The following is a 144179-nucleotide window of genomic DNA, read 5'->3' as shown; positions in this document are numbered from 1 at the left end:
TTGCGAGGATTGTCCATGACCAGGTGGTGTTTCCGTCTCTAGGTGGAGAGGGGGGTCACTATAAGTGAGAACTGATTTGATGGGCACTATCAATGTTTTCCCTAAATTTTGAACAGATATATGCAAAATCCAAGGATTCCTTGTGGTAAGCAGGAACTTATGAGTGTTGAAAATAAAATCTTGCCATGGCCAAGCTGATTCTGGCTAGCAGCAGCCCCATGTGTCTTCTTGATTGTGAATTTCATGGAAGCAGTTCATCAGACTCCTCAGTGGCTAAATGAGTTCAAGCCATCGATATTTAGGCTAGCGTCAGTCAAAAGCTACAATAATTTCAAGACATTTTTAAAAGGCCCTTGGAGTGTCTTGAATTTCAAGACATTTTTTAAAGGCCTAGAATTTTAGTGTATTGGGGTATGAAACAACATAATTCTAAATCACTTTTCTAGGTGTTTGTGGGGTGAAATACTAGTTGCAAAGAAATTCACTCTCCAGAGAGTAGTCACTCAGATTCTCCGTTGGTGATAAACTCCTGATACAGTATCCCTCTGCTTCTCCCTTGACTATTATTTTGCATCATTTGATCTTATTTATATGGTTGTTTGATCTAATTGCACTAAATTTGGAATATCACTTTTGGTATGGCCCCCAAATGAAGCGAAGCCATTAGCAAATATATCATAATTTTTCATATAGTGACTATTAAGAATGAACTAATTCAGTCACAAATGGGAACACAGAATACTTGCAGAAGAAATCCAGCCAAATGAGGAAAAATATTTGTTTTGAGCTTAAAACAATATGATCTAAATTTTAATTATATCAATAAAATAAATCCATTGAGTCAGAAAATGAAGTAAAATGAATTTTCTGCCAAATAAATATTACAATAGTAGTTTTATGTCACCACTCTATTAGACAAATAATTATTAGTTAATAGCTAAATTTAAATTTCAGAAACTCAAAGTCAACATATTATGTTTTTGTTTTAATAACAGTGCCTCAAGTGCTAGGTATAGTCTTCTCCTTGCTTATACAATTTTTATATCATATAAAATCTATAGATCATTTGGTTTATTTGAAAAATCAATTCATCGTGAAGGAGGGGGGCAAAGATTTGGGACCCACAGCCCATCTGTAGGCAACTGGACATCCCCTCACAGAAGAGTCATGAGGAGGAGATGAGCCAACCAGCATGCAATGATGAAATATACAACTTTCCTCTAGTGCCTAAATGCTTCCTCCCCCCCACTATCATGATCCCAAATCTACCTTAAAAATCTGGCTAAACCTGAGTATATACACTGGCACAGATAGGAACTGGAAAAAGGGAATTCAGGATGGATGATCCCTTCAGGACCAGTGGTTAGAATGGCGATACCAGGAGGGTGGAGAGGAAAGGGAGAACCAATTACAAGGATCTACATTTAACCTCCTTCCTGGAAGATGGACAACAGAAAAGTGGTTGAAGGGAGACATCAGACAATGTAAGACATGACATAATAATAATAATTTATAAATTATCAAGGGTCTATGAGGGAGAGAGGAGCTGGGAGGGAGGGGGGAAATTGAGGAGCTGATGCCAGGGGTTTAAGTGGAGAGCACATGTTTTGAGAATGGCGAGGGCGGCAAATGTACAAATGTGCTTGACATACAGTGGATGTATGTATGGATTGTGATAAGATTTGTATGAGCCCCCAATAAAATGATTTAAAAATAGAAGAAGAAGCCTATGTATACAAAAGGCTTTAAAAAGTTTATGGAATAATTCCACTATCTTTTCATCCCAGTTTTCCACTAACTTTTTGATACCCCTTTTATATCACGAAGCATGTAAGATATGAGAGCATTTGTCTTCATATGCCTGAACATTTTATCCATGTAGTTTAATTGTCCACCCATTGATAAAGTTACAAACTATTTTGAATAGTGAAATTATTCTATAAAATAAATATAAAGTCACATTTTCATTAACTAAAGCTTTAGATCATTTCAAAGGAGCATTCAATAACACTAAATGACAGGCATTTTTATAAGTAGAAGATAGAACTAATTTCTTCATTTAATGTCTCTGTATGTTGGAAACCCATGTAGCTACTACTCAGTGGGTAGAAATTTATTATCACTAGGAAAATGGTTTCTATAATCTGAATATAAATTTTCATGGATTAGCCATTTATGACAGCCTGACAACACTATTCATACTTGATTTGTATCCAGATACTGGTATATTATATAAGAATAGGATAGAAATACATTATAACAAAAAGTCAACATTTATTATTATCTACTCCATTTGTTTCATTCTTTTTATGCCAGTTACACAACATGACATTTGACTCCTGGAGGGACAACAATTGGTATAAATTCATTGTGCTGTCTGAACAGTCACAGGCAATTTAACTTTCCCAGAACACATCACTTTTATTGCTACTATAAAGGATCAAAATTAAATTCTCCACAGGGATTTTTAACTGTCTTATTAGGGTATATAAAAGCTTTCACTCTCTGTCTCTATTTTATTTTTAAAAAGGAAGAGTGCATTAATGATGGTTGAAATTTATATTGATTATTCTCGATGTTGCAGAGACAAAATAGGCATTGTAGAAGATTATTTTGCTATATCCCTGATAACTTTGCCTACTGCAATATTTGAAATAGGCATTGGGCTGTGCCCACATGGTCAGCAGCTGAGACCAACAGGCCCTCTGCAGGAGAAAGGTTGGGTTTTCCACGCTCTTAGACAGTCACAGGTTCAGAGACCCACCGTGGGTCGCTCTCCGACAGCACGCGCTCCATGGCAGGGAGTTTGGTTTGGTTTCAGGGTGCATGCATGTAAAGAGGACCCTCATACTCACTATAGATGGTCTGCATAGCTTATTATTTATTGTTAATGTCTATTCTTACAACTCCCTTTGCTCCCTGATGGGTTGACTGAACTTTAAGTTGGTAACAATAAAACTGTGAAACGTGTAAGCATATATTTACATTTCAGAACCAACTGTTTATTATTCATCAAATTTTATTCATAAGCTTCTCTGGTTTTCAATCTGCATGCCTTATGATTTGGTACAAATCCAGAAAGAGCAACCATTTGGCTTTTATATTGCTCTGAATTTTCACATCGAAAACTTCACACTCTTCCAACAAAATAAGCTTCAAATTTGGTTTATAATAAAAAATTCATCTTTCTTTCATCAAGAATGCTTAGATATAGTAATGTTAAACATTTTGAAGCGACAGTCGAAGCAGGCTAGTCGAGCTTTCACCGGGGTCATGAGTACTCCAATTGCCTTTGAAATCAAGGTCAAAGCTGTTTTCACCACAAGAAAAGTTCTGAGACAAAACTCTACAACATGAGATTTTGATTCTATTGTCTTCCTATTGTTACACTTTTTTTGTTTTTATGGAAGGAACTGTCCATTTGACCCATTAATCTTATAGTCAGTCACAAGCAAGGCAAGTAGGGAAAGAGAAAAACAATTTAAGCTGAAAATCTATTTTTTATTCTTCAAATCCATTAGTAAAGATGACTTGATTTACAAAGGAGCTATCTTTCTAGATGATCTAGTTTTCCATAGAGGAACCAGTTAATGCTCTCTGCCATTCAGTTGAGGTCCAGTCACAGAGATGCAATAGGATGGAGCAGAGCTGCTCCAAAGGGGTTCTGCCCATACACATCATTAGGGAGCAACCTTTTCTCCTTTGGAACCACTAGTGACTTCAAATAACTGACCTCTTGGTTGGCAGCCAAGCACCTAACCACTGTGTCCCCAGGACTCCTTCTAGATATATGACACCTACTACTATGTAGAGGTAATTAAGACACAGCAGACAGAATCTCCAGATTTAAACTGCTCCCAGGCATCATCTCACGGCCATGTCATCCATGCTGACTCATAGTGACCCTATCGGACAGGGTAGAACTGCCCCTGTGGGTTTCTGAGACTACAACTCTTTATAGGAGTAGAAAGCACCATCTCTCTCTTACAAAGTGTCTGGTAGTTTCAAACAAGAACCTTGAGTATTGCAAGTCAACACATAAGCACTTCATCACCAGGGATTTTCCCAGGTATGATAGAATATTTGTTGTTTCAGGAAAAATAATAATTCATCCAAATATTGTTGTTAAAAATTTCAAATAGCCCTCAGGACAAAATCTCTCTCTTTAAAAAGAGTGAAATTTTGAGTGAAGATCTTAAATGTATTGATGATATTCATAGCCAAAGACAATTAAAAACACATAAGATACAAAGAAATAGCCAACATGGAATATTAGGAGATTATATATATACACGTATAGATATATATGTATCTATATATATGAGGACATATACACATATATATGAAGTATAATATTTTTAAGTATAAAGAAGCTCAACAGTCTCCTCTGTTAATACATTTTGATGATAATGATTAGTTAAAATCTTGACAAGAGATTTAATATAGATGATTAGTGGAATAAGATGTAATATTCATTGGTATCATAATTGATCCTAAGGCCATATGCATCCACCTTCTTCATGATCTATTTTTGCATAAAGACCTTCAATCTGGTTTGTTTGGCAAATGAGGTGACTGGGAAGTTTATCTTTGATAGATATTTTTAACTCAAAGGCCCATAGTTGCTGCCCTTTTCATTTATCATTATGTTGTGCATGGGAAATACAAGAGACACAAGAGTAAATCCCAGACGTTTTAAATATAAACTTTCTTTTATTGTTTGTATAGGAGCAAGCCAAAAATCTTATGGAAATAAAGATAACTTATACATTGCCCACTGTCGTCAGAAACCCAGTGTGAGGAAAATACCTTTAGCATTAAATTCAATAGACTCTTCAGTCTCTCTAAGCAAGAGCATTCACCTCGTAGGGACTCATAATAATAAGAATGTAACCCTTCAGGGATAGCAAGCATAAGTTCCAGACCTCAGTGACTGAGAGAAGAAAAGGAGGAGTCCAATCTTAGTTCTCTCCTTTCATTCCTAATCCTGTGTTCTAATTGTAGGGGTCACAGTACCAAATACATATACATCAAATCCAGGCTTAATACACATACCATATTTTAGCAACCAACTGAAATCAGGCCTTAGCCAAGGGTCTATTGTTTTCTTATTGGTTTAACAGCATCTGTATAATGCAATATATGGATAGAACAATGGGTCAAAGGAGCCAATAGTAGGCATGGCATTGAAGAATATCATGCTACTGGATGATATCCAAAAATATCATGGTTCATTGTTGTTGTTGTAGTTGGGTGTTACTAGTTAGATCCGCCCCATAGTGACACTAAGCACAACACAACACTGCATAGACCTGGGACCTCCTCGAAATTGTTCCTCTGTCTGAATCCATTGCTGTAGCCAGTGCATCAGTCCTCATTGAGGGATTCCCTCTCCTGTTAGTATGTCCCAAGTATGTCAGAAAAGTCTTGCTATTTTTGCCTCTAAGAAGCACTCTGGTCAAACTTCTGAGAGAGATCAGTTTGTTCTTTTAGCATTTCAAGCTACTTCCAATATTCTTCCCCAGCACCATAATTCAAATACACCAATTCTTCATCTGTCTTCCTCATTCATTGTTCAACAGCCAATCGATTGGATCTGGTACTCCTTAGTCCTCAAAGTAACAACCTTAGTTTTCAAAACTCTAAAGAGATCTCGGGCAGCATATTTACCTAACACAATACACTGTTGGATCACTTCACTGCTCCTTCTGAGGGCATTGATTGTGGATCCAAGTAAGACAAAATTCTTTACAACTTCAACCTTTTCTCCATTTATCATGATGCTACCAATTGGTTCAGCCGTCATGATGTTAGCCTTCTTTACACTGAGTTATAATGCATACTGAAGGCAGCAATCCTCCATCTTCATCAGCAAGTGCTTCAAGTTCTCCTTAGTTTCAGCAACCAAGCTTGTCTCATTTGCATATCACAAGAAAATAAGCTTTCCTCCAGTCTGAGGCCATGATCTTCATCATCTAAATAAGTTTCTCTAGATATTTTCTCAGTATATAGATTGAACAAATATGGTGAGAGGACACAAGCCCGATGAATACTTTTTAAATCATGTCATATTCCCTTGTTGTGGACACACAACTGCCTCTTGACCAATGAACAAGCTTCACATGAACACAATGAAGTATTCTGAAATTCCCATTCTTCTTGTTCTCTTTGGGTTATGAACCACACAGTCAAGTGCCTTTGCATAGTCTAAAATACAAGGAAGTATCTTTCTGATATTCTCTGTTTAAGCTAAGATCCATCTGACATCAGCAGTGATATTCTTTGTTTCAAAGCCTATTCTGATGTTGACGATGCTGTTCTATAGTTAGAACATTCTGTTGGGTCACCTTTCTCTGAAATGGGCACAATATTGATCTCTTATAGTCAGTTGGCCAAAGAGCTATCTTCCAAATGTCTTGGCATAGATGAGTAAGTGCTTCCCATGTTTTATCAGCCTGTTGAAACATTTCAAATGTATTCCATCAATCGTTGGAGACTTGGTTTTGGTGAATGTGTTAGGTTGGTAGAGTGGGTAACACCTCAGTTCTTGGCTTTGTACACTGAAAGAATTCACACCGAAGCCTGTTTTATAATCCAAGTGGGGTTTTATGAAGGGTAGGACAAGTATCAGATTTTACAGTCTCAAAGGGGTTCACAACTGGGAATGATCAGCCTTATGGGAAAGAACACCCACATGTGTGGAACTGGGGGTCGGGGGGAGTGATGAGGGGTGGAGGAGCAAGGGGCAGGAGGGCCTGGAAGCTGGAGACCAAGGGGGACAGAGTGTGGGAGCAAGAGAGACTGTGGGCCCTAAGTAGGCCCAGAGAGGGTGCATGTGGGCCCCAAGCAGGTCTGGAGTGGGCCCTGAGGGGGCATGCCCAAGTGGTATGTGTGTGCCCCAACCCTTCTACCTTCCACTGACCAGGAACAGGGTAAGAGAGATAGCGGCCTTCCCACAGCCAGGATATTTCAAGTCTCTGGCTGGGGAGGCATAGTTGATGATATTCGTTGACCTCATTGGCTGGGTTGACCCCACTTGGGTGATGTCATGACTCTCAGCCTAGTTTAGACCACCCAGGTGTACCTCCCACCTGGTATGAGCATGCTCAGTTTGGGGTCATCATAGGTGTCTAATGGTTGCCTGATTTCTTTCCAACCTCCTTTATGGGGACCTTTCAGGCATAGGAGGGACAACCCCCTGTCCCTAAACTAGCTAACTCAGTGCCACTTGAGAGTCTTCCTTCAGCACCATTGGTTCTTGCTCATATGCTACCTCTTGAAATAGTGCAATGTCGACTAGTACTTTTAGGTCCAGTGACTCTGTGTATTCTTTCATCTTCTTTGGATGTTTCCTACATCATTCAATATTTAGCCCAGAGAATCATTCAAAATGGCAACTAGAGGCTTGATTTCTTTTTTTTCTTGTATTCTTTCAATTTGAGATAGGCTGAGCTTGTTTTCCCTGTAGGTTTTCTAATTCTAAGTCTTTGCACATTTCATTATATATCTTATAATATCTTCTTGAGCTGCCCTTTGAAATTTCTATTCAACTTTTTTGACTTCATACTCTCTTCATATTTTGCTTTCGCTACTCTACAATTAAAAGACTATTTCAGATAATATGGTCGGCCCCACGATGAGACACAATATCCCTCAGTGACCCATAGCCGTACAGGAGACAACACAGGAGACACAGTGTGGAAATTCAACCTGATATGATCCTACCACACCGAGGCAAAACGCTAAGGGCATGGAACAGAACAGCAAGGGGAACAGAGTAACGAAGTCCCCAGGGAATCCCCAAAATAGACTTGGGCCAGGGCTTGGTGTCCCATCAGATTCAACCAGAAAACACTCCTAAAGGCCAACAAACAGTTCTTAAACTGCAAGGTTTTCTTTCTTGTTGCTTTGGGTTTTTTTGTCATTGGCTTATTGTTGTTTATTTTTATCTTTTTTTGCTTGCTTTTACTCTCTTGTTTTTGTGCATATTATTATCTCCACAGGTCTATCTAATAAGATAGGCTGGATGAACAATCGGGACTGATAGTTCTAGGGTGACGTGGGAGAGGGGGATGTGGGGGCAAAGGAAGTGGTGTTAACAAACCCAGGGACAAGGGAACAACAAATGATCCAAATTGGTGGTGAGGAGGGTGTAGGAGGTCTGGTAGGGCGTAACCAAGAGTAAAGTAACCTAGAGGAATTACTGAAACCCAAATGAAGGCTGGGCATGAGAGTGGGACACGAGGAAAGTAAAAGGAAATAGAGGAAAGAGCTAGGAGGCAATGGGGATTTCTAGAGGTCTAAATAAAGGCTTGTACATAGGTAAATATATTATATAGAAGGATGGGAAAATAGAGCTTTGTGCATATATGTATAGATTTAGTATTAAGGTAGCAGATGAACATTGGGTCTCCACTCAAGTACTCCCTCAATGCAAGAATACTTTCTTCTATTAAACTGGCATTCCATGATGCTCACCTTCCCGACACAATCGCTGAAGACAAAATAGGTACATAAGTAAATGTGGTGCAGAAAGCTGATGAAACCCAGTTATCAAAAGATATAGCATCTGGGGTCTTAAAGGCTTGAAGGTAAACAAGTGGACTTCTAGCTCAGAAGCAACAAAGCCCACATGGAAGAAGCACATCATGCTGCTTGATCATGAGGTGTCGAAGGGATCAGTTATCAGGCATCAAAGAACAAAAAGTCATATTATTGTGTGCTCACCTCCCTGATACAATTGCTGAAGACAATGGGTACATAAACAAATGTGGGGAAGATAGCTGATGGTGCCCAGCTATTAAAAGATATAGCTTGAGGTCTTAAAGGCTTGAAGGTAAACAAGTGGCCCTCTAGCTCAGAAGCAACAAAGCCCATATGGAAGATGCACACCAGCCTGTGCAATCATGAGGTGTAGAAGATATCAGGTACCAGGCATCATCAGAACAAAATATCATATCATTGTGAATGAGGGAGTGCGGGTCTTCTGTCATTAGTGTTTACTGTGTCAAATCTGTCCTTGAGATGTGACCCGTCCCATGGGTCATTAACAGCGTGGGTACCTGAAAAAGGGACTGGGAATGAAGATGGGCAAGGGATGCGGAGAATGGAGACAAGACAGGAGTATGATCAAGTCTTGTTTATTGAGCTGAGAGCAGAGGCTTAAATAGCCAGCCAAGGGTGGGCACCATTACGTCATATGGAAATAAGGTATAGCTGGGGTAGCCAATAGTCACGCACCTACCAAATAAGGAATACATGGCAGGCAATTGTGCTCAAACAGGTCCGCATGCTAATGAGGCATACTGGGCGCCTGGCGGAAGTGCCGCCAGGTGTGTGCTGTCCAATGAGCATAGTGGCTGCTAGCAATTGAGCATCAATCCAAGCAAAGGTCAAGTAATTTATGGCCGCAGGGGGAACAAGGGCAGGAAGACCACTAGTCACAATTTATGACAGAAAACTGAGAGTAAATACATGAAGGTTGTATACGGCTTTGATCCAGGGCTGAAGGACATGCAGTTCCCTACAGAGATGCTTTCAGATGGGATAGACTCATGGTCATATTTTGACTCTTGTGGATTTGTTTTGTCTTAAGCTTTATCTTGAATTTATACATGAGCAAGAAATGTTCCCTTCCCCAGTCAGCTCCTGGGATGGTAGGAGCTGCTGATACTGAGCTGCTCTGTGGGATATTTCCACTCTCTCTCACTGCCATCAGTCAATGCTGAAGCAACTCCCTGTGGGCTTCTGACACTATAACAGTTTAGGGGAGTAGAAAGCCTGATTTTTCTCCTGAGGAGCTGCTTGTGTTTTGAACTGCTGACCAGGAGGATAAGAGCCCAACTCAGAGCCATTACACCACCAGGGCTCCTGTGTGCTCCCATAGATATAGTCAATTTGATTTCTGCATATTCAAGTTAGGGAGTCTATGAGTATAGTCATTTTTTTGTGTTGTTCAAAAAGAGGTATTTGCTATGAAGGTGAGGTAGTTAGTTTATTGTGCCAACCTGGCTCATAAACACATATGGACCTAATTGAAAGGTAATGGATATATGGCTCGGTGAGCCTCACCTTTCTAGTTCTGGGGTCTCTTGCTTTCTGATGGTGGGACCAGGGTTCAGCTGCCTTAGCTGTTCCTGCTTCAGCTGGCAAGGCTCACTTCCTGCAGGACATCCCTGAGAAACTGGATGGACCTACTCCGATGCAGCCCTGGGTGCTGGAGTAGCCATGTGGATACCACTGCCAGTGCTGAGATGCTCATACGCTCACTGGTTTGGCTTTCCTCCTGCAGTCAGCATCAGAGTGTGTGTTTTGCGAGATGGAGGAGGACTTTGTAGACTGGTGTCAGAAGTATGGGTTAATGTTGGACTTGTGGGCTTGGACAGCACTTGGTTGGGATGTTTTCTTGATGTGCACTTACCCTTTATATAAAACTATCTCTTATAAATGGGTTTCTGTGGATTTGTTTCTCTAAAGTACCCAGACTCACACAGAAGGTTTTGCCAAATTCTTTCATGAGATCTTTAGCTTCATTTCTATCATTAAGAACATCGTTTTCACCAACTGTTCCTTTTTCTTTGTTTCCTACTTTGGCATTGCAATCACTAATAATTATCAATGCATCTTGATTTCATGTTTTATCAATATTTGACTGAAGTCATTAGAATTCTTCAATTTCTTTATCACTAGCTTTTAGGTGGGTGTATAAATCTGAGTAATTGTATTGATTGGATTTCCTTAAAAGTGAATAGAAATAATCCTATCACAGATAGCATTGTACTTCATGATGGATTTTGGAAAGTCCTTTTAGGCAATGAAAACCACCCTATTCCTCTTGACTGTCTTATTCCCAACATAGTAAATCAGATATTTTTCTGATTCAAAACGGTCATTATCAGTCTATTTCAACAATGCCTAGGATGTCAATCGTTATGTGTTTGAGCTCATATTTGATTATGTCCAATTTTCCCAGATTCATACTTAGTACATTCTAAATTCCAACCATTAGCCACAGAGCCAACCAGTCACTCTAAACACCCAAAAGGGCAAAACCACTCACTCCCAGCACTGCCTCCAACTGCTCAAAATATTCCCTGATCCCACAGTCTTGGTCTCTCCCAGGATAACTTATAGATCCCAGGTGCCCCCACCTTCTCTTTTTCTTATTTTTTTTCTCCTTTGCTTAAAAAAAAAAAATCTTGTACTATTTTCATACTTCCGTCTTAATCAGTTCTCTCCTATTTTTGGTCTTCTTAAATATATATATATTATCTCTCTTCATGTCTATAACTCTATAACCCTCACATTAGTCATACCGCACCCCCTTCGCTAACACCTCATGCAGATCATCCTAGACCACCTCAGGGGGCTCAGAGTTATCATCTGCCATGACCCAACCTCCACCTTCCCAGCCCCCTAAGGCATCCAAATAACAGCTTCACAGCTCTGCTACCCCTTCCCTGTTCCTTTTCAAAGACCTCGGCCTCTTAGAAGGTGTGATTCCCCAGACCCCATTATGACCCATTCGGGACCAACCAGAGAACCGGCTCCATAGCCTGCCATTGTAATCAATCTCTTGCCTCCAGGCCCATTGCAGAACACAACACAAATTCCAACTACTCTCAGTCAGTCCCCAAGAGGGGGAACCACACACCCTCAAACATGAATTACACTTGCTCAAATGTTCTTCTAGAACAGTTCTTGAATCCACCCAAGTCCTCGCCTTCTCCAAGAAACATTTCTATCTCCCAAATCAGAATAAAGCCTCTGGGAAAAGCCTAGAACACAAATGAGCAATGCTCTTCGCTTTCTTGTTTCATTTATTTTTACTTTTCTCCTTCATTTTTACTTTTTTAAACCCCTGTCTTAATCAGTACTCTCCTTGTACTATTATTATGCTAAAATCATTTTAAAATTTGTTTTACTTCCCTTTTCTCTTTTCTGCAATCCTTCTTTTCACATCTCTTTTTAAAAATATAAGTCCATACTACTTTTACAATTCTTTTCTTAATCATTATTATTTTATAGTTTATCATTGCCAAATAAGATAAATATTTTATATCTTTTCTCTTTTTTTAGTCAATCAATTAGCACAACCTGGTCCCCTTCCCTTTTCAAAAGCTCTTCCTTACTCTAGTACTTTCCCTTCCATTCTCTGATTCCCTCGCCTTACTCTACTGCTCTCCCTTGATACTTGATCTGAAGGATCCACCCTTAGCAGCTACAGCAAGATGTCAAGGAAACAAAATACAGTAATAGTATACACACACACACACAACCACTCGAAGAGAAAAAAGCATACAATAAGGGAAAACATCCAGACCTAGCATTGTCTGATAGAGAAGACTTCCAAATTACTAGAAAAACAATCAGAAGAATAATGATGGCAGATGTGTAATGGATGAAGAAAGGGAAAGGGAAAGGAAATAATAGGAAGCTAGAAACCCCAATGCAAGCCTGAGGAGAAAAAGGCCAGCCAGAAACCTGGAAGTGAAACACAGTAACAGAATTACACAGGCTACAAAGCAATGGAGAAACAGAATTAAAGAGATGGAAACCCAGATTAGTGAGCTCGAAGACAAATCTTTGTACTTTAGTATAAGAGAACAAGAGAGGAAAAAAGCAACGCAGACTAGAAACTTAACAAAGTGGGACACTCACAAGAGCAACAACACACGCCTTATAGAAAATCCAGAAAAGTGAAAAACAAAAAAAATTCTCAGAGAGGCTAGTCCAAGAACTCCTGGAAGAAAATGTTCTTTTCTTCACTGCATAAAGGATGAAAAAAAAAAGCTATCCAGGAAGCTGGAAGAACCTTAGCCAGGAGGGAGTCCCAAAGTAAAACTTCCTGATACATTGTAGTCAAATTATCTAACATCAAGGACAAGGAAACATTTCTGAGAGCAGCCAGGAAAACAGAAAACAGTCACATACAAAGGGTCAGGAATGAGTTTAGATTTTTCAGCAGACACCATGTAGGCAAGAAGACAATGGAGTGACATGTATAAAGCCTTGAAGGGAAAAGATTGTAAACCCAGAATCTTGTATGCAGCAAAATTATCACTCAAATATGACGGACTAATAAAAGTATTCCCAGACTAGGATAAATTAAAGGAATTTACAAATATATGACCACCAATACAAAACATGCCGAATGGCTATTATGGTCAAAAAAGTCAACAAGAGCACACAAATCTAAGACCAACTTGCAAGACAATTCTCCACAAAAAGCAACAGAGTCAGACCAATGTCCAAAATAACACAGAAATGCAGGAGCAACAAGGGAACTAATTTCACCACACACACCTCCCCACCCCCACCCCATTGACACACACATAAATTAAAAAAATGACAGCAACAATCCTATACATATCAATAATCTCATGGAATATTCATGGAGAGTTAACAGGGTCTGCCAAAAGGACAAACAAATTTGTCTTGGAAGAAGTACATCCAGGTTGCTTCTTAGAGGCAATTATATCAGATACAATTGAATTCAGTGTGCTTTCATTTATATTTATGATAGATGATTGATGTTAAGTATAAGTGTGATTTCATCAATGTCTGGAAATTATATAAGTATATATGGCTAAAGAATTTGACCAGTGTGTGGCTGCTTTGCTTGTTCTGTGCCTCAATTTGCAAGCTACACTACCTGTGGGACACCTAACCCATGGACTGTATCACTGTAATTTGAGACCCCTTTAAGACCTGCCTCGCCAGATAATTGGAATGTACATCTCTGGAGCTGGGGACTGACTGTTGGTGACGTGCCTTGCTGGGATAGCCTAGATCTCTCTCTACAGAGGACTACCTGGAAGCCCTCAAGACTTGAAGGACTGCCAATGTCTCACAACTCACTCATGGGAGTGAGTTGCACTGAGCCATTTGTACTGCTTTATAATTTATCTGTTCATTTCTTGTATTATCTATCTATCTGTACATAATTTAATGGTTAATTTCTTGTGTCATATATCTACCTATCTTTATATATATGCATTTATTTATCAGCAATCTGGTTTTATCTCGCTAGAGAACCCTGTCTAACACAGCAAGGATGGTGAGACTTCCTTGTTTATACTTTGGACGTGGTAGGAGAGACCAGTCCCTGGAGAAGGACATCATGGTTGCTAAAGTAGAGGAACAGCAGAAGAAAGGAAGCCCCTCAGCAAGATAGATCGACACAGTGCTTACAACAAAGAGATCAAGCATGATAACAATTGTTGGAATGGTGCAGTGTGGGACCTGGCTATGTTTTGTTCTGTTGTGCATAGGTTCGCTATGGGTAGGGCTCAATGGAACCTAAAAATAATAACAACACAGTTTTTTTAGGCCAATAATTTGGGGGATTTGGAGTTAGACTATTGCGTCTTGATCATTCTCATGCTACTGTAGTCAGATGGTGACCGACATTAGAACCATGGCTCTCAGGGACAAGGGAACAACACGTGATCTAAAATCAATGGGGTGGAGGGTGTAGGATGTCTGGTGGGACTTGATCAAGTGAAATGTACCAAGAGGAATTAATGAAAGCCAAACGAAAGAAGAACATGATAGTGGGATAAGAGGAAAGTAAAAGGAAATAGAGGAAAGGACTAGGAGGCAAAGGACATTTACAGAGGTTTAAATATAGGCATGTACATATGTAAACATATTTTTATATATGATAGGTAAATGTATTCCCTCAATACAAGAACACTTCATTTTAATAATCCGGCATTCTGTGATACCCACCTTCTCAATATGATTGCTGAAGACAAAATGGATGCATAAGCAAATGTGGTAAAAAAAGTTAATGGTACCAGGATATTAAAAGATATAGCATCTGGAGTCTTAAAGGCTTGAAGATAAGCAAGTGGCTATCTAGCTGAAAAGCAACAAAGCCCACAGGGAAGAAGCATACCAGCCTGTGTGATCATGAGGTGTCAAGGGGATCAGGTATAAGGCATTGAAGACTCAGAACAAAAACTTATATTGATGTGAATGATGGGGAGGATGAAGTGGAGACCCAAAGCTCATCTGTAGACAATTAGACATCTCCCAGAAGGCTTACAAGGAAGAGACGGGCTAGACAGGGTGCAGTACAGCACTGACGAAACATACAACTTTCCTCTAGTTCTTTAATGCTTGCCCCCCGCTCCCCTCACTATCATGACCGCAATTCTACCTTACAAATCCGACTAGACCAGAGCATGTACACTGGTACAGGTCAGAGCTCACAATACAGGGGATCCAGCACAGATAAACCCTCAGGACCAATAATGAGATTAGCAGTACTAGGAGGGCAAGGGGAAGGTATGGGGAGAAAAAGGGAACCAATCACAATGTTTGACATATGCCCCCCACCCCCACCAGAGGGCTGAAGAACAGAAAAGAAGGTGATAGCAGTCAGTGTAAGACATGCAAAAAATTATAAATAATCAAGGGTTCATGAGAGAGGGAGGGAAGGAGGGAGGGGGGAGGGGAAAAAATGAGGAGCTCACACCAAGGACTCAAGTAGAAAGAACATGTTTTGAAAATGATGATGGCAACACATACAAATGTGCTTGACACAATGGATATAGGTATGGATAATGATAATAGCTGTAAGAGCCCCCAATATAATGATTTTAAAAAAAGACAAAAACAGAACCATGGGCTCCTAGAGCAGCTTGCAGCTAGTCAGGCATCTCTCAATAGACAACCATAATGCTTCTCCATTTGGAGCGAGACTAGTCTCTTAACAACAAGTGCCTTAGAACGGTCTAACTGATTCTTGTGTGTGACAGAAGACTTCAGGAGGACGTAGTTCAGCAAAACTACACTGCCTGTATGACCCAGCCGTGGAGTCACATACTGACACTTCTGACACACAATGCCTATTCGAAGCAATTACTGCTTCCACTTAGTGCCAGGAACAGTGAAAATAGACCCTATCTTTCAATGAGAACATAATCCCCCCAAATACAAATACATGTAAAAAGTTAATGCTATAGTTGTAAACTTTTAGATGGTATATATATACAGATATATACATATAAATACATGTACATATAATCATGGATACAGATCTATAAATTATTACATATAAGTATGTATATAATATATACATATATAATATACATGAAGAATCGTCAAAATTTTATGAATATATTTAAAGATAATAGAATTTCCCCTGTGAACTTTTTGAAGCCCTAGTGTATGTAAAGTCTAAATATTTGAATATATTAATAAATAGTTAAAAATTATCACTCACATTTACTCCCCAGAAAAAGACAGAGAGAAAAATATATGTCCTTATTTTAATGTCCTTTAATATCTATTCAACTCTTTTATATTCCTTGTTAGAGTTCTTTTTAGCTTTGCTAACAAGCTTTAGTTATATCTGGTTTATTTATCTTGAAATGTGAATGTAATTTATTCTGAGTTTTTTATTATTATTTTATAATGAAATAAATTTTAAATTTACCTGGTTAAGAGAAATCTTTCCAAATAAATTATATTTACTTTTATTGATTTTAAAATTATTAAAGTTAGAAGTGATTTTCTTTAGTTGGCTCTTAATATATTGCAGGATTGTTATTTACATATTCAATTTTAAATTCTGATATAAAATTCAAATATGTATGCATCTGTGATGTTTATGTAATTGTATTTTCCATCTGGAATATTAAAATCTACTCTAAACCTGGCATCTATTCTAACTATCTTTTCTCTTGCATGATGTTTTAAAAATTAATAAAATTAAATGCAAAAATATAAAGATAATGAGACTGTTAGAAACAGAAGGGATAGGAGCATGGAGTGATTTTTAAATCAGAGGATAATTTTGAACAAGATGCTCAAGTGTATAAGAGCCAACAAACTGTTCAGTGTTTGAACAGAGGGGCAAAATAATAAAAATAAAAGAGGGCGGAATTCTATTTTAAGAAGCTGTTATCAGCTTCCTGAAATGCATAAAAGAGACTTTAGATTAAAAATCCAAAACTCAGAAAGGCAAAGGATAAAATATAAACTTCCTATATCACTCTTAATTATGTAAAGACTACAGTGGTATTACTGCCAAATTAGTAATAGCGACATTGCAGAAGTAATCATCTGGTCTCTGAATTTGTAATACCATATAGTGACATGTATGAAATTTGTAATACCAGTTCACTCTCATCCAAAATTTCAATCCCCTTACAGGCAATTAAGTAGCCTATATTCCCCCTAATGTCTGTTAGACATACAAATTCAGTATGTTCAACCCAAACCTCTTAATTCTATTTTTGCCAAGTCCACAGCATTTCCATCTTTCTAATAACTTTGATGAGAAATGTTGATGCCACCCTTATCTCCTTATTCTTCATACAGTTTGTATCCAATTAGTCAGGAAGTCCTCTGACGTTAAACATATATATAAAATCTTATCACTTTTTCCGAAGTTCACACTATCTTGCTCAGTCACCATCACCTTTCACTTGGAGTAATAAAATCAGACCAAAATTGTTCTTCCCGGTGCTGTGCTTCCTCCAATGTATTTAATTTTAATATTATTTATTTTGGTTAGTGATTGAATTCTCCTATTTTAATCCAATTTTTATGTTAAATGATAATCCTCCCTCTTCCCTGCACCCTCACAACTACCAGTCTCCACCAAACATCTCAAAGGAACAACGTCAATAGTCAGTACAAAGGGGAGCTCAAGTAAAAACAAAAAAACCAAAAAAGCCTGGGTGTTGATTAGCTGGTTGGGACTTTCTGAAACCCTCTGATGGGTTTCATATGTGCCAATGACATTTTGGAAGTGTATTTTATTAGAGCATCATAAACTGACCCGAGAATGAATTCAAAGCTATTAAAAGATTTATGTTTTTATACAAACTTTAATTTAGGTGAGAATTTACATTTTAGTTCACCAACTTTGCATTCAACTGTGTATGATATTACACTTGACAGTTGTTACCTTGGTGAACGGTTGAGAGCAAGGGAGGAGAGAAAGCAAGGAGGGGAGGAAAGATAAGTAGTTTACATTCTGCCATTATATGTTTAACAAAGAAACCTTAAAATGGGTTTCAGCACTCATTGTACACACAGTACAATCTCCAATCATCGTGCTGTCGACTTCAACCTCTGAGTACCCAGTGTACTGCTGTGTAAATGCCTTGTCTTGAACTGTTTTCCCCATCTGCAACACCCACACCCTCAATGTGTGTATAGAAGTTCCTTGTTTCAAATAGTCTGAACTCTCATCTAATTATGATCGGTTCTTAGTACCATATGTAATACGATTACATCTGTATTCTACAGTAACTCAGCCCATAAACTCAGAAACTTCATTTCCTGCCCGATTGTTTACTCTAGCATTTCTCACATAACCTGCTAGATTATTATTTTTTTATTATTTCTTTGAATTCTAAAAAGGCTAAAATTTTTATTTGATTCATCACTGATAATCTGAAGTGATTTTTAAAGCTCTAGATTACAAAAAAAGAGAGTATAATTATTGTAAAATACTGTACAGTATTAATACCCGTATTTGGGCTTCTATATATATTTTACATTATTTTTATAGCTGCAAGGAAGCAGTCCTCAGACAGCCAGACAGCCATGGTTTCCTCTACTCCTCCCCTAGCCAGCATTTTTAGAACTAAAGAAAGAAAGCCAGAAAACCCACCCTCACTAAGGCACAATGTTTCTTATCAAGATAAAAACTACATGGAGGAATCCAGAGGTAGAATTTAATATGGTACTTTTAGCAGGGATAAAAAGGAGCAATAGGCACACATGCCAAGGGCATAATTTTTCTATGCCCCCTCAGCTGTAGTGCTCGTGCTAGAGGCAGCATTGGGCCACCCAAGGGAGCCGCCTACCAGACTACTGTTGAGTGGCTTTCAGCTGACAGCAAGCCCATGTTCAACAGGAGCAAACACCGCCTGGGCTGGTTCACCCTGCACTCATCCGCATGCTTGAGCATCTCGTCCATCTTTCCCTTCCAGGGACTCCTCTTTCGCCGACTCTCAGTTGTGCCAAACATACTGTCTTTCTCCAGACACCAGTCCCTTCTGATGACACGTTCAAAGTAAGTCACACTAAGTTTTGCCAGGCCTGCTTCTGAAGAGCATTCTGACAGTACTTCTTACATGACTGTCTTGTTCACTCTTCCAGCTGTTCATTGGACATTTATGTTTCCCAAATGTTTCCATGCAAAGCCCTCAGTTCCTCTTTGGTCTGGCTTATTCTTTCTCCAGCTCCAGTTCCATAGTCGTGCCCTTGCCTTATTCTGACTGGCCATATTGAGATACTCCACAGCCTTTTCCCACAGATGTACGCAATTTCATACCAGTATATTGCATTCAACGAGGCCCACATGGATAGTCTCCATTTATGTTGTTGAAAGAAAGCTATTTGTAATAAATTGTTCTTGTGAAATTCTACTATATCATCTCTAACTGCATTTCTATCACCATGCCCATATTTTTCAACTACTGATCTACCTTGCAGGTTCTAATATTTGCATTTGAAGCACCTGTCATTTTTAAAAATCATTTTATTAGGGGCTCATGCAACTCTTTTCACAATCTGTACATAGATCATTTGTGTCCAGCACATTCGTACATATGCTGCCATCATCATTCTCAAAACACCAGCTTTCTACGTGAGCCCTTGGTATCAGCTCCTTATTTTTCTCCTCCCTCTCCTATCTCCCCTCCCCCTGAACCCTTCATAATTTATAATGATTATTTTATCATATCTTACACCATCCAATATCTCCCTCACCCAGTTCTCCGCTGTCTGTGCCCCAGGGAGGAGGTTATATGTAGACTTTGTCATCTGTTCCCCCTTTCTCCCTCACCCTCCCTCTACCCTTCCAATACTGCCACTCTCACCACTGATCCTGAGTAGTTCGTCTGTCCTGGATTCCCTGTATTTCTAGTTCCCATCTGTGCCAGGGTACATTCTCCGGTCTAGCTGGATATGTAAGGTAGAATTGGGATCATGATAGTGGTGGGGGGAGGAAGCATTTAAGAACTAGAGGAAAATTGTATGTTTCATCATTGCTACACTGCACTCTGACTGGCTCATCACCTCCCCATAGCCCTTCTGCGAGGGGATGTCCAATTTCCCCCAGATGGGCCCTGGGTCCCCACTCTGCACTCCCCCTCATTCACAATGCTATGATATATAAATAGAAATATATATATTTGGTCTTTGATGCCTGATACCTGATCCCTTCGATGCTTTGTCATCTCACAGGCTGGTGTTAATTTTCCATGTGGGCTTTTTTGTTTCTCAGTTAGATGGCCCCTTGTTTCTCTTCCAGCCTATGGGACCCCAGATTCTGTATATTTTGACAACTGGGCACCATCAGCTTTCTTCACCACATTTGCCTATGTACCCGCTTTGTCTTCAGCATTCATGTTGGGGTAGGCTGGTGGAAGCACCAGTAATTTTGAGTTCATATCATGACTGTATGTTTGATCAAATTTAGACAACAGAAGTTGGTAAAAAAATCTTTGATTTCTTAAACTTTGTCATTAGTGAGTGGAACATACATCTAAATAATAAGCATATTAACTTGGCATGCTATGGCTGTATGGATATTATCATTGATGTCATTGAACTTCAGAATAGATCTGGAAATGTTCTTTTTGGCAATAAATGTGACACCATTCCTTTTCAGCTTGTCATTCTATATATAGTAGGCCGTATACCTGCCAAACTCAAAATGGCCAACTCTGAATCATGATCGTAAAGATAAAATCTCTAAGACAAAAGGAATAATGAAGTTAAATAATGGGACATAAAATTTCAAATAGCAAGTCTAGAAGACAAAATAAAGTGCTATAACTAAATGTGCAAAGGATTGGAGTTATAAAACAGAAGAGTCACACAGTCAATGTTTCTAAAGCTGGAGAACCAAAATGTAATAATCATAAAACCTCAAGTTTCAATATTGAATATTCTGAATTAAACAGGAAACATTAAAAGAAGGTGAAAGGAAAACATAGAATCACTATATCAAAAATAGCTGGTTGATGTGCAACCCTTTCAAGAGGTAGCATATGATTTTTAAAAATATCCATGCTACTTAAGGAAGACGTCCAAGCTGCACTGAAGGTACTGAAGGCAAAATGCAAACCTCCAAGAAATGACAGAGTGTTCACTGAAATCTTTCAACGAGTGGACGCAGTGCTGGAGACACTTACTTGTCTATGCAGAGAAATTTGGAAGACAGCTATATGGTCAGCGAACTAGAATCAATCCATAGTGATACCCAATCCAAAGAAAGGTGACCAAACAAAATGCAGAGTTTATCAAACAATATCATTATATTAAATGAAAGAAAAATGCTGCTGAATATAATCCAAACATTGTTGCACGAGTATATCAACAGTCAATTTAGAAGTATATAAAAGCATAGAGGTGGTGTTCAACCTGCCAATCGGGTCACAGCCTGGTGGTGCCTCCTTGTGGGAGTGGCCTTCTCATCAGGAGGGGCCAGGGAACCTCCCCTTCTCCCATTGGATCCACAGGACTTCACATTCACCAGCCTATGACATTCCTGCTTTCTACATCATTGCAGGTGGCTTCATGAGTCTGAAAAGGAACTTATGGATCAGAATTGGATTATGGACTTGCACTGGGCTGGGTTGCTTTCCTGATATACCATTACTTCTTGATATAAACCTCTATCTTAACACATATGAGTGTCATTGTATTTGTTTCTCTAGCAAATCTGGCCTAACCCAGAGAATTTCCAGAATACCAAGCTAGATTCAGAAGAGGACATAAAATGAGGGATATTAATGCTGATATTGGATGTATGTTACCTACAACCACAGGACACCAGAGAGATTTATAAACGAACCAGATCTGAAACACTGTTGAGTTGATTCTGACTCATACCAATCACGTAGGACTGAGTAGAACTTCTCCAGATGGTCTCTGGAGCTGTAAATCTTTACAGAAGCAGACTACCTAATTTTATCTACTTAAAGCAGCTGGTGGGATTGAAACTTTGACCTTTGATTAGCTGGCCAGTGGCTTAAGCCACGGTGCTACAACAGTTCCTTGAAAAATGTTGATATGTGTTTGGAGATTATGTAAAGACATTTGACTGTGTGAATCTTAAAAACATATGGATAGTTTTGAGGAAAATGGGAATTGCAGAACACTTAACTGTACTAATGGAGACCCTATGCATAGACTAAGGGGCATTTGTACAAACAGAATATGAGGGTATGCGTGACTCAGCACTGGAGTCATATACCTTCGCCACATTGTTCACTCTGCAGGTAAAGCATACCACCTGGCAGGTTGGACTCTGAAGAACAGCAAGACATCAAGAGGGGGTGAAGATGCATCAACATCCAGTAACACCCAGATGCCACAATGTTGCTTGCTGAAAGGCCTTTAGCTTACTTAAAAGGTTTGCTTATAATTGGTGTTCCTTTATCCTTTAGTTAGATTTACAACAACAGAATTTTAATTTTAATGAATGGAAGAAGGGAAGAGACTGGGGTGTCCATTTTACCTAGTTCTTTTTAGATAGTTTTCTGAAACCTTTTATCTAGGATATTTTTATTTTCTTGAAAATATGGACACAAAGCCTGTTGCATCTATCTTTCTTATTCCCATTTTCAATGGATTTTGCCTTGGTATATTGTAATTTATTTGAGATTCACTCTTGAAATCTATTTTGAAACAATATAGAATCTATTTCTATAGTCTCCTGAACTATACTGAACAAGTTATAATTTATGTCAAAATTTACTGAGAAATAATCCTTCATATATCTACCCATGTCAGGTTTGTTTATCAAATACAATTACTCCATAGTCATTCTGCTAAAGGTATTGTCTAAATAAAAGTGTCTTAATATCAAAAATAATTTGTTTGTCTTCCATGTACCTGACTATAGTTGTTCCTGTGTGGACATAGGGCTGCTTTCTCTCTTTCCTGGGAGCACGCTCGGTACCCATCAAGTATAAGACAAGGTTTTCAACATAGCTGACTTGGCCCTTCCTTTCTGGTTTTGTTTTTAAATTTGCTTTTGACATCAAAATAGCATGCCTTCTTTAGATTGTGCCAATGAAAACTCCATGTCATCAAGTTGATTCGGACTCACAGCAGTCCCGTAGGACAGAGGAGAACAACTGAAGGAAGTCTCTGAAACAGTAAATCTTCACAAGAGCAGAAAGTCTATTTTTCTCCAGGAAGCAGCTGATGCTTTCGAACTGCGAACCTTGTGGTAGCAGCCCAGTGCACAGCTATGAACTACGATAAATTTCTGTCTTTTAAGACACACAGTTACTATTTTATTGATTCAGATATTTGCTTGTGCACTAGATTTTACAATATTCTATCAAAGAAAACAATTTCCCCCAGAATTTACATGGAATAATTAAAAAACATTTTCCTAATTGTTGACATTGTAAAAACTTATATTTTGATGTTTACTGATTCCATTGATATTATTTCCCCATAAAGTATTGCATATATTAGCTCATACTTGATTTACCCTCTAATTTTCTCTAGAGTCTCTCATATCCTCATCTACTTTCATTTTTGTTTGTTTTATTTTGCTCACTCTTTTAGTTTTCTAAGAACTCATAACAGTTGCATGCTAATAGATAGCAAAAAAGGGACCTAAATTATATGGAAATAAAGTAATGTCCTAATAATAGGTGAACTTGAAAGGGACTCTGATCTTTAAATGAGATTTTCATCTTGGTACAAAGCAATAGAAAACTAACGTAAATGTTGGTATCAATAAGTGAGGCTACGCCATACAAATACCTAAAAAAATTGGCAGAAGTTTTGAAACAAGCAATTAAAGGAGCTGGATAGTTTTTGAGAAGTACACAGAGAAAGCTTAAATTAAACCTGAGCCTTCTGTTAAGGATGTTGCCAGGAAGAGCTCAGAACCAAGTAAAAAGCAGACTGTTAGGAAACGCATACTATTACATAGAAATACGCAGAGATAGAAGGCTCAGTGACACCGTGCTTTGAAGCTACATAGAAAGAACTTGTAAGTGATACATTTGGGTATGTAGTTTACATTTTCAGACAAGTAGCTAGGGTGCTATCTGAATTTTCCTAGAAGCTTACAGTAAAATGTGAAGGGAGAAATATATATTTAATGCTTCACAACAAGAAAACAGCTTTGGATGGTTTTCAGAATTGATAGCCTTCCCAGTTGCTGAAAGTCACAAAAAGTTAAAAATGGCTGCTGAGAGCAAACGATAAAGAAATGACCAAGTGTGTGGATGAGAAAATAGTTTCCTAAAACCTCAGAAAAATTCAAAAGCTCAGATAACCAGTATCAAAGTGACTCTGAAGAAATTGAAGGATGCACTTCACAGAAATTCACCACCAAAGCACAGGTCTTCTAAAAGGCTAAGACGCAGAAAACCAAGGTGAAGAAATGGCAAGTGGAGCGAATTTCCATGAAATGCACACAATGCGATAGAAATGCTTCAGGAAAAGAAAAATTGTTTCAGCAACAAAACTGCCAAGCTGAACAAAAAGAGGCAGAGGACAAACAAAATGAATGAAGATAACCAAGTCTTCAAACTTCACCGGACAGAAGCAGACAGATAATACAACCAAGGTGCCAACATCTGCTGCCTTTCAAGAAAAAAGATGACTCAGAAGAAATATTATTCCCAAACCTTGCCATACAAAGAAGAGCCTCACTCTATGAGTTGTGGCCTCATAGAGTTTCACAACTGTTTTGGATGAACGACTCTTATTACTTCTATTTCCTTATTTTGAATGAAATATACATAGCTGTCATTCTATGCCAGTCTAACCCTTACATACTGGTAATACTGGGCACAAATACAAACACATATGGGTAGATATGCAGTTAGTATCATGACAATAATAATATTAATAGTAAAATAGTCATACACTTACCACACACTTTAATCAAAAAACCAAGCTCCCTAATTCTGACTCATAGTGACCTTATAAGATAGAATAGAACTGTCCTTTTGACTTTCTACAAAAAAACAGGCTGTGTGTGTGTGTGTGTGTGTGTGTGATTTTTTTTAACCTTTTATTGGGGACTCATAAAACTCATCACAATCCCTACATCCATCCACTGTGTCAAGCACACTTGTACATTTGTTGCCATCATCATTTTCAAAACATTTACTTTCTACTTGAGCCCTTGGTATCAGCTCATTTTTTCATCTCCCTCAAGAACCCTTGGTAATTTATAAATTTTTTTATGTCTTACAATGTCCAATGTTTCCTTTCACCCACTTTTCTGTTGTCCATCCTCAAGGGAGGAGGTTATATGTAGATCATTGGAATCCGTTCCACCTTTCTCCCCCACCTTCCCCTTACTCTCCTGATAACGCTACTCTCATTAGGTCCTGAAGGGTTTATCTGTCCTGGATTCTCTGTGTTTCCAGCTCTTGTTTGTACCAGTGTCCATGCTCTGGTCCAGCCAGATTTGTAAGGTAGAATTGGGATCATGATAGTGGGGGCAGGGGGGAAGCATTAAAGAAGTGTGTGACATTTCTAACCTCCTCTGGCTTCCCTGTTGCCATGGGGGAAGGAAGGGATAGACATAGCTTCACCTTCCAGCCATGCTGATACCAGCCATTTCTTTCACAGCGCTCTACTTCTATGCTGTGTTCAAAAAATTAATTGCAATGGCCACACAAAATTCATAGCCAGCATTCACAATTAAAGGGGTTTATTGGGGAAGTGAATAGGTTACCACAAATAAGAGTCATTAAACAGCAAGGATATAGCCATTGATCCACATCAGCATCTCTACTGAGCCAGTAGCCAAGCTTCTCTGGTTTTCAGTCCCATCCTCCCTTGACCTCTGCCTCCATGGACCAGGGTGCCCAACTATTACTCTGCCTCAAAGTCTCATAGTCTCTGTACTGTTCTTCTCTTCTGTTTCCTTGCTTTGCCTCTAGGCCTGGTCTGGTTCCTTGGCTGTCCCATAACCTTCACGCCACGCTCTCCAGTGCATCTGATCTCAGCCTCTGCTGCTTCAGTCAGAGGTCACCAATGTGCTGTTTTTGGATCTAGTGGCCCCATGTTTTCCCCGAATGGTTATTATACACAGAGAATGGCAGTGATGAAGGTATTTTGTCTTTTAACACTACCATTCACCCAAGGAAACAAATGATGTAACTTTGTTCACACCTTCTCCTTAATTTAGGTCTTAGCAGAGAACTCTCTTTGAAGTAGGATTACAGCAATGGGAATAGAATCTAGAATTATAATACATCACATAAGGAATTATGACTAAAAGGGCCATATTAATAGACTACATCCCAGCTTCTGAGGATGTAAATCTTTATAGGAGCAGAAAGACTCATTTTTCTCCCATAGTGGTTTTGAACTGCTGACCCAGCAGTTAGCAGCCCGACATAAAATCCACTAAACTAGAGAAGTCCTTCACACATACTGTCGGACGACATGCCATAGGATTTTAAAAATGGATCTCCACTTTAAAATCTCCTGTGACTCCCTCCCTAAACACTTCATTGATAGAGTCATCGATGTTGAGTATTTGAGAGGACACCCATTTGTATAAATGTTTCATCTTGTCAGGAACTGACAGTCTAATACTTAATTTCTTAGATTATTTAAAATAGTGTACTCTGATATTCAAAGTTATAATTTCTACTCAGCTCACATTTACTTCAGATAATCATTTCCAGGGTTTTCCTGTAGGGTTAGTGTGCTTGGTGGGTTGAAATTATAAAGCAATCAGGAAAGCTCCCTTCTTTCTTCCTTTTCTATGGGATTTTTTCTAAAATCCTTTTTTGGTGGGGTGGTGATTTAAGGTTATCTAAAGCTCTTCCAGGATCCCTGGTGGCCTGGTGGTGATGAGTGGGGCTGTGACTGACAAGGTCAGCCACTGAGAACCACCAGCTCACAGATGCTTAGGATGTCAAATTTATGTATTCCACTTCATTGTTGACTACTTCCAACTATCCCACATTCATACTTTAAACATTCCAAGGTCTGATTAGGATCAGATTGTTTCAGCTGCTTCTCTTTTCCTTGGATTATTTCCCGTCATCAAATGAAAATCTGAAGACTTCCCCCTTAAAGGCCTTTTTGGACTCACTTCACCCTGGCGGGCTCCACTCTGAGAAATAAGCTACCCATGCCACGATATTGTTCTGAAATGGAGCACATAAAGATCGATATCTTAGGCCTTAGCGAGCTAAAATTGACTCATATTGGCCATTTTGACTCAGAGAATCAGCTGATTTACTATGCTGAGAATAACAAAATCGAGAGGGATTGTGTGGCATTCATTGTCAAAATAGGACATTGCAAAATCACTTATGAAATCATGCTGTAGGTTATAGGATTATATCTATTCTCCTTCAAGGAAATCCAATAAATACAATTATTAATGCAGATTTATATACCAACCACAAAAGCTAGTGATGAAGAAATCAAAGAATTCTACCAATGGGTTCAGTTGGAAAATGGTAAACATGAAATCAAGACTCAATGATAATGATTGGTGATTGGAATGCAAAAGTTGGAAATAAAGAGAAAGGAACAGTAGTTGGAAAATAAGGTCTTGGTGATAGAAATGAAGCTGGAGATCTCATGATAGAATTTTTCAAGATCAACAACTTGCTCATAGCAAATACCTTTTTCAACAACACAGAAGGTGATGACACACATGGACTTCCTCGGATGGAATACCTAGAAATCAATTTGAGTACATCTGTGGGAACACATCACAGAACAGTATGATCTCAGGAGCTAAAACCAGACCCAGAATCACTGTGGAACATACCATAACTTACTCATCTGTAAGTTCAGGACAAAGCTAAGGGAAATTAAAGCACCTCCATGAGAGCCAAGGTACAATCTTGAGTATATACCTGAATTTCAAGAAGCTATCAAGAACAATATTGCTGTTTTCTCACTAAAGACTAATGACAGAAAACCCGATGAGCTACAGGAGGACATTACGACCACCATTCATGAAGAAAGCAAAACATCATAAAAGAGAGAAAAAAGAAATGATCAAAGTGGTTGGCAGAAGAGACGCTGAAATTGACTCTTAATCGTAGAGCAGTTAAAGCAAATGGAAGAACTGATGAATTCAGAGAACTGAATAGAAAAGTTCAAAGGGCCATTTGAAAAGCCAAAGCCAAATATTATAATGAAATGTGTAAAAACTACAATCAGAAAATCAAAAAGGAAGAACATGCTTAGTGCAAGCCTTGAGTTACAATCTTGAAAGATTCTCTGGGAAAAAAATCGAATGATCAAGAAAAGATGGAAAGAATACATAGAGTCATCGTACCATAAAGAACTAGTTGGCACTGCCCCATTTCACAACGTAGCCCAAAGGCAAGAACAACTGGTGCTGTAGGAAGAAGTCCAGGCTGCAGTGAAGTCACTGAACAAGAACAAGACTCTAAACATGATGGAAAAACATTGAAAAGTTTCAGCAAGCTGAGGAAGCACTGAAAGTACTCACTCATCTCTGCTAGGAAATTGGGAAGACAGCTACTTGACCAGCTAATTGGAAGATATCTATATTTGTATTCATTCCAAAGAAAGGTGACCCAACAGAAAGCCCAAACTATAGACCAGTGTCACTGATACCACATGCCAGGAATATTCTGAAGATCATCCAACAATGACTGCAGCACTACACTGGCAGGGAATTATCAGAGGTTCAGGTTGGATGCAGAAGTGAAGGTAGAACAAGAGATATTATCATTAGTGATTTCAGATGGATCTTGGGTGAAAGCCAAGGATACTTGAAGGATAGTTACTTGTGTTCCATTGACTGTGCACAGGTATTTGACTGTGTGGATGAAAACAAATGATGGATAATCTTGAGAAGAATGGGAATTCCAGAATACTTCATTGTATACGGTTCAAGAGGCAGGTGTGAGAACAGAATAAAGGAATACTGCATAGTCTAAAATCAGAAAATGTGTGTGTCCGAGTTGTATCCTCTTACCATATTTATTCAATCTATGTACTGAGCAAACAGAGAGAGAAACTGCGTGATCCAAAGAAGAGTGTGGCATCGGGACTGGGGTAAGTCCTATTAACAACCTGCCAAGTGCAGATGGCACAACCTTGTTTGCCGAAAGTGAGGAGGACTTGAAGCACTTGCTGATGAAAATCAGGATTGCAGGATTGCAGAATGGATTACAACTAAATGTAAAGAAGACCAAAATATTCAAACCTGGACCAATAGGTAGCATCATGATAAATGGAGAAAAGGTTGAAGTTGTCAAGGATTTTTGTCTTTCTTTGATACACAATCAATGCTCATAGATGCAGCAGTCAAGAGATCTTAAGAAATCATTGGGCAAATCTGCTGCACAAAACCTCTTTAAAGTATTGGCAAGTGTGGATCTAAATGGAGGACTAAGGTGCATCTGCCCCAGTCCAGGGTATTTACCATTGTGTCGTATACATGTAAAAGTTGGACATTGAATAAAGAAGACTGAAGAAGAATTGATGCATTTGAATTATACTTGAATTGTGATGAATATTGGAAGTATCATGGACTGCTAAAAAGACAAAAAGATCTGTCTTGAAAGAAATTTGGCCAAAATGCTCTTTAGAGGCAAGTATGTTAGGGCAGGATGACTAGAAAAACAAATCCAGTGACACTTATATATGTGTAAGAAAGAGCTCTACATAAATGAATAATTATATATCAAGAAAACATCCCAGCCAAGTCCAACTCAAGTTAACAAGTCTAATACTAGTCCATCAGTCCCTCTACATAGCCACATGCAATGATGCAGAATGCAGGAAGATCACTGGCTGGTGGGTGCAAAGTCGTGTGGATCCAATGATGGTGGTACTATCTCCAGGGCTCTGGTGGCAACCACTATCTGCCAGAGGAACATGAAGGCAGAAAGAGAGAGGAGGTACCCAGGTCGCTCCTTATGAGAAGGCCATGCTCACAAGGAGGTACCATCTAGCTGTGACCTGATTGACAGATTGACACCCCTATACTTTTATATATCTTCGAGTTGACATGAAATTATGTAACTACCACAGCAAAGATAGCAAGATTTCATTTTACATACTTTAGACATTGTGGAAGTCACCTAATCTGGGGTTAAGGATTAAGAGTGTAGGGGTGGAGTCTAGGCTGTCAATCTGAAGATAGCCAATGAGACTTCTGTGTGGGCATGACCTTCTCCTGAGAATGCTGGAAAATCTGGTACTTCCTCCTCAGAGGTGGAAGACACCTCTCTCTTTCTCTCTCTCTCTGCTACTCCCTGGGAGACACTGCAGAAGATAAGCCAAATGGACCCAACCAGACCTCGAAATCTGGAGAAGCCACAAGAGACCCATGCCAGCGCTGAGATGTTTCCAATGACACTGGATCCAAAGACTTTCTACCCACTGGCCTGTGATCTTCTACATTCAGCATCACTGCATGTGTTTTGTGAGTCTCAAGAGGACTTTATAGATTGATATCGGAAATATGGGGTAATATTGGACGTAGGGACTTCATCTGGACTGGACTGGGATGTTTTCTCAATGTTCAATTGCTCTTGTATATAAATCTCTTTCTTATACACATATGTGTGTCCATGGATTTGTTCTCTAGTCTACCCGGACTAACACAGACATCATTGTCAAAAGACACCAATCCGTGGAAAAGGACATCTCACTTAGAAAAGTAGAAGGGCAATGAAAAAAAGGAAGGCATTCACAAGCTGGCACTCACAATAGGTTCAAGTGAAGGGACAGCTTTGAAGATTGTGCAGGACTGGACATTGTTTCAATCTGTTGTGTATAGAGTTGCAATGGGTTGGAACTGACCAATGGTACCTAACAACAGCAACAAATCAAATTACTCTAAAAGTAAAAAGCATAATTGAAAGAGAATTAAAGTCTGATCATTATATTCATAATAAAAATATAGCACTAGGGGATATATTTTCTAAATAAATTATTTTCTAAACTTCACTAACACTTTTGTTTTCTTTTCTAGATTTTTTAATTTTCTTGAATTTTGTTAACTTAAAATTCATTTAATATACATATCATAAATAATGTGACTCAACATTTGTTTTATTCTTTTTGTTTACTTGCCTACCTACTACCTCCAATCTATCAGTCTATTGACTTATCGGCGTATCTTTCTTTTTTCATACATAAATAAATACAAATCAAGATGATACTTTTTTCACTAAAATTAAGATATTTTCTGATAGTTTGGCTTGTATACGAATGATTTAATTAATTTTTAATTAAAAAAGAGAAGACAGTATTTATATTTTTAAAACATTATATATCTACTTCATAGCTTTAACAAATAGCATTTCCCTATGAGTTCTACGTGGTGAATATATATTGTGATTATGGACATATAGAGACCTCTTCTAACTCCCCAAACTTCCCTTATTAAGTGGATCACAGTCATGCATTATGAACCATTTCACCAAGGGCCCATGGAGACTATTAGCATGGACTTTCTGCCTCTGTGTTTCTGCCAAACACAAAACTGATGTGGCCACCAGATAACAGGGACAGGAAGAGCTCCTCAGAACATCTAGAGAGATTCTACAAGGAAGGATGTCTTGTAATATATCAATTTAAAAGCTAACTTGTCCCAAGTTTCGTAAGGTGTGAGAGCAGCTATGCCTACTGACAGACTCCCCTTTGCCATTAATCAGCAGCATGAACTGATTCTGTGTCCTGCTCCTCCTAGGCACAGCTGAGTTTTCCCAACTCCTGAGACAACCCAGTCAGCCAAACCTCTTACCTAACTGGCCTTGGGGGCTTTGGTAGGCAGCAGCTGGCATGGGAAGCTTGGTACAGACATCGTCAGTACCCAAACTTCCCTTTTCTCCAGTTTTTATCCCTTCCCATTGTTCAATTACTCTGTTATGTAAACTGCTTTCTTATAAACAAATGAGTGTTTCCCTGGATCTGTTCCTCTAGTCTACCCAGACTAGCACATCTCTTCATTTTTGCAACCATGTGGGCCTATCCAGACAGCTATCATCATTTTAATTTTATTATCTCTATTCATTTTTTCTACTTTGCTTCTGTACCCAGCTCATCATTCTTCTCACCACTTCCCACTGTTTGTTTTCCAGCTCCTGTTAGACTTCTCCCACATCACTAGACGGAGCAATCACCTCTATGTGAGCCGGAAGCTCCCAAACCCTTAATAATTGTACCGCAATACAGTTAGCCACAGTGCTGCCGTCCCCCTCCCTCTGCCTCAAAATCAAGAAAACAAACACAAGTTACAGAAAACCCCCCAAGCCCCCATGAAGTACTCTGAAGAAGAGGTGCCGAACTACCAGAAACAGAATTCAGATGTCTGAGGTGTAGATCCTTTAAAGAGATGTGAGAAACACTCATGAAAACAATGGAAGAAATTGAAAAACTCAAATCCCTAAACCAAAAGGAATCTCAGAATATAAAAAAAAAATTAAGTAACAAAATTTGGCAACATAGTAAAAGATCTGAGGAAGAATATTGAAGAAAAGGAAAGTCAAATCAGTGAGCTCAAAACCATCACTTTAATTCCAGTCAATAGAGAAACAATATTTTTTTAAATACAAGCAATCACAAGAAAGCCTGAGATTAATGCGGGAAAATATCAAGGGAAACAACCTATGCCTCATTGAGATCTCAGAACATGAAGAAACAAAAAATATCTACAAAGACAATAGTCTGAGGAATCATGGAATAAAATTTCCCCCCAAAGGAGGAGAAAATAACTGCTTAAGAAATTGAGAGAACCCTAAATCAGATAGTCACCCCCCTCTGAATAAATGCATCACAGCATGTTGCCCTCAGATGCTCCAATTTCTAGGAAGAGGAGAGAACCTGGAGGGAAGCTAGAAACACAGTCATCTGCAAAGGAAAACTGACAAGCTCAGACTTCTCAGGATAAATTATGCAAGCAAAAAGGCAATGGGATGATATATACAAGATTCTGAAATAAAAAATCACCAACCAAGAATCTACATCTAGCAAAATTATCCCTCAAATATGAGAGCAAGAGTTCCAGTGAAAGATATACCAAAGAATTGGGGAAAAAATCAAAAGAGAACAACAAGATGGCATTACAAAAAATATTAACCGGATCACTATGGACAGTGACCCAACAGCAGCCGACCACTCAGAGCGCATAAGACAGGACATCAACCAGAAACCAATCCAACGAAAGCAGCATTCAGAACAACACACAAATAGGAAGAACAAAGACACCAATAAAATCACACATACAAAAGGGTGAAAATATTTCACTTCCACATGGTCACTCTGGCTGTCTTACACTAGTTTTCCTTGGGCTCTGTTCTCTCTTGACCTGAAGAACAATTCTTTTATTAATTTCATTGACATTCACTTCTTTATTTTTAAATATTTTCTTCTTGATACATTTCTTGGGCTTTTTCCTTCAATGACCCAAATGAGCCATTAAATGGTAGTATAATACAGCTTCTATTTACCACTTCAAACATTCTAACTATTTGATCTTTTGAGTTTATTATTTGAAGCCTTCCAGACATCAAAACATTTTTCTTCAAATGTTATTTCATTATTATTTTTAACATGCATATTAACTTTTTTAACAATGTGTTTGTTGTTGTATTTGATATTTTCTTTCTCTCCATAATATAATTTTTCATGATATTCTCTTATTTCACCACTTGGGTTTGAGTTCTTAATTTAATTCAAATCCAATCCAAATTTTCCTTAGAAGAATAACAAGGGAGTCATAGGAAAAGTTAATTTATGTCTTAATGACAAACTTTCTTCAATATGGAAGAAAACTTGAGTACAATTTCATTGTTCTAAATATGAGTGATGAATTTAAATGGCTAGAAAAATTTTCTAGGGAGTTAAAACTGACATGAGATTGCATAGACTATCCTCTGTCTACATAGGCAGAAAAACATTTTTCTTTTGTGAAAATACTTAGGACAGAAATTATTCCAGTGTGGATAAGTCAGTGTCACATATAAAATATGTGGCAGTTATGAATTTAGTAATAAAATAACTTATACTTGTTCATCGAAGAGAGCTCTAGTAGTATAGTGGTTATGCTTTGGATTGCAATCAGCAAGGTTGGAAGTTCAAAACCACTAGCTGTGGGATAAAGATGGAGCTTTCTACTCCTCTAAAGTGGTATTGTCTGAGAAATTCAGAGGGACATTTCTATCCTCTTCTCCAGAGTCCCTATGAGTCAGTATTGACTCAATGGCAGTCACATTAACCAAAGACAGATATTAATTTTTATTTCTATAAACAATGATTTGAGAGTGGTTTAAATAGTCTTGTTTATTCTTTTCACTTTTGTAGGGAGTAATCAATAAAATAGAGGCAGGCCCTTGATGAGGTGAATTGACAGAGCTTGCAATAATCGACTTAAAAAATAAGACCAATCGTGAGGATGACCCAGGACTGGGTGGTGTGAGTCAGAACGTACGCAATGGCATCTAGCCCCAACAACCAAAGAACTGAAACATCCCTGTGTGGGAGAAGGGTTTGGTTAATTAAATGACAAAACAACCAACAAATAGTTGTATACATTTTGAGTCTGATCATCTTTTATGGTTTATTAGTTTTCATTAAGTACCTTTCAGATACACAAGTAAATGAATGATAGGAATAGTCCTGTGCCTCATTGAATTTGTCTCCTAACATGGACTTAAATGAATTGTCTGAAATCAGGATTGGGGCAGGGCTGAGAAAGGGGAAACCAATTGCAATGATCAACATAGACCCACTGCCACTGCCGCCCGCCCAACCCCACGGGGATGAACAACAGAAACGTGTGTGAGGGGAGACCGCAGAGGGTGTAAGATATGAAAATAAAAATAATTTCTAAATTATCAAAGGTTCATGAGAGGAGAGAAAAAAAGAGGAGCTGATAGCAAGGGTTCAAGTAGAAAGAAAATGTTTAGAAAACGGTGATGGCACCGTATGTGCAAGTATGCTTGATGCAATCTGTCTGAATTGTTATAAGAGCTGTAAGAGTCTACAATAAATTGATTTCTTAAAAAAAGAAAAATAAATCAGTATTGGGGACTGAGCATCGCTGTTTTGTACTTAAGTGTACTAGGCAGGAAGTGAACATTGAACACTGCATTATCTTGGCGTATACACAGTTGTTTATTTATCTTCTCAAAGGAATTAGCATTTGGGTCGCAAATGCTTAGTGCACATCTGGCATTATGGGATAAGTAAAATGAGAAGTCACTAAACAGCAGCAGAGAAAACACGGAGCGTGAGCCCTGTGTGAACATGCGGCCTGCATCCGGAGGGAGTGCTGAGGCATGCTGGCCTGCCACTGTAATGTCTGTGCATGATTTGTTCAGCAAACAAATGACTATCTGAAACTCGCTTGTCTGCATGTGCCAAGACAACAACCAGGCACTTCACCCAATATTGCCAGCCTGTCAGCTACTAAGAGTTGCAGATGCAGAAGAGCTGGTTGCTGTGTGGAGGTAAATATGGCACAGCAGAATTCTGAGTTACGGAAAATATTCACTGCAGATGCTGCACTGGAAGAACATGCCGATATGCAAAAAGCAAAACAAAAGAGGCACGGAATAGTCATAGAAGGCAACAAATAAAGTATACTCTATTTAATACCTAGCTGAGTTAATTTATTTAAGAGATACTACAAGTTAGTGATACAAATGTTCTTGAACTTATGCAGTGTGAAATAATATAGAAGCTCTAACACAAGAGACTGAATTTATAAAGGGAGAAAACTGTCACTGTAATACAGTAAATGTTAGGCAGCCCGTCAATGCCATTCTACGCCCTCATCTCATCATCTTCCATTTACACAAGCTGACCAGGTCCCACCATCATGACATGTTCCATTTATCACCAGTCTCACTTGCTTTGGTGTCGGGTATATTGCTCAACATGTTATTTTCAACTACTATTACTTAGTAACTTCAAAATATTTCATGATTTTTAACAGTACATATGAAATTATTTTTATGCATTCTCATTTTATTAATAGTATTAGGACTTACATTTTCTATTATTTAATCCTTTTGCTATTTTTTTACTATTCCCTTAAAGTGAGAACACTATACTTTTAATTCTGAAGACCATTAATGACATTTTTAATTGTCTTCCACTTCGCATTTTTTGTACTACCACAGAATATTTTAGGATCTGTGCCTTAGCTTCTTGCACTAATATTTTTCAAAGATTTGTTAATCCTTGGTAATATTTTATGTTAATAAATGAATGATTATATTGGTAAATATCAGTATTATTATTTTTCTGCCAACAGTAGAATATTGTCAACCATTTCATTTTCTCCCTATGTGAGAGATGAACCTAGACTATAAAAAGAAAGTGTTTATCCTGATACGTAGATGTGATAATTGTGTATTGTGTTCATTGGCTCAGCTAGGATTCTCACTGGCTTGCCAGCTGAGGCTTAGGAATCTCCCACGACGTGAACTAACATAATATAATCAAACACTTGATGGGATCTGCTATGAGTGGCCAGAGTTATAGGAAAGGGGCATAGTGTAACTCCTTTATGCAGCTCACAGCATTAAGGTATTTGAAAAGATGTTTCCTCGGGGATGTGGTTCTACTTGCTATATTTATGTAGATATTGTGGGAAAAGGTTTTGATTTTCGTTGGGTCTGGATTCTGAATCTAGTTCATTGGCCTACAGTTTTCTGGGAAAGAGTTATCAGCCTGCCTATCCCAGGAGTCATTATTGGCCTGCCACCTGACCAGCTGAGTTTGAATTCATTCATCCTTCCAGTCACAAATAACCTTGTATTCATGAGCAGCCATCATCTGATGGGGGCAAAGGTAGAACTTGCCCACTTTTCTAACAGTGTGAACAATTTTCTTGATATACCGGTAACTTCTGTCTTCTATCTTTCTATCATCTATTCATCCATCTGACTACCTACCTATCTAATCACTTATTTTGTGTCTTGAGAGATTTCAGGCTAATATAGGAGTCTTCTATTAAGGGTTTGTGAGACGGGAGGTGATCAAGACCATCAACATTGCTATAATTATTTGGCTGTTTCTCTGGAGTTGGAATATTTAATACTTATTTTTAAAAGTCAGAAGCATTGAATGATTTTCTCTTTTCCTTATCGTATTTGGGAACTGAAAGCTAACCTCTCTTCTACTAGGGTCTTTCCCTTCAATAGTTATTCAGAATGCACTTTGGGGAGTTTAGCTGAGGGTAAATTCTACAACCTTTTGCTCCTTGTATGAAAAGAATATATATGTTCAAAGATAGTTAATTAATTAATTATGTTTTCTTCTCCAACAACTCACCGGTGTATATGGTTTCTCTATTGCAGCCTCGTCTGTGAAAAATTAGACTTATAGATTTTTATTCTCATGTGTCGTAGTCAGTAAATCATTTGTGTTCTCTTCTCCAAGTTTGTCCAAGTTTCTCTTCTACTAAAAGCACTGATTTCTTAGTTGGATGAATTTATTCTTTTGGATATACAATATTTTAATATATTAACTCTGATGTCACATGAGTTTTATGAACAAGTTACATTTATTGGCAAGTGTATCTTTATTTTCTGTTTTGACCATGTATTAAAAAATTAGTATAAATGTACATGATTTATTTATAATTTCTGGTTTAGTAATTTATTGAGGGGAAGATTTTATCCTCTTCCAGATCATGGATTGTTTTATTATTAATTTTAATTATTTCAAGGTTCTATTTATTTATTTTCTCCTTTACATATTTTCCCCTTTACTATGAGAAATGCAATAGACAAAATAAATAAATAATAATTAGGTATGTCCTATTGGAGTAGCCAGTATTTGATCTACCTGGCTCTACTTTGAACAAGAATTGGAATGGCATGCTGGAGGATATTATGTGATGCACACACTATACAATCAAGATGGTATAGACCTGGGTTTTGTTTCACAGTGGTTTTAGCATTGGGCTACTCACTGCAAGGTATGAGGTTCACACTTAGCATCTGCTCAGCATAAGAAAGATGAAGTTGTGAAGTTGTCTGATGCTGTAAAGATTCACACTATATCCCATATGGCTATTATGAGTTGGAATCTATTTGATGACTAGTCAGTGGGTTCTTGTGCCATATAAGTCATAATCAACTTAGCATTGAGTCTAATTTGATGTGGGTGCTCTAATGGGAGGAACCTTGGTGGAAGAATGGTTAAGAGCTGTTAAGGGCTGGGTTATTGACTAAATGGTCAGCACTACAAACCCACCAGTTGTTACCTGAAAAAGACAACAACCTGGTAATCTGCTGATCCCAGAAACATGGGAAATTATACAATGCTTCTGCTTTGTCCTGTAAGGTTCCTGGAAGTTGGGATTGACTTGACGGCACACAGCAGCAGACTGTCATGGAAACACAATTTCAGTACTTTCAGAACAGCACAGGAGGTTTGTGGTTGTGACAGGTACGCGTTGGACAGACAACCACAATGCTATTATGAATTGCACTTGACTCAATGGAAGTGAGCCCAAGGATCGGGAGCATCACACCTCTATGGTTCCTATAACTGGCAATTTTATGATCCATGTAAATACATGAAATAGTCAACTTCCTACTTTCTGGCTCTACCCTGGAAGGAAACTTCAGAGCTCTGAAATAATGGCCCACCTTCCGTGGCTTCATTGTGAGTTGGTTTGTGCTATTGGCATACGGACATTTTGTTGTCTTGTTTTTAGCTAATATTCACTTTTTAAAAATGAAAATTGATTAAAAAAATACAAATAGAGAGCCAATTTATTGGCCAAATAGAAGTTTGACCTTACATTCTGATTTAGAATGTGAGATTCTCCTTAACTTTTAGTGAAAACATTATGAATATTTTGTCAAATCTGTTATATTTATGACTTGAAATTTTTTGCCCAGTATTGTGACATCTATATTTTTACTTCTTGTCTTTTTTTAAATGTGAAACATTTAAAGTTTAATTCAATTTATGTGTAACATGCAAAAAATGCATGCAGTTGTAATTAGCTTTTCACCTAAATTTTTTACAACAAAATTTACTCTTTATTTTTATAAGTAATTTTAACTTAATTTTTTAAATAATTGTTATATTTGAATTTATTATTTTCATCCACTCTATTTTTGTTCTTTTATTTTTATCTTCATATGTTTTTTATGAAGCATGTTTCATTTAATGAGAAATACAAGTTTTTAAAATTTACTAAATTTTTTAAAAGTCATTCTTTTATTTGAATTTCCTTGAAACTAATTCCTGATAATTACAGTATTATGAAGAGATGGAATCTCTTTAATACTCACACAAATATCTGGAGAAATTAAATCCTGAGTAATACTAACATCGTTATTCATTTTCTTTCTTACAAATACGGTAGTTGATTGTCATTTTTTCCCTAGTCATTTACAATCAACAATTCTATAGAAATCTTCAATTTTATGTTCTCTTTAACTCTTATCAAAACACACCACCACTCATATACTCATTTTCCTTTATCTCATCAACTCCTAACATAACATTATCCAAAACGTTCTTCCTCTCCACTTATCTTTAATGGTTCTACACTTATCTTTAATGGTTGCACAAGGGAAAAGAAGAAAATTATCCTTGATTTTTCCCTCTTCTTAATCTTTACATCTAATAAGTTAATGAGTCCTCCATCTCATCCAATTTTGTTCCGTTGCTTAACTATTGCTTAATTTCATGTTGCTGTCGTTTCCTTTTCCCTAGACTTGCAGAAGTTTATTACATCATACCTCCTGAGTGAACTTCAAACTGCACCCAGATTTCTTTTTCTTTCTTTCTTTCTTTCTTTCTTTCTTTCTTTCTTTCTTTCTTTCTTTCTTTCTTTCTTTCTTTCTAAAGCACTGAATTGTTCTCAAACATGATCAAAATGCAAGGGTAATAAAAAGGTATAGCTCTGAGGGTTGTCGTTCGTTTTGTGTGTGTGTTTTGCTTTTTGAGGGTTGTAGTTCATATATGCATTGGGTTTATTTTAACAGAATATGTGTCTCTGTGTGTGTTTTAAATCTACTTCTGAAGGGAGTGGGCAAATCAGGTAAATTCCAAGCAAAGAGATCAGCTTAGATGTTGGGGCAACTCTCTTTGAGATGTTCCATTTGGGCAATATTGATTTTTTTCAAAGAACACAGCATGGTCATGGAAACCTAATAGAAATATATTTTAAGAAAATTTAACATTGCAATGGTGATTTAAAAAAAGGTCAGGAATATTGCACCCAGGATTCCCCTCCCCCCCCCACCATGCACCCCACTGATGAAGACAATGCACCTGCTCTGTCTTTGGTGCTTACAAATGTGCCCCAGGAGAATTTCACGGGGCGGTTTATCCTATTCACCCTAGGGCCAAGATCGTGCCCATCAATTATTTTTATTTTTTTCTCCATTTGACCTGATGTTACCCATTGGTTCAGTTGGGAGGATTTGGTCTTACATTACGGTGTAATCCACACTGAAGGTGGCAAGATTCGAGCTTTATTAGCAGTGTTTCATGTCCCCTTCACTTTCAGCAAGCAAGGTTAAGTCATCTGAATATCGCAGGTTGTTAATAAGACTTTCTCCAATCCTGATGCCATTCTTCTTCATATAACCCAACTTCCCCTATTTTTTGCTTAGCGTAAAGTTTGAACGAATATGGTGAAAGGATTCAAGACTGATGTAACTTTCTTGATGTTAAACCAGCAGTAGTCCCTTGTTCTGTTTATACAACTGCCTCTTGATTCCAGTCCAAGTTCCACAGGAGCACAAAGAAATGTTTTATCATCCACACAGTTGAGTGTCTTTGTACAGTCAATGAAACAGAAATAAGGATCTTGCTAGTATTATCTGCTTTGAGCCAAGAGCAATCTGAGATGAGCAATGAGATCCCTGTTCTATGTCGTTTTCTGAATCCAGTTGGAACTTCCGGAGCTCCCTGTCAATGTCCTGTTACAATCTTTAGATGATCTTCAGCAAAATTTTACTTGCATGGGCGTCAATGACATTGCTCTATAATTTTCACATTCTTTGGGTCACTTTTCTTTGGAATGAGTATTTTCCAGTCAGTTGGCCAGCTAGCTGTCTTCCAAATTCCTTAGTATAGAGTGGTGAGAACTTCCAGTGCTCTATCAGCTTGTTGGCACATTTTAACAAATATTCCATCAATCCTGGAGCCTTGTTTTTGACTAATGGTTTCACTGCAGCTTGAACTTCTCCCTTCAGTATCACTGAATCGTGCTCTGTGTTACTTCCTGAAATGTTAGAATATTGACCCATTCTCTTTGGTACATGGTGACTCTGTATTTCTTTCATTTTTCTTTTTATTCTTTTTATATCATTCAATATCTTGCCTATAGACTCTTTCAATATTGCGACTCCAGGTTTGAATTTTTTCTTTTGTTCTTTCAGTTTAAAATGTGCTGAATGTTTTCCTCCTTTTGGGTTTTCTAACTCTAGGTCGTAGCACATTTTATTATTATATTTGACTTTGTCTTCTTGAGTAGCTCTTTGATATTTTCTGTTCAACTCTGACTTCATCATTTCTTCTATTTGTCTTAGCTACTATATGATGTGGAGCAAGCTTCACAGTCTCTTCTGACATCCACTTTTATCTTCTCTCTTTCCTATCTTTTTAATGACCTACTTTCTTCATAAACGATGTTCTTCATATCATCCCATGTTCATCATGTCTTCTGTCATTAATGTTCAATATAGCAAATATGTTCTCATATATTCTCGAAATTCAAGAATATACTCAAGGTTGTGTGTTGGCTTTCATTGATCTGTTTCATTTTCTTCAGCTTCAACCTGAACTTCAATATGAGTAGATGGTGTTCTGTTCCATCATCACCCCTAGCCTCCTTTATTTGCTAATATTGAGCATCATTTCTTCCCATAAATGCAGTCAGTTTGATTTCTGTGTATTCCATCTGGAGAAATCCATGGGAATTGTCACTTTTTGTGTTGTCAAAAAAAGATATTTTGCTATGAACAAGTTGTTGGTCTTCCCAAATTCTATCATGTGATCTCAAGTTTCATATCTACCAGTAAGACCATATTTTCCAATTACTGTTTCTTCCTTTTTTCCCCAACGTTGTGTTCCAATCACTAATAACTATTAAGGCATCTTGATAGCATGTTTGAGCAATTTCTGAGTGAAGATGTTCTTATGGGTAGAATTCTTCAATTTCTACATCACTAGCTTTAGTGGTTGGTGCTTATATTTGAATCATAATTGTTTTGATTGGATTTCCTTGAATCAAGATGATATAATCCTATCACAAATAAGATTGTAGTTTAAGATACATTTGAAATTCAAAGCCATATGTCTTGATTGTCTCATTCTCAGCCTAGTAAGCCAGACAATTTTCTGAGTCAAAACAGCCAACAGCAGTCTATTTCAGCTAACACCCAGAATATTGGTCTTTATGAGTTCTATTTCATTTTTCATTCATCCATACTTCATGCATTCCAATTTCTGAGTATTAATTAATACTTATACCTGTTTATATCATTCTGAATTGTGCCTAAGAAGCAAATGAGATTGGAAGGCTTTACTCTTGCAGCCTGTACTCCATCCGTGTCATGACTGTCCACTTGACTCTTCCTCCGTCAGACTTGAATGCTTCCCAGCCCGAGGGGCTTATCTTCTGGGACTGTTTCTGACAATGTTCTGTTTCTATTCACTAGGCCTTCAGAAATGGACAATGTTCTAGTCCTCCTATTCCTTCAGCAACGGGCCATCTATTCCTGCTTCATAAATCTGGAAGTGCTTCTGAAGTCGGCTCACTCGGGATGAAATCCCAATGACACAGGCTCCAGCATCACAGCAACATACGAGCCACTGTAGTACCACAACTTGACGGCCTATTGATGGCTTCATTCATTAGCTTAAGCTATAATACCCTCTCAATAACTCATAAGGAAACTCCCGCAGTTTTCCTCACCTCACAACTGGAAAAACTGTGAGAAAACCCTAAAAGAAAGCTGGACAAATAGAAATGATACGGTGTCATAGTGAAAGTAACCTTGGTGGTGCAGTGGTTAAGCACTGAGATATTAACTCAAAATTCAGCAGTTGAACCCACCAGATACTCCAGGGAAGAATGGCGTGGCAGCCTATTTTCATAACAATTACAGTGGTAGAAACCCTATAAGGCAGTTCTATTCTGTCCTAGAAGGTCACCGCGACTCAAAATTAACTCAACAGCAATGGTCTGGGATGCAGTAGTGAAACAACTGGCAAGGCTGTCACCTTTAGAAACTAGAGGAAGAACACACATGTGTATATATGTGTAGGTACAAATGTTGTATATACACACATATGCACATATAGTCTTAGCTTATCCTGCTGTAGACAACACAACAGGCTGTTTTTTGTTGTTGTTGCTTTTCCTATTTACCTTTCTTAGTGTGATTTGACGGGAGGTTCACAGAGCAAACTGGTGCTCCATTCAATAATTCTTACATATTTGGGCTCATGATGTTACCCGTGGCCTCCACACTGTAACAGCCCTCTTCTCACTCCTGCCCCATGATGCTGATTTCCATTGGCCTTCCAACCTATCTCTGCCTTTGAGGTTTATCCCTGGACCACTGCTGCTCTTTTGATGTTGCATGATTGATTGCCCCGAGTTTATTCTTCCTAGCGTTACCAGTTCACCATACAAGGCTGCTTGTGGTTTGAAAGTTGAGCCCAGAAGTGAGTTCAGTCCAGGCCTGAAGAGGGTTTCATGGGATCAACCAATCTCTACAATCAGTAAATCTGGTTATTTATTTATTATTAATTTGAGAGTGTTCCACATTTTTTTTCTTAATCTGTCTAGGACTCCCTAGTATGATCCCTTTCAAAGTTGTCAGCAGTGATAAGCAGGCACTGTCTAGTTCTTTTGGTCTCAAGGTCATGAAGGTTGAGATTCATATGACTAGGCTGTCCTTTGGACCAATTTTTTCTATGTGTCTTTGGTTTTCTTCACTCTTCTTCGCTCTAGATGAGGTGAGACTAATAGTTGAATTGTGGCCGACCTCCTTCGAGCTTTAAAGACTGCAGCTACACACCAATGTAAAATGCTGTCTTTGTAGATTTTGTTATGCTAGCTGAGCTTGACACCTAATATCCCCCTCAGACTATAGTTTGTACTCTTTTGTGCCTCATTTTTGCTCTATATATGTGGACATATTTCTAGCACATACAGATAGATATTTAGAAATACTTTATAACAAATATACTTGTTAGTGGATATAGTCGCTTTTGCCTACACATATGAATCCATTTGCCAGTCTGCTCATGTACCCACTTGCAGATTTATGCTTCTTATTGGTAATTCAGGAATTACCTTTGTTGTCTACAACTCGAGCACCTAGCCATGTCTTCCTTTAGAGCCACTGTGCTGGTCTCACCTAATTGTATATTGCCTTTCTCTTTTGCCAAAATATTTGCTCTTATCTAGTAGTGCATCAAAAGGAAGTCATTTAAACAGGACCAAGGAAAACGACCTGGTTTAAAATCAAGAAAGGTATGCTTCAGATTTGTATCTTTTCACCATATATAGTCAATCTTTTTTTTTTTTTATCGTCAATCTTTATGCTAGGCAAACCATCAGAGAAGCGAGATTAAGTGAAGAAGAGTGCCGCCGCAGGAGCCTAGGGAGGTTATCAACAATCAAAGACATGTAGGTGACAGAGTTTGGCGGGATGAAATGGGAGGACTTGCTTTCCCAGCGCCCAGGATGGACTCCAGCTCCTTGTAAAGAATCACACTGCTCAAAGCCGGATCAGTGGATAGCAACAGCCGGACGACTGACGTCAAGAGATTCCATCTTGATTAGATCCACAATCAGTGTTTTTGGAAACAACAGTCAAGAAATCAGATGGCATATTGCCTTAAGCCAGTGGTTCTCAACCTTCCTAATGCTGTGACCCTTGAATACAGTTCCTCATGTTGTGGTGACCCCAACCATAAAATTGTTTTCGTTGCTACTTCCCAACTGTCATTTTGCTACTGTTATGAATCAGGCAACCCCCTTGAAAGGGTGTTCAACTCTCAAAGGGGTCGCAACTCACAGGTTGAGAACCGGTGCGTTAAGCAAATCTATCACAGGAGACCTCTTTAAATGACTAAAGAGCAAAGATATCCCTTTTAAGGAACCAAGGTGTGCCTGATCCAAGCCGTGGTATTTTCAATTTCCTCATAGGCTTATGAAAGTTGGGCATTTAATAAATCAATTCAATTGAATTATGATGCTGGCAAAGAATATTGAAAGGACCATGGGAAAAATTGCATTTTTTTTTCTCGGAAGAAGTACAGTTGGAATGCTTCTCAGAAGTGAGGGCGATGAATTATGATTAATTGATGTGCTTCACATAGCACCTGAAGTTGGCAAGTTCTCAGTAAATATATTTACTAACTGCTCAAAAAATACCCGAGACGGTCAAGGAATCTAGAGCGCTAAACTCAAACTACTGACCATCTCCCTTCAAAGCACTTCATCTAATGAGCTGCCTGAAGGCAGGGCCCATGTTTGTGTCGATGCTGTATCCTTTCGATCAAGGGGCGGTGGGCGCTGCACCAAGGCTGAAGCAGAGGAGAAAGAGGGAATGAGAGAGAAAGACAGGCATCACTAAGGCGCAGCAGCCGAGAGAAAAGACCGGAGGAAAGGAAAGCTAGAGAAGGGGCCAGGAAGGCACCGAGCCTATAAAATGTCAACCGCGCCCAGCGGAGCTGAGTCTTCAAGGTAAGGCAGAAGCCAGGCTTCCAGCCCTAGAATTCCATCCAGCCACCTATGGCTGCTTGGTGAAGGGACTTCAACTTCCCCAGAGGCCCACAGGGATCAGGCTGCTTCTCACCCGCCAAGCTAAATCCCAGGGGGTTTAAAGGAGGTATAGAAGATTCCAGGGGGAGGAGGCCCCCACCGCTGGCCTCAGGCAGAGCCAGGCTGATGACTGCTCTATTGGGGGGCCACGCGGGCAGGAGCCCCACCTTTCGGAACATGGAACGCCGCGGGGTTCGGGTTCGCGGAGCGCACCCTGGCACTGGTCATTCGGGCCCGGGCCGGGCTGGCGGACGGGGGCCGGGCGGCGGGGTGCTGGGGGACGGGGCCAGTCATGGAGCTATACCTCAGCTCCTGCTCCAAGGTCGCAGACACCGCAGCCAACAAGACGGCCACCATGCTCGCTGCAGACAGCCAGCAGTGCGGAGACGTGAGTGGCAGCCCAGCGGGGCTGGCGGCCCTGTGCTGGGTCTGGCTGGGTGGGACCCAGGCGGGCGGGAAGGAGCCCACCCTAGCCAGGAACCAGTGTCAACCGCCTGGCTCCTCACGCCCTTGGGCTGCTGGGGCGCGGGCGACACAGTTAGAACTGGCTGTGGACGGCCCAGGGGAGAGCTGGTGGCGACGACCCGGGAGCAGACCTCCAGGTGTCCCCTTGGGGCAGCCCCTTCCATCCTGAGTCTCGGACCCCTAGGTTTGGTGGCATGGACCCCTGGGGGTGAAGTGGCTATACTTTGGGCAAGGTGGGCAGTTTTTAAGTAGCAGCAGCTCCACGTAGGGAAAGGGTGGGCTCTCTGCTCCCCTGACCTATTGCAAGTTTAGAAAGCCACAGGGGCATGAATACCATGGCCCGGAGGGGGGAGCTTTGCATTTGATTGTAAAGTATCAGCTCATTGAAGTGAGAATCAACGCACTGCTATTGGCCTAAACGAATGGAATTCTTCAGAAATGACAAAAATCTCTCCCATTATGTCTGACAGGGCGCGCACAAAACTCACTTGCCAGGGATTGGAGCTGCTCAGCTATTGGATCTCCCTCTTGGGGTCAAGTTGCCTGTGATCCCGGGAAGCAACACTGTATTCTACACGACTGGGTTATGTGAAAAGGTACAGGCATGTATCATTAACGTACCCGGCTTTTCTTTACCTACTTCTAATAGCTGTGAAATTCAGAGGTCATATCATGAAAGGCCCTTTAACATAATTTGCATTTAACAGTGACGGGAAAACAAGCAAACCCATATTTAACCTAAGGCAGCATTGCAACCATGCTTTTAACATGTTCATCTAATATGGTATGGGCAGAATCATGGGCCAGAAAGTTTACACTTTCAGTCTTGTCTTTTATAATTTAAGAATGCTAATTTATGTTGTTTTTAAATAAAACTTTATATTTAGTGAACTTTATTTATTTAGAAATATGTTTGATTGAAAGATAAATTAACAGTAGTGTCTGGCATTGACTAATGCCACACTATCAACCCAAAAATAGCTCTCATTACAAGACATTTTTATCTGATTTGGTTTTGGACCAAATTCCATTTCACACACGAAGTTACGACTTTAGTGAAGTTCATTTTCTCCCCCTTTGGGTTTCCTCTAAAATTGCTCCAACTTCCCCATCCAGTCTTCTCTCCAACACAGGGGTTCATGCTTTAATACCCAGCCACATGTACTTGTGGTTCTTTGGCGTTGGTCTCTCAAACCTTGGCATGTCCCTTTTTCCTCTTCAATCTATGGATTTGGCCTGCCCTTCAAGATGCTCTCTGAAGTCTTTCCTATGTCTCCTTACCCTGAGTCTGTAACATCTCACTCAACACTTGTTCACACAGGGTTGTAGTTTCTATGTGTATTCGAACTACTCTCAAACTTGGTCATGCTTTTAGTCATCAGCCTACTTGCCCCAGCCTCTGTGGGCCTCTGGCTAAGTCATCAGTCCTGAGGGAGGTTTCATTATGTTCTCGATGAGTAGCTAGGGCAGGGTAAAGTTAACATGTGACTGCTCCTACACAGGGGCCAGCTGCAGCCGTCAGCGGCCCCAAAGAGAACAGCTCTGGAAACCCTCTGGGACAGGTCTACTCTGTCCGAAAAGCCGCTCTAAGTCGAGATCGAGTCAATGGCAACAGGCTGAAATGATCTTGGAGGAGGCTCAGTAGTCACTTTAATCACAAAACTTCTACAAAAAGGAATTCTAAGTGATCCCTTTACCCTTCCACACGCTCTCTATGATGTCATCAGAGATGAGTCCAAGATGGCATCAGATGTGATTGGCCTGATAAATATCATTTCTTGAAATGTTTTGCTGCTGATAAAATAGAGTTTCTGAAAACCAACATAATTAGAATAGCGCAAGCTAACTAAAAATTAACCAGCCTTACACAATTCACTGTCACACCCCCACACCATTTTCCTAAAACATGCTTGAAAGCTAGTTCATTACTATTGATTCTGCTCCTCTTACATGTGTAAATGTATTCATATTTTGACTCTTCCTCAAATATATTGCTTGCTGTAATGGGATTTTCTCTTCTCTGTAAAATATTTGTGTGTGAACTGCTTTTTTATATGTTCTCTCTACTAATTATTACATTAAACCAAGCTGAAAAATATGTTCCCTTAACTGTAATGCAACCGACTATTTCCTTGAAGACTGACTTTTGAGAGGGCGAGGGAGGGAAGGGAAAAAAGTTGCTGATATCAGAGTCTCAAGTCGAAAGAAAATGTTTTGGAGATATTGCTGGCAATATATGTACAAATGTGCTTCATACAATTGAATGATGGACTGTTGTAAGATTTGTAAGAGCCCCCCAATAAATTGATTAGATTAAAAAAAACTCACTTTGGCATAGTTTTAATTTATATGAGAATAAATAGCATAGCAACTGTCTCTAAAATAACATGCAGAAACATATCTATTAGCTAATTGCCTTCCTTTTGTGTGTTAATAACTTGCACAATTTGTATTTGACTTCTGTATATCTATAGAAATCTCAATATCTATAGATTCTATAATTTGTTCACAATATGTTGACCTGTATAATATAAATTATTGATTTTCTCTTGAGTGTAGTCAACATAAATTGTTGGGTTGCTTGAAATTCAAAATATAATCATTCTTTAACTCATAATTTTAACATTTAAAATGTATTTCTATAACTTATTAAAATTATTTCTAAGAAAAACAATGAGGGACTTTAAAATTTTATTCCATCAATTTCAAATTATTTTCACAAAGGAATAAAAATTACTACCATCCCGTTATCCTTTACCTGGGAAAAGGCTGAGTAAGGGGGGGACCGTATCATTGGTTCTCTGTCTTCAAAAGTTATACCTTCTCCTGTTCCTTTTGTTATTTCTAGCCAGGGGTAATGAGAACCACAGAAGGAAGTAATTAAGTTGGGTTTTCCAAATAGGGGAGATACAGGGAAAGACAGTTAATTTTGTTCAACTGAGATTTTTTTGTATTGTTAATTCAAACTCTCCTCAAATGCTTTATTTTTAATGAACATTCAAGTCACTTCAATGAGTGGTATTTAAAAACCAGAAACAATTGTGTATTTACAATTTTCTAAATATTTTTGCAGCTTTTTCGACCTTCTTATGATTTTAACCTGACAGATCCTTATTGCCGACTTTTGGAAAACCAGTATAAAAGTCTCCATGATCCACATTTAAGGGCATACTACAAACGAAAAGATATCCTGAGGAGGCTAAAGAAAGGTGGCTATATCACCAGCAATAATAAAGTAGGTTGAAATTCACTTCTTGTTATTCAGTGCAAATCTTCAAGAATTCATGTAAACTTCTTCTGTACCGCGCCAGGGGAAATGTCTCTATCACCTTTGAGTTGGTCATGGGAGAATATGTAAATGGAAATTCCAACAAGTAATTAGTGACTGGGTCAAGGAAATTAGGCAACTCTTATTTCTGAATGAAACTACGTTATCTTTGATAATGTTAGATGATTATAAAATGAATATTTAAATATATAATAGTATTTCCAGCTATATCATACACTTCTTTTTCTGTCTCTAGTGGGGATGCACATACATCAAAGTTTATATCCATTTTTTAAAAGTTGAGGCAAAATAGAAACCTAGCAAAATATTTAATGTCATATAATACACACTTTTGGTGATTAAGCATTATTATTGCATTAATATTTTATTTTAATACCAATGTCTGCTTATGAAATCCCTTAGTATGGTTTAAGCCATATTAATAAGGATTATTATCAAGATAGAAAATTCCTTCTGTTGAACAATTTTATGGAAATATTGCTTAGAAATTTTTATGAAAATGTGTTATTATTTTTCAAACAAAATGCACATCAAAATTTGTTTTTCCACTTTTGGGAACTAACTTCAATAATGTTTAAATATGTCTATTCATGTATTTTTGTTTTGTTTTAGATTGTATGTTCCTTGAAGGAATGGAATAAGTATAGGCAATATCTTACCAGTTTAAAATTAGACTTTGAAAGAAACTATTCTAGAGAGCAAGTAAGTTAAATATTTAAGATTTCTTTTCTTTTAAATTTTAGAGCAAGAATAAACATTATTTACTTCAATTTAGTTGGAATGTAACTGAGCACATTCCAACTCACCTTGACCCTATAGAACAGAGAACTATAGGGCGTTCAAGGATATAAACTTTAATAGAACAATTAAAGACTTAATACTTGGTCTTTTTCCTGCAGCGTGGCTTGTGGGTTTGAACCACCAACCTTGCAGTTAACAGCCTACCACTTAACTGACTGCTTTACAAGGGTTATTTCTAAAGCAAAAATCACTGCCATCATTGGTTCTGACTCTTAGTGACACTAGGGTCTCCCAGAAATGTAATTTTTACAGGCACCGATAGGCACATCTTTGTTCCTCGAAGTGGCTGACAGATAGGTTTGAAACATCAATCTGTGGTTACCAACCCAATGCCTGGCTCACAGCACTGCCAGGGCTCTTTAGAGGTCATTAAGATGAACCAGGAAGAGAAATGGGACCAGGTCATCTATTAACATGCTAATGATAACTGGCCCTATTCAGTAAATAAATAGTTACTCAGCTGTATTTCTACATGAGCTGGGATGAATGGGGAAAGTCTACTGCGACAGCAAGATTTTCAGCTGGAACCTCAGTAAATCTGAGGACTAACCAAGGAACTCTAGGAATAGCTGCATCTCTCACAAGTGTTTCTGTATGTGTGGGCCCAAACAAGGGAAGAAAGGGGGAAACTTACAGAAGGAGGCAAAAGCAAGATGAAAAGCAAGGGGTGGGGAAGGTCTTTCCTCTTTAGCCCCAGGCTATTGCTGCCCTTCCTTCCCCTTGCTGGAACTATAGGGAAGCCATGGCCGCCTTCTGGTAGAAACCCACCTTGGCGTTTGTGCATCAAAGGAGAGCCTATGGGGTCATCTCCCCCTTGGGGCCCCAAGGAGTCATTCCTCACTTTAGGAGGGGCTGTTGGTCTACCTTGGCCAGCTGAATGCACTGCTCCTTTTGATCTCTTTGTATGGGCTCCACCCTCAAATTCTCTCTGTCCAGGTTCAACTCACCTAATGGTCATTCCTCAGTGTCTTTCTCTGTCTTCCTGATCTAATTTCTGCCCATCTTTGCTGAAGAGGGGCATCGATGTAGCATGTCTGTCTAAGACACCATCTCTCACTCTTTGTCTGTACCATACGTTAAAAATATTCTATACACCCCAAATTTATCCTTGTCTACACTTAGGATTTTTCTCTTCTATTTATCCTATATTTCATTTCTCCAGGATGGCTAGAAAGGTAGACTAAGTAATTTTTATTTTCAAAGACAGAACTATTAATCTGCGTGTAATTGGTGTGGAATTGATTACAAATAAACTTAGACAGTTTAACAGAAATAATCACTTATAGAGTACCTGAATTTTGTTAAACTCTAAATACAAAAAGGGCATATCAAAGGCACTTTTTTCTTTTAAAAGATATACAGACATACATATGTACTCTTTATTTTTTATTTAGAAAATGCTTACAAAACGACTAAATAAACTGCAGGAAAATTGTCACCTCTCTGAATGCTGTCATGCTGAACAGTTCCAAAACTGGCTGCTGCAGGAAAGAGCCTATTCATTTAAGGACCAAGAGCGATTAATAAGGCACAGGTCAGATCAATGTCAGTGTGTCTTTTATGTATGTACTGCCAACCAAATCTGTTAGGAAAATACAAGAAAAAGTGGAAAACCAGATTCAAAGAGTACAAGGCACTATTTGATTCCCTTATAGCCTTATATCTCAAAGTGGAGAGATGAAGAAGGAGAGGCCATTATATAAAGAAATTGAAGCTTTATTGCCAAATATAGAAAGGGCGGTTTTTACCAGAGATGTCAAGGCCTCTGGGGACTCAGGAGGTATGCCGAATTAATGACTGAAGGAAAAATCAGATGGAAGGCATTTTTTTCATAGTAGAAAAGGTAGGGGAGGGTCTTTAGCACATGCTTCAAGAAAAGCAGAGTTTTGTTTTTTGTTTTTAATCTTTAAGGTCTGACGGTACTAAGTTTGAGGAAGTTAGTTTAGTGCGAGGTCAGAAAAAATTATGATACAACTTTAGCTTGTGCACGTGTAAACTGTGTTGTCTCCAAGAAACAGAGATCCTTGAGCCCAGACATACTCAAACATGGCCGTTCTGGAGTCAAGCTAATTTCTTAAGAAATGAAGGGATTAGTTACAGCTCCGCCCCCTCCCCCACCCCCCTCCTCAAAGGTTTGGTGATCGGTGCTGAAGGAGAAGGCTTCCTTACTGTAATGCTATAATCTACACTTACCCACAAGATTAAACTACAGGCGGCAGAGGGGGCTAGAGCTTCTAAATTACAGAGAAACACAGTAGCTCTGTTTGTCACTGGTGGCGTTAGGTGTGGGTGATTCAGATCCTACTCTTAGCAACCACAAAAGAACAAATAACAAGAGGACAAAACACCGCCCCGCCCTGTGGCATCCTCACAATTGTTCTTCTGTTTGAGTCCCTCCTTGTAGCCGGCACGTCCATCCATCTTTTTTGAGGTTTTTCTCTTTTTCACTGTCCCATTTTCTGAAGCATGATGTCCTTCCCTGGGGCCCCATCTCTCCTGAAAACACGTCCAAAGTGAGTGAGACAGGTCCGGCCATCCGTGTTCCTACAGAGCTTTCCACTTGCACTTCTTCGCAGACAGATCTATTTGTTCTTTGCACGTGTGTGATATTTTCAATATTCTTAGCCAACAGCATAGTTCAAATGCATCTTAGGAAATTTCAATCCGTTTTTTGTGCATGGTGTGTGTGCATTTCTTAGATTTGAAGTCATCGGCTTGTTTTAGTTTTTGCTTTTGATAACTATTCCTAAACCCACGGAGTGAAGTTGCTGTTCTTGATAGATGTCTTGAGTCCATTCCAGCTCACCGTGACCTTACGTGCAGTAGAATGAAACAAGGTTCAGTCCTGCACTGTCTTCATCTTGTTTCCCAAGTTTAAGTCTCTGATGTTGTAGGCACTGGTTCAATCCGTTTCCTTGACAGTCTTTATCTTTTTTTTATTGACCTTCTAATTGTCATTTTCCAGAGACTGATCTTTTCTGATAATATGTTCAAAGTAGCCGAGACAAAGTCTCGGGACCCTGGCGGCGGCGGCGGCGGCGGCGGCTTCTTCTTCTTCATCATCATCATCATCATCATCATCATACTTTTATTGAGGGCTCTTACATCTCTCATCACAATCCATACATTCATCCAGTGTATCAAGCACATTTGCCCATATGCCGCCATCAATTTCAAAGCATTCTCTTCCCACTTGAGCTTCTGATATCAGCTCCCCATGCCTTCCCCTTCTCTCCCCCACCCACCCTCCCTCCTGAACCATTGATAAGTTATACATTATTTCCATATCTTACATCATCCTCCATTGCCCCTCACCACTTTTCTATTATTTGTCCCCCTAGGAGGGGGTTATAGTATGGGCCTTGTGATTGGCTCCCACTTTCTACCCCGCCCCCCACCATGCCCTAATCCTACTGGTATCTCTACTCTCTTTGTTGGCCCTGAGGAGTTTATCTATCCTGGATTCCCTGTGTTTCAGGCTCTTATTTGTAGTAGTGTGCATGCTCTGGCCTAATCCTATTTTTAAGAGAGAATTGAGGTCATGAGAGTGGGGGGAAGGAAGCACCAAAGAACTAGAGGAAAGTTGTGTGTTTCATCAGTGCTATACTGCACCCTGACTGGGTCATCTCTTCCCTGTGACCCCTCTGTGAGGGGATGTCCAATTGTCTACAGATGGGCATTGGATCTCTACTCCATTCCCCCCTCACCCCCCACAATTCATCTTGGGTATGGTTTTGTTCTGGGTCTTAGATGGCTGTTGCCTGATCCCATTGACCCCTCATGATCACACAGGCTGGTGTGCTTCTTCCACATGGGTTTTGTTGCTTCTGAGCTAGATGACCACTTGTTTATATTCAAGCCTTTAAGATTCCATATGCTATATCATTTGACAGCCGGGCACCATCAGCTTTCTTCACCACATTTGCTTATGCCCCCATTTTGTCTTCAGTGATTGTGTTGGGAAGGTGAGCGTCACAGAATCCTGGATTGTTAGAACAACGTGTTCTTGTGTTAAGGGAGTACTTGAGTTGAGGCCCAATGTCCATCTGCAACCTTAATTCTTAACATATAGATATGAGTAGATAATTCTATCCCTTTCTCATTATATATGTATTTACATATGTACATGCCTGTATTTAGTCCTCTATAAATGTCCTTTGACTTCTGGTTATTTCCTCTATTTCCTTTTACTTTCTTCTTGTCCCACCATCATGTTCAGCCTTCATTCGTGTTTAATTCCTCGCTGCTACGTTGCCCTTGATTAAGCATACTAGGAATCCTATGACCTTCTCTCCATTGCTTATAGTTCATTTGTTTTTCCCTTGTCCCTGGATCCCAAAGAGAAGTCCTATCTCTATTTTTCCAAAAGAGATTTGCTTTCTCTTCTGGCAGTCCATGGTCATTTCAATATTTTTTTGCCAACACCCTAATTCAAATGTGTCATTGCTGCTTTGATCTTATTACTGCCCAACATATATATATATAAATAACCATGGTTTAGATCAGGCTCAACTTGAGCTTCAAGGTGACATCCTTGACCTTCAACCCTTTAAAAAGAGGTCTTGTGCAGCAGATTTACGCAATGCAATATGTGTTTGCTTTCTGGATTACTGTTCTCATAACAATGATTATGGATACAGACAAAATGAAATCCTTAAAAACGTTCATTTTTTTTCTCTGCTTATCAGGATGTTTTCTATTGGACCTGTTTGGAGGCGTTGGGTTCTCTTTTTCTGGAGTTATAATCCATTCGGAAAGGATAAGCCCTTGATCTTAATGTCATTTGCACTTTCAGCAAGCAAGGTTATGTCATCGGCCTATCACAAGTTGCTAATTAGTCTTCCTTCAATCCTGATGCCACGCTCTTCTTGTAGTCCAGCTTCTGGAATCATTTGCTTAGCCTACAGATTGAATAACTATCATGGAAGGATTTAGTCCAGACACATGCCCTTCACAATTTTAAGCCATGCAGCCGTCTCTTGTTCTGGCCATATGACTGCTTCTCGTCTGTACAGGGTCCATGTGCACACAGTGACAAATGCAGAGACTCTCATTCCTCCTAAGGCTATCCATAGTTTGTTATGATCCACACACGGGAATGCCCTTGCATTATCATAAAACATAAACATCTTTTTGGAATTTTGGTACATAATAAGTATCTTTACTCAATATGGATATTTATTATGTAAGATGCTTTTTAAGAGTCAGCTGTGCATTTTATCATCACCTTGGCCATAACAGCATATCAATGAGTAACAGAGATGGGGCACGATGAGTTCACCTGCCTCAGTAGCACCTCTTCCTTTCTAAATAGCTTAATAGCCACTTTAATAAGCAGAAAGATGATGAGTTGGTTAACCAATTAAACTTCAAAATACAGATACATGAGAGATTTTTAAAACTGATTGTCCTGTGTACAGTATAAGAAATTTTTAAAAATACTACAATCAAGGAGGTCTTTTAAGAATATCAAAGAAGTTACTGGAATTATAAGAAAACACCCCATTCATGTTGACTAATTTTGCCCGCCTCCGTAGATACCTGGACATGATAAGGAAGGAATTGGAGCTCCTGGAGCGCACAGCAGAGGAGCAACGCCTGCTCCAAAGGGACAAAGAAGAGAGAAGGCAGCGGGAGCACACGAGAAGGAAACTTAATCTTCGCAGGAAAATTGAAGAGGTCCGAGTTAACGAGTTTAAAATATTAAGAGGAAATGTTTTTATTAGTGTTTTCACTTGTCTATAATTACGGTTCTCCTTAAAGTTTCTTGAAGTTATTTCAGGTCTAAAGAATTTACCTTCGTTCATTTTTTTTATCACAGTTACAAAAGTTGTATTAAATAGCAGGAATGATCGTCGAAACTATGAAGCTGAACCAACTTCTGCTTTTAAAGTTTTAACATTTAGCTTTAGTAAAATAACAGCAGCACTAATGCATGGAGAAAAGCCCACTTTGAACACAGTGCATAGCTTTCAAAAGTCAGCTTGTGCTGATTTTTCTTAGGTCTCCTTATTCTGATTCTGTTTGTTGGTGGTAGAAAAACTACAAAAATATCTTGAAAGAAAACACACAGTGAATACAGTAATGTTGTGCTTTCTAGGAATGGAAGGAAAAAGAGATGTTACTTTTGACGAAGATTGGAGAAGACGCTAAAAGAGAAGCTAAAATCGAGGAACAAAGGCGCAGAAGCAGAGAAGAGAGTGACAGAAAGGTAAGGTGGCCTTTGATCTCTAACTTGAACTGCTTGCAGAGAAACTTCCTCCATCTTTGATGATTCTAATACACTCTGTGAGGCGGCTGGGGGGCAGCTGCTCCAACTGCTAAGCATGCCATAAATGGTGAAGTTGCAACTATGCAACTGTAACAACAACATGCAAAGTACTATCCCATTTGATACAACTACTTTTGACTTTTTATACTTTAACCTTCGTGTGTAATTCCTACAGGAAAGAAAAGTAGCATAACTTATTAAAACTTTCCTAAAAACTAGAAATTCTTGGTAAAATAATGATATCCCACCAGCTAACGGACTAAATCCATAGTTACAGGGCAACTTTTTACAATATTTAATAGTTTCAGATCTAAATTACTGGAAAGAGAAAAAGAATCGTCTGTACGACAACTACTACCTATTCTGTTTAATGTTCATGTGTGTGGACATCAATTTTTTAAAAACAATCATATATTTTAAAGAGATTTAAATAGTAAGGAAAATTTGTTATATGTATTTGCTTTTAAAGTTACCATTTCTAATGCTATTCATTTATTTTTGTTGAACCACATTTCTGGCATAAACTTTCCTATCTGAAAGGTTTCCTTTAAAAGTATTTCTTGCTTATAGCTCTACTTGTGATGAATTCTTTCAGCTTTTTAATGTCTGAATTATTTTGCCTTTAGTCCAGTTCTCTTTTGGGCCTTAGGCATCTTCCTATTAATGTTCCACTCCTGGCTTCATCGAATACACCATGGACTTCTCTGAGTAACTCTGTTTTTGTTTATTGTTGATTTGTTTGTTTTTCGGTGTAATTATGTCCTGTTAAGACATATAGAAATTTACAAAAGAAAGGCACATTTAATAAAGTTTCTGTTTCATGGGAGACTTGATTAACTTATGATTGTTTCTCTGCGGAACCGTCCATAAAGGTGGTGGAGGAATTGCCTAAATTCACTAGATAGTCACATATTAGAGGCATTGTCGCATCTGAAATGGAGCCAATTGTTTAGTGACATCAGTTATATCTGAGTGTTAGATACAGTCTTCTTCATGGCTGAACATAAATGGAAATTTACCCCTATCTCCACATCAAAATGCATTTAGTGTTATCTTACATACATAACCGATTTCAAATGTTTTTTTCATATTTTGAATATGCTTTGCATTTCTAAGCAGAGAGTTGGTAATAACCAATATCTTTTTTAAAACTCTAAAATACTTTAGAAACAAGCCCTTCTAGAGAAAAAAATGGCTCATCATTTACAGAAAATTCAGGAGCTTGAACAAAGAAGAGAGGATATAGAAAAAAATACAGTCGACAGAGGACAAGATGGGACACAGTATGAAGGTAAGAATATCAAAAACAATAAATTGAAGAAGATGCTTATTTCAGTATTTATATGGTAGTGTTTTTATAAAACTCCTTTCTCTGCTTAATGTCTGCTACCTTGCTTGTGCCAGGAGTTATGCTAGGCATTTTCCACTATAGCTTAAGTTGAAAATAGACATATTTGTAAACATAATAACAAGCTAAAATAATATAAATTGGCTCGGCAGACAAGCTTGCATGTAGTTCAGTTCTAACCAACTTTCCTGTACTTAAAATAATTCTCCATTCCCCCATGGAAACTTTAAGAACTCTGTATAAGAGAATTGTTATTATATACCATTATACATACCCTTTATTTATAATCAGTGCAAATAAGCAGAACTTGAAAAAAGGGATGAGAAGAAGGAACAGAAGATGGTAGAGAAAGGGAAAGCAAGGGGGGAAGGAAAGCAAGCAATCATGTAAATACCTGTACGGTAGCCTTCTAAGACCACGGAGCTCTCCAAGCCCCGATACCAGTGGAATTTTCACAACCAGAATGTACAAAGTACAGACTCTTTAAAAAATCTATTTCTGACTATGTAATATCAGAAAAAATATGATCACCTTTCTTGCAGCTGTCGTGTGCTGATCATAGATGTCTCGTTAGTCCTGTTTCTCGACCAACAAATCTTTGGGTTGTTCCAGTAGCTTCCTAACTCGTCTCCCCTGGTTATTCTTACTCATTGCCTCGAATCTAGTTTGCACATCACTACTTAATCACACTGAAAGCTTGGTTCTGATGTTTGTTTTTTCTCTCTGCCTAACAAGCTTAGCGATGCCTTTTGCCTAATAAAAGGAACTACTTCCTATCTAGCTTGCAAACTACACCCTTAAGGAGGTTTCAGGTTGACATGGATAGGTCCTGGAAACCGTTCTGAAGTGCAAATCCTGCTTTACTATTAATTAGCAACATGACTTTTGTCTTCGAAGTACAATCAGAATGCTCCTTAGAGGCATCGATGGGGAACTTCATCTCACGCACTTTGGACATGCTCTCAAGAAAGAACAATCCCTGGAGCAAGACCTCTTGCTTGGCACCAAAAAGGAAGGCACTCAGGAGACAGGCTGCTGGCTGCAGCTGTGGGCTCAAGCACAAGAACCACTGTGAGGATGGCTCGGGGCCCGGTGGTGTTCATTCTGTGAAGAGTCTGAGACCAACAGCCACCAGCACCAGGACCTTACACAGCGAGCTTGTCCTCTCTGAGCCAGTTTTATTAATCTGAAAATGAACATAATATTTCTAGATAATGGCTACCAAGAGTCTACCAACTAGTAGCATAGATTACACATTAAGTTTATTTAGTTGTCCAAACTGGACTGTTGATCATTCATAAGAAAGAATTTGCCTTTCGTATTTATTTCTGTCTTTGCACCATTTCCTAGACCAAGAATAGCCTGCTCACCATATTCATCTAATTCTGTAATCTTTAAAGCTGCACTTCACATGACTCACCAAGAAGTTTATTTGGTTATAGGTGTTTAAAAAAATTTTATAGCCGTAATTGGATGTGTCAATTCCTTTGAACACATAGAAGACCCTCCCATTCTTAATACACTGCATATTTCTTGCACAGAGTTGTCTGTTGCTTTGTAAACTCCCATTCCCCAGTGCACTGAGGTAACGATGCAGCAATTCCGTTCCTCGGAAAAATCATCACTTTAGCAGTTATGTGCATCTCTCCATTTGTTAGTGGTAACTTTCACATCTAAGAGGACAAACGTTCTAAGGACACATTTTAAACAGTTGCCTACCACAAATTATTATTTTTTGGACAGGGTGTAAGAAGTAGGTTATAAATATACTTAATTTTCATAGCGAGGTGAAAAACGTCTCAAAAGAGAGCAATGTGTTCATGGTTGTTAATTCCTAGCCGCCAGGCACATCCTAGCAGGGTCCTGGTCACTGGGGGCTGGTGCGCCTCTCGTCAGTCATCATGCTCGTGTTTACCTCAACCGAGGAGCAACGTCATGTTCTGTTTGCACAGCATACAGCTTTTCACTTCTTTGGGAAGAAAATGCTGACCCTCCAACTATGATTTTTGGCTTGCTGGGACCCTATTTCAAGAGTAATTTCCCTTTCTCTGACTTCCTATGTCTTCATCCTGTCCAAATCCTCCCTCAAACCTCCCACATAGATCAGTTCTCCTGCTGTCAAGCACAGATGAATACATCGAGTCTACATGGGTAAACGTCATCATAATCATTACAAAGAAACCTTGTGCTTCTTTCAGCTTTCGCATACAAGAAGAAGAAGAATGGCGATGGAAAGTCAGGTTTTTCCGGACCTAATGGAGTAAACGGTAATTGCATCCTAGGCTAAGAAATACTAAACAGTAATCAGGGAAAGACTGGATGTGGTGATGCCTGGCTTTACTTCCAATGCAGATAAATCCTCTGTTCTCTTTTGTCAAATGACAGATTTTGTATGATGTTTACCAGCAATGATACAGCTGCTGTTGCATTCTGAAAACAACTCCATACTTATTACATAGTTTTTAAAACTTGACATTATACATTGTTTTAGAAAAATTAAATGAATGGATATTGCTGTTAAATGCACAATATACATGACATGTAACAAACTGTGATCCATCCCCTTTCATTTAATGCTCAATGTGATTTATAAAACTCTGAAATTGATTAGAAGTTAAGTACATAAACTCCAAAGCCACTGTGAAACCTACTAAAAAGTTGTGTGTCTCATATTCTATCATTCTGTGCTATATATTAGAGCTCACTAAGTTAGGCTATACTTGAAATGAGAGCATAAGTATGTAGATATGATGTACTAATAGTATAATCAAATATAAAATAAAACAATGTGAACTTTCACTGTAACATTTTCAGCAAAACAAATTAGAAAAGTTAAATCTGTTTGTTTTTGTCAACTGAAATCTAAAGAAAATCAAGTCCAAAATTGCATACTCCATGTGTATGTCATGTGGCTTGGTCTGAGTTAAAATGATACCTGGAGAGACACAGGGTTACTTAGCCATCGTCTCACCCACAGGAACACTGAGAACGAGTTCAATCAGCTCGTAGGAATCCCAATTGGAAGGTTCTAAGAGGTTTTACCACTCATTAAAGAGTCCTTACACAAGACTATGACCCTAAACCCACACTATTAAATGTAGACAATAACATTAAACTTTCAGTCTCTAAAGTAACATACTAAAAAATCTAATGTATAATGCAATCCAGACTGTGACCATTGCCACAGAATTTCAGTGATCCCTGAAGGAAGGAGGGGAGACAGAAAATCTGCAGTATTTTCCATCCTCTCAAGACTACCAGTTTATTCATAACAGTTGTCCAGTGACTGGACATTTGGGGGGAAATATCCTATTAAAAGATTGATTTGAAACAATGTTGATCTGTAACTATATATTTTTTGCTATCTGAGAGAGGTACATTTGAATAATCCTTTCTTGTGAATATCAGAAATATATGGTAGCAATATCACAAGTTATTACACTCTATTAAAAATTTCCCTCTTTCTCATTCACGGTAGTAAATAATTCTTGGTTTCCTGCTCATCTTTGAACCCTGTGTATGAATACTATCCAATGTCATTGCCTCTATACTCGGGCGAAGTGATCACTATATAAATAACAACTCTCCCAGCAGAGCTCAGAGCCCTGAATTTTGGACAGCCTTTATGTCTGGTCATGTGTTTATATTTATTCATTTCCCACCAAGAAAAAGCTTTTGTAGTATTTGGTTTTTGCACAGTAAAATTGGATTTTTATGTGTAAAATTTGATGAATTTGAGCACATGTATATATTCAAAATCTATAAAAGAGATAAATATCAGTTCTAAAACCCTGAAAATCTCTTTTATATCCTTTTATAGTTATACCCTCCACACAACTAATAATAATTCCCACTAACCACTGATATTTCAGTATCATGTATTCAAGGGAACTTCAAAATACTCTTGGGAAAATTCCATTATCTTCAAATTAAACTTTTCTAGGAAATGTTTGAAGCATATATACATATACCTATTCTTATACCCACATAAACATTCATATACATTTTTAGTTACATACATACATAAGCGCATGCACACATGTCATGTCACTAGGTGCTATCTAGTTGACGCTTGCCTCATCATGGCCTATGTGTGGGAGAACTACCTATGCCCGGGTACCGCACCATCTGTAACATTGCTGTTCTGTTTGAGCCCCTTGGGGAAACTTCTGTGTTGATCTATTTCCTTGAAGGCCTTCCTCTTTTTGGATGACCTCCTTCTTAACTAAGCACAATGCCCATTTTCAGGATCTGGTCTCTCCTGATACTGTGCACGAACTATGTGGGTCAAAGTCTCACCATCCTAGCTTCTAAGGATCAGTCTGGTTGTACTTCTTCCAAGACAATACGTTGTTAGTCCTTTTGACAGTCCTTGGTACTTTCAATGTTCATCACCAGCACCATAATTCATGTGCATCAACTCTTCGTCGGTTTTCCTTATTCAATGTCCAACTTCTACATGCATATGAAGTGATTGAAAATATCTTGATTTGGATCAGGCACATCGTAGTCCTCAGAGTGGCTTGCTGTTTGGCACTTTAAAGAGGTCTATGGAAGCAGATTTTTCCACTAATATGTGCCATTTGATTTCTTGACTGCTTTTGACTGCTGTTTCTATGAACATTGATTGTGGATTCAAGATGAAATTCTTGACAACTTTTAAGAAGCCTTCCTTTAAACCTGACGCCACATTCTTATCATCAAATATATCTGATTATTTGTTCAGCATACAGTTTGAATAGATATGGTCAGGGGATACAACCCTGATGCACACCTTTCTTTATTTTAAATTATGCAATACTTACTTGTTCTGTTCCCAAAACTGCCTCTTGAGCAAGCTCCACATAAGCACAATGAAATTTCCTGGGATTCCCCTTCTTCCCAAGGTTCTACATACTTTGTTATGAACCACAGAGCTGAATGCCTTAGCACAGTCAGTAGAGCACACGTCAACAGCCTTCAGGGACCCTCTGCTTTCAGCCAATAGCCATCTGACAGCAGCAGTGATATCCCCCGTGTTCCATATACTCATCTGAATGTGGCCTAAATATCAATGGTTTCCCATAGTATTTTTCAATAATTCAACTTGAGGCTTAATTTTTCTCTTCTGTATCTTCAGTTAAACATATGCTGAGTATATTCTCCCTTTTTGGTTTTCTAACTCTGGGTCTATGAACATTTGATTATAATATTTTACTTTGCCTTGTTGAGCTACCCTTTGAAATTTCTGTGCAGCTCTCTGACTTCATCATTTCTTCCTTTTGGTTTGAGTTTTAGAGTCTCTTCTGACATCCACTTTAATCTTTTTTTCATTCCCGTGTTTTTTGTGCCCGTTTTTCTGTCTTCATGAATACTGTTTTAATGTCCTCCCAAAGTTCATCAGACCTTCTCTCATTAGCATTCAATGCATCAAATCTGTTCTGCAGATGTTCTTCAAATTTAGGTGAGAAAGACCCAAGGTCATGTTTTGGCACATCTGGACTGATTTTAATTTTCCTAGGCTTCAAACTGAACTTACATCTGAACAGGGGATGATCTGGTCGGCAGTCAGCCTCTGGCCTGGCTTTAGCTGATGATTTGGCATGTCCCCACCTCTTCCAAGAGACGCAGTCAATTTTAATTCTGTGTGTCCCATCTAGACAAGTCCATGAGTATAGTCGCCTTGGGGTGGTTCGTTTTGAAAAATTCTATCATGTGATCTCTAGCTTTCTTTCTCTCACCAAGACCATAAATTTCAACTACGGTTCCTTCCTTTGTTTCTAACTCTTACATCCCTATCAGCAATAATTATCAATGCATCTTGACTGCATACAACAGACATAATCCTCTCACAGAATTGCACTTCATGGTTGATTTTCTAAGCCTTCTGACTATGAGTACAAAGCCATTCCCTTACTGATGTTATTCCCAGCGTAGTAAATCATATGATTTTCTGATTCAAAATGACCAATACTTGTCCATTTTAGCTCACTAATGCTCAGGCTATTAATCTTTAAACATTCCATGTCTTTTTTGACACTTTGAATCATCATGGATTCATCCATCACATATTACATGTTCCAATCATCAGCAAATGTTTGCAGCTGTTTACTCCTGACCTCAAGTCTTGTCCCACGAACAAAGGAAGATCCCAAAGGCTCCACTCCGACAGTTTTTACCTGACTCACATCCCCATGGCCGCCTCCTCTCCCAGAAACCAGCTCCTCCTCAGTCACATTTTGAGTGTCCTCCAACCAAGGTGGCCATCACCTGGCACCACCTCTGCCCATGTTCTGCTTTCCTTCATCAAGCCTTCAGGATCTGACACTGTTTCAAAACTATGTATAAGGTTTTAAGCGGCTTTTTGCTCTCAAGTGGGGAGCTGAGTCCTTCTTTGTTGTCTGTTCTTGGTCTGGAAACCCCACTGAAACCTGTTCCCTTTTGGCGACCCTGTTGGCATTTGAAATACCAGTGACAGCTTCCGGCATCACAGCATCACACAGCACACTGAGAGGCCAATGGTGATAGATAGTGATATATGGAGTGTGCCAAGCTGTGTGCTACTGTGACGCTGGAAGATCCATTAGGGTAGATATAAATGTGCACATAGATACAGATATCCTATTAGGATACTATTACATAAAATCAGGTAGTATTTAATCTTTTTACGATAGCTTCTTTCACTCAGCATAATAACTTATAAAATGTACATATATCATGTATACTTTTATATAATATATGTATTCATTTATATCTCCTAATCTTCAATCCCCTTAAGAGAATGTTACATACATAGAATCATGTAGGACTTAACCTTTTGAGGATGGATTTTGTTCACTCAGCATAATAATTTTAATTAAAAGTTATTCTTGATTGCTTACAACTGCAACTACTACATGACTTAATGATTTGTTCATCTATATTGTTGAATATTCTTTCACTGTATATGTGTGTCAGAGGGTTTTTTTCTAACCAGTTTTAGTAACACTTCATCCACATGTCATATAATTTAAGAATTCAATCATATGAAGAAGAGGTGTACAATTATCACCACATTCAAGTCTAGAACATTTTTTTTCTTGCAAAGGTTTTTTTTTAATCCACTTAACAATTGAGGGAAATTTGGATTTTTCACAGGATTTAGCAATTATGGACAGGTTCAAGAGAAGCATTTTGTTTACCCTTTTTTTACAAGAACAAGATAATTCTGGGACATGTGGAATCACATAGATTGCCATGGATCAGAATCAACTCAATAGTCACTGGTTTGGAGTATAGTAAGTGGATATTTAAGTTTATAAGGAACTGGCAAACTATTTACAAAAATAAACCCTTTTGAAAAGTAAACAACAATGGCCGTTATCTTTTGTTGACTCTGCCTCGTGCTGGCCCATGTGGTGCTGTGCACCCTTCGCACTCCTTCAGACGGTTAGTATGTGAGTTTCCTGCTTGTTTGTTCTTGATTGCGATTCTGCCAGACATCTCCTCATCGCCTCGTTTGCATTTATCTCATGGCTAATAATATAGCCTTTCTGTGTTTGTTCTTCCTTGGCCTTTTGTAAATCCAGTTTAGTAATGTGTTCACTTAATATTTTTTCCCATTTTAAAAAAATTGGGTGTTTTTGCTATGGATTTGAGACTAGTTCATATCTTCTGGATATAAACAAATATTTTCGACCAGTCTGTCATTTGTCTCTTAATTTTTGGTTTTATATATCTATGTGTCTGTTCCCTTGACAGTATCTCACTTGCCTTGATTAGGTTATTATTCTTGTTAGTTATTGCCATGGTGATTTTTTCATAGTGACCCCACATGACAGATTTGTATTATAGTTAGATTTGTATTAAGTATGAAAATTGGATAATGCAATTCTGCCAACTTTATCTTTTTCTTTCAAAATTGTGATAGCTATTTTAATTCATTAACCATTTAATATAAAATTCATATCCATAAAAAATTATCCTGTGATTTTTAAATGATATTGCACTGAAACTATATTTCAATTTAAAGAGAAATCAAGGTATGTAGGGATGTGGAGTTCAAATTTCATGAACATGGAATGTCATTTTATGTATTTCAGTCTTCTTTACTTTCTCTTATTAGTGCTTTATAGGCTTTAGCCCATAGATGCTGTGTTTGTTATTCTTTATTTATACATAAATACTTTATTTGGGGTGAGGGGTAACAAATGTTTTAAAATTTTGATTCCAGTATGCATGGCTAGCAGAGGATTCATTTAAAAAGTTGTACTTTATTTCTTTGCATAGATTTTTAGCTGTTCTAGAGTTACACCAGACATAGTTAATGTCACACAATCTACTGCTTACCTTATTAAGTGGAATGTAAAAATGTACTACAGATACGCCACTTGCCACCCCTTACTATTACAAATGTCCTGTGTATTCTGTCTATATTCATTGAACACCCAGTCAATGTGATCAATTTTGTTTTCAAGCATCAGACATATGAAGTAACATACCAAAACTTAATAGTGGAATAGTAGGCTTGTATGTTGAATCAATAAAGTTGTTTTAAATGATGAGATTTCTTTTACTTTTAGGATTTACAACAAATAATGCTTCCCATTGTCAACGAAGCTCATTGAATCTTTCCAAACGATCAGCAACATCAGTCCTTTATCCCCCAGACACACAGGATAATGGTACAGAACAAAAGGTATACAGTGATAGTGCAAACATTGGGTATGATCACTATTTATCTCATTAGTTTTACTTCTGTAGAGGTTATCTTTCTCTGGAATGGAATTGATCCCTTGAAGATACTTGGATCTGAACATGAGATCCCATGAACATGAGATTGGATTCCTATCCTTGATAGAAGAGTTATTGATTTAACTCTTATGCTAAAAGTCTTGTGAAATTTAACAGGAAGTAGCTCAAATGAATATTGTATAATTTTACTTACAATAATAGCCAATGTTAATATTGAGTATCAACAGTTGCCCTGGGCCTGTGCTAAATTATATGACAAAATTTGGTCACTTTGGATTGAAATATAAGAGAATCATATCTCTTGAAGGACCCATTGTCTAGGAGACTATGACATAATTCTCTTTACAATAAAATAATATTTTATTATGAGGACATTAATTTTGTTTCTAAATAGTGAGTGTAATCACTGAATTGGATTAGATTAGACAGAATTTCTCTGAAACAAATTGAATGACCACCTAAGAACCAAGTACCGAGGGAACCAGCATGTCTTTAGATAAACTATGAAACGCTAGAGCGAGTCATTTATACATTGCTACATTGAGTTTAGGTTTAAACTAGTTAGGTTTGAGCTACCTGTGAACGCTCTTTAGTAGTAGATTAATAATATGTGTTGCCCTTGAGACAATTTCTGTGAGAGAATTAGATGCTAGAAGAAAAACCAGAACAATAATGCCCTTCTCATTTGGTTGGTTGGTAGCAGGTGAAATCTATCCAGAAATGTAATTACAGGAATGTTCTTCTCTTGCATGTTATACTGTATAGACTGATGGAACGACAACTTACAAATCAAATAATTTGTATGATAAAGGTAAGAAAATGAAAAATATTTATAATTGTTTCTGAAATTTGTCAAGTGAATATAGTTTCATCTTATATTTTTTTCGAAAGATATGTTTTACCTCATTATAAAATTTCTTGTTTTAGAAAATAAAAAGCTATAAAATTATATATTTTCAAATGATCAACCCACCAGCTGAGCCATAGGAGAAGGAGATGGCAGTCTACTGCTATAAATATTTAAAGGTTTGAACACTATGGGGCAGTTTGACTCTGCAATTAGTGCCTCTGTGTTAGCTGTCTGTAAGGATAGAGTATGTTCCTGGTAGGCTGTAGTTCAAAGGACTCTCCTCAGGAAGGTAACCATCTTTCCTCCTGGAAAAATATCCGTTTCTAGAATCAACTAGACATTATTGAAGTCCTTTCAGCTCTGGCTGGCTTCCTGAATGACCTTCAGGAGGTAGCCTCCCATATCCTGCTAACGAGCTACAGGCCTCTTCACATGCATAGCAGACCGCACCCTCAGATGGGTCAGACACCATGCCAGAGTCCTCTTGCTTTAATGTTCTCATGTGCACGGAAACCTGACTCGTCTTTGACTCTCTTTCTTGTATTCTGCATCAGAAAGTATCCCTTTTCTGTGTAGCTTATCTCCTTGATTTCTTCTGTCTTCCTCTCTTTTGGACTCCTCTGACTCCTACCCTTGAAAATTACACCAAGTTTCTTACAATCCCTTCTTTCTATTTTACCAATCTACACAGTTCCCTGTAAAAGCAACCTTCCTCAAGTACAGCTTTGGTGACTCCCCATTCATTTCTTTGGTGGTTACCCATGGCCTACTGATTGAGTGCAAGCATCTTATTCTGGAAATGAGCTGTGGTGAGTGGCAGGAGATTCAGTTGGTAGAATAAATTAAACAAGGATCAGAAGTTAAGAGTATCAGGATTTTCCCTAAAGTAAGTGGTTAAACATTGCAAATCTGTAGGCCAAGGCCATCAGAACATGTCAGCCTGCCTTTACTCATATAAATAAAAATACCCAATTGTGGTCATTCCAATCTCTGGCAGCTTCATAGGGAGAACTTGGAGACAACTTGGTTCATTAGATATTCATCCTCATTCTAGCTCCATTATTTGATTACACTGAAAGTTATCTCTTCTTTTTCAGGAGTAATAAACGTCTCAGCCAAACCTTCAGGAACTTCAGCTCATAGTTCGCCCACAAGAAAGTATTCCAAGCCTTTTGCTCCAGATGCAGACAGAATGCATGAGGTATAATTTCATGATTGTCAGTGGTATGAAGCCATCCTTTTAAATGATAGAACCTAAAGCATACATAATGTCCAATAATTTTTTCAATTTTTACTAAAATTTTAATATCCCTGGGTTTTTCACCCACAACCTTCAGAGGAAGTATCAAGCTTTCAAAAATATTTTTTTTTGCCTTTGCTAATAGAATTTTTTTTCAAAAGACATCCATCCTTTTTGGGGAAGTGATCAATGACTTGTAAACAGACAGCAAAAATTCAGGCTGCAGCCTCTGGACATGATATGTATTTGGGGGGTTGGTAATTTGCTATTATATGGATAAAATTCACATCTTTGGTTCCATTAGTACAGTGTTAATTGGTTTTAGGTGCATTAAAAAGTTAAAACGGTTCAAAAGAAATTTCAAAAACCTGGAAATAACTTTTCCCTCAAGAAATTTTCTTGATTAGATTAGAAAGTGACTTAATTTTCCATGTCTTATAATCCATAATAATTAACAGAGTAAATTATGCATAACAACTAAATTTTATAATATTTCCTTTTATCTTCTGTGTAGTACAACTTCTTTTTAAATGAAATGTATAAAGGTCTATCCTGGGTTATGAGGGACACTGTGTTGCTATCTCAGTAGCTACATTAATATCTTTGGAAATTTGGAGACCTTGATATTACCCAACAGATTTGAAATGCTATGACCTTGACTAAAAACCCAACTGAATTAAGAAATATGTCTACATTTGAATATTAACTTGATTTAGGTAATGTGTGTATTATTAACTTTGCCACCCATATTGCTGAAATGAATACTTCAAATTGTCACAGATATCTAATTTATTTTGAGAAATATCATAAGCATTTTTATTGTGATTCATGTTATATCCTCTCTTGCAACATATTGTATAAAACCCATCACTGTCAAAAAATGTACTTCTGACGGTCTGTGCTCAGCCTGGGGAAAGACATGATTCACTGGATTTGAATCCCTCTGTATCAGTGGTTCTCAGCCCTCCTAATGATGCAACCCTTTAATACAGTGACCCCCTACCCATAAAATTATTTTCATTGCTAATTCATACCTGTAATTTTGCTACTGTTATGAATTGTAATATAAATAACTGATATGCAGGATGTATTTTCACTGTTACAAATTGAACATAATTAAAGCATAGTGATTAATCATGAAAACAATACATAATTCTATATTATGAAATATTTGTTTCTAATGACAAATCAATGAAATTTTGTCTTAAAGCATGGTGTATGGATAACAGGCTTCATGCCGGGTACTCTTATGTGGGTGTATCTGCAAGTGGGCAGCCCTACCTGGAGACGGGTAAAGGAGTGGTGTCTTGGTTCCTAAGCCCATCAGGAAATATAGTATGTGTTTTCTGATCGGCTTAGGTGACCCCTGTGAAAGGGTCGTTCGATCCCCCAAAGGGGTCGCGGCCCACAGATTGAGAACCGCTGCTCTAGAAAAATCTGATGACACCCTTGTGGCACAGTGTGTTAAGCATTGGCTTGCTGACCAAAAAGTCAGTGATTCAAATCCACCAGCCACTCCAGTGACACATGAGGCCCCATACTCCCATAAAGATTTACCCCACAGCACCACTTTAATTGGGTCACTATGAGTCAGAATTGACTCAGTGGAAGTGTTTTTTGGTTTTTTTCTTTCTTTCTTTTTTTGAAGGTGTGGCTAATAATAATGTGAGCAGGCTAAACTGTTGACTAAATCCAGAGAGCACTGCTACCATATATACAGAGGTCTGTTGTCCACTTCCCCTTAAGCTTTTTCCTGTTGTTAACTTTATTAAAATGCATACATTTTTCATCCCATTAAGTTGATTAACTTCCTCATAAATACGAATTTCACAGATAGCTAATTTCAGGATGTCACTTACAAACTTTTTTGGGCACCAAATAAGAGAAAAGGTAGCAGGCATGAAACTGCTCTGTAGAAAGATCTTTCAAGGCAAGTGCTTAGGTGGTGTCTGGGAACTCGCTAAGTCTGAAAAGAGCGATTTAGTGTGCCAGTCTGTGTCCATTCCTTAGTTTGTCCCGAACACCTGCTTTCCTGCTGGACGTCTGACATTGTTATATAGCAAGGGAGAGGCACCTGGACGACTGACCACCACTGAAAATTGGAAATTTCTAATGGACTGCTTTCGGTAGAAACATTGCAGACAGGCTACTGCAAAGACAAAAAATATTGTCGATTTTCATAAATTATCCTCTAAAAGAAATTCTTAGAATCTCTAAAAAATGTTTTTGAATCTTACATGTAAAAATAACACCTTATGTTTAAGTTATTGAAAAATAGAGATTTGCCTGTTTTTTTATTGTTGTGGATTATACAGAAAGAAATAAATGATGATTTGCCTGAACGAACAGCCAAGAAATCATGCTGCTTCTCTGAATCAGGTAAATATCAGCCATGTTTATTGAGTAAACCAGACAAACTACTATTTCATTCCTCAAACATTTCTTTGTGAGTTCCAGCTTCATACCAGGTATACATCTAGATATTGAACACACACAAAAGAAAATGCATGACTTCTAACCCAGGCTATTACGTTGTAGTAGGGCGATTTCTCTGTCAGTAACTAACTTAATCTGATGGGAATCCTTGGGAGGTGCAAATGGTGAGCACAATCAGCTACCAACTCAAATGCTGGGTGGTTTGAGTCACCCATCAGTGACTGGCAGGAAGGCCAATAGCAGGTATGGAAAACCCAGGCAGCACAGTGCTACTCTGGCAGACACGTGGCCACCAAGGGGCAGAACAGACATGACAGCAAAGGGCTCCACCGGTCATGTTACACTGAGTACAGTATTAAAAGGTACGTGTGTGCACATGGAACAGTAAGAGGAAGGATAAGAAAACCAGTTCCCAGGTTTACACATGGTTATCCCGGAAGAATTTACAGAAGAGGTTTCCCTTGAGACCCAAGGACTAGTTGATGCATTGTGATAATAAGTATTCCCGGCTGCAGAACACTGTATGATTTTCTACTTTTTGAACTTGCCTTGGCATATATTTGACATATGTAGATAAATGTGATTATTTCTGTCCTTTTAATAAGCTTATTCAAAAAAATAACATTTTTCTATTATACATGAAATATTTCCCACATTCATGAATAGGTTTTAAATACTAGATAAATAATGCCATGTTTTTAATTTTGTATCAGATTTAGAGTTTTACTAATATCGCTTGATTTTTCTTGATGCACTTGTATGTATGTAATTTTGGGGCTATTATTTCCAAAGTTTTCATTCATTTGTATATCTTATCTCACTACACTTACTACAACTTCAAATACTAAGTGAATTTACGAAAGCTTAATTGTGGAATCTTATTAGATCACATACAAAACAAGTTTTGAGAATATTCTAATGGGAAGATATTAATGGTAGGCAGATCAATAAGTGAATATTGAATAAACATATGAATTAAATAATATATTCAATTAATAAATGTTATGTAGTACTTAGCATATGCTACAGGCTAAGGATATTGTTGGAATGTATATCTTATTCAAGGAAAGAGAAGAAAAATACATAATCACAATATAGCATGAGAAGTCTTTTAGAAGCATATCTAGAGTGCTTTGGGAGCACTTCCAGGGAAAGAATATTTGTTTAGGCAGTTTCTAGGAATTTTTTTGAAAGGAGTTAATACAGGTTCAATGAGATCTAAAAGATGAACAAGAAGGATGATACAGACGCTTGAAAACAAGGAAATCGCTAAAACCATGCCCTATAGCTAAGGGACACGTCATAAGTCTAGGGAATTTTATGTCCATCGGTGTCTCAGACCGTTTGACCTCTAATCTACTTAATTACTGTGCTTCTCTTTGGCTTCGGTTCGCAGCAGTCACATGGAAGTCCAGCCAAAGACTGCCCTCTGGAGGTAGACATCAATGTCCAACGCTAGGGAATATTCCGTACCTTACTGAAAAATGTGGAATTTATTGAGACAATGAAAATGAATTCCTGCCATTTTTAAAAATAGGGCAGTGACCGTAGAAATGAAAATTTGTTCATGAAAACTAATTACCATTTTATAATATACTACAGATAGATACAAATTAATTATAATTTTCCTTTTTTGACAAATAGGACCTCAGGCTCACACTACATCCAATGGTATTTTCGCCTCTCAGGCCTCCTCATATACGTAAGTATATAAGAAATTAATATGTAATTATAAATTGCTTCAATAATTACACAGCTTTCTTACACTGTTCTAGTTCTACATGGTTCTGATTCTACATTATTAAATTCTTAACACTAAATGTGCATTCTAAAGTAAATAAGTTAATCATTCATGTTCTCTCACTTCCTCTTCACCACACGATTCTATATTCCTGGTCGTCATTCCACTTACAAAGATAACCTCACCATCACGTTGCCTCCTCACGTTGCTTCTCAGCATCTCAAGTTTTTCTCCTGTCTTTCCCCACTTTGAAACATACGCCATGCAATAGGCTTTTTGAATGTATCGCTCTCCTAAGGGTGATAGGGTAGTTTACTATGAAATATTAATGGCAATCTATTATTCTTTCCTGAAGGCTATTTGTAGTGTAACCCGAATCTTTAACCTCTAATGACAGAAAAATGCAGAGTTTTGTATAAGGTCCTTTGAGGGGCCTGGGAATGGTTCATTCTTCAGCTCTTGGTAAGCATCTATGCTGTTGGTACATTCCTTTTTGCTGATCTTCAGATGATGAAGAAAATTATTATGTTAGGGGAAAAAACCTTTACCTTAAAAAGGTAAAATACAATCAACCAAAAACAGGGTTTAAAAAGTCAGGATAAAGCCACAGCTGCCCGGAAATTGGTTGAACTGTTGCTGTTAGGTGCTCTCACCTGGATTCGGACCCCTGGTGATCCTTTGTACAACAGAATAAACGCCGCCAGGTCCCGTGCCAGCTTCACAATTCTCCTAATGCAACCCGCGCCAGTTCATCTTGTCTGAGGTATTCCTCTTTTTTGCTGGACAACTACTCTGTCATGCATGGTGTCCTTCTCCAGGACGGACGTCTCCCGACCATCTCTCCAAAGCACCAAGGATGGACTCTGGTGATTGTTGCATCTAAGGAGTATTGGCTGCTCTTTTTCCAAAACAGATTTGTTTGGTCTTTGGGTTGTCCGTGGCACTTTTAATATTCTTCACTAGCAACATAATTCAAACATCTAGATTCTCCTCGTCTTCCTTATTCAATATCTAACTTTGTCATAGGCAATATTATGGATGGGTCAGGTGCACCTAAGTCCCCGAAGTACATCCTTGCTTTCCAACACTTTAAGTAGATCTTGTGGTGCAGATTTCCTCAGCGCAGTGTGTCCTTCGATGCCGTGACTGCTGCTTCCATGAGCACTGATTGTGGATCCAGGCAAGGCAAAGTCCTTTATGACTTCAAACCTTTTCCCGTTTATCAGGATTTTACCTCTTGATCCAATAGTGAGCATCTCTATCTTCTTGCTAAATTGCAATCCATAATGAAGGTGTCGGTCCTTGATCTTCACCAGCAAGTGCTATAGGTCCCCCTCACTTTCAGCAAGATTGTGTCTTCTGTACACTGCAGGTTGTAAATAAGCCTTCCTCCAAACCTCATGTCACATCTTCATCATATCATCCAGCTTCTCTGATGATTTACCCATGTAAGGGGATATTAGCCTGATGCATACCTTTCCTGGTTTTAAACCATGCGACATGCGCAATCTCCTCTTGATCCATGTATTGGATTTCATGAGCACAATGTATGCCTGTTCTTCTCAGGGATACCCACAGTGTGTTAGGATCCGCAGTCAAATGCCTTAGCATAGCCAATAAAACACAACTAAACGTCTTTCTGATGTTCTCAATTTTCAGCAAGGATTCATATGACATCAGCAATGAAGTTCCTTGTTCTACAGCCTCTGCTAAATCTAGTCTAAACCTCAGCCAGCCTCCTTGGTCAGCTGCAACTGTTGTTGGAAGACCGTCAGCAAAATGTTACTGCGTGTGATATGAATACTACTGCTCTATTATTTGAGCACTCAGTGGGGTGTCCTTCCTTTGCAATGGGCACAGGCAGGGATCTCTTCCTGTCTGTTGGCCACGTAGCTGTCTTCCAAATGGCCTGACACAGAGGAGTGAGTGCTTCCCATGCTTCATCAGCTTGTTGAAACATTTGAAATTAGTTTTCCATCCATTCCTGGAGCCTTGTTTCCATGCAGCTTAACCTTTCTCCTTCAGTACCATTGATTCTTGACATGGCTGAATGTGTACCAGTTATTTTTGGTACAGTGACTGTATTCTTTCTATCTTGTTTGATGCTTTCTGCATTAATCAGCAGTTTGCCTATAGAATCTTTAGATATTTCAACTCAACGCTTGAATTTTTTTGAGTTTTCAGTTTAAATAAGATGAGTATGTTCTTCCTTTTTAGTTTCCTAACTCTTGGTATTTTCATATTTCATTTTAATATTTTACATTGTCTACTCGAGCTGCCCAAAGATCAGCCCAACTCCTTACCTCCATCATTTCTTCAATTTGCCTTACTCTACAAGTAAGAGCACATTTTAACCTGCCTGTTGTCATCCACTTTGATTCTTTCTTCTTTTCCTGACTTTGTAATGACTTCTTGCTTTCTTCATGTGTGATATTCTTGATGTCATCCCCCACAGTTGTCTGTGTCTTCTGTCATCAATGTTCATTGTGTCCATTCTGTTCTTGAGATGTTCTTCAGATTTAGGTAGGATAGATTCAAGGTCATATTTTGGCTCTCCTGGACTTGTTTTCATTTTCTTAGGCTTTCTATTGAACTTAAATACAAATAATTGATGGTCTGTTCTTCAGTCAGCCCCTGGCTTGGTTTTAGTTGCTGATATTTAGCTTCTCCATTGTCTCTTCCCACAGACGGTGTCAATTTGATTTCTATGTATTCCATCTGGTGATTTCATGTGTACGGTCACCATTTGTGTTGTTGGAAAAGGTATTTGCTATGAACAAGTTGTTGGTTTTGTGAAATTCTTTTTTTATATTATTATTATTTTTATTGGGGGCTCATACAACTCTTATCACAATCCATAAATACATCCATTGTGTCAAGCACATTTGTATATATGTTTCCTCATCATTCTCAAAACATTTTCTTTCTACTTGAGCCCTTGGTAGAAGCTCATTTTTCCCCTGCCTCCCCCACTCTCCCTTCCTTCATGAACCCTTGATAATTTACAAATTATTTTTTCATGGCTTACACTGTCCAATGTCTCCCTTCACCCACTTTTCTGTTGTCCACCCCCCAGGGAGGAGGTCACATATAGGCCCTTGTAATCAGTTCCGCCTTTCCAACCCACCCTCCCTCTCCCCTCCCAGTATCGCCACTCACACTACTGGTCCTGAAAGGATCATCCACCCTGGATTCCCTGTGTTTCCAGTTCCTTTTTGTACCAGTGTACATCCTCTGGTCTAGCCGGATTTGTAAGGTAGAATTGGGATCATGATAGTGGGGGAAGTAGGAACCATTAATGAACTAGAGGAAAGTTGCATGTTTCATCGGTGCTATACTGCACCGATTGGCTCGTCTCCTCTCCTCCCCGCAACCCTTTTGTAAGGTTAGATCCAGTTGCCTATAGATGGGCTTTGGGTCTCTACTCTGCACTCCCCTTCCTTCACAATGATATGATTTTTTGTTCTGAAGATACCTGATACCTGATCCTATCGACACTTCATGATCACACATGCTGGTGTGCTTCTTCCATGTGGGTTTGTTGCTTCTAAGCTAGATGGCTGTTTGTTTATTTTCAAGCCTTTAAGACCCCAGACGCTATATCTTTTGATAGCCAGGCACCATCAGCTTTCTTCACCACCTTTTCTTATGCACCGATGTTGAGCCTCATGGAATGCCATTTTAATAGAACAAAGTGATCTTGCACTGAGGGAGTACTTGAATGAAGGCCCATTGTCCATCTGCTACCTTAATACTGAACCTATAAATATATGTACATAGATCTATTTCTGCATCATCATATAGAAATATATTTACATATGTACATGCCTGTATTTAGACCTCTGTAAATGTCCTTTGCCTCCTCGTTCTTTCTTCTATTTCCTTTTACTTTCCTCTTCTCCCACTATCATGTTCAGCCTTCATTTGGGTTTCAGTAATTCCTCTCAGTTATATTACCCTTCATTAAGCCCTAGCAGGCCTCCAGCACCATCCTCACCATCAATTTTGGATTTTTGTTGTTCCCTTGTCCCTGTGGTTGTTAACACTGACTTCCTTTCCTCTGCCTCTCCCTCCCTCATGCCCCCCGACCCCTCCGGAACCATTATTCTGTTCCTTTCTCCTCCAAATGGTTGATCCCACCTATCTTGTCTAGATAGTGCTGTAGAGATACTAATATGCACACAAAAGAAGACAGAGCAAAGCAAAGCAACAAAAGAAAACAAAACCACAACAAAAACCAATGACTTAAAAAGAAAAGCCTGTGCATCGCTCAAGGTCTGGGTTTTGCGAAATTCTATCATGTGATCTCAGGTTTCCTTTCTTTTACCAAAGCCATGGTTTCCAACTACTCTTCCTTCCTCTTTGTCCCCAAATTTCTCGTTCCAATATCAGAAATTATCAATATATCTCTATTGCATGTTCAGTCAGCTTCAGGCTGAAGAATTTGGTGTAATTTTTCCATTTCTTCATCATCAGCTTTGATGGCTGGCACATACATTTGAATAACAGCTGTATATTAGATTTCCTTTGGGGAGATAGATTTCATCCTCTCACAGACAGCATTGTATTTCAAGGTGGATCTTGAAATGTACCTTTTGAAGGCAAATGCAATTCCCAGAATCATAAACCATATGGTTTTCTGTTTCATAATGGCCAATACTAGTCCACTTCAGCTCATTCATTAATGCCTAGGATGATTTTTATGAGTTCCATTTCGTTTTTTTACAACTTCCAATTTTCCTTGATTTATACTTTGTGCATTCCAAGTTCTGATTATTAATTAATATTTGCAGCTTTTTTATTCTGAGTCACTTCCCATCAGCTAATGAAGTTCCCAAGGGCTTTCCTCTCACAGGCTTTCCTCCATCACGTTAATATGCTTGACCCTACTTTGAGAAGGCCACCCCTCCTGGTTGTATTCTGAGTGACTTCTGACCTGACGGGCTCATCTGTAGTGCTGCCAGGGATCTGCTTAGTTTCATGAAGTTTTTGGTTTCTGAAAATATTTCAACTCTGTCCATAAAGGTTTTCATGGCTAAATCCTAAGAAGCAGGCAACCCAGTCCTTCTTCCTAGCCTGTTCTTAGTCTGGAAACTCTGCTGAAATGTGTTCACTTTGGGTGACTCTGCTGGTATTTGGAATACTGGTTAGATTGTTCTAGCTTCACGACAACACAAGTCACCGCAGTAAAACTGACAGACAGTGGTGGCGGTTGAATTATGTGGGTGAAAATCACATTGCTATATTTAGACCAAGCCTCCCACAGGAAGGCTCTTGACGTTATGATGTCCATTTGTCTAACATCCTGAAGAGTCATAGAATACCTAATACAGAACTATGTAGAAAAATGACTAATCCAGTTAAAATCAAATGGGAAAGATGGAAGAAAGCACAGACCATGACTAATAAACAGTTCATTTATTGAAAATATCAGCTGCTTGCCTCTTTAGAACAATGAACAGAGAAGGCTCAAAATTATTGCTTCATTTCACTCTATCAGAATTAGAGTTATTTCAGTCACTTTATAGGAAATGTTTTAGACACTACTTCATTATATACCTTTGCTAATTCAGTATGGTCAGGGGCCTTTACCATGTTCCCCTAAAACATCATAATTTAATATCCCTTGACCTAATATGGAGTCAGAGTACAAACAAAACAGAGCTAGCCATACTCCCTTGTCTGAATCTGACACATCAACATTCCATCTGTCTTGTTCTAATTCTACTCCATGGTTCATGGGGCTACTGTGGGACCATCATTTCTGTTCCACCCTCCTCCCTTCATGCTCATCACTGAGGTCTCTGTTTTTCTACTACTAACACAAAAGACACATACAGCGTAGACATAATACAGAGAGCTGGAAGTTCAGTATCTGGGGAACGAAGATGCCTTTAGCACGGTTGAGACTTCTCCCTTCAGTACCCCTAACTCCCGATCATAAGCTACCTCCTGAAACAGATGGATGATGAATGCGACCCAGTACTCTTTGCTGAGCGTCTCCAGTGTCATCAAAGATTTATTCATAGAACCCTTTAATATTGCAAATTGAGGCTTTAATGCTTTCTTCTAATCTTTCAGTTTATGTTAATGTGTTCTTTTGGGTTCTCTAACTCCAGGTCTTTTCACATTTCCTTATAACACTTTGTTTTCTCAAGCTACACTTTGAAATTTTCTGTAGATGTCTTTCACTTCACCAATTCTTCCATTTACTTTAGCTACTCTGCACGCAAGGGCAAGGTCCAATCTCTTCTGACATCCACTTTTCTTTTTCTTTCTTTGTTGCCTTTCCAATGGCATTGCTTTCTTCATGAATGATATTCTTGATATTATCCCATAACTCATAAATTGTTGTGTTATTAGTGTTCAGTAAGTCAGATTCGGTCCTGCGATGTCGTCTAAATTTGGGTGGGATATACTCAAGGTCATATATTGGCTCTCATAGATGTGGTTTAATTTTATTAAACATCAGCCTGAACTTACTTATGAACAATTGAGAGTTTATTCCACAGTGAGCCCCTGGTCTCCTTTTGGTGGCCGATCTTGAGCTTCTACATCATCAGCAGAAAGAAGCCATGCGATTCTTGTGTATTCCACTTGGGGGGGGGGGGTCTGTGTGCACAATTGCCATTTGTGTTGTTTTAAAAATATCTTTACAAAAAAATTAGTCTTGGAGAATTCTGTCACTGGCAGCCTAGCTCTGCTTTTATCACATAGGCTGAATCCCCAGATACTCGGCCATCTGTCGTTTCCAACTTCTTCATCCCAGTCACCAATAATTATCCACGTTTCTTGATCGCATGTTTGATCAATGTTAGATGGAAGAAGTTTATATCTTCAATTTCTTCATCACTTACTTTCGTGGTTAGTGCATTAATTTGAAAATTTGTAATTGCCGGACTTCCTTGTAGGGAGATAGATATGATCCTATCACAGGCAGAATTGACCTTCAAGATAGAGCTTAACATGTTCTTTTTGATGCTGAATCCAACACCATCCCTCCTGGATTTATCAGTCAAAGCATAGTAAATTATATGATTTTCTAATTCAAAATGGTGAATAGCAATCCATTCCAGCTCACCAATGCTCAGGATACTGGCCTTGATGTATTTTATATCATTTTTTGACAACTATCTATTTTTCTAGATTATTATATCTTACATTCCATGAGTACATTAATATTTCTTGTATTATTATGTTACTTTACATTAATGTTTCATTACACATAATTTAACACCAATATTTTTTCAAATTAGATGAATATTTTCATAAAAATTAGGGTATACCATTTGAAGGTTTCATGAAAAGGATTTAATGAAAAGCATTACATTAACACTTATTACAGTCTGTGTGCTGATGGGCCATTTGCAGCTGTTTCCTCTCCTCAGCAAATAAAGGTCTCAAAGCTCCAGTGCAGTCCGTTCATTAGGGCTGACTCTGAGGAGGCAGCTCTTCCTCGTGATGCTAAGCTCCTTCCAGCCCCGGGCTGACAGTGCTCCAAGGCCAGTCACGTGGCCTCCTGTGGTTAGTCCCTGGGAAGTGGGACAGGCTATTCTTCAGAATCTGGTATTTTAGAAGCTCCACTAAACCTATCACTTTGGGTCACCCTGCTGGCACGTGAAATACAAGCCATCAGAGTCTGACTGCCAGATAAATGATAAAGAGGAATAAAGAGCTGCAATAAGTAAGCACTGCATTTTGATAAAGAGTAAAGTTGTATGTTGGAAAGGGAGCTGGAAGGTGTAACAGTAAGAAGGTGCCGAGACTGCCACTCGGCCAACTGTAGTTAGTTGGAGTTTATTGATAGGCATCTTAGAAGGCTGTGACGTGCTCACAGTAGTACACATGGTGGGTAACTCTGGTGGCAATATCGATGACAAATTGAAGGCAATAAACTAGGAACTCATCCTGGAAGCCACTAAGAAATAGCAGCCTGTACAAAGGCTTGATTTTATATGAGGTATTTATTCACAGATAAAAGGACTTTAAATGAAAATGTAATCAGATATTTAATAAGAACCTATGATATTCAAAACATAGTGCTTAAATATAAAACTGATATCAAGATGAACAAAGTTATTGACCTAACCTCAAATACATGTAATGATGCACTGGAGCAAATAGTTAGACATAGGTAATACCAATGCAGGGTGGTAGCAGGGTTAAATGTCTATCAACTTGTTAAGTATGGGCCAAAGTTGCCAGTGTGAAATACACAGATGGTACTCTAAAATCCCATTCTACTGACAGTGAATGGAGGAGTTCTCTTTTAGAAGGAACTGTGTGTCACGGGGGAGCCATGGTGGTATATTGGTCATGCACTGGATTTCTAACCACAAAGTCACCAGTTCAAAAGAACCAGCTGGCAGCCACTCAGGAGCAAGATGGGGCTGAGAGAGATGGGTTTTTCAACTCCCCAAAAGAGTTAGAGTCCCAGAAACACACAGGGGCAAGTCTCCTCTGCCCTATAGCATTGCTATGAGCCAACATCAAGTCGGTAGCAGAAAGGGTGAGTTATGGAATATCACTGGCACGTCTTGAATATCACCCCAAGACTTTAGGCCTAAGCTACTTACAGAAAGCCACCAATTAAATTGAGGACTTACATATTTAGAAGTGCTTCATATATGTTTTGTGTTAATATTGTCAACAAAATTAGAGTCCTAACACTAAGCTACTCATAGAATCCTGGTGGAATTTCCCAGTAAAACACCTGGTTCATTTGCATGTTTCTGCCCAATTAACTCCAACAAATTTTGAGCTAGTCAATTGTCAATCCTGGTCCATGTCATTGTGTCTTTTGAAAAATAATTCGTATATCACAAAATCCATTTTAAAAATGTGTAGTTCAGATTTCTTTAAAGTGTCTACAAAATTGCACAACCCTTCCTATAGTCAGTTTACGAATATTTTTTAGCACTTCAAAAAAGAAATCGTGCATCCCTTAACTCTAATCTCTCTTCCCCTAGCTCTACACCTAGACCTACATAAACACTGACCTACTTCCTGTTTCCACAGATTTTTCTATTCTGGACATTGTACATAAATGGAGTCATATAGGGTTTGGATTTTTTCTTTCATTTATTCACATATCTTAGCATATCATTAATATTGTAGTAGATATTGGTATATTATTTCTTTTAATATTCAACTACTTACTACTGTATGGATAGCTCCCATGCTGTATATTCATTTACCAGTTGAGGCACATTTAGTATATCATGAGTAATGCTGTTCTTTATAAATTTTTATGTGAAGATATGATTTTTAAGTCTCTTGGATATACATCCATGAATGGAGTGGGTGAATCAAATGGTAATTCCATGTCTCATTTTCTGAGGAGCCATCGAAGAGTTTTCCAAAGTTTATGCACATGATTTGTCATTCCTATTAGCCATGTATGTGGGCTCCAATTTCTACACTTCCTTGTCAACGTCTGTATTGTCAATCCTTTTGATTAGAGTCATTCTTGTAGTTGTGGAGTGGCATCTCAATGTAATTTTCATTGGTAATTCCTTAATGACTAACGATGTTGAGCATATATTCATGTGCTTCCTGGTCATCTTCATGTGTTCTTTAGAGATTTATATATATTTAAATATTTTCCCTATATTTTATTTGGTTTGTTTCTATATTGTTGAGTTTTGAGAGTGCTTTATATACTTTAGATACTAAATTCTTAGATATGTGAAAAGGCTTCAAAACTTCCTGTAAAAACAAAATTTTCCATGAATATTTGAAGCCCTCTTCTGTGATTTGATTTCTCCCCCCCCCCCTTTTCTCTGAGGGTTTCCTCCATATTCTTTCTAGTATCTTTTGAAGCAAATATAATAACTTTGTAAAGTCCAATGTATCTGTTTTTCCTTTGGCCACCTGTACGTTGGATGTCAGACTAAGAAGCCATTACCTAACTCAGTTACAATGATATGCACCTGGTGGTTTTTTCCTCTAAGTTTTATAGATTTTTTGCTGTTGCATTTAGTTAGTGGACCCATTTTTATTTTTTGTATAGATTGTCAGATGGGGACTTAACCTCATTCTTTTGCATGCTGATATACACTTGTACAGACACTATTTATTAAAATAATAGAATTTTCTTGGGACCCATCAAAATCCAATACCAATAATTAAATGGATTTATTTCTTTCGTCTCAATTCCATTATCTTGAGCTGTATGTCTATCCTGGAAACAACTTCTTTTCTAGATTTAGTAAGTAGGGTAATACTAGACTCAAAGGTAATTAGGGTGATACTAGATTTAAAAGATAGGTTTATGGGTTTACAAATATACTTCTCTCTTTTACTGGAAGAGTTCATGGGGGATTTTGATAACTTTTTGATGTCTTAAATGTATCTTTATACCTAACTGATTTTTCTCTATTGAGTTTCTATATTCACTCAATATCCATGGAATATTCTCTATGTGGAATCACCACCGTGAGCTGGAGGATACTTAATTGGTTAATAACTTTCCTTATTCAAATGATGCATTGCATTGGCAAAATCTGCAACATAACATCTCCTTCAAGTGTTGAAAAAAGGATTGTTACTTGAGAACTAAGATGCATCTGACTTGAGTCATGGTATTTTCCATCATTTAATACACGTGTGAAAGTCAGACAGTGAATGAGAAAGACCAAAGAAGGCCCAGTGCACTTAAATTATGCTTCCGGCAAAGAGTCTGAAAGTCGCACAGACTGCCCATAGAACAAACACACCTGTCTTGGCGGAAGTACAGTTATAAGGCTCCTGGAAAGCAAGGATGGTAAAATCCCTTTTCGTGTACTTTGGATATGTTATCAGGATAGATAGGTCCTAAGAAAAGGACATCATCCTTGGTATAGCAGAGAGGCAAGGAAAAAAACAAAGACTCTTAGCAAGGTGGACTGACACAGTGGCTGCAACAATGGGCAAAGCTAAAAACAAGTGTGAGGAGGGTGCAGGGTCAGCCAGTGTTCCCTTCTTGTGTACACAGGTTGCTATGAATTGGAACCAATTGAGAACCTCTAAGAACAGCCTTTGCTAGTGGGCTCTGAGTATACGTAGGGGTATCCTTAAACACTCAACCTGCTGGTTTACAATTAACTCTGCCTTAGCTTATCCTCCTGCTTCAAATCTTTCCCAATTATGTGCAAAACATCGGACCTGCACATCCCTATACATGAGTATTATTTTCAGTATTTCTTAAGATAAGCTAGATCCTTTCAAAGCCCCTATGGGCGTCTCATTTCCCCAAATTTCCTGTTTAGCTTTCTGTTTAGTCTATTGGTTGCTCCAACTGACATCTATTGGTTAAGGCAGACATAGTTGAGTATTTTTGACAGACGCCTCCATGGAAAAGGCATTATTCCCGATAAGCTGAGAGGCCACAGGAATGCAGCCTTACAGTTGGAGTCTTCCCGGGCATTATCAGACACGTTAAATTATGATCTGGGAAATCATTTCTGGGAATGAGGTTTTAAAGATGCTTCAGAACTGGTCTGCCCTTTTGAGTGACATTCAGCTTTCCACTGTGATTGCAAAGAGGAGATTACAACAGGGTAAGTTTAGACACCATGGAACCGAGTGTTCCTCCCTGGATTTCCGTTTTTCTGAAACAAATACTCAGAAATGATGTACATCTTCGATTATTTTCCAGAGTTCTGGGAGAAAAATTATTTTGATGGGTTTCCTTATTTCTTCCTGCAGTTGATAGAGGAGTGAATTTTCAGATCCTCTTACTGTATTATCCATTTTAATTGATGGTCTTTATCTGATAATCACATCAGATTTGTAGTCTTTCACAATGATGCATATCTCCTTTATTCTATTAGTTTTTGTCTTATGTCTTTTGCTTTTTGTTTTTATCTAAGTGCAGGCTTTTAGGTCAGAAAGCCTGTTGAAAACAGCCATCAATGAATATCTGAATCATTGAGTTCCATTTTATTCCTGTGGCATGCAGTAGAAAAGAAAGAGTAGCAAAATGAATTTGTAGGCATAGATTTCAAAATATCTTGAAGAAGACAGCGATGAATCTAGAGTCATGAACTAATAATTTGAAGTATAAAGAGCCTATCATGAATACTAGTTTTCGTTGTCTAGGTTGCAAATAAGAAAAGATACTAGTCCAAGTAAGGACTAACTATTGTTACCCAGCTCATTTTGGGGTAAAGTTGGTGAGGTTTTCTTTTTTGGCCATGAGGAAAGATGTGATTCCAAGTTCAACTGTTTTTCAAAATAGCATTTTCGGATAGATGTAAACTTGAATGAGGTATATTGTACACCAAGGGAAGATGAAGGTCGAATGTCAATACTCTCACTTTTGTTGCATCATTGTTGTTGCATTTCTTGTTGTTTCCTTGTTTGTGTTTTGTATGATTTTTTTGGATAGGAAACCCAGGATAGGTAACTCTATAGAGATGGTTAACTGGATCAATAACTTCCTGAGGGCGTGGCAAAGGAGGTTGGGGGAAATGGAAAGTTAAAAAGAATAAATATTAGAAGAAAACACCTGACATTGATTGTGGGTGAGGATAGCACAACTCTTTTTAATATGTTGAGTGATTAAACTGTTTGATAGGTGAATTAAATACCAATAAAACTATTAAAGTAATAAAGTAGGATCAAGGCAAGCAAAGAATCCATGTTTGTAGATGTGGCTGAAAATAGTTTAGAATTAAAACTATTAACTATTTTCTATATACTAACATGTTCATGTCTGAATTATTCTTTCCTGTGTCATAATCCAGCCATTTAAAAACTCTTGTTTAATAGGTGATAAAAATTATCCCAATTATAACACAAAATAGAAGTTTACCATATACAGGAAAAGATGCCCATTGGTAGCAAATCTTCATATTGAATGGCTAGAAATTCATGATTTCCATTCACAGTTACTAAATAACCATCCACACATTCCCAACTGCAGGATGCGGGGCGGTGTTGGGGTAGGATAATTAGGAAATGTGAGGGCCTAGTAAACTACCATCAGAGAAATTGGGTCAGACATCTTTCTACCCCAGCGTGCCCTTTAGCAGACTGAAGGAGCTACACCCCTGGTACAACCTCATGTCTTTCCACGTAAACTACAAAGCCACAGTCATGGTTAAGGTAAGTTAGACGCAGAACTATCAGCTACATATAGTCTTCATGTAGCAGGTATATTCTATTTATCGGAGTAACAGAGCACATACTTCTATTAGAAGGACATTATTTCAATAGTAGATGAAATAATGTAGTTAGACAAAATCAATTTATTCTTCCTTTTGAATTTATGTATGGAGACTACCAAGTAGTGAGAGAAGAAACGGATTCCGTTATTAGCCCTTTTAGAGATAGTTACAAAAACTCTTGACCTTAAGTAATAACTAAGTTGTCCAACTTTCTTGGTTTTTCAGGCAACAGAACATCCACCACTATTGCCTGCCCAGGAAAGTATGTATCATACAACCTAATGATAAAGTAACGTATCAATAATAATTTTCTAATATGTCATAATAGAACAAAATCTGTTATTCATGAGTAATTATTTATTTTTATTAAGTCCTTTTCCCTCTGTGACTTTTTCTTGTCCTTTCAGTCAATTCTTGAGATGGCAGGGGTCAGGAGCTATTATTCAAAACTTAACATTGGCTCTCAGGGAAGGGTTTATGGAGATAGAAATGGAATGGGGACTTGTTAGGGACACTAGCCGCCACCAGAACAGCATCAAATACTAAAAGTCTATTTGGTCTTGGCAAGCCATTTAAGGGACATACCTTTTAAGACTTGGTGAACTCAGGTACAGGTGAGCCAGGAAACTTGGACCCATTGCTAATAATGCTTTTGTGAAAAGGACCAGATCACATAGGCAGGCTAGTTAGGAAGGTACCTGTCAATAACAAGGTGAGACTCACAGCAGACAACAGTAGGTGGATGTGTTTTAGGAGCTTCAGCATTAGACTCCAGGTCTAGACAGTTTAGCACAAGGGGCTGAAGGCAGCGGGAGACATTCTACTTAGTTTTTCACACCGATGACTACAGAGTATATATAACAAATCTGAAGACATGTTCAAGAGGTTATTCGTCGGTTAATATTAAAATGAGATCAATTTAAGAATAAGATTCTTTTAAAAATATTATACCACATAGAAAACTATAGGACCGTCCTCTATTTCAAATATGAAACACCCAGCCTAAGAGCAATATGTCTGTTGCTTACTATGTCTGGTAAGAAGAAAAATGCTATATGTTAAATTAATTTCTTTATAAATGTTGGAGTAAATTTGGAATAATTACTTTCTCTCCTAATGTTTATTTTATTCTTAAAAAAGTTTGCTTTAGGATGTGGTTATGTAAAATAAGTGTCATTCCAAAATATGTTTCTCAAACCGATAACCACTATCTCTACAATAGGTGAGCATACTATCAGGATGTTTTGGAATTAGAACAAAACAAAAAAAATGGTCTTTGTATATTCTTAAATGAGTCACACTATAGAGTAAGGAGTTATTTTCTCTTTGAGATTGGTCTTAGACCTGAACAATTTAAAGATAACTCCCATGACAGGAATCTTGTTGTTAACTGTTGCTTATTATATCAGCCTTTTAGGTTTTGCTGCCAGTTATTTGTGTTAAACATAATAATCTATTTTATTACAGGCAAGATATATTTGTGTGTAAATCCAAAGTATCTGCAAAATGGAATTAGAGGTGTATAGAATTGGACAGGTCTGTCTTTTAATCTTTGACAGTGCCACTGACCACTGAAGAAACCTGCTCCACTAGCTTTCTAATCCTTTACCCTTGCTCTGTCATCCTACTATTAAAGTGGGGCTTATTTCCTATCTAAATGAATTTGTTCTTTGCATTTATGATCTGTCTTCAATCTTCCTATTTAAGACAGTGTGCGCTAATAACATTTTGCTGGTTACCAAAACTATTAAATTCTTCGAAAGCAGGAGTTTTATTGCTGCTGACTAATAAGCTGTAAAAAATAACGCATGTGTTTACAGGCCAGAGGTTCACTCCCACAGCAGGCCATGGGGAGAACAGCTGAGGTTTCCCCTTCTTCAGTCCAGCTAGACAGATGCCTCTGAAGGCAGCTTTATATTTGTCTGCATCTCTCTGGATAAAAGTTTATTAAAATAACAGCATAGCTTTTTAAAAATGACTGGATTATAAACACCTCACTATTTCATTCACAGTACTTGTTTGCTGTATTGCTTAGATAGCAATGTGATTTTTCTTTTGACGTCAAAATTTTTTATCACCAGCAATAAATAACTAAAGCAATATTTTTTCCAAAACAGTATTTTTGCCACAGTACAGAGTAAACCAACTTAAATTTGTGTAAGCCTTTCAAGGGACTATATTTCTATATTCTGTTTTTAAAACCATGATGTTATTCAAGCTACATATTTCCTAGCATGAAAGATCAAGTATCTCGGAAGAAGACTTTAGAGGATTTTCTCTTTAACCCTGTTCCTGTCTTTTGCAGGTGACTGCTGAAGAACTGAATAGCATCATTCAGAATATAATGACTTGGGTAGTGGCTACAGTGACTAGTATATTGTACCCTGCCATCACGAAGTACGAAGAACGGCTGCGCAGTAGCACCTACCCAGTGTCTGAGGACTCGCTCCTCTCCTCCGAGAGCTCAAGTTTCTGTAGCACGTGCAGTGAGGGGTTTACATATGGAAGCTATACGTCGACGTTTCAGACGGAACCCTATACATTGTCAACGAACATGTCAGTGAGGCCGCCCCACATGCCTTCTGCTCGTATGGAAAGAACACAAGTGGAGAAAACATATCACAGGAAAAGACAGTCTGGGACATCTGACTTTAAATACAATAACTCCAGAATGATCTATGAATACCCTGGGCTCAGAAGCTGCAAATCTGACAGTCATCTTCTGGCCTCGTCTGAAACAAGTACAAAGATATCTAAGGATGCCACCACTGAGACAGACAGCTTAGAGTATCCATCCGTTTCTGATAGAAAGGCCAAAGCCATCAATGAGATCAAGAACTTAAAGAACGTTTTCGTTAATTTTAAATGTCATTTAAAAGGAGAGACTGAACTGATTTTGGAGAGCATCTTGCAGGAACTCATGTCTGACTTAACACAAGCCATCCCTTCGCTTTCTTCTGTTACTGCTGAAGTCTTTGTTGACCGCAGCGAAGCCAGCAGCAGAGACTTGCTCTCCAATGTTGACATCTGCTCAGTAGCTGGTGAGATTGTGGATAACATGCTGGAGAAGCTACAGTCTGCAGTGGAGAAAAAATGTGTTGAAATATTTTCCCAAGAGGACCTGTCAGTACACACTAACCCAGATGCAACCAGTGGGCAACATTTCACGTCATCCAATGAAAAACCGCTGGAAGCGCCCCAGCCTCACTCTGTGGAGCCCATGTGTAATGTGGCTGAGGATGTGGTGCATTCGATTTTAGAAAAGCTAATGGCCCTTGCATCTTGCAAGCAAAAAGAACTGCCGCATCTGGAGAACAAAACTAAGCAGTGCTATCAGCAACCTCCGACAGACTCCACACCCACGTTTCTGCAAAGGGTTGGCCAAAAGAAACCTCAGACCGAACCTGACACAGCCAAGTTCACTGTCAAAGAAGAAATACAAAATTTAGTGGCACATATTTTTTCCAAGTCCTCTTTGGTTGGTTATATAGAGGAAGCAGTCGGTGCTATATTGGGTTATGTACAAGATGAACTTAACAACGAGAGACTGATTGCCTCTGAGGAAACAGTGCTGCTCCTCCAGCTGCTGGATAATATCTTGGCTGAGCTCCACCCACAGTCAGTCAAGCCAGGTGTTCAGAAGAACAGGCCGCGCAGACCACGACCTCCTGCGAACGGCGATGAAAGGTACCGATTCCCTGGAAGTAGACCAACGTGTGGGCATAGGTCTGGAAAGCCATTTTCACCTATCAATGTTCCTGGCATGGTTCTTTATCCTGAAGATGAGAATGAAGAAATAGATAAAATTGTGAAAAACGTGCTTGATTCATCCTTCCAGGATGAAAGAGCAAACTTCCGAAAACAGACTCCTGATTGTTCCTTTAAAAATAGAAACACTTGCTTTGAACACAAAACGAATGCTAAAGTCCCTAGAAACCCCGCTGCCCAGGGCAAAGTTGTATTTGGTGATTGCGGCTTAAAACTTGATTTCCCGTCTTTTAATAATGAGGATCATTTATGGGGCAAATCCTACGTGCATGAAGACGTTCCGATTTTCAGCCCCAAACAGAAGCATCAAATACAAAAGACTTCTGAAAAAATTGTGAAAAGTATTTTAACAGAAATGCTCACTGACATATCTTGTTTTCCTCCTGGTCCGTTAGATAGGAAAACGGGCAAAGAAGCTTCCGTTTTTGCCTCAAGAAAACCACCTGGAGTGTCACATCAAGAATGGATGGACCAGATGTTCTCTGTGTCAGAAATCAGGACAATGACTGAAGAAATAACAGATGCTGTGTTAAATATTCTTTATAAGGCTTCAAGCTGCATTACTAATACCACTGAAGATTCCCTTTCATCGTCGGTTCATCAGACTTCTCTAGATAACTCTGACGCCTCCCACATGGCCCCAAATACACCAAATAAAAAGCCGTTACAGATATGGTTTGACAGTGAAAAGAAAATGAAATATTTATCTTCAATTCAACATTCAAAGCCTTCCTCATCAGAAGCTGGGAAAAGGGATTCTGGGTCTCTGGATAACATTAACGATACAATTGTCAGTACCGTTGTGAAGAAACTGAAGGCATTTGTCTGTCCAAAACTGCAACTGGGTATCAAATCTTCCCCGACCAAACCATCTCCACTGAGATCTCAGCTCAGTGATTACACAACTAAAGTGGTAAACATTGTTTTGCACGCTATACAAAATGAACTGGAATTCAGTATGAAAAATCTAAATCCTAGGGAGGCAGACACTTCCAAATCCCTAACAGATAAAGGAGTATGTGGTGACAGTGATCAGAAATTAGAATCTCTTGTCACAAGCCTTAGTGACGACATGATGACAAGTCCCTTATTAACGTGCATCTGTGATATGTTATCAAGTCAAAGCGAAGCTCAAAGGAATATCCTACTCCCTCCAGATGAGAAGCCAGGGCCTGCTACTTCATACAGATCTCACTGCTTTGGCAAACAAACTCTTTTGCCAAACAGGCAGGATAAACCATCTGTCTGCACTCATCTTCGTGGTGTGCATGAGGGAATGTCCCCTAAGACTCACAAGTGTGCAGGTGGTCCATGCACTCAAAGGGAGAGGAACCTTCGGAGGGAGAATGACGTCAAAGAAAACGCCAGGCTGCAAGTGTTGGACAGCATCGGAGAAACCCTCTACGAAATGCTATGCAAGCTGCTGGGGGCCCGTGCGCATGCCCACCTCTCATGCAGTAAGAACAACAGAGAGAAGCCTGAGGAGACTCCGCCCGCAACCCACGAGCTACACTCTAATATTCAGCTTATTTCCAAGACAATTCTGGAATCTATCATTGCAAAATTATGTGATATGGACACAGACAATTTTGTAGCCTCTGGACTTAAAACTGTCTCGGAGTGTCTTGATATCGACAGCTCTTCGTTTTCTTCGATTACTGAGGAAATGGCCAAGTGCACGGACATTATCTCCCAACTGGTGTCCGGGATGTTTCAGAAAGGTAACAAAGAGACGCCTAAATGTAGGGCAAAACCTGATTCTGTTGCTTCCAAAGCGGGCCTCACAGGAGAAGGAAATCCCAAAAAGCTGAAAGCTGTGGCTTCAGATATTCTTAACATGGTCTTTGATAACCTGGAAAGATTTGCCAATGGAAATTTGGAAACTCTGGGAACTGCTAATGGTGGAAATAAAAACACCGATACGATGGACTGGGGCGGTGAGGACGCCAGCGTTTCCACAGACGTAGATGAAGAGCTGCTGCAGTCGGCCTTATTCATACACGCAAAGAACTTATCGAACGCACTTCTGAAGGCTATACAAACAGAATTAAACGGGAGCTCCTTAGATCTGAGGGCAGATGTCAAAAGGCCATCGCCCGAGAAGCAGATAATCACCGAAACAATTGACCTGATTTTAGACGCAGTATCCTCAGACATCTTTCAAAATGAAATTGAATCTGAAGAAGATAAAGGAATGGGAACTTATCGATACAGGCCAACCTATGGGAATTACCTTCCTGGGGGAGCTGAGCCCGACTCCTTTCTAGAGGACGCCGAGCGGAAGGAGAATGAAGGCAGCGAAGCCAGACCACCACCGGTGGGCGAGAGCGAATCCGATTCTCTTAAGCAGCGGGCTCTGGAGAAAGCCTTGAGCAAAATCGAAGTGGAACTCAGAGAACCACAGACATCTCCCATTGTGCCTATTATAAAAAATATTTTGAATGAAATATTTCACAATGCTTTCCTCAATCAAGTAAACAGGCTTCCTTTCCCCCAGTCTCCTTTAAGTAGCATTTTGCACAATGTTGACGAAACAGTGCCTCAAACTTCCGGCCAAGCCACCGTTGAGATGATGGATTCTTTGGTGTCGGAAGCAGACGTAACCAGTGTGACTGATGACGTTATCAGGACTGTGTTTCATAAGCTTTACTCAGCTGCTTTATCAGAGAGAAATGCAAGTAAAAAGAGGTTTAGAACGATCACCTTTTCAGCAAACGTCTCTTTTCACGAGCACACAAGTGGGGGAAAGCCTTCCGTTACCGTGCTGGAGGGAAATCCAGGCGCTCTTCATCCACGCACTGGGTTCGGCGTTGATGGGGACGCCAAAGTAAATGTGATTGAAGAGATTATACAGGCAGTATTAACAAATTTAGAAACGTTTGCTACTTCCAAAGTAAAATCTCTTTTCTGTTCCCAACTTAGTTTTACCGTTCTACCTATGCAGCAAGATAAGGACGTATTCAGCCAAGTGATACCGACCAAGGACCCCTGTTATGACGAGAGCTTTTTCTCTTCCTCAGTGGATCAAATTGGGACAGGAAAAGCCCTCACCGTGTGCGAACTCCCTTTGTCTAAATTAAACAATTATGCCACAGAAGTGGCCCGGAAAATATTGCAAGGACTCAAACATGAGTTAGATAAAGAAGTGGAAAGCCCTGTCTTAACACATCAGATCATCGTTTCTGAAAGTATCGCAAGTCAAGTTGTTAACACAGTGTTAGATATTGTATCTTCGAAAAGCAGGTATGAACAAATCAATTCTAAGAAGGAAATTGATTCCTATCAGCAAGAAAGTATTATGGAGAAGTTGTTCAATAAAGCTGAGTATCGAAAAATACTTAAATTCCAACTGCAGGTTACTATAGAAAACATCCTAAGTGATATTTATGAAAAGACACTGGATCAAAATAATCTCACCCTTGCCATATCTCTTTTGAAATGTAATATTGATGGCAGATATTCAGAAACAAATTCTGAAATGTTCACTGAGAGTTCAAATAAAGCTAGGCCAAAACTTTCAGTTCCTAAATCTGATGTTATTAGGATATCAAATGATATAGTGGATATTGTCCTTAATCATCTCAGTCGTGCTGTTGCGATGCTTGGCATACATGCAGAGGCCTCTACTCCTGAAAGATCATCCCTAACTCTTTGCAACACGCCTCCAAATGTGGGGTGTCGCCCGCATGTCATTCCAGACACTACACAGGAAATAAATACAGAAAATGTTCTATTTTCAGGAAATGCTAAGTCATCCTGTGCTGTGGATAATAAGATAACTGTAGCTGAGAAAGAAGAGAGCAGTCACCTTGCCCCCGACCCATGTGCAGAAAACGCTAACTTCATTACGAAAATTATCTTCAATAGTCTGGAATCTTTTGCCACAGATAGAATAGACTCTTTAATTCCTCGTGCTTTCCAGCCAAAAGAAAAGTTAGTTGTTAGCCCAGAACTGGAAAATTGCAAACAAGATGACAGAGACTTTTGTGAGTCGAGCCAGGTGGAATCAGGTGGAACCATTTTTAGCCAGCAGTTCACAGATTCCACATTTGCCAGTTACAGAGAAAACCTTGGGCCCACAATTCATCTGTCACAAGCTTGCCTGAAGGAATATGCTGACATCATTGCCAGTGTTATTTTGAAGCTTATTAAAAATGATGTGGATCTAGAAATCCAAAGGACGTGTTCATATCCAAACAGGATTTCATTACAAGAAAACATTATTGTGAGTGAAGTTGTCAACAGTATATTAAAGATTATACATAACAAAAGATCAGCAAAGGAAACTTGTTTTTACTCAAAAAAGAACACTAAGTTGGCCTCACAACTAACTATGTCGAATGAAATCCAGTGGGGACAAAAGAAGGACACTCAGTCTGAATTATCTCCATTTCCAGCTCACCTAGTAGGGAAACAGCAGAGACCATCGGAAGAGGAAAGCCAGAGAACGGTTTTGGAAGAAATATTTATGAGAAATGAAGAACCAAGAAAGACAGAGAAAACGGAATTGATCATTGTTGTCGAAGAAGTATTAAAGAAGGTGTCTCAAAGAGTCATGAAAGCCAAAGGCCGCTTGTCCCCAAACAAAGAAACCCTCAACCTCGAATCTAATTCTAAAGTTCAAACATCAGACGCGACTCAAAAAAACTCTTTCCAATCAAGTATTAACAGAGTAGCAACGGACATAGTTGAATGTGTTTTGGAAGAAATACATGCGGTAGTTGTGAAGTGCTTACGGGAAAGCTCTAAATGGGGAGCAGCACCTGAGCCCAGTTATGGAGTACCACCGAAACCGTCATGCTTTGGGCGAACTAGACAAGCCGGCCAGGGGAGTGTTCTCCCTAGATACGGTATGCGGCCGATGGGACCTCGTGAGAGCAGTCAAGATGTCTCCTTTCTGGAAAATCCTTTTTTGCAAGGTAATGCCCTGCAAGTGGGAAAAGATTTATTCCAAATGGTTCTCAATAAGATCAAAACTTTTGCTTCACAGCATCTAGGAGATAGCACGTCCCTGGAAGCTTGTTCTAATGGCATGTACTCTCAAAGATTACACAGCTACAAAGTTAGTCCTAAAGATGGCCCCAAACCAGATCTTAAAGCGAATTTAAAAGCAAGAGCAAAAATGACCTCTCTATCGAAATTTAGAATAAAGTCACACCCAAGACCTAGTGGAGCTAAGGTCAAGAATAAGACAAAGCTCCCTCCTGGAGACAACACTCCAAGATGCGGTCGAGCCAAGACGGTCCTTGGATTACCACATAGCCTGTCAACAGGAGATGCCAAAAACATACTAGAAATAAAATTACCAACTTCAGAATTAAAAGGCTACTCCCAAAATATAATATGTAGCATTCTAGAAGCAATTGTGAAAGAATTTGAAAAGTTCAAGCAAGATCAAGCAACAGTAAATATACAAGCTTTGCCGTTAGAGCAAATCACGGAAGCAAGGGGAATAGTCAGTGCTGTTTTGCAGGGATTATACGCCACCAATAACCAGCATTGGACTCGTCCGATCAAAGCTTCACATCTGGATGATCTCAAACGTCCGCGAGAGAGTTTAGGCGCAGACTTCCGTAGCAAACCGCAGGCGTGCTTCTTCTTAGAGAACGTGTCTTCTCAGCTGGAACAGATTTTCCCGAAAGAAGGCATATTTAAAAAAATGTTTGATAAATGGCAGATAGAATCAAACGACCCAGATAATGAAACGTTTCAGCTACTGATGGTGGCTGAGACAATTTTAACTGAAATTTCGATAAAAGCAAAAGAATTAGAGTATTCTGTTTCGCTTTTAAATTTGCCACCTCTTGAGGCTAGTGAAAGCAGGTTCAACAGCCATTCTCAAGACACTTCTAAGAGAACTGTAGATTTCAAAGCACAAATTAATATGTTTGCAAGAGAAATTGTTGAAATGCTGTTTGAAAAATTACAGATGTGCTTCTTGACCCAGCTGTCCATCTCCGAGTGTAAAGACACTCGAGCCAGCGGGAAAGAACACATCGGGGTTAAGGTGAAACACGTAACTGGCAATGTGGCGATTGAAAACCTCATGTCTCGAGACCGAAATTCTTTGGACTGTAGCCATCGAGTTGTTCGAGAGATTGCGGAAAGGGTTTTAAACATGTTAGAGTCATTTGTGGACTTGCAATTTAAACATATCTCTAAATATGAATTTTCTGAAATAGTGAAAATGCCAATAGAAAGCTTTTTTCCTGTCCAACAGAGACTATTAAGCAAAAAGATGTGGCCCAAATTACAACCAGTGGGAAAATTTTCTGATGAACCTAAGTCAGCTGCTGTTATTTCAAAGGAAAACGTGGAGAATATTTTTCTACAGGTTCATGTATTCCACTCAGAATTACTTACATATGCTACTAATATTATCAGTGACATGCTTGGTATAATTAAGAACAAGCTAGACAAAGAAATAAGTGAAGAAGAACCAGCTTCGGATAGTTCACTGAAAGAGAACATTATAGCAAGCGAAATCATTGGCACACTGATAGACCGATGCGCACATTTCAACCGGTCTTTGATAGAATATCTTCCAAAGGAAAATACGTTCCAAGGGGTCAATAATGTCTACATTGTTAATCAGGTTGAATTGTCAAGAAATCTTCAAATGTCCGCATCAGATTTAGAGGGGACTAGTTCCAGGAGCAACCCTCCACAGGTCAGTGCACCTGGCGTGGAGTTTTATTCAGAAGATGATAAGAAGAAAAAGCATAGGCCGCCATCGAATCAACCCACATATGTCAGATATGTTGGAAACACAATTCAAAGCTCAGAGTTAGTGGGAAAGCTTGACTCAAATACAACAGTATCGCTCTCTAGAAACACAGAACAAAGCCACAGCTATGTCTATTACGATCAAGCCATGAGAGGAAAGAACGCAGTCGTCCCCGGAGACAGTGTCTTAAATAAGCTCTTTAAGAAAGCAAACGAATCTACAGAGACAGCACTACAGCAAGCCATGTCTTTCATCGAAAAAGAGAAGAGTGGAAGTCCAGGAGCATTTCATTATAAAAACCTACAACCAGCTGAGGAGTCAACACAAATTGAGACAAGCGTTTCTCCACTCAAAATATGCTTAGCTGCCGAAAACATTGTCAACACTGTCCTGTCAAGCTATGGCTTTCCAAGTCAACCACACACTGAGGAAAGCATGGAAACAATTAAACCATTTTTCATGTCTCATCAAAGCCCTTTGTCTGGAATACCGGAGGAAGAAACAAATGAGGAGGAAAATTTGCTTAGAATGTGGGATAAAAAAATTAACTGCATGGTGGAAGAGGACTACGAAAAGTCTAAAGCCAGCAGAGATTTCCCTTTATTGCAAAAATGGGGACAAAATTCCGTGAAGATAAAGAGAATGAAATCTCTGGAAGACCTTGAAGTCATTGCTTTTGCTGATCATGAACTTGGTCCAAATGAAATTTATTTGATAGCAAGACACGTCACCAGGTCTGTGATCACACATTTCAAGAACGTTGAAACTATAGGTAAGAACTAGATAACCCCCATAAAACGAAGAGGGAAATACTTAGGGGATGAAAGTCAATGATTAAGAATAAAAAATGTACCTTCTCTCCGAGGCACTGTACTCAGTATGTTTCTGAAGATGGCCTTGGTTTATGCCTTTGTTACTTTTTAATTTGTCAGGATATAAAAAGCAAACCAACAAAACTAAACAAAAAATAAACTCAAGAAGTTGAATGTTTATATGGTTTGAACTAGAAGAGGGAGGTGTGATGCCTAGTTTTTCCATATCTGCAGATGAGAGAAAATGGATTTGTTTGAACATGGAGTTTGAGTTCCTTCAATATTATGTTGTTGTTGTGTTACTACTTAAGACAATATAATCTATGCTTTTATGGTTAAATAATTGCAAGTTATCAATTAAACTTCTTTTTAAAGTCAAAACTCAACTCTCCATCACTCACATTTTATAAGAATGTGATATGCCATGATTCAGATTTAATTCCTTTTAGGCATTAATACTCTAAACCCACTCTGAAACAAGATCATTTGCATCATTTTCCCAGGAAATACTGATTTGTCTTTATTATTAAAAGACTGATTATTCTAATTTCATAAAATTCAGCGTAACAATAAACAATGTAGTGATTTAAACTGGATGACGAGTTATTTTATAATTTTTATATATTATTTGTCATTCGTTTATTTTATTATTTATAAATGTATCACTATTTTCAGTGGGTTGCAGCATTGCTGGTCCAGATACATCGCACACTGATTATTTAGGAGAACATTTACTACCTATTCCCATCACCTGTACAAGGAGGTTTTTTATCTTCCTTAGATTTCAGTGAAAACATCTGAGTCACTGCTGCCACAAGATGATAAATCACAGTCCACTGGCACAGTCAAACAGCACAATAGCAAGTGATCCATGTTTTTCCTCCATTGGTAATTGTCTCTTTCACAAAATCAAATCTATTTTGTATTCTCGGCCATCTCCATAATCCTTCAGCACTTTTGCTCTTTTTCACTTAGAACAAACTTCTTCTTACCCTCTTCGCCTATGCATGACTAAATGCAAACTAGTCTTAGAAGACGAGCTTACAATCCCCGATTTCCACAAAGCCTTATATCATTCCACATCCTGCTATGATTGTTGTTAGATGCCATTGAGTTATGCCCAGCCAATAGCTACTCGATGCACAATACCATGAAACACTGCACTATCCTGTGCCATATTCACAATTGTTCCTATACATGAGCCAAACGATGCTCCCACAGGGTCTACCCATCTGGTTGAGGGCTTATCCTTCCTTTGCTACCCAACCCCTTTACCAAGCAAGATGTCATTTTCCAAGGACTTGTCTCTCCTGACAATTTGCCCAAAGTTTGTAAAACAAAGTCTCGCCATCCTTGCCTCTAAGGAGCACTCCGGCCTTACTTCTTCCAACACAGATCCGTTTGTCCTTTTAGCAGTCTATGGTATTTCCATTATTTTTCTCCAGCACCACAATTCAAGTGTATGGATTCTTCCCCTGTCTTCCTTATTCAAAGTCCGACCTTGACATTCATATGAGGCCAATAAAAGTATCATGGCTTCAGTCAGATGCACCTAAATTCTCAAAGCAACATCCTTGTTGCTCAATATTCTAAGAAAGCCTTGCGCAGCAGATTTACCTAATGAACTGTCTTTTGATCTCTTCAGCGCTGATTCTATGAGCGCTGATTGTGACTCCAAGCTAGACGAACTCATTCTCAAGTGCGACCCTTCCTCCATTATCATGAAGCTATACATTGGTGCACTTGTGTGAGGATTTTGTTCTTCTTTACATTGAGTTGTAACCCATACGAAAGATTGGAATCCTTGAGCTTCATCAGCAAATGCTTCAAGTCCCCCTCACTTTCACCAAGCCAAGTTGGGTCATCTGCATATTTCAGGTAGTCAATAAGCCTTCCTCCAATCCTGATGCCACACTCTTCTTCATATATTCTAACTTCTCTTGGATGCAGCATACAGATTGGATAATTATGGTGACAGCATACAATCTTGATACATATCTTTCTTGACCCCACAACTACTTCTTGATCCAGGTACAGGTTCTTGTGTACATAATGTTTTCTGGAATTCATATTCTCAGGGTTATCCATAGTTTATGGAATGCAATTAAAATAGTCAATGAAATGCAATTAAAATCTGTTTGGTATTCTCTGTTTTCAGCCAAGATTCATCTAGCATCCTCAATGATCTATCCCTTGTTCCACATCCTCTTCTGAATCCAGCCTGGACCTCGGGAATTCCCTGTACTGCTGCCATCATTGTTGGATGTATAAGCAAACTTTAACTTGTGTGAGACATCAATGATACTCGTCTATATTCTGAACATTGCACTGGGGCACCTTTCCTTTGGGATGGCCACAAATATGGATGGCTTACAACTGGCCACATGCCTGTCTTCCACATTTTCTGGCATGAACGAGTAAAGGTTCACTGTGCTTCTTTGGCTTGTTGAAACATTTCATTGGGTAGTCCATCAATTCCTGGAGTCGTGATTTTGGCTAATGCATTCACTGCCATTTGCATTCTTCCTTCAGCACCATTGATTCTTGCTCATAGGCAATCTCCTGAAGTGGTGGGATGTCTACGAGTTCCTTTTGGAACAGTGGTTCGGTGTATTCTGTCATTTTCTCATTCGGTTTCCTGCATCGTACAATATTTTGCCCAGAGAAGATTGAACTTGAGACTTGAATATTTTTCTTCAGTTCTTTCTGTTTAAGATAAGCTGAGCATTTTTTCTCCTTTCATGTTTTCCAAACTTAAATCTTTGCACATTTCACTATACAATTTGGCTCTGTCGTTTCAAGCTGCCTTTTGAATTTTGCTATTCAGTTCTTAGACTTCATCCTTTCTTCCATTTGTTTTAGCTGCTCTATCATTAAGTGCCGAGTCAGTTTCTTCTGTTATCCACTTTGATCTCGGTGTCATCCCCCTCCCCACCCCCCTCTCCAAGCTAGTAAAGTCTTCTGTCATTAGAGAAAAATGCACCAAATCTATTGTTGAGATGTTCTCAAAATTCAGGTGGGATAGACTTCAGGTCATATTTTGGTTCTCATGGACTTTTAAAATTTTCCTCCATTTTATCTTGAACTCATATAAGAACTAATTGATAGTCTGTTCCACAATTGGCCCCTGGTCTGGTTTTAGCAAGAGGTGTTTGTTATGAATAAGTTGTTGGTTTTGCAAAATTCTATCATGTGATCTCCAGCTTCGTTTCTATCACCAAGTCTCCAATTATTGTTCCTTCCTATTTGTTTCCAACTTTTGCATTCCAATCACCAACAATTATAAATGCATCTTGATAGCATCTTTTATCATTTTATGACTGAAGTCATTGCTAGAATGCTTCAATTTCTTCATCATTAGCTTTTGCGGTTGGTGCATAAAGTTGAATTATAGCTGTATTGATTGGACTTCCTTGAAAGCAGATAAAGATAACCCTATCCCCAACAGCATTATATCTCGTGATTGATTTTGCAATGTCCTTTTTGACAATAAATGTCATCCTATTTCTCTCGATTGTGGAATCCCCAGTATAGGAAACCATATGATTTCCTGATTCAAAATGGCTTATGTGAGTCCATTTAAGCTCACTAATACCTAGGGTATTGATCTTTATGCATTCCATTTCATATCTGACCACTTCCTATTTTTCTAAATGCATAATGATCATTATGCATTTAGTTCTGATCATTAGAAGCCTGTGCAGCTGTTTCTCTTTACGTTGAATTTTGCCCCATCCACCAATGAAGCACCTGAAGGCTCCACTTCCATAGGCTTTCCCACCTCACATCACCATGGGCGACTTCCCTCCAGGAAATCTGCTCCTCCTCAGTCACGTTTTGGGTGCCCTTCCAACCTGAGGGGCCTGCCTTCTGCTTCCTTTGTTTGGGCTTTCAGGATCAGACAATGTTTGGAAGTTATACATAAGGTTCTCAGCAGTTGGGGCTTTTGTCCTTCAAAGTAGGGAGCCAGTCCATCTTGGATGTCTACTCTTTGCAAGATGCACTGAAATATTCTCACTTTGGGTGACCCTGCTGGCATTTGAAATACCAGTGACATAACTTCCAGCATCACAGCCACACACAAGTCACAAAAAAAAGGCAGATAAGTGATAGAATTCTACATCCAGGTTGGAATAAATCTTTCTATAAGTGGTTTAAAAATCATTTTAACATATTAATAATTGCAGTTACCTAAATTTTCATAACTTTTAAAGAAAATGCTATTACATGAAATATATGAAAACAAGTCCAAAGGTAGTCCAAAGGTAATCCTTTTGACTAATTTCTTAACTAATCTTTTAGTCAGTCCTTAGTTTCTGGTTAGTAGCCCATGTGTAACCCAATACACCACCATATTTATGACAAGATAAAAGGATACAGTTGTGAGTCAGAATCGACTTGATAGAAATAGGCTTATGATGTGGATATTAAAGTACTACAACCATTCTGCTGTTCATTTTCAATCTTTCTAGAGTTACCATATTTTTATTTTAGTCAGATTGATAATATAACACAACTCCCTTGCTTCCTAAAAGTAATGTATAAAATTAAATATTTTGACTTAAGAGGTTTTAAAAAATAATAATTATATGAAGAATCTATAAATCACTGGAGGCATGCTAGGATGTAACACCAATCCTAGAAATTATTCTCTAACACAGGATTTCTGCATTTTTAGTGCATAAACATCTCATCGAGCCATAAATTGAGGCAATATATTTGAGTGATTTGGCACTATTTCCTCCATTTCCAAGCCAAAATATAGATTTCATAACATGTAAAATAAGTATTTCATGGAAACTCAATTCCTAACTTTATTAGATTTTACTTTTCTTAGAGATGTTCCCAAGGTAAATTTTAAATATTAATAGTTACCAATATATTCAAATTCTCATGCTGTGTACTAAAAATAGCAATATGTTCTTTTTTAAGTTTCCAGTGAAGAAATGATCTCTATTGTTTCTACGTCGTCAAGGAAAAAATATGAATCAAAACAGCCTATAAGAAACATACACAATAATTCTTCACTTGGTCAATTTTGTGAACAACTTACAGAGCTGGTCATTTTGCAAACGGTTTCACGAGTTTTTGAAGATCTCGAAGAGGATACAGAAAGTGTCATAGCGTGGGAAAGCCAAGTTGCATTTAACAAGATTATTTCGATTCATTCCCATGTGTTTGAAAGCAGGTCAATTCCTATTACAGAACTTGCTTTAAGCATTACTGAAATCATTATTCAAATTCTATCTAATAGTAATATTATCATGGCTGAAATTACACAGCAAATGACTTCTAGACAAACAAAATATACTTACTGCCCCGGAGTTACTGCTACGGATTTTGACGATCTCTTTCAGGACCTCTTAATAGGAGTGATTCATATATTGTCCAAAGAGATAGGAATAAATGGTTGCCCTCAAAGCAATGGAAGAAACAATTCATTTTCAATGCTCAGTAATCCAAACACGGCCACCTGCAACAAAGTCAATGGCACGAAAAGACAGACTGAGGCCACCGACTCGAAGTTACCGGATCAAATCGATCAATTCATTCAAAAAAACAATTTAAACGATCTGGCATGTAAGTTAGACAGTCTGGTTGGTAGCCTAAAAACTCATGAATCCAAAGACGTAGTCAGGAAAGTGTTTAATATTCTTTTGGATACATTTTTGCCCGAAGATTGCCCAGATGTGTCTGCGCATTTGGGTAAAGTGGCCAGTTTCCCATGCCCAAACAATCAGGAAGACAACAGCGCACATGGAAATAACCTGGGGCTCTCACCAAAGTCAGTGTTTCTTCTTAATGTCATATGTGAGAAACTTATTAGAACACTTTTGGAAAAATACACAGGCGCTGGCTGCCTTGATAGTAGTGGCCCTTTTTCTGATGAAGCAGAAAGATGTCAACTCTTTAAAATGTTTGAAAGTGTAGAAGGTGAAGAAGTTCATTGCCAGGGGGCATCGAACCGTCAACCATTCCAGGAAGATTACATGTCAGACTTTTTGGAAAATTTGGCGGAAATAGATCAAGATTCTCTGTCATCAGACTCTATGCTTACTGTTCTTTCCCACAGCTTGGTTAAATCATTGATGGATAAACTATCTCATGGTAGTCAACATGCCTCTGAAAGTTCACCTTTTGCAAACATGCACCAAAAGTATGGAGCAAGAATAGAACAGTCTAGTTTCCCCAAAGCCCCAAATCCAAAATTCACCGAATTACAAGATCGTGACTCAATAGGATTCGTGAGTTTTGACAAGAAACCTTTGAGAACCCCCCTGAATAATTCCAATACGGTTACACCTAAAATACAAGCACCATTCAGCAAACAGTATCCAGTAAGATCCCCTGCGTCTCCTTTAATAAGACAGGGAGGAAAAAAAGTGACCACAACGGCCATCGATAATGTGCTACATTCAGGAGGCAAAAATGTGAAGGTTTATTCAGCCACATTTTTGGAGGAAATAATTTTACAACTCTTTTGTAATCTCTCAACCTCATTGTTGGGAACAAATGAAAACATTACTGAGGCCGCCCTCAACGAAAGGAATGCCTTCTTGGTCAAGTCTGTGGTGAATGAGTTTAATAATTCACAGGTCACTGTTTTACGGAATGCTGAAGAAAGGCTGTGTTTTCCACCAACCGATAATGATACTGTTGGTAAGATTGTTGACACGATTTATAATGACATTTTACAGCACTATAAATTGAAAGCGAGCTGTTCTGAAGCTCTGGCAAATGATGATACTTCAATAGCAGAACAAATAACTAATGGCATACTGCTAGAAATTTTAGACTACCAACTCCCACCTTATCTTAAAGGGAATTTGAAGCTTAATGCGTTTCACCCTCTGGAAGCTGACATCATATTGCAAAAACTTCAGAGTCGCCTGAAAGAGTTTACTTCTCAGCGTCGGTTTTCGACAGACTACAGCACCCTCCTTTCGCACTCACAATTAGAAGACGTTATCAGAAAGCTCTTAGTTCAGCTTGTTCCTCCAGCCAGCGAGTCTTTCTCTTTAGGAAAGGAATACTTAATGAGTTCAGATGTTAACAAAATGTCCAACTGCATAATCAGTAAGGTTCTGTCGGCCATCTCCAAACATAAAATTTGGCTAACTTTATATGATAATCACTGTCTGCATCCCAGAAACAATCTTCAGAAGATGGTGGATTCCGTTTACAGTAATGTTTTGCAAATGTCTGACTCTCTTGTTTCAATCCAGAAAAGTCTAATACACCAAAGCCCAGTGATAGCTGACAGGATAGCCGGTTGTATTATCCAGGAAATTATTGAAAATCATCTTCAACCCTTTTTGAGTGAAGAGAGTTTGCCACGTCCTCAGACCCCATTGGATGAAATATCTAACATGGTTAAAAACGTTCTCCTTGATGTCACAGAGGCGCAGGGAGCCCCAAAGCCGCCACCCTTAGCTCCTTACCCTGATGCATTTGTAGAGGAAATCGTTGGCAGACTTTTATCTAAGATCTTCATTTCAAAGTCTCGTCCTGAAGTCGACCTGGAAAAAATGACCCAGAAGATAGTAAACTCAATAAATGACCATTTTGACAAAGCAAAAATTAACACCATGTATGATGATAAAGAGCCATCTCGCCCATCTGTAGATACAGATACTGTAGATAAATTAGTCACATCCGTTTACAGAAATGTTGTAAAACAGCATGAGCTAGATCCTGATAATGTCAAGGGATTAAAAGACAATGATATTTTTGTGGACAATATTGCCAACTTAATTGTAGCTGCTCTTTCAGATTATCTCCTTCATCCCCTTTTATCCGGGGACTTGCCAGATTCTCCCTATTCCACTTCAATGGCGGAGAACATTGCTCAGGACATTCTAAGTAGCATCTGTAAATCTACCAAGCCAGGCCAGGGTTTATCTCCATATAACACCTTACTTCCATACACGTTCTTAGAGGACATGATCAGAGTACTGTTATCAAGAATTTTTCCTTCCACGTATAGCATGATTCCAAACAAAGAAACTCCAAAAGAGAGATCAGCAGTGAATTTCAATGAAGTTGCTTCAAATCTAATCAGTGACATTAGGATGAAAATTTCCCAACATGAAATTCGATTTTCGAAAGAAGAAGACGAAACTAGCTCCGTTTATTCAGAGAGTGATGTTCAGAATCTCGTTGACTCGGTATTCAAAAATATTTCCCAAAACTCTGCATCTCCAGATTCAATTGGGCAAAACATCACCAATGGTAATGATGTTTTCATTGATAAAATAGCAGGCTTTATTATTAAAAGTATCTGTCAACAACATCTTCAGGCATTTGTGGACGGAGGAGTCACACCGGCTGCATCATGGACTTATTCTGATGATGAGAGAAGACAGTTATTTTACTCCAGTGTCTATTCCTCACGATTTCTGGAAGATGTAATCTCGGGGGTTTTAAGCAAAGTATTCCACAGGTTGTTAGGGATTGTGCAATCAAAATCTGTACGAGACTTAGAAGACGAATTATTGGAAAGAGCTAACCAACTAATACCTTTGATAATCAAGGAATTCTCAAATGCCCAAGTCAGCATCATAGAAAATGCTGAGGATCTGTTGGCTTTGCCTCCAGTAGACAAAGATGCAGTGGTAAAAATTGTCGACACAGTTTACAGCAAAGTTTTGCAAGAATATGAAATGGAACTCATGTCCAGTAAAGGTTTTCTAACTGACACAAAGGCACTGGCTGTGAAGATAACTGGAAATATCCTGACTGAAATCTTTGATTTCCAGATTCATCCAGATATTGTAGCAAAACTGCCTTATCATTTACATTCCAAACTCAGTGCTGATACTTTGATAAACAGAGTTAAGTATGATATTAGGAAGTCAAGACTCCGAAAACAATCTTCAACAACATATACGACTATGTTATCACATAATCATTTGAAACAAATAGTCACTCAGCTTATATCTCAGATAAGTTCATTGGCATCTAGTATGGATAATTCAGTTACTAGTCAGTCAGACTTAAGTAACACAGTCATGAAACTGATAAATGAAATTATGTCAATTATTTCAAAACATGCAATATGTATCATTAAACATGGTGGTGAAAAACAAAGCATGATTTCTGAAAATGATATCCAGTCTATGATTGATTCCATTTATGGGGATCTTTCATATTCAGATCTATACCAGTCTCTTACAAAAGATAAAAAAGGCATAAGCGACATATCTGCGTCCAAAATAGCAAGTTTTATAATAAAAGAAATCTTTAATCACCACCTCCAGTCATTTGTATCTGCCGACAAAACTCCCCTTTCAGCTGCAGGTGATCAAACTTACAAACAGAAAGCAATCGATTCCAAACAGAGAGAATTGTCTTCCATTGTGAACTCAGCTGTCTTTTTGGAAGAAGTAATTTCCGAGCTTTTATGCAAAATCCTTTATGCATTTCCACATGATGTCTTGGCTGCTGAAAACCCAGATAAAGCAAAAGCCAAGACTGTTGGCACTGTTACAACATTAGTAGAATCGATTGTTCTGGAGTTCACCACATCGGAGATTTTGCTTGTAGATGACGTGGATGAAAATCTCTGTTTTACAGAAGGATATAAAGAAATGGCTCAAAATATGGTCAACTTGATTTATGAAAAAATATTAGATGAATATAAGACTCTGATTCAAGTACATAAGGCGATACAAAGTGACACTATGGGTTTTGGAAGGAAAATATATCACTTCCTCTTGGGAGAAATTTATGATTACCAGATGCAGACCTTAGTTTCAGGAGACTTAGCATATTCTTCCTATTCTTTCCCCAAAGCAGACAACATCATCAAAAAAGTGCTGCACACCCTCCTCCAGGATAGCGAGGCCGGGCCATCCTTCGTTACTGTGCTGCCACATTCCCTTCTACGAGACATGATCTATAAGCTTCTAATGCATATGTTCCCATTAACAGACCTAACAAATGAGCTAAAAGACAAAGAGGGGCCATCAGATTGTGAATTTGTAAATGCAGCCACCAAATTGACCGACGAAATAATAAAGGAAATCTTTGAACATGAGATCCGACTTGCCACAGCAGAGGAGAATGCGGAAACTATGCAAGTAGAAGTGATTGAAAATTTGGTTGACTCCATATGTAACAACATTTTGAAGAAGTCCGAATTCCAAGCTGAAGTGAAGAAGGATGCACGTAAAATAGGAGGTTCGTTTCTCAGTAAAATCGCTGGCTTGATTATTAAAGAGATCATGGATCATCATTTAAAGCCATTTTTATCTGATGAGGAATCATCTGCCAGTGACTTGACTGACTGTGGCCATGTTTCTCCACTTGCTAAATCTGATAAAGCAAAATCACAACCTTCCCTGTACTCAGCTACATTTTTGGAAGATGTAATTGTTGACCTTGTGCGCAAATTTTATTCTCTTCAAAGTGTTGCTGACGATGCTAAGGAAAAAGAAATGCCGGAGTCAGACATTGTAAGTTTGGCCATAGAATTTGCAAATTCTCTGATCGAGGAATTTAGTAAATGTGATATTAAAGTTCTACCAAATGCAGAAAAAATCTTTTCTTTCCCACCAATTGCTAAAGAGACCATTGATACTATATCCAATTTTGTGTATGATCAGTTCATAGGAAAATACGGATCTAGCGACATTCAGAAAGATGACAAGAGCCATAGTTTTATAGAAAGCATTGCTTCTCTAGTTCAGAAGGCGATCTCGGCCTTCAAGATTCAGCCACTTTTTTCAGGGGATTGGTTTTCCACCTTTTTTTCATTTCTAAATCCAGATAATATCACCCAAAGAGTTCAACACCTACCACAAGACACTGCCATACAGGCATACAGATGCTTAGAAGGGAACCAGCTTACTTTACCAGAAGAGTCACATAAACACACCACTCCAGCCTTAGACCAGAAAAATACAGAGGACACTACTGAAACAGAGAGAGAGGAAGTGTGCAGAGAGAAAATCCCCATCACAGAGGAGAAATCCATGCAAAAGGCTGTCATTGATCCAACACTTAACTCTGTAAATAGCATTCTGAAAAGCAACATGGTGCCAGGTGTGGCAAGTCAGATAAACGAGCATAAAGGTAAAATGGAAACTGCAATGGAAGAAAGCCTTTTGCCAAAAGTGCCTTATCCTTCTAGCATTAGGGAAGGTGAGGCGACTCGACAGCCAGGTTTACTTGTAACAGCTGATGACAAGGAAACGGGGAGCAAAAGCCCAGCAGCCGCAAAGGTGGAAGAAGGTCCCGGTGGTGAGATACGGACACATTTTATAGTAGCTACTGATGTCACACAAGTGGATATGAGTGTGCCAAGGTCAGATTTTGAAACAGACCATGAAAAGAAGAGCAACAAAACGAGAGAAAGGTTATCACAAAATGATGGCAGGCCTCCTAAAATGCCTTCTTTCATATTCAATGCAAAAAACAAGGAGATCACGATAGAAAACATACTTACCCAAAAGCTAGGCAGTGAGGGGAGGAGAGACGTTGCCATTCAAGCTGTTACAAATGATGAGCACTACGTGGATGGCGAAAGCGTTCAAAATGTCACTGAAAATATTTATGAAAATGTATTGGAATTATATTCTCAAGAACAAGAAAATGATCTGAAATCCCAAAGTTCCCCAGGTGATAAAGCATTACATATAACTCAAGAGTTTGGTAAGGATTCCGTACAGTCTGTTTCAACAAGAGCTTTATCCTCCTCAATTATTAAAAATGTCCCTGCCAAAGAAAGAGAGGAAGAGAGAGCTCACATTAAAGAGATGAAGAGTGAAGCTGGTAAAGAAGACAGTCTTCAGTTCTCACCAGAAAATAAACCTAGAATCATCCCTGCCAGTTTTTTAGAAGATGTGATCATGGAAATGATTAACAAGCTGATCTTTTCATCCCCACAGGAAGCACAAACATATGATCATGTCCAAAATGAAACTGATGGTGAAAATCCGGCTTTACTCTATGACACAGCCATGAAATTGATGGATTCTCTCTTAAAGGAGTTTTCAGATGCTCAAATTAAAGTATTTAGGCCAGAGAAGAAAAACCAGATTTGCCTACCTGCAAGTAAAGTCTCATTAGATCCTAAGGTACCTCCCAAGCAAAAGGAACCAACTTCAGATAAAGCATCGTCTAGCATCATGATGATAACTGCGGATAAGATAGCACCTGGGCAGAAACCGACGAAGGAATCCTCTACCAATAAACTGCCTTTTATAGACAAAATGCCAGCACTTGATAAAGCATTGGTCAATAAAGTTGTTCACTCTTCCATATGCAAGATTTTGAAGGAATATCAGTCTCAAGATTCCATTTGTAAGAACATAAACACGGATAGAGAATTTTTAGCAAGAAGGCTAACCAGTGCTGTGATAGATGAAATCTTTCATCAACAGCTGAACTTGGTATTTGGTGATGAAGTTCCCGCGTCTGCGTGTTTGCCTCTGCAATCTAAGGATGTTGTCAAAAAGATCCAAAAAGTGGCCCACACAGCCAACAAAGAATGCCAAACATCATCGCCCTATACAATAATGCTGCCTCATCGATTTTTAGAGGATGTAATTTCTTCTCTTTTATATAAAATTTTCCCCACAGACTCCAATACCAAAACAGAAGCGGCTGAGAACAATTTTTTCACAGAACTGGATTTTCTTCAACTGAAATTAGTTAGTACAGTTATGGCGAAAGTTGCTAAAGATGAAGATATGATTATACAATATGTAGAATCTTTACATCCTAACGATGATGAAATTGCTCAATTAGTAGTTCAATCTATTTATAATAATCTCTTGCCACAGTTTGGCTCTCAAGAGATTATTCAAAATTGTGTCACCAGTGGCTGCCGAATCCTTTCGGACGCCATAGTTGACCTGGTGTTACGAGAAGTGGCTGGCAATCAGTTGCAGAACTATTTTTCTGGGGAGCTCACTCCATGTCAGTGTGCAGAAATTGACTGTGTAGTTGAAGATATCCTCCAAACAGTTGTCCAAACGACTGATGGCCCCCATCCTCCAACATCACATGCTCACAGGCTGTCTTGTAGCATACTAGAAGACATCACGGTGAAATTTTTATCAAAGCTGTTTTCTAAGCTGCCGAAAGTGAACAAAGGAAGAACCAAGTCTCTAGAAATGGAAATGCAAAACATAAGCTCAAAAATTTTAAATTCAGTCCAAGAATTTATCTCCAAAAGTCAGATTAAACTTACACGTCCAGCCAAGGAATCACCCACCATACCTTGTGCTGATAATGCAACTATTGAAAATGTAGTTAATTCTGTGTATACTCGCGTCTTAAACTTGTCTGGCTCACATAATTCTGTATTTAAAGACTTACTGAGTAAGAGTAGTGTCCTTTCTGACATAATAGGTTGTTTAATGGTAAAAGAAATTTCTAACTCAGAATTTCAACCTCAAGTAGAGGAAGAGCTTTCAAACTCAGAATTGGTTCTAGAAGCCGTCAAGATTATGGAAAAAGTGATTGGAATTATTAATGAAATGAAGTCGCAGGAAAAACCCCTCTCCAGGAAAGGTGCTGTGCTTGATGCTCTGTTTGTAGAGGAAACACTGGCCTTGTTCTTGGCGAAGTTAATAGGGGTGCCCAGCGCATCAATAAATGAGAAAACGAATATCTCAAAGCCGGAGTTAAATAAACTCGCATCCCAACTGACAAAATCTGTCACAGCAGAAATTTCAAAGAGTAACATTAGCCTTGTAGCTGCAGATCCTGAAGAACATCCTTTAAATCAACAAAGTACAGAGATGGTTTCTCAAGTTGTTGATTCCGTTTACAGTAATGTACTACAACAATCTGGTTCTCAAGAAAACCTTTTTCACGAGATAAGAGATACAAACAAAGTCTTACCTCAAAAGGTGGCTAATTTGATTGTCCATAACATTTCCAATTTTCCATTAAATACAAGTAGCCCAAAGTATTTGAGTGCTGATTTCATTCGAGATTTGGACACTGATCGAATTGTTCAAAAGGCACAAACACATTCTCTTATGATTGTTCCTGAGGTAGAGAACGAAGGCTCGTATCACTGTTCAACTGAAGAATTCCCAGTTAAAATAGTTCCACACATTAAGAATAAACCAATCAGTATAGATCCAGCCATTATTTCAGAACACTTAGCAGTCCTTTCTGTGAAAACGCAACCACTTGAGAAGATCAAGATGGACTGCTTGAAAACAACGGGGCATACCATAGCCGAACTGAGAAGAGCGTCATTGAGTGGGAAAAGTTACTCCTCAACACGCTTAGCCGAGAAAGAAAAGGCAAAGAAAGAAAGACGCCCCTCGCTGAATAAAACAGGACGACTGGATGTCAAGCCTTTTGAGGTGAGTGTCAAGAACAATGGTACAAAGTGAGTCAACAGGAAGATGCTGTTGTTCGCTGATAGTCTTCCTGAGATAGGTCTGGTGGGATGCCCCTCTCTTCTCTCGCTCTCTCTCCAGCCTAATTGGAGAATTGAGTGCACTGGTCAATTTCAGGACAATGTTATGACTTATGAATTCTTGCCTTTATCAGCTCTGATTTTCATGTTAAAAATCGAATGCTAGTTTCTATAAGCCAAACAGGTTGAACTAAAGTTATTTTGAAGAATAGGAATATAGGTCCATGACCCTTGATAGCAAAACCAAACTGAGTGGGTTTATAATCCTATTTGAAAAGTCAGTGAGAATGATGATGGCAACAAATGTACAAATGTGCTTGACACAATGGATGGATGGATGGATTGTGATAAGAGTTGTATGAGCCCCCAGTTAAATGATTAAATAATAAAAGAAAGTAAATGTCTACAAAAGTATGAAGGTAACGTATGTACAAATATGCCTGATTCCATCATTGTATGGATTGTGATAAGAGTTGTACGAGTCCCCAATAAAATTATTTTAAAAAAGAAAGTAAGAAAAAGCAATATCTTATTAAGGATTTCAGAAGGTGTTCAAGAGAGCTGCAATGTAACATAAAAATGAGTGTTGGAGTTGTCAAATTAGTTTCCATTCATAACAAACCCTAAGTACAACCGAATGAAATTTTGCCCAGTGTCATTCCCCAGCATTATTGATCTGCTTAAGTATATTGTTATAGGCACCATGTCAATCTATACCCTATGGGTTTTACCCTTTTTTGATGTCCCTCCACGTTATCAAGCTCAATGTCCTTTTCCAGAAACTGGTCTTTTCTGATAACAGGCTTCAAGTACATGAGACAAAGTCTTGGCATCTTTGCTTCTAAGGAACATGCTAACTGTACTTCTTCCATGATGGATTTGTTTATTCCTTGGCAGTCCATTGTGTTTTCAATATCCCTCATTAGCTCCATAATTCAAATGCATCAATTCTTCTCCTGTCGAATTCAATGGCCAACTCTCACATGCATTTGAGGTGATTGAAAATGCAATGGCTTGAATCAGGCACCTGAAAGTGAAATGCTTGTTGTCCAACTTTAAGGAGGTCTTGTGCAGAAGGTTTACCAATGCTGCTTCCATGAGCCTGGACCATTGAGTCAAGTGAGACAAAACTCTTGGCAACTTCAATCTCTTCTCTGTCTCTCATGATGTCACTGACTGGTCCAGTTGTGAGGATTTTTGTGTTTTATGTTGTCATCTATATTGAAGGCTGCAATCCTGTATTATCATCATCAATAGGTGCTTCAACAAACACGGAAGATTTAAACTCTAAAAAGTAATGTTCTACACTAGTACCTTTTTACTTTCGGCAAAAGTCATCAACATTAGTCTGAAAGCCCAATATATGATATGCTTTCATTTAGCTGTTGAGTTTAATCCCAAATCACGGTGACCCTTGGGTATCAAAGGTAACTGTGCGCTCAGACACATATACTAACAAAGCCCAAAGCCCTTTCGAAAGATACTCTTTTTAAAACCTCTTTCTATTCTCAACACAAATAGTCAAAAATTGTGATTTCATACTTTAAAGAGTTTCTTCTTAACTTTTTCTTTCCACTGAAAATATTTGTTTAAGACATCATTATCTGAACAGGCCACTTACTGTGTTACAACAGGATGTTAAAATAAAAACTACTGACGGAAATCCATTTTAAAGACTATGGCATCCTCTAACTCACAGTGTCCTCATAGGAAGCAGCTACAACCGCCCTTTAAGTTTCTGTGGCTGTCTTTAAGGGAGTAGGAAGCCACATGTTTTCCCCAGAATGACTGGTGGTTTTCGGCTTCTAAGTCAGAATCAAATAGAAAGCTGTCAGTTGGTTTGTTTTGAGTGACGTCAATGTTTACAGCTACAGACATCGGGAAATTCCATGATTTAATTATTGTCTCTTCCTTGATCTAGCTTCAATTCTTAAAAATGGGAAGGGACATTAATGAGATGAGAAGAAATGAAAATTCACGTTTTGAAGCTTTTAGGGAAAATATGCTCAAAGGATCCTATTGAATGGCATAGGGAGTAAAAATTGTAAGACCATCAGAGTTTGGGCTATTATTAATCATTTTAAATCAAGGTTAGTCAAATTTATGAAAAATACCATTTAGATTACTTTAGGATTCTCCACCTGGGATCTTAGAAAATATGTTATCATTTTTGTGAGGAAAAATTTTAAGATAACAAAAATAGAAACTAATCAAATTATCTTGCACCAAAATGTGAAAATTAAGCAAAAGAAAGAAGTACATTAAACCATTCCCTATTTGGGTGAATAATTTTCAATAAGTTAATATAATTGTGCCTATAAAATAAATCATAGAAACCATATACTCCTTACAATTTTCATGTTTCTTCCTTTAAATACTTTGCTAATATATAACTAAATTGTATTTGTAGGCAATGTTACCATACTGAAACTAGAAATGATATGAAAACAGAGTCATGCCAATAAAATCGAAAGAGAAATAAATTTTTGAGAGATATATTTTTAAGATTCATCGTGCCTTCCATTACAGGCTGTTGGCAGAAATTCATTTCAGAATATAAGAAAGCCTGATCTCGCCAGGGTGGAGCTTCTAAAAGATGTGCAAAACAAACAAGACCTTATCATTCGGTTAGTAGCGCATGATCTCGAGCAAGAATATCCAGAGAGGACCAAAGAAGAGAGTGTTCTTAGTGACGAAGATGAAGTTGTTCTACGAGAGGTTGTACAGGAAGGGTTCCTAGAGGGTGAAGAGCAAGGGAAAGAAGCAGTGAAGCCAGTAGCAAGCAAAGCCATGTCCACCAAACCCACAGTAAGCACAAGCAGCCTGAAAAAATTTTTGTCTCTAAGCAAATGTTGTCAGCCGACCTCCAGTACCAATATGGAAAGTATTGAAACCACCTCAGACCACCTGTCGGAATGTCAGGAAGAACAGGTCCGAAAAGCTGTCGCTGAGCTTGATATGTCTTCCTTCTCGGTACATGCAACTGAAAGGAAGCCGCCTTCAAGGGAGAAGCCACCACAGCAGAGTGTAAGTGACAAATGTGACCGCCAGCTACTGAATATCTAGGGGCAAGGGTAGAGGACTTTTGCAATTCTGTCCAAGAATGTGACATTGATTATGCAGACAAAAGTACTAAAATTGATCCAGCCTGTCATAAAGCTGGTGACATTTTTATACATGGGACTAAGAGATTTACATAGAGGGCCTCACGGCAAAGCAGATGAGGGGACGAGACCTAGATTAATCAGAAGCGCACAGAAAACAATAATATATAAAAGAGTTGAGAAAATGCAAACCAATTAGTTGAAGCAATCAGAAAATAATAATATATAAAAGAGTTGAGAAAATGCAAGCCAATTAGTTGAAGCAATCGGATCAAGTACTTCCGTTTCATTTTGGTGGACTGGACCCCCTTTTTATTCCTGAGTCTCAATCCTGACTCTTACTAACTAGCTGTAATTTGGGGAAAAGTTACATACTCGTATCTACCCAACGTCCGCCTTAAAAGTTACCGTGAAACCTAGGATAGGCAGAACTTGCCAGGATGGCCTTGTTTTTCTTGGTCTTCCATGTTGTGCTTTCTGTGCTTCTGTGACTCTCTAGAAAGAGTCCTGCCTCAAGGCATCCCGTGCGCTTTCCTTCTCTGACCACTTTCCGACTTACACAGGTTCTGGCGTTTTCAGGTTCAATGGACTTAGCTAATTTGCCCAAACTTAAATTAACTAAGGTATTTTAAATACCATCTCGAAGACACATCAATTCCCCTGTCATCATGGTGTGCAGGGGGTCCTTCTACCTCAAATGGTTGTATTGATAACCCTTGGGCTTGGACCTGCCCGCAAATCTGTATCACAGCATAGTTTTGGAGAATACATATATTATTGTTTTCCTGGTGAGAAAACGTCCTTGATTATCCATTTGAGAACTACCCCCTTGTTGACACATCGGCTACAGTGAACCAGAGAAAATGGACAGGGATACAATTTTGGACAGTTCACAAAAGTTCTAGATTATTTGTTTTATAGCATATCCTGATCTACTTGCTGGTGAATCACCCGAGATTTTATGACCAAATGAAGTCTGCTGAAGTGTTCTTATGTAACATGATTATGCTAGTTTTAGACAGAGCCAACAAAATGTGATGGCTTAACATTGGCAAACACCAAAATTGATTTGGGGACTAATAATACTAATGATGATGGTGGCAGTCTCTTATTTTGGTGTTAACAATAGAGATCACAATAATGTTATTTATATTTTTGAACTTAGTAAAGATGAGTAAAATATTCATAGAGAAATAAAAGATCATATTCTATGAGCATTGTGTGTTTATGTTTAAACTAAATCTATTAAAAATTGAATATCATAATTTAAACAATCTTCATTGAGCAATTTCTAAAGAATTATATCCAAAGGGTTGATTTAATGGACATCTTTTCAGTAATTCTAAAACTTTATCTCACTACAGTCTAAATGAAAGTGCAGCATATGCCAGTAAGGTGGCAAAATGCATACCAAATTCTGCTCTGTGTAATGCATGATTTATGCTTTTGCAGAAAGAAGAAAGCAGTCATATCAATGAACCGACACATTACTTCATACACAGAATTATGAGTTCATCTTCATACAACCAAGAAGATATGATGACCTCAGCAGGGTAAAACAAATTTAAACAATATACAAATAGAGGTGAAAATTCTGCTTATGGGGGAAATTGGTTTCGTGGAAATCCTGGGGTAGTGCAGACAGTTAAGTGATTGTCTGTTCCCTGACAGATTGGGTCTTCCAACCCACCAAAAGATGCCTTCAAAGAAAGGCCTGATAATCGGCGTCCAGAAGGTGACAGCCCTGAAAATCCTGTGGAACATATAACGATACCCTGTGGCTCATAGGTTCCCCAGAAGTTAGAATCGACTCAATGGCAAATTGTTTGCTTTTAGCTTTGCTGGTCAAAGCCTGAGAGGAAAAATGTTCAGCCCTGCACTTTCCTTAAGTCCCAGCTCATTCTTCCCTTCTCACTGTGGTCACTTCCTAAGCCTCCCCTTCCTGCCTACTCGCCCATTTCTAGTCACCTGACCTCCACTCCCTCGTTCTGTTCTGAGGTCGGATCTCCAGTACAATGGTGTCTGGAATCAAGAATTTGCTAATGTGTTAGGATGTTATTTCCCCACCCCCGCACTCAGACCCTGGGTTAACAAGAGCATTTGCACTTTGATCCAAAAAAGGAGTTAAGCTTATCTCGCTGAAGTAGCTCAGTCACAGCTTTGGGGCGTAGCACTGCTACCTAGAGCACCAGAGGAAAAGAGGACCAAGGCACACTAGAGCACCCAGAGGCACGCGATTAAAAGTAAGGAGCCTCATGGGGACTGTCGCAAGTGGACAGGATGTTAAAGAGAGATGGAAAATTCAAGTTAGGAGGACTGTTGGAACAAAATCTAGACTGGGTGGCATTTTTAGGGGGCAGGGAAGGACAAATGAGCTGTTACCTTGAATTTAACTTAGTAGCTAAAGCTTGTCTCATATTGTTAATTTACCAAGAATATTAACTGGAATGTAGCATTTTATATCATGAGTGGAGCATCGGATATAAGTATAGAATTAATTGGATTACATTAATTTTTCCACCTAACACTATTAGGTTATCTCAGTTTCTCCTGATGTCAGATGGGATACCTATTCTTTGTCCGCTATGGCCTCTTTGCTTCTGCATAACCGCTAACTTAGCATACATATTTAGAAATACAGATACTTCGCAATTGTTTACATCAATGGAGAAGAGAAGGAGCATGAATAGTCTCAAATGACAATCAATGTAGCAATCATTTGCATTTGATTTAGAAACTCAGAACTATAATATTCCTAGTTTACTCTGATATGAAAACTGGCAAATGATTCTTTTGCTTGTAAAATATATGGAAAACAAAATATTCTTTTGCTTTTGTTTTTAGGGAGGCTGAAAGTGACATCAAAGATCCAAGTGCTAAAATATTAGAAGGTTGGATGAAATTTTTTTTCTTAATTTAGAGTAACAAAAAGGAGATTTTGTATGCGCCTTTAATGACTTTTTAGAAATCAAGCCTAAAGCTAATATAATTTCCCCCACTCCCAGTGGTTTATCTACTTTTGGAAAACTATACAGTAATGAATAACTTCATTCAATTGTTAAAATGAGGCAACTAATTTGCCCTATATGAGTTTCTATTAACATACCATTAACAGTTTTGATGTAGTAGACTATATCATGTGATAGTATGCATTTATAATTAGGATGTGCGGCACAGTGGTTACCCTTTGGGCTGCTAGCCATGAGGTCAGCAGTCAATTCCACCATCTGATCCTCGGGTCAACGATGAGGCTTTCTGCCCCTGCAAAGGTTTAAAGCCTCCGGAACCAGCGGGGACAGATCTTTTCTGTCCTCTAAGGTGACTATGGGTCAGAACCGACACCATGGCAGTAAGTTCATTTCTTTAATGTCTGACAAATATTCACAAAATAAAGTTTTATGGCAGTCATATTGTATATGATGGGGGTACCACCCCCAAAATGGAAAAAACACTCCACTGGGTGGAGCTTTTGTAGTACGCATTTTTCTTGCTAGGTAAGCATCAAGCACAACTCGCTCTGTTAGTGCACTTGGTGGCGTTGCCTGGGAAGTTTCTCTCTGGTCACAGTGACTTTTTTCATAAAAGCAGTTTTGCTTGAACCTCGTTTTTTTGTTTTTTTTTGTGATGACTGACTTAAGAGAACAGCTGTAAAATAGTGTTTCGTGCTCAGGAAAAAATGCTGCAGAAACTGTTGTGATGCTGAACACAGCTTACAAAGACAGCACTATGGGAATAACTCAAGTGTATGAATGGTTTTCTCATAAAAAAGGGGGGAAATGTTGATTGATGATAAACCTCATTCTGGACTTCCGTCGACTTCCCAATTGGACCAAAATTTCAACAAAATTCATGCACTTGTGCTCAAAGGCCACCAATGGACCACTGAAGCAATGGAGAAGTTATCTGGACTATCTGGGAGCTCATGTCAACAAATTTTAACCGAAGATTTGACACTGAGAAGCTTGCTGCAAAGCTTGCCCTCGGGTTCTGACTGATCAGGAACAAGAGCATCGAGTAGACACAGACAAGCTTTGAAAGGACAGCTCAGAAGGGACCCAAACTTTTTCCCTAAGGTCATTACTGCTGATGTAACATGCTGCTATTCTTATGACCCCAAAGGCAAATATAATTAAGCCAGTGGAAGACACCACTGTCACCTTGTCCCACAAAAGCTCGTCAAGTGAAATCAAAGATCAAGACAATGCTCATTTTTTCTTCCTTTTTTTTTTTATGTGAAGGGGATAACGCATTTCGAGTTTGTTCCACCAGTTCAGACTGTTAATCCAACTTTTTCTTTAGAGGTTCTTAGAAGATTGCATCACAGGGTGTGATAGAAAAGGCCTGGTTTGTGGCAGATGGCCGACTGGTTTTTGCATGACAACAATGCACCTGCTCACACAGCCATCTCAGTGAGCCAGTTTGGGGCAAGAGACAGCAGGTCTCTCTTGACCCACACACCCTACTCACCTGAGCTCACTCTGTGTGACTTCTTTCATTTCTGCAAAGAAAAAGGGACATGAAAGGACAGCAGTTTGAGGATGTAGGAAAGGGAAAGGGAAAAAGCAAGGGAGGTGCTCATCAGCCATCCAAACAGATGAGTTTGAAAAATGTTTTCAAGAATGGAATCGTGGATTTGACTAGTTTCTTAAGTGTAATGGAGAGTACCTTGAAGGTGATAAAGTTGTTTTGTAAAAAAAATTTAAATACATAGTTTTGGGAAAAAATATCCAGTATTTTGGGATACCCCTTCATATGTGGGTCAGAATTCATGCTACTATTATTTTATAGATTATCTTTCCCTCCATTGTGTGTAGTACTACTAAATAAAGAAAAAAGATTTTGAAACTGAATCTATATAGTTACATTAAAATCTAGGGTAGGATATTCTTCAGGGTTTCTTTCAACAGCTTTATTAGCTTATAATTCACATATCATAAAATCCAATACTTCAATCACATCAAAAAGTTGCATGATCTTTACCAAATGAGTTTCAGAACATTTCTCCCATCTTGTCCTCATTGTTATTAGCTCCTCAATTTCCCCCAAATTCCCCTGCCAGACCTCCAAGGGAATATTAATTGAGCGTTTCCCTCTATTGATTTATCTATCCTAGATTTCACATAGAGAAACACATGTTTTAAAATTAAAAACAAATAACAAAATAGAACAAATAAAAACCTCTATCAAAAAGCAAAGAATATTAAAAACTAGAGCAATTTTAAAAGGATCATAGTATTTGTTCACATAGTAGAACCACACCTACCAGACTGACACGTGACTTCCTGAAGGAAGGATGGTATCAAAATAGTAAATCTATGGTAGTTCTCAGCCACCATCCACTGGGCACTTCCGAGGCAGGAAATGCAAACCGAAGTCCAACACCTGCCGCTGCCCCCTCCCCGCCACCCGTTCGATGCCCTGAGGCTAGCACTCATCTGCTGCTTCTCAATATTTATGTATCACTGTTGGATTCATTATGACATTTGTCAGGATTTTTTAGTCTGTTAAAATTCCAGGGGATCATTGCAATTCTAGCAGTGTCATTATGCACCAGAAGTAGAGTGTCATGTTTACTGTACAAGCGTCTTAAAATTCAATCCACAGAACTAAAGTGTTTTTTTTCTGTTCTAAACTTGCAGCCCTATCAAAGATTACACAATAAGCTCACTCTCAATTTATAAATGGAAATATTCTTCATTAAAGAATAAAATAACAACATATATGCCAGAATTTCATGAGCATATTACAGAACATGTCAGAATAACCACTGTATTAATATTTACATTACGGAATCAGCGTCTGGTAGAGCCCAGACAGAAATCATTTAGTACAACATTGCCAATATTATAGTGAAGACACTGAACCTCAGAATACAAATGTGATTTGTTCAAGGTCACTCAGACTTCCCAGTCTGGATCTCAGGTCGATTGGCCCCCTAATGTCAGTATGTGTGTGTTTACCAACCTACTTGCAGTGATCATGCTTAGTTCCTATACTCTTCAGTTAATATTGCACCTGTATAATTCAATTGTTCATTCATTCCTTTAAAATTTACTAAGCCTCTACTGAGACAGATACTAGTTGTGAACAAGACTGGCAGTACCACTGTCCTTGTGTGATTTACCTTGTAACTTGGAATAGTTACTCAAAGAGTAAGGACATAAGCAAGATCATTTTATATATTTATATGAAATTTATATGAAAAGATATATGAAATTTAATGTATTTATAAGTGGTCCCTGTCTTACCCAGAAGGGCTAATCCATAGTCTCATTTCTATTCCATTTATGAGAGAAACAGATTCAGAGAAGTTTGATTTAATTTGTTCATACAGCACTGAGTAGTGAAACTACTATTCAAACATAGGTGTTCACGAAGGTCGGGTGCATTCTTTGCCTCCCTAGTGGTCCCTGTGAAACTTCTCTGGCAGTGCCACTTTTATTTCCATGGGCTGGATTTCATTAACTGCCATCCTGCCCTCCCACGGCGCTCAGGCAATGTTTAATTCAGTAGGAACTTTACTAGACTGCCTCAGGTTGATTCTTCAAAGTTGTTCTGACTTTTACCAAATGGAACTGTTTCTTAAGACCAACACCTTCCTCTGACACTACTTTATCATGAAAACCTCTTTCCTTTTAAAAAGGATAATCACTGGCTTGCCATCGGTGCTGGCACTGAAGGGACCTGGCGGACTCATCTGCATTGTAACAATCCCTTCTTTTATACGCAGACAGGCTGCAGAGATGGCGTGGTTTGAACATATGTGGGTAGCTGCTCAGTGACAGAGCCTGTCTGTCCTACTACACCACACTTCATATTTGATCATTCTGAATGAAGAGCTACATAAAACATGCGTCAGTATTTTAATGAGCTAACCTAATTTAGCGTTGTTCGCATTGTTTACACACGGAGGAGAGAGAATAGCTTCCATGTGCTTAAATCTTTGATTTCGTTGGTGGGGGGAAAAACAGGTTTGGGTAAATATATTTATAGCCTCAAAAAAATAAAATTGTTTTCTAATATTTTGTTTGACCACAGAAAGTTCTCAGGAACCAGCAGTAGAATCTACAAGCAGTGTTAAGGTAAATATTTTAAACAGGATCAAAGGGGGATCTAGTAGGGCCCTGATTGGTGCGCGTCACTTATGATTGGCTGCCAGCCTAAATAAAGGTGGGCAGTTTGAACCCATTGACTCCAACTGGCAGTCTGCTTCAGTGCAGATTAAAGCCAAAAGTCCTATGAAGTCATTCTGCATGTCTATTGTGGTGGTTGTTAGATGTCATCAGTCGGTTCCAACCCACAGTGACCCTCTGCATAACAGAGAAAGCACTGCCTGGCGCAGTCCATTCCTCACAACTGCTCCTATGCCCACTGTCGCAGCCGCCGTGTCTGTTCCTCTCCTTAAGGACCTTCCGCATTTTGGTTGCCCCTCTACTTTGCCAAGGACGATGTCCTCCAGGAACTGGTCTCTCCTGACACACGTCCAATATATGCAAGACCAAGTCTTGCCCTTCTTGCTTCTAAGAGCACTCTGGGCTTACCAAGTGAATTTGTCCTTTTTGCTGTCTGTGGTAATTTCAATATACTTCTCCAGCACCAAGTTCAAGTGCATCCATTCTCCTCAGTCTTCCTTATCCCCTGACCCACATTCACATGCTATGTATGAGGCAATTAAAAAACCATGGCTTGGGTCAGGTGCACGTTAGTCCTCAAAGTTACATCCTCCCTTCTGAATACTCTGTAGAGACTGCCCTTGCGACAGACTGCCCTATTGCACTTCACCTTTTGACCTCTTGACTGTTGTTTCCGTGAGCACTGATTGCGGATCCAAGCAAGACGACATCTTCGGCAACTTCAAACTTGTCTCCGTTTATATCATGACGTCACATACCTTTTCAGCTGTGAGGACTTTGATATTCCCAATGAGACTTAATCCACTCTGAAGGCTTCAACCCTTATCTTCATCAGCAAGTGCTTTCAGTAAGAAAAGTTGTATCATCTGCTCAGGGCAGGTTGTCAATAAGCCTTCGTACAATCCTGATGCCACCTCCCTCCTCATATGACCCAGCGGCCCTGACCATTTTCTCAGCACACACATTGAACAGCATGGTGGGGGATGCAACCCTGGTGCCCAGCTTCCTCACTTGGTTTCCTGACCCTGCATGTATAGGGTCATCATAAGTCTGGTCCACCCAAAGACCCCTTTGTTCACATACAGCAGTTTCTAACTAATGGTGGCCCAGTAGTTAAAGTCCAAGTGCTTTTATTTGAGGGGTCTCAGGTACAATTGTGGCCCGATTCACAAATCCCTCAAACCAAATGATCTCCTTTGGGCTGCAGTCTCCTGTGGCTAAAAGTCGCTTAATCAAAATATTCTCACCTTTGATGAGGTACACAAAGTAAGCCATTATCTCACCTCATCACCCATGGTAGTGATGTGTCGTTTAGTGCCATTCAGTAACATTTTTACAGCAATCCATTGGGAAAAGCCTAAAGAAAGGGAAGCGCTTGCACCCCTAATGTGGTAGACTCAAGTAGGGACTTGGTGGGACATGGGAGGAAACAGATGCTGCAAAGATGGAGGGACCTGAGGGAAATAGATTATAATATTCCCATGGTTCTAATTTATGTCTCCTTAAAGGCAACTTTTCTAAAGGTGTACCCACCCTTCAATGCGAGCCCAGAAAATCTCTTTCCTAAGCCTTCAAAAGTTTCCAATGAGGGCTGAAGAATTCCACCTCTGCTTTTTAACCACACCATTTCCTTTTCATTCAATCACATCCCCCAAAAGAGTGGCTCCTTCCACAGAAACAATCATCTGGTCATTTCTCAGTATCACAACTTAGTGAATTATCACAAGCAATTCTGAAAATCCCAAAAATCATATATAAGCAATTTTTGCCAGATCTTCCAAAGATCTTAATTTCCTGATTGACCTAATTCTAATTTATGAAAGTAAACCTCTATTTGACAAACTTAAGCTACATTGACAAACCTAGACTTTCCAAACAATAGGTCAATAAAGGGGTGTTTCTGAACCTCTAGAGGGCATTGTGTAATGTTACTCCTTGGACCAAACTGAATTCCTGTTTCATCTGGACTTTTTTGGCTCATAGGTGGTGTTTTCGCTTGTTTGTTTTGTTTTTTTCCCTTTGCTACTTTTTCCATATAAAACTATCACTAATGATATTGCCTGGTCTAATTTAAGGTAAGTTAGAGTAAGCACACACAACGCCGTCTTACTTACTGACAACTCTAAAGTCCGGGCAACTACTGAAGACTCGGACAGATGCACAATAGCAGGAGACTGGCGAGGGAAGTCAACGCAGAACAGCCAACCGCATCGGCATTTTCAAGGAAGGTTTTATCCCATAACTTGTTATGCCTGGGGCAGCTCAAACCCTGGCATAAGACAGTCGGGATGGACAGAATAAGATTAGAGACCCCATGAGACGGTGGGAGAAATCAAATCACCCCTCCCTCCCATCCCGCACTTCTTGACTCCACCTACAGTCTGGGTTCTTTCTTGAAGCTACATGTTAATGGTCAGAAAGCAAGGAAAGTGCCTTTTAAGGCACTTACAACTAACAGGAGGTACCCTTAGTCTGAAGAGTAATATAGGAAAGCCTTTCTTCTCCCTCTCTCTCTCTCTCTTTCTCCTCTCTCCTCTCTCCTCTCTCTCTCCTCTTTACCTTGGACGAGCACACAATCATGGGAAGTGCAAGCCTGAGTGCCACAGCACAAAGAAGCAAATGCCCTGCCATTCTCGCCATAGAGTCAGAACCGAAGGCTATCAAGAGCAGAGAGATGAAAAGATAGCACAGAGAGGAAGGATTTGGAGGAAGACTTCCCGTAAATCTGTTTATAAAATACTCCCTGACTTGTGAGTTCGTGGAACTCTGAGCTAAAGTTACATAAAAGAAAGGGTTTGAGACTGAATTGGTATTTGTAGTGACTCAAACAATGGAAAGACTTTGGAAACCAAATTTCCATTGGAACTATACCAACTGAATGCAGGGTAAGACACACAGAATGAAACGGAATGAGTTAACTGTCTATTTAAACAAACAAAAATGTATGCATACCCTGAGGATTTTAAAAGGATTGAGTCTCAGTCTATTTAAAGTATGCAAGATATAGTAAAAATTACCCCCTATAAAAATAATAAAGATAATATCTGTAAGCTTCAAGGGAATCCATAGTAAATCAGATTGGGGGATTTTCAGATAAAGGCATTAAAGCATCTTTATAACAATCCATTAAATGAGAACAAATGGTCTTCAAATAATGGGATGGTATAAATTCACTGTAGAATTTAAGTACTACTCATTTCAGACAATGAATGACTATTTCTCCCTACTAATTCTTTTCGATGAGCTCAAGCATGGGAACGACTGAGGATGGGACGGGACTGGGAAGTGTTTCGTTCTATTCTGTATAAAGTCACCATGGATCAGAACCAACTCATGCCACCTAGCAATAATTATTTTAAATCAGGGAGTCTCCATCTGGCTACACATAGTCACATGGGCATTGGTAAAAATAGCAATGCCCACACAAACTCAGGGAATTCAATTCAATTGGCATGGCGCTCAGGGATTCAGATTTTTTTTTTAAAAAACATGATTGTTTACCTCAAATAAAGAATATTTCTATTTTTCTCTGCCCTGTTATATTCTTAATATATTTGGGTTTATGACACCTTAATACACATAAATTCTTTCATTTAATTTTAGGAAACTGGGTAAGAACTCACAGTAAGGTGTGCTCCTTCTTACAGAATCTGTCTACATATCTCTTGCTGCATAGATTTACACCTTATCTCATTGATTTTTTGTGTGTGTTATTTTTGATAACTAGCAGAATAGTGTAGCTACACTAAATCCCAGCTACCTGCCCCGGGCTACTTTATTCCTGTCTGAGACAGTCATTTTCGTATTTAAAGAGTAGACAGTAACAGTACCTGTGTAAAGAAGCGACTGACAGCACCTGTCCTTCCCTTCCCTTAACAGCTTCGCATAGGCATTCTACCATTCCAAATCACACAGTGGCAAAGATGGTTGTTTTATCACTATCTAAGGCGCTCTGGTGGTACAGTGGGTAAAACACTGAAGAGCTAACTAAAAGTTCGGGGTTCAAAACCACAGTCTGCTTTATGGGGGTGAGACGAGGCATTCTGTGTCCATAAATATTTAGTCTTGAAAATCCCCTGAAGCAGTTCTCTTCTGTCTAGCAGAGTCGCTGTAAGTTGGAATAGCCTGGAGGTAGTGGGCTTATAATGATAACATTATCTGTTCTCAACAAAGAACTTGAAACTGATTTCTTCATCTAAGTCATTGGGGGGCGTTTTGTTTGGGAACTGAAATGCCGGCACCTTCTAAATCTTGTTTTAGTGGTACAGCTCCCACAGCGATGACAAGCTGGGCACAGTGATTTGCGAAATGCATTAGCCTCGATCACAGAAAGTAATTATTTGAGTTGATATAGCATAGCTATTAATATTATGATACAATTCATACGCTCCCCCTCGTTGTGGTTTCTGCTCTCTCTAATGTTTGCCGTCTACCAAAGACTGACTGCATGTTTCGCTTTGTCTTGACAGTTTTTCACCATCTATGAAGGACGCCAAAGTGTTCTTCCCAGTGAGAGTCCCTCAAAAATATTCACGTCAGGTATAAAATACATTCACACTTTAAAAACTGGTGTACCATAGCTCTCCATTCCCGACTTTAAAACGGTGATCTCCTAGAACGAGCAGCTCTTCTCTTAGAAGCATCCACGTGTACTCTTAATCCAGACTATGTCTTAATGTCTTAAAGTGTGGGTGAGATTTGTTCCTAACTGTATCGTTAAGAATAGACTAATAACTCAGACCAGAGAAAGAGAAACCAAATGCACAATGGTTAAATGCCTGGTTATTCACCAAGAGTTGACGGTTTCGATTCACCAGCCACCCAGTAGGAGTAAGATGTGACAGCCTGCTTCGGTAAAGATTTCCAGTGGAGGAAATCCTGTGGCCCTGATTGTATGGGGTTGAAATAATATAATTTCTATTGACAGAGAGTCATTTGTCATTTATTAAGTTGTTTTTGTATACTTCAACTTCATCACCAAAGGTTAACAAACAATGTTTTAGGTACAACTATGCAAGCTCTGATCACGATAGGTCATGTGTAGGGCTGCTAACCATGAGGTTGATAGTTCAAACCCACCAACTGCTCCTCCGGAGAAAGAAGAAGCTATACACTTCCATATATATGTATAGCCCTTGGAAACCCTTGGGAGCAGTTTAACTCTTTCTGTAAGGTTATTATGAGTCAGCATTCACTTGATGGCAATGAGGATGGGACAAATATGTACTAGGAATTCTGGTAATTATTTTTCCCACATTTACCCTATGAGGAAGGGATACCCTTATTTTATCAAGTAGGAAAATTAGAGTTAATAAGAAATGAGATAAAAGTAGTTAATCCAAGGTCACCCCACAGTTAGTAACCTATAGGGTTAAAATCCAAACACTTACCTACCTCATTTCAAAGCCTAATCTCATCCCAGATAACTGTAATTCCATCACGCCAGTATATGTATATAATCTGTATTTTAGACAACAGATGTGCAACATGAACAGCAGCAGTGGGTTGAGCAGGGCTTTGTAGTTCACTACGCGGGTGTATTCCAGCTAAAGGACGGAGCTACTAGTCATCTCCAGTACTTGGCATGATGCCTTGTTGTCACAACTTACAAGTTTTCAAGAGATGCTGGAGATTGAAATTTTTTTGGAGATGCAAAAGTCACATTAAAAACCATAAAAAGCTTATTATAATTTTTAAAACCTCTTAAAATCAAAGTCCTGATTTTTAAATATTAACATATAAGTCCAAGTCTATGTGACACACTTTCTGAACTACACCGCTTGCCTGTATCCTCTGAGTCATTCCATTCTTCCTCTGCGGGTCTCATTTTACTAGAGGAAAACTAGGTGTAAGCAATCTGCATCAGGTTACACAGCTAACGAAAGGCTGAAACAGGGCTCAAATCTGATCTTCTGACTTTCTGCTGATGTGTTTCCTTCTTGCGACATTGTGGCCTAATCCACTTGTCACTGCATTGAAGCATAAGGCGCATGTTCACGAGCTGGGTAGGGCCCGCGTAGAGACTGTAGTTTTACATTGAAAGGATTAACTGGAAGCCACAAGGGTTCATTTTCCTCTCTCAGAATGAGTTTTGCATGTTAATTTGAGACATCTGTCACCTTGAAAAGCTGAACACTATGCAGAAATCAAATATTGACTGTGCATTTGGGACAGTCTTCTCAGTATCTACAGAGGAATGGCTTGCATCAGAATCCCGTAGTAGACCAGTTAACATTGCAGAGTCCCAGACTCTGCAGACTGGCTCAGTTAATATCTCTGGGTATCTTCACAAGAAATCTGCCTTTCTAAGATGCACCATCTGTCTCAATAACAGAGTTTCATTTTTCTCTTCTGATGAGAATTTTAGGATATGGTCCTTTAGCAATTCCTTTATCCAGTTATGAACATTTTATCGTTAAATTAGCTGTTGTTTCACATGGAAAGGGTGTTGGGGACACACTGGTTAAGCACTCTGCAGATGATCAAAGGCTAATGGTCTGAACCCATTCCAGATGCTTCTTGCAAAATACTTTCGCAATCTACTGCCATAAAGACAGACAGAGAAAATGTAGGAGGCAGCTCTACGCTGCCCTTAAGGTCACTGTGAGTCAAAGGCGACTCAATAGCAATGGCCTAGATTTAATTGCAGAAAACTAGAAGACTAATGGAGAGAGAGGGACCGAGTCAGGGGTTCAGATACAGGCATGCACTTGAAATAAGAAAGCGTGGCATTTTACTGTTAGGTGTTTTCATATTTTATCACATCTTACTGAGCTTCTAAACTCAATTACCATACTCTCTAAGAGCCCGAGGCAGTGAATAAATGGTGCTAAAAGGAAAGAAAAAAAAAAGAAAAAAGGGATCCTATTTTGTTTATCTGCACAATCTATTTCACATGAAAAAAATCACTTGGGTCACTAAATTGCAAAAAGCTAGTGAGAAATTATAATCACAAATTATTTTATAACTATCGATTACTGAGTATTAAATGATTCATTTTATGTTACGGCTGCCTCAATTAAAGGATCTAATAAATGTCTGTATTTCTTGTTGCTTGTTCGTTTGTTTGCTCACAGAAGATCATAAGCCCAGCGTTTCCAAACAAGGATCTAAAATGCTGGCGAAGGTCTCTTCAGTTCTGTCGAAGGTGTTCGCGCGGACTAGCACCAGCATTTCCAAAGCCGCCTCGTCACCTCCACAGAACGAGCCCTAAAGCGACCATCCCTGTACCTGTAGCCATGGCATAACTATGCTTACCTTTCTTACAAATAAAATGAGTTCCAAAGTAGGACACGGTGTGTTAGAAGATGATCTTCGTAACACTAAAATCAGAGCCCCAAATATCAGAGGGACAGGAATAAGAGAAAATGAGTGACTTTGATCAGCATTGTGGAATGGAAAGGGATTGAGTCCCAGTATTTACCAAATGCCCACAGCATTAGAAATGAAAAGTGAACCTAAGAAAACAGGCAGCCCTCAAGTATCCAACAGAAAAATAAACTCAGAATATTGAAATTAAATGGTGAATTTTAGAGAATGTTTCCAGGGCAGCTTCATCGGCTCTTTGGTCTGTTCATAGAATCTCCATTTATATTGTGGACAAGATCATTTACACAACCTGCTGCCCTATAGCCTTGTTTTCTTGAGCTTCAACCTTCACTGACACATGAGCGGCTGATGAGCTTTTTGCCACCTGCCGACGACACACTCAAGCATCAGTTAGAATTTAAATTCATGAATTGTTTTCATGCTTTCATCACATAAAATAAAAAATCATACTCACGGTTGAGCTGATTTTGATGAATCGAGGCCCCACAGTGCAGAGAACTACCCTCTCTACAGGAAAAGACAGCTCCAGCCTTCTCCCTTTGTTCTCACATCATGGTCAATCCCTGCACACTTTCACACCCTCCCTTTCAACACAGTTCCTTCCCTCATTCACCCTGTTCCAATCCCAATGTCATAATGAAACCAACTCTATGAACTATTTTCAGTGAACTGACCATTATCAGGTCAATAGACTCATCTATTTGTGTGAAAGCATAGATTTCATGATTAAATGCAGTGTGTATTTTCCCTCTGAATTGGTATCAGAACGGGGGTGGGACACCTGACTTCCCACTACAGAGAAAGGGAAGCGGAGACTCACTTTGGCATCAGCTCTGGGCCAGTTCCTGTGCAGGGGGGAAGCACCAGACGTGCTTTGCCCCTCCACCCTCAACGTCCCGCCCACAGCACCTGGCTGCTCAACTGGAAGGACAATTCATTGCAATAGCCAGCCACAGGCCATGCTCACTATTATGGGCTTTCTGAGGGAAATTAACACAGTATAATTTAGGATGAGAAATTCTCAGGATGCAATTGTTTGGTCAGAAAAGTCTCTAAGTCATGCCCACACCAGTTCTACCTCTGGACCCTGGGCTCTCAGTTATGAAGCCCCTTCACTAAAATAAATCATAAAAGAAAAACATAACACATTTTTGTTCTTTCCCACATATTCATTAAACAACTAGATATGTTTCATCCATTAGTCACATTTCATCCTGATTTGTGAATTGCTAAGCATTATGTACTTCCATGCCCTAATTTGAATAAGTTACAAATCCCGGTTTAATTATTAATAAGGCATAATAGGTGATAAGTGCATTGCTGTAGTGCTTATTATAGTACAATAATCAATACAGTTAACTCATTTACACAAAGCTAATTAAAATTTCATTGCAGTTCACTGAAAGTAAGGTTATTAATATTTAAACAATGAAATTTTGTATAAGAACAAAAGGACATCATCAATAATTTATTAATCTCACTTTCAACTATTTTCCAGGTGTAAATCATTTTTGCAAAATTCCTTTGTAATGCTCAAGAAATAAACCAAGGGCACACATACTAAAATCTTAGGACAAGTTGGAGATGAAGCTGGGCTATTAATGTGCATATTCTTGCAGAATTTGCCACACTACATAAACAGTCACCAATTATATGAGGATCACAATGTTATGCAATAACAACTCTCTCTAAAATGATGCCTCTTTAAAAATATATACTGATTCTTTCAAAGGACATTACTAAATAGTTATGCTGTATACTTTCCTCATTTTAAGCATATGACGATGTATATATGCGTATGTGATCTGGTCCTTTTCTTTTTTCTTAATTTTTTAAAATCTTTTTATTAGGGGCTCATACAACTCTTATCACAGTCCATACATACATCAAGTGTATAAAGCACTTCTGTACATTCATTGCTCTCATCATTCTCAAAACATTTGCTCTCCACTTAAGCCCCTGGAATCAGGTCCTCATTTTTTCCACTCCCTCCCTGCTTCCCCCTCCCTCATGAAGCCTTGATAATTCATAAATTATTATTTTGTCAAATCTTATCCTATCCGATGTCTCTCTTCACCCACTTTTCTGTTGTCCAGTGATCCAGTCCTTTTCACAAAAACATTATTAGCAAGAGGTCCAAGTATCCTGGCTCACCTGTCCCTGAGTTCACCAAGTCTGAAAAGGCATGTTCCTTAAATGGTGTGCCATGACCAAATAGATTTTTAGTATTTGAAGTGGTTCTGGCGACAGCTGGGCTCCCTAACAATACCTCATCCCATTTCTATCTCCATAGACCCCTCCCTGAGAGCCAATGTTAAGTTTCTGATAATAGTTTCTGACCTCTGCTATCTCAAGAATCAACTGAAAGGACAAGAAAATAAGAAAAAGTAACAGATGGAAAATGACTTAATAAATGATTACTCATGATATGAATCAGAGATTTTTTTGTATTATGACATAGATAGAAAATTATTATTCATATGTTACTTTATCATTAGGTTGAATGATACATACTTTCCTGGGCAGGAAATTAAGGTGGAGAGAGTGTTAGCTCTCTCTGACTAATGTGAGCCTCAGGTGTTTGGTGTAGAATTGCGCTCCTTTGGGATTGTAGAGGCTTTAACCTTTTGGAAGTGGACCACCAGGTCTTTCTTAGGAAACCCCTCTGCATAGGTTCAAACAGCCAGTCACTCATTTAACAGTCAACCACTTTAAAATTTACATCTAGAAATTTAAACCATGTGACAACTGTAACGAGGAGTACATAACCTTGGAAATCAAAAATGATTCTAATGGTAATATTGTGTTATGATTAGAACCACAAAAAATAATGACACAACAGAACAGGAAGGGGAACAGAGCGACAGAGTCCCAGGGAATAGCAAAAATAGACTTTGGAACCAGGGCTTGGCACCCCATCAGACTCAACCAGAAAACACTCCTAAAGGCCAACAAATAGTTCTTGAACTAACGACAAGCTTTTCTTTATTGTTATTGTTGTGTTGTTTTTGTGTTGTTTCGTCCTTGGCTTTTTGTTGTTTTGTTTTCTTTTGTTGCTTGGCTTTGCTTTGTCTTGTTTTTGTGCATGTTATTATCTCCACGGGTTGTCTAAATAAGATAGGCTGGATGAACAATCTGGAGGAGAAAACAACGGGACCGACAGTTCCGGGGAGATACAGGAGTGGGGACATGGGGGGAAAGGAAGTGGTGTTAACAAACCCAGGGACAAGGGAACAACAAGTGATCCAAATCGGTGGTGAGGCCTGGGAGAGCGTGATAAAGGATAACATAACCGAGAGGAATTACTGTAACCCAAATGAAAGCTGAGCATGATCGTGGGACAAGAGGAAAGTAAAAGGAAATAGAGGAGAGAGCTAGGAGGCAAAGGGCATTTATAGAGTTCTAAATAAAGACATGTACATATGTAAATATATTTATATATGAGGATGGGGAAATCGATTTATGTGCATATATTTATAGGTTTAGTATTAAGGCAGCTGATAGGCATTGGGGGTCCACTCAAGTACTCCCTCAATGCAAGAATATTTTGTTCTATTAAACTGGCATTCCATGATGCACACCTTCTGAACACGGTCACTGAAGACAAATGGGTGCATAAGCAAATGTGAAGAAAGCTGATGGGGCCCAGCTATCAAAAGATATAGCAGGTCTTAAATACTTGAAAGTAAACGAGCAGCCATCTAGCTCAGAAGCAACAAAGCCCACATGGAAGAAGTACACCAGCCTGTGTGATCACAAGGTGCCAAAGGGATCAGTTATCAGGCATAAAAGAACAAAAAAAGCATATCATTGTGTGCTCGACTCCCAAATACAATCAATGAAAACAAATGGGTACACAAGAAAATGTGGTGAAGAAAGATGATGGTGCCTGGCTTTCAAAAGATATAGCATCTAGGGCCTTGAAGGCTTGAAGGTAAACAAGTGACCATCTAGCTCGGAAGCAACAAAGCCCACATGGAAGAAGCACACCAACATATGTGATCACGAGGTGTCGAAGGGATCAAAGACCAAAAAAAAAAAAATCACATCATTGTGAATGATGGGGAGTGGGAACCCAAAGCCCATCTGTTGGCAAGTAGACATCCCCTGTACAGAAGGGTGGCGGGAAGGAGATAGGCCAGTCAGGGTGCAGTGTAGCAATGATGAAATATACAACTTTTGTCTAGTTCCTAAATGCTTCTTCCCCACCCACGATCATGATCCCAATTTTACCTTACAAATCTGGCTAGACCAGAGGATGTACACTGGTACAGATAGGAACTGGAAACACAGGAATCCAGGATGGATTATCCCTTCAGGTCCAGTGGTGACAGAGGTAATACTGGGAGGGTGGAGGAAAGGTGGGGTAGAGAGGGGGAACCGATTATAAGGATATAATCTCCCTCCCTGGGGGATGGACAACACAAATTGAGTGAAAGGAGATATCAGACAGTGTAAGATAGGACACAATAATAATTTATAAATTATCAAATGTTCACGAGGGAGCAATGAGCCAGAAAGGAGGGGGAAAAATGAGGAGCTGATGCCAGGGGCTTATGTGGAGAACAAATGTTTTGAGAATGATGAGTATAACTAATGTACAAATGTGCTTTATACAATTGATGTATGTATAGATTGTGATGAGTTGTATGAGCTCCCCAATAAAATGATTTAAAAACTAAAATTTTAAAAATGACACATATTGGGAAAATACGTAAAAATATAAAAACTATAGCTCTTTTCAAAATATAGTTTCAATATTTTATAGTATTGTATTTTAAACACAGGAAAAGATGTTAAAGATAACTAGAATAATTTTTCTGAATAATCTTATTAATGAGAGAATATTCCAAATGTAGAAAAGATGATAAATAAGATTATGTGATAACTAGCTTCCCTCCATTCCAACCTGTAAGCTTGATTAAAAAACCTAAATCAAAACTCACTTCCATGAAGCCGATTCCAAATCAGGGCAACTCTATAGACCAGAGTAGAACTGCCTGGCGAGTCTCTGAAACTATAATATTACAGGAGTAAAAAGACTCGTTGGTCTCCCATGGAGTGGCTGTTGGATTTGAACAGCTGACTTGTGGACCTCTAACTAACCACTACCCTGCCAGGGCTCTCTGCCATTGCATTGACTCTGATCCATGTCAGCCCCACAGGACAGAAGTGCACTACTCCAAAACATGGGTGAGGTTGCAAATCTTTATAGGAACATACATCCTCATCTTTTGGCTGTGGAACTGCAGTGTAGAACTTAAATCCAGTATGCAACTAGGGCTCCTTACTGGAGGAAAATGTGTTTATATAATACCTAAATATGTGCTCGAAAATAATGGTGGCAAACACTTAAGATAATTTAAAATGAATAGAAGCAGTAACTTTTTAAATTATCATCTTTATAGAATTGTAATGTTGCTTGAAGAACTACTATGGAATCTCATTGACTGTGCTTGAAAAACTGTTGGGAAACCTTACTGATTCGTTTGAAGACCTTTGCTAAGAAAACTCATTGGCCGTGCTTAGAGATAAGTGATAAGACACCTTATGGACTGTCTTTTGCAGCTAGAGATGAATGTGAATGTGAGAAACCACCACAACGCTCCACATAATTTTGCAAACAGAGCTGTAAGAACATTTGTCCTGGTGAAAAAGAGAAGAAAGGGGAAATCCAAACACTCCCAGTCACTGCATTCCACAATCCTGCAGCCCCTAAGGTCAGGCCCTTCTTGCAGTGGATCATCTGTGTCTTTCTTTCTATTTTGAATTATCTTTATTATCACTCCCCCCTACTACTACCACCTACCCCCACACTCCAACGGTACAACCTCTCACCCAAGCTCTGTCAGGATGCCAGGGCGACAGTAGTCGGTGTCAGTCCACAGGAAAACACAAACCAGAAAAATAGGCACAAGCAAGTGAAGGCTCTTCAGAACCAATGGAGTTTTTGGAAGAAGAAAAGGCCCTGGGACTGTCAGAAGAATAATTTAGGAAAGTGAAGTTTAGATGCTCCCAACAATGTGTAAAGAGAAAGTGAAAGCTATTTTTAAAATTAAGCTAAAAACCTTACACTTAAAAAAAATAGAAATACTATTTGGATGAATACTAAGGTAACAGGATTATACAACAATTATGGAAAGCTGAACCAGTGAACTTGACGACAAATCTCTCAACTCCAATCTACAAGAAAAACAATTGACAAAAAGCAAAAGAAGCCCAAGAATCATGATGGAGAAAAAAGGTATTTCCTGGTAAATATTAATTAAAGACATTTAAAAAAATTAACACCAGTATTACCAAAAATACTAAGGGGAGCACTTTAGAAAAATAATCACCAACAGCATACAAATCTGAGATCAACCTCCAAGACAACAAAACTCAGATATCTGTCCACTAAGGGAAGAGGGGGGCAGGATTCAATATAAAACTACCAGATTAAAACTGAAAACCAGAGATAACAATCTGCAATGAAGAGAAAAAGAAAGAGAGGGAAAACTATAGATATAAAAATTGAAGGGAGATAAAGACAATTAGATCACAAGAGAACAGACTATTTTCAACCTGGAACTATTTTTTTTTTTAAAGGGTAAACTAAAAGAAAATAGAAAGAAACCCATCAAATAGAAAAGAAGAAAATGTACAAAAATATAGTAAAAAATAAAATAACAAAACAAGTGAGAACTATTTACAAACAAAAGGAACTTGAAACAATATAGAAAAAACAAAGAAATCAGTAACGGCACACGCAAAAAATGCACATCAAAATTACAGCTACAAACTTATCAAATAAATAAGGATACTGGCTCTTAGTAGATAACATCAGTCAAGTGACTGAGAGAAGTATCACACTGGATTAAAAAATCAAGACTTAATTTAGAACCAAAGACAAAAATAAACATAAAATAAAAGGATGGAAATATATATCAAGCAATATGTGTGTGTGTGTGTGTGTGTGTGTGTGTGTGTGTGTGTGTGTAAAGCTAATGACAACAAAGCAAAACAGAAGCATCAGATATTAGCCTCTGGTAAAACAGACTGCAAACTAAACCATCCTGAGAGAAATGAAGGGTATCGTAATACTAAAAGGCACCAGAGTGGTAAAGATGACAAAAACATACTTACCCATTGAAAAACCCTTGAAACACATTAATCAAGTTTTATAGAGCTGAAGAAATAAGCAGATGGTACAACAATAGTAGGAAGCTTCCTTACACACTCTAAGGAAGGACAGATCGTCAGGAAGGAAGCTAACGACGGGCACAGGGAATAAAAGAACACAACCAACCAACTGATCTTCTCGACGTGTACAATCACTCCACCAACATAACGGCACATGTTAGATCTCGACGTGTACAATCACTCCACCAACATAACGGCACATGTTAGATCATCTCGACGTGTACAATCACCCCACCCAACATAACGGCACATGTTAGATCTTCTCGACGTGTACAATCACCCCACCCAACATAACGGCACATGTTAGATCTTCTAGACGTGTACAATCACTCCACCAACATAACGGCACATGTTAGGTCTTCTCGACGTGTACAATCACTCCACCAACATAACGGCACATGTTAGGTCTTCTCGACGTGTACAATCACTCCACCAACATAACGGCACATGTTAGGTCTTCTCGACGTGTACAATCACTCCACCAACATAATGGCACATGTTAGATCCTCTCGACGTGTACAATCACTCCACCAACATAACGGCACATGTTAGATCTTCTCGACGTGTACAATCACTCCACCAACATAACGGCACATGTTAGGTCTTCTCGACGTGTACAATCACTCCACCAACATAACGGCACATGTTAGATCTTCTCGACGTGTACAATCACCCCACCCAACATAACGGCACATGTTAGATCTTCTCGACGTGTACAATCACCCCACCCAACATAACGGCACATGTTAGATCTTCTAGACGTGTACAATCACTCCACCAACATAACGGCACATGTTAGGTCTTCTCGACGTGTACAATCACTCCACCAACATAACGGCACATGTTAGGTCTTCTCAACGTGTACAATCACTCCACCAACATAACGGCACATGTTAGGTCTTCTCGACGTGTACAATCACTCCACCAACATAACGGCACATGTTAGATCTTCTCGACGTGTACAATCACTCCACCAACATAACGGCACATGTTAGATCTTCTCGACGTGTACAATCACTCCACCAACATAACGGCACATGTTAGATCTTCTCGACGTGTACAATCACTCCACCAACATAAGGGCACATGTTAGATCTTCTCGACGTGTACAATCACTCCACCAACATAACGGCATATATTAGATCTTCTCGACGTGTACAATCACTCCACCAACATAACGGCACATGTTAGATCTTCTCGACGTGTACAATCACTCCACCAACATTACGGCACATGTTAGATCTTCTCGACGTGTACAATCACTGCACCAACATAACGGCACATGTTAGATCTTCTCGACGTGCACAATCACTCCACCAACATAACGGCACATGTTAGATCTTCTCGACGTGTACAATCACTCCACCAACATAACGGCACATGTTAGATCTTCTCGACGTGTACAATCACTCCACCAACATTACGGCACATGTTAGATCTTCTCGACGTGTACAATCACTGCACCAACATAACGGCACATGTTAGATCTTCTCGACGTGCACAATCACTCCACCAACATAACGGCACATGTTAGATCTTCTCGACGTGTACAATCACTCCACCAACATAACGGCACATGTTAGATCTTCTCGACGTGTACAATCACTCCACCAACATAACGGCACATGTTAGGTCTTCTCGACGTGTACAATCACTCCACCAACATAACGGCACATGTTAGGTCTTCTCGACGTGTACAATCACTCCACCAACATAACGGCACATGTTAGGTCTTCTCGACGTGTACAATCACTCCACCAACATAACGGCACATGTTAGGTCTTCTCGACGTGTACAATCACTCCACCAACATAACGGCACATGTTAGGTCTTCTCGACGTGTACAATCACTCCACCAACATAACGGCACATGTTAGGTCTTCTCGACGTGTACAATCACTCCACCAACATAACGGCACATGTTAGGTCTTCTCGACGTGTACAATCACTCCACCAACATAACGGCACATGTTAGGTCTTCTCGACGTGTACAATCACTCCACCAACATAACGGCACATGTTACGTCTTCTCGACGTGTACAATCACTCCACCAACATAACGGCACATGTTAAATCTTCTCAACGTGTACAATCACTCCACCAACATAACGGCACATGTTAGGTCTTCTCGACGTGTACAATCACTCCACCAACATAACGGCACATGTTAGGTCTTCTCGACGTGTACAATCACTCCACCAACATAACGGCACATGTTAGGTCTTCTCGACGTGTACAATCACTCCACCAACATAACGGCACATGTTAGATCTTCTCGACGTGTACAATCACTCCACCAACATAACGGCACATGTTAGGTCTTCTCGACGTGTATAATCACTCCACCAACATAACGGCACATGTTAGATCTTCTCGACGTGTACAATCACTCCACCCAACATACGGCATATGTTAGAGCTTCTCGACGTGTACAGTCACTCCACCCAACATAACGGCATATGTTAGATCTTCTCGACGTGTACAATCACTCCACCCTACATAACGGCATATGTTAGATCTTTCAACGTGTACAATCACTCCACCAACATAACGGTATATGTTAGGTCTTCTTGACGTGTGCAATCACTCCACCCAACATAACGGCATATATTAGATCTTCTCAACGTGTACAATCACTCCACCCAACATAACGGCATATGTTAGGTCTTCTCGACGTGTACAATCACTCCACCAACATAACGGCATATGTTAGATCTTCTCGACGTGTACAATCACTCCACCAACATAACGGCACATGTTAGGTCTTCTCGACGTGTACTATCACTCCACCAACATAACGGCACATGTTAGATCTTCTTGACGTGTACAATCACTCCACCAACATAACGGCACATGTTAGATCATCTCGACGTGTACAATCACTCCACCAACATAACGGCACATGTTAGATCTTCTCGACGTGTACAATCACTCCACCAACATAACGGCATATGTTAGATCTTCTCAACGTGTACAATCACTCCACCAACATAACGGCATATGTTAGATCTTCTCAACGTGTACAATCACTCCACCCAACATAACGGCATATGTTTTTCAGTGCACATGGAACATTATCTATGTTATGGTATACGGCAGGATACAAATTAAACCTTACTTTTTAAATATTGACACTTTTACAATCGATTTTCTCAGATGACAATAGTAAAAAAATTAGAAATCAACAATAGAACAAAGAAAAATCAAACACATAGAAGCAGCATATACAATTATTAAGAGCAAAATCAAAATAAACAAATGAAAATTGATACTTCATCTAGCATATTCAACAACTAGAATGAGCAATAAAATAAAACTTCAATCTCTGGGAGACAAGAAATCATGGACATTAGAATAGAAAATGAATTGGAAAGCAGAAAAATATCAAGACAAGAAGATAGCTCTTTAAAGGATTAAAAAGATGACCAAATCCAGCAAATTTATCAAAGGAAAAGAGTAAGAAGATGAACATATCAACAAAAATTAATGAAAAGAGAGATATAACAACAGACTCGAATGAAGTAAAATAATAACTATAATAATAAAACATTATTCTGAAAGACTTTATATTCTCCAACATAATTGAAAGCCTCAATGCAATGGACAAATTTCTAGATATGCTCAATCATCCAGATTAACACAGATTTATGGAGGAAAAAAATATCCTGCAGGAGACTCAACAAAAGAGAAAAATACATCAGGCCATTTAAAACGTTTCCATACAACAAGTCCAGGGTGAGATGGCTTAACTGGGAAATCCACCCAAGCATTCAGAGAAGAAATAATACCAATTCTGCACAAACAATTCCAGAATGTAAAAAATGGCAGAAAATGTCAAAACTTATTATTCCAGCATAACCCTGATACCTGAACCAGGCAGGGGCATTAGCAATACAGAAAAGTATTGATCAATATCACTTATGAACAAAGATGCAAAATATTTTAATAAAATGACAGCCAAAAGAATCTGACAATATATAAGTAACCATGATCAAATAGGATTCCTAGATTCATACCAGGCACACAAGAATGGTTCAATATTAGGAAAAAGTCAAGGTAATCCACCACATAAATAAAACATAAGATAATCACCACATGACCTTTTCAATTGGCAATATCCAATACCAATTCCGGGGAAAAAAAAACACTCAACACGGGAATAAAAAGGAAATATACCAATACAATTAAAGTCATATAAACAAAACCAATGATCAATATCGTGCTCATAGGGAGGACACGGAGAGCATCCCCTTGTCAAAGAGCACCTGAGAAGGATGCTCTTGTCACCACTGTTATTCAACACTGCAATGAAAGTTCTAGCCATAACCACCAGACAACAGAAGTGAATGAATATAACCAGAAAAGCAAAAAACTTCAGATAACTACAAAGCACTACTATAAGAAACTAAAACAGACCTACATAAACGGAAGAATATTTGGTATTCATGGATAGGAAAGCTTAGATATTTTGAACAGGTCAAAACTATCCAAAGCAATCTATAAATACAACACAATTCAGATGCAAATTCCAATTTCAATCTTTAAAGAAATGGAAAGACTAATTACTAAAGCTATATTGGGATTAAAGAGACCCAGGATATGCAAAAAAAAAACATCAGAAGAACAAAGTAATAAGGCTTTCCCTTTCTGACCTCAAAACGCAACATAGTTAAAACAACCTGGTTCTGTTAAAGTGAAAGATAGACCAATGGGCAGAATACAGAACTAGAAATAGATGCATTCGCATCCAGACAACTGATCTTTGACCAAGGGCTAAAACACATTAAGCGGGAGATAGTCTCATCTACAAATAGTGCTGGCTAAACTGGCCTCCACCTGCAGAAGAATGAAACAACACCTACGCCTCACCCAATATACAAAAACAACTTCAAGCTGCATCTAAACCTAACTGGAAATCCTATCACTATAATGATCGACGAGAAAACAGAAACAAGCTAAAGGGTTTATTGCAGGGCATTAGACACACATGCAGTAGAAGAAAAATAGGTGATTGAACCTAATAAGGACTTCGAGTGGCACAGCGGTTACATATTGGGCTGCGATGAGCTTGAAACCCCCAGCCTCTCCGTGGGAGAAAAGTGAGGCTTCCTACTCCCATGGAGAGTCACGCTCTTAGAAATCGCAGGGGGCGTTCTAGTCTGACCTATAGAGTTGCTATAAATTTTAATTGACTTGATGGGATTGAGTTTGGTTTGGTTTGGAGGACCTACAAAGCATAAAACAGGACCAATAAGGGGGTTATCTGTTCTGGATTCCCAGTATTGCAAGCTCTTACCTGTACCAGTATACATGTTCTGTCCAGGCAGATTTGTAAGATAGAATTGGGTCATAGTAATGTGGGGGGGGGTGAGGGGGGAGAGGTGGTGGAGGAAGCATTAAAGAACTAGAAGAAGGTTGTGTGTTTCATCGGTGCTCTACTGCGCCCTGACCGGCTCTTCTCTTCCTTGTGGCCATCTGACAGGGGGTGTCCAATGGACTACTGATGGGCTTTGGGTCTCCACTCTGAACTCCCTCTGATTCCCATTGATATGCTTTTTGTTTGTTTTGTCTTGGGTTTTTATACTTCTAAAATAATTTTTTATGCTTAGAGGGAAAAAATTTGGCAATGACATGATGGACAAGGGAGTATCTAATATCTATAGAAAGCTGAAACTTCTAAATAAGAAGAAAAAGACTAATGGTCCTATTTAAAATGGGCAACGGACATAGAGAGTTCACTAATGAAGACAGCCAAATGGCCATCAAACTTATGTAGGAATTCTCACGAGCAATACACCGATCCTAGAGATGCAACACAAAATAAATGAATGGATTAATGAATACATTTTTTTCTTCTTCCCTTTTTTTAACGAATACATTTTAAAAGTAAAAAAATTGGAAAGAGTACTGATTGATTAGAACCCTCATACACTGCTGATGGTAGTATAAGAATAGAAAAACTGTGGGAAGTTATAGGGTGCTACGTCAAACAGCTGCGACTAGAAATTCCAACCGGCCCTGGAATCCCTCTGCTGGGGATAAACCCTAAAGAAGTCAGAGCCAAAGTATGAACAGATGAGTGTGCACCCATGTTCACTGCAGCACTATTTACAATTGCAAGAACATGACAACAATGTAAACGCCCATCAGTAGAAGAACTGAGAAAGAAATTTGGGTACATACACACAATGGAATACTATGCAAGTGTCAAAAATAAGTGACGCGATCACGAAGCACCTCCTGACATAAACCCCCCTGGAGAACATTGCATTGAATAAAAGAAGCTATTCAGCAGAGGACAAATATCGTGTAATACCACCCATGCAAAACAAAAACAAAAACAAGACAAACACTTCCATACCAAAAGAACCACACATTGGAGGTTACCAGAAGTAGGAGGGGAAAGGAGGGGTGATGACGCAATGGACGAGGGGAGGGCAGGTATTTACTGAGTCAAGGGGAAGACAGTAATCCTCAGAGGGAAAAGAGACTCCAAAGGGAGTTTGGATAAGGTAACCTAATGTGTATTTTACTAGTAGCCTACGTTGTTGAATACAAACCTGATTATCTAAAATGTAAACCCCTAGCCAATGCACAATAAGTAATTTTTAAGTATAAAAAATTATACAAAATAAGACTATGCAAATGAAATGTTGCAACTAAATGCATATTGGCCTTGTTCCCACGTGATTTTGTTATCTAGTTGAGAGTAAAACGCAGATGGTAGTAAGGAAATTTTGCTGAATGAATGTTATCTTCATTTATAACTCAGGATATTTCTAAAAATCCAAAGAAACACCCAGAAAGAGAACAAAAAGAATGAAACTGAAAACAATTTATAGGTATACTGAGAGATACAGATTAGCATATTCCATCTATTTAAATCATCTGTTACCTGTGTTATATAATTTTGCTTTATTGGTATAATGAAATAGGATAAAAGCTGAAGAACACCCATGTATTTGATCATAAGTAATCTGAAATTCACAATTAGAAATGAAGGCAAGCACTTCCAATTTCTTTTCTAAACTCTAGAACTAAGTATTGTCAAGGTGAGTTGTGAGTTTATGTTATGTGTAAAACCAACTGCAGTATAACATTATGTACAAAATATATACGTTTTTTTCACTTACCATATATTATACTATTCACAATATCTAATATATCAACTTAGATTGGTATCTCTGGAAAAATGGAACAATGTGCTAAACTATTCATACATACACAAGCATCACCAAATGTTTTTTCTGATTGAATTGTGCCCTGAAGAATTCAATGTCTGTTTAAATTAGAAACTCCTATCACAAAAATAGCTTACATGGTAGTAGAAATAAGTAAGTCCAGTTTGGTTCCTCAGGCTCCTCCTGACTCATGGAAATGAAGACCAGAAATCAGAATGAGGAGGCGGAGGCAGCAGGGGTGCTGGCTGGTGGATGCAGACTTGTCAGGTGAGCCAAATGAATGCACCATTGGCAGTCAACTGATGACTCCTGGGGTTGGTAGGCAAACTGACTAATAGATCAAGGAACCAGATGGAAAATCCATCTCTGGCAGAGACGAAGGGCCAAAAACGAAGGGCACTTTTTGATCACTCTCCTTTTTACAAAAAGGCTTATGACACCACGGAGGTGTCATCAAACAGACTCTGCCTCATCCTAACCCAGGAGTATTTAGTTGACATAG

The 144179-nt window shown here is 38.7% G+C and overlaps 1 protein-coding gene across 1 annotated transcript; it reads left to right on the top strand.

Moving 5' to 3' along the window:
• The first annotated feature begins 46043 nt into the window (after window positions 1–46043).
• FSIP2 (fibrous sheath interacting protein 2) lies at window positions 46044–129198 on the top strand. Its single transcript, XM_075529075.1, has 22 exons — window positions 46044–46139; window positions 46687–46812; window positions 49290–49451; window positions 50118–50207; window positions 51701–51840; window positions 55844–55985; window positions 56407–56517; window positions 57745–57868; window positions 60124–60192; window positions 66466–66581; window positions 67403–67448; window positions 68585–68688; window positions 88361–91066; window positions 91112–94830; window positions 94879–97322; window positions 102295–111692; window positions 114278–114775; window positions 116305–116405; window positions 117697–117743; window positions 121891–121934; window positions 126455–126524; window positions 129062–129198. Exons 1-22 carry the CDS (start codon window positions 46044–46046, stop codon window positions 129196–129198), a joined length of 20490 nt encoding a protein of 6829 aa, XP_075385190.1.
• The last annotated feature ends 14981 nt before the right edge of the window (window positions 129199–144179 follow it).

Source organism: Tenrec ecaudatus, chromosome 13, assembly GCF_050624435.1.
Source record: "Tenrec ecaudatus isolate mTenEca1 chromosome 13, mTenEca1.hap1, whole genome shotgun sequence".
Taxonomy (NCBI): domain Eukaryota; kingdom Metazoa; phylum Chordata; class Mammalia; order Afrosoricida; family Tenrecidae; genus Tenrec; species Tenrec ecaudatus.
The sequence above is the reverse complement of the archived record's forward strand: the minus strand, read 5'-3'. Positions and strand labels throughout refer to the sequence as shown.

Bases quoted from the DNA above. Each gene is read 5' to 3' on its own strand.
- FSIP2 (XM_075529075.1), top strand. From the start codon at position 46,044: ATGGAGCTATACCTCAGCTCCTGCTCCAAGGTCGCAGACACCGCAGCC. The intron at 46,813-49,289 runs GTACAGGCATGT...ATATTTTTGCAG, and splicing joins CGACTGGGTTATGTGAAAAG to CTTTTTCGACCTTCTTATGA. The intron at 111,693-114,277 runs GTGAGTGTCAAG...CTTCCATTACAG, and splicing joins TGGATGTCAAGCCTTTTGAG to GCTGTTGGCAGAAATTCATT.